Below are 144,179 nucleotides of genomic sequence, written 5' to 3'. Positions count from 1 at the left end.
CCCTATTATATTAAGCCCAAAATGGTTCTGCCGCCGTGTAGAACCGAACCGATTTTAACTTGAAAAAATGCATTGGGTACAAAATTAACTGCAGAAATCCGCTAAAACAACATTACAAAACCGCTAATATCCGCAATTGTTTTCGCGCTGCGTGCGCGTGCATGAGGTAATAGAGGTCGTGCACCCCTTGCTGGAAGAGGCTAGAGTCGCCTATGTCGATGGGTCACACGTTTTGACATTTTCCGACTGGTTGCTCGCTGCAAAACCGTCGTATGACGAAGTATAACTCCAGGCGGACCGGAGCAGCTCGTTGTTTCGTTTCACCAGCGTCGCCAGATAGGGTTAGGTTAGGCATAGTACAAGATTTCACCAATTCTCACCATCGTGGCTGCTATGACATGTGAATTCACCTCAGAGGAGGGTTTTAAAAGTTTATTACCTGAACAGTCGCTGTGCATCGACTCGCGCAACACCACGGCCCTTCTCCGTATCATCTTCTTTATACATTAATCTGATTAATATCGCCGTTATGTATCCGATCGATAACTCGTCTGCGTCGCTGTGAGATGCGTGCATGCTGAACTAAACCAAAACCTTCTTCTATAACTCTATTACCAAAACAAACAGTCCGCCAATCATTCTTCTTCTGTCGATAAAACGAGCATCGCTTCCGTTCTAGTGCTCCCCAGCGCCATGCGCCCCATTCACACACCATTCATGTGGTGCCTGGGAGGAACTACACGGCATGGAGCAAAAATGTTTGCCTCACTTTGGCCCACAACACAACCGAACACAATGCAGAATGTGTTGTGAATACCATCACCCGATAATGCGTAGCCGTTAGAGGAGTTTGCGTACCTGCGTACAGAGACTAAAAATGCGTGCTTACTACGCAAAATGCGTATGGGTTGGCAGGTCTGACATATGGACAAACCCACCTTGACATGAACACAGAGATTACACACATTTATCGTTAGACCAAAAGTAGCTATATGGAATGGAAAGGTAATTAGACCCCTCTTTTTCATTTTCCCTCTTAAAATTGCCCAATACAAGGCACAAATACCGTACTTAGTTTCCATACAACCAATTATTTGCAAAACAATTCCATACCGATTACGCATTTTAAAATACAATGATACAATACAAAGGCAAAACTGTTTTATATTTTGCTTTTGCAAATGATATAGTAGACCATTGCAAATTAAAATCGATTTTTCGATTCAGTTACTATATCGTTACACCCCTAATCATAATGGATTTTAACGTTCTCTTTCCTGTTTTGAGAGCGCATTGATTCTATCTAGACCATACATGGGCAACTGGCGGCCCGGGGGCCACATGCGGCCCCCGACCTTCACTTAATGTGGCCCGCAGGTTGATATTGGAGTAATGATATATTATTGATTTCAGCTGTTACAATTCCAAACATGGAAAAATTACCCGCTTTAATTACTTCAGTCTATATTAGTAGCGTAATGACTAGTATTAAAATGTTGTATTTTTCATGTCCAACGTATTTGTATTTCAGTTCATAAAGTTAACATAAGAACATGTAATTGTATTTGAAATGAACAAATAAAATTAAAAAAAGTTACTTTTCAGGATTCCACTTTAAAAATAGCAAAAAATAGCCGATCTACAAGCTCAAAACGCGTCGCACTGCGACGCGTTTTGAGCTTGTAGATCGGCTATTTTTGCTATGTATGCATTGTGGCCCTCTGAAGTGAGTGTGAAAATGTAGTGGCCCTCTCCATCATCAAAGTTGCCCACCCCTGATCTAGACCGACCTGTCTCTGAGGGCCTCGTTCTTCAGGTCCAGCAGGAGAGGGAGGGACTCTCTGAACTCTTTCATGTGTCCCTCCAGGTAGAAGGCACCAGGCAGCCCTCGGACTTCTTTCGGTAGCTTCCTCAGGTTCCTGATGAAACCCTCCATGCCTTCTTGCAGCAGCTCAAGGTTTAAGTTCACCCATAGTGTCTGAGACCACTCTGCCTTGGCAGCCTGAGCAATGGACAGAGAGACTCAAATATAAAATGCATGAACATGAACATGTATGCACGCACGCACACACGGTGTCAGGCACATTCGCCTATATGATTTTTTCGCCTACATGCATCTGGTCCTTTCGCATGGCACTTTCGCCGTGGAGGAGAGTCTTTTCACCTATCCTGTCTGGTATGGCCCATTCACCGCAGTTGAAGAGCCATTTCGCCTGCACTAGACTGTCCATGTTTGCATGACAGTGGTGTTACCTCACCTGTCAAACGGTGACCATTACACATGGCTATCCTATGCACCCCATAGAAATCACATTAATACAGATTAGAGCTATTGGAATCAGGTGCGTCCAAATAATTAAATGGGTTAGATAATCACCCGCGTCACGGTTACTGAGGTTAGGGTTAGGTTTAGGCATAGTTTTACTGAGGTTAGGGTTAAGGTTAGGTTTTGGTGGTCGGACCAAAGCAATTTAAGGGTGTTCGACCTAAGGACAGACATGTTACCCTGTTTGACACCACTGTCACAGTCACTATAATATTAAATGACAAAGGGATAATATGCAAACATAGACAGTCTGACAGCAGAATCGAGCATAGGCGAAATGGCTCTTCAACGGCGGCGAAACGGCCAGACAGGTTAAGTGAAAACACTCTCGTCCACGGCGAAAGTGCCACGCCATATCCATGTAGGCGAAAAAATCATAGGCGAAAGCACTGGTGACCGCACACACACACGTAAACAGCCCTAATTAACCTTCACAAGACATACACCAACTCTGACCTTCTGAGCATTGTGGATCGCGTAAATCTGCCGCAAGCCCTTCATTTCATTTTGTACTTTGAGAAGCTCTGGGTACATGGTGATGGCCAGGTCAAACAGCTTCTCGGCATTGGCCAGCCCTTGCCGTAATGACTCCATTTTAACAAACTCGGTCTCATACGACTCCATGGCCGCCGCACCTACAAAGAAAGAAAGAAAGAAAGAAAATAAGCATAAAAGCATAAAAATAATCTTCTATTTGGAAATGAAAGGCTCATTCATACTACGGTGAAATGAGTAGCTCCATCCTTTTTTAGGTGATGGGGTGATGGGGTGATGTCGGAAAGTAAAAGCAGGGAGATGTGTTGGGGTTTGCGGTGAAGCGCTCTTCACCCCGACTAATGATGTAATGTTGTAGTTCTTTGACTTTAGAAAACTACATCGCGGTGAACTGCTCTTCATCTTCTCTGGAGTATGAATGAGCCTTAAGACTTAACGGTAGTGACATTCTAGTATTGATTTTTCGGTCCTGCTGTACCTTTATCTAGATCGTCTCCTACAGCTCCAGGCCCGTGCATGTTGAAGCTTTCTGTGAAGATGTCCAGCTCCTGTTTGAACTCCTCAATCTGGTCCTTGGTTATCTGTGTGAACGTGGCAGCGGAGGTTTCAGAGATGTCCTGAATATGATCTTACAGCTTCTATGATGAGGTCATTTTAAGGAACACACTGTACAGTAATTCTCTGAGTTGAAGAAATTACACCTTCTAAAATAGTATTACTGTTGAGCTTTTAAGTAATATATGAACCACCAGAAGTTTTATGATCTGATGTTTTTCTAGTTCTTTCCTGTAGTTCTTCGTGGGTGGGACCACAGGTTAAGCTTTCTCACCTCTGTGAAGGTTTTCTTGACCTGCCCCAGACGTCGATCTACTTGTCTGGACTCTGCAAACAGGTCACTCCACAACTTGCCAATGGTTGCCACCAGTTCCAGTTCTTCCTCTTTGGCCTATACACAGATAATGCAAAACATTACGTTATTTTCCGCCCAAGACAGTGTTAACTTGTGCTCCTCTACGGAGAATGGTCGGATTCTTACAAAAACTGCTACCGATATGGGATTACCTCCAACTTGTACATGGCTAGGGTCCTGTAACGCTCCTGGACATCCGTGAACCTCATCTCCACAGCCAGAGACATGTCCCTGATGTCTGAGATTGTGCCCAGGACAAACTTCAAGTCCTCAAGTGTGTCGGGGCTCCGCTTCAGATTCTCAGAAAGATGCTGTTCACGATAACACACATAACGCTAGAATTAATAGGCTTGTGTGAAAGTGATAGAATCCATGTTTCAACAAAAACTCAAATACTATACAGTTTAGTGCAGTGGTTCTCAACCTGTGGGTCGGAACCCCCGGGGGAGGGCCACCCAAATTATTTCGAGGAGTCCCCAGATGATTAACTTAATGTGCAACATTGTTTTCTCACTCAACAGTAAACAAACCAAAATAAAGTGTATAGAGGGTGTGTAGCAACTCATAATGTAATAACGGCTCATAATGTAATAAGGGCTCATAATGTAATAAGAAAAATGTAATAAAAACTCATAATGTAATAATCAGCTCATAATGTAATAAAAAAGCGAGCGCATAACGTAATAATGGATTTTTCAATAATGTAATAATGTAATAATGTGTTACATTAAGAACCTCCACATAGGAGGCTCATAATGTAATACAACTTCATAATATAATAATGTATTTTTTATTACATTATGAGCTGATTATTACATTATGAGCTTTTATTACATTTTAATTATTACATTATGCGCTTGTTTTTATTACATTATGAGCTGATTACTACATTATGAGTTTTTATTACATGTTTTTATTACATTATGAGCCAATATTACATTATGAGTTGCTACACACCCTGCCAACTTTGTTGATGAAGAATGGAGCAACTATCTGCTAAACATGCAGCAAATGAATTATGAATACATATGGGGATCATTTAGCTGTACAAAGAGCATCCACAATGTTCAACATACAGTTCGTGAATGTATCGACACTGGGTGTTGATGCAACATCGATAATATCCCCATGTGGTCAGTATGTCAGTCTGCCATTGCTAGTTCTTGGCCACTTTGCCGAAGGTCATGGCATGGGGATCATTATGTAAGCCTTGATGGACCAGTCACACACTTGATTCAAAGAGTCAAGGAAGCAGAGGAGAGCGCACCACTTCGATCTGTCCCTCACTTTGGCCCTAAGTCTAGCCTTCACTCTGGCCCTGACTCGGTACCTCACTCTGGCCCTGACTCGGTCCCTCACTCTGGCCCAGGGCCGGATTTAAAATAGGGCTTGACGTGCTGAAGCACAGGGCATCAACAACCACAGGGGGCACCAGAGGATCAACTGTAAACAAAATATATTCACGTGAACTAAGCTAAGCTAAGCTAACGTTGCTGTCTGTAATGACTGGTTACACTTAAGGGTTTTGAAGAAATGTTAGGTGGATACTAGTATGCACAACTCACAAAGAACTGGTGCATTATTGTGTTGGAGCGCCTCAGTGCGGCTGCAGAGTTAAGGTGCTATCTATCCCTCATTGATTGATTGATTGATTGAAGACTTTATTAGAAGTTTGCATAGGCAAAGGTTCATGACAGTACAGTTCACTGCTACAAGGTCAACTAAAGGGAGATCCTAGTAAGCTTTTCGGCTTATTTGTACAGGAAACCTTCATGTATCTCATATAACAACTGAGACCACACTATTAAGTAGGGTGACCAGACGTCCCGGTTTTGTCACAGTCTCTGTCAGTGTCTGTGTTTGTCTCTGTGTGTGTGTGTCTTTGTGAGTGGGCGTGTGTTTTGGGCGGCGGCTTGGCTCCAGCTTCCAGCAGGCACACCTGGTTCCAGTTCCCTCATCATCCTCACCTGCCTGCCATCAGCTCATCATCGGGAGTCTATAAATGTTTGGTCTACTCTGCCCGCGATGCCAGATCGTTGCACAAGCTCCCGTGAGTGGTAACGGTACTAGTCAGTTTAGACTTTAGCATTGTTAGCTTGTTAGTGAATCTCTGCGTTTGTGTTTTTGGAAACCCAGTTTTTGATTCTTGTGATTTTTTGCCTCCCATGATTTTTGACTTTGCTCTCTGCTCCTCCTCAGTGATTGTTCTACCTGCTGCCTTGCCTGCCTGCCCACGCTGTGCCCACCCCAGGCCTACACCCCAACCACTCCTCTCCAGCTTCTGTTTAATAAACGCCCTTGGACTTTGACTTTGTTTGTTGTCTGCTTTTGGGTCTGCCAGTTTTACAAATCGTGACAGGTTTGGCCGGGACTGTTCGGTTTCATGCTGCGTGTCCCGGTGTCCCGACAAATATCTCTAAAACACTAATATGTCCCGCTTTTCAACATTCACTACAAAATTGTGCCAATAATAGCATCTGTTTTCAGTGGTTGCATAGACATTTATCATGTTCTTTTCACAAAAACATGCTCACCTAACCAATCAGAAAACATGTACAGGGCACCACGAAGGGTAAATCCTGCCCTGCTCTGGCCCTAAATCTGTGAGGGCCTTACTCTCGCCATAAGGCCCTCACTCTGGCCATGACCCGGTACCTCACTCTGGCCCTAAGTCTGGACAGATCGAAGTGGTGCGCTCTTTGAATCAAGTGTGTGACTGGTCCATCAAGGCTTACATAATGGTCCCCATGACCTTCGGCAAAGTGGCCCAGAACTAGCAATGGCAGACTGTCGTCATACTGACCACATGGGGATATTATCGATGTTGCATCAACACCCAGTGTCGATACAATCACAAACTGTATGTTGACCCCCATATGTATTCATTTGCTGCATGTTTAGCAGACAGTTGCTCCATTCTTCATCAACAAAGTTGGCAGGGTGTGTAGCAACTCATAATGTAATAAGGGCTCATAATGTAATAAAAACATGTAATAAAAACTCATAATGTAATATTCAGCTCATAATGTAATAAAAAAACAAGCGCATAATGTAATAATTAAAATGTAATAAAAGCTCATAATGTAATAATCAGCTCATAATGTAATAAAAAATACATTATTACATTATGAAGTTTTATTACATTATGAGCCTCCTATGTGGAGGTTCTTAATGTAACACATTATTACATTATTGAAAAATTCATTATTACGTTATGCACTTGTTTTTTTATTACATTATGAGCTGATTATTACATTATGAGTTTTTATTACATTTTTCTTATTACATTATGAGCCCTTATTCAATTATGAGCCGTTATTACATTATGAGTTGCTACAGGGTGTCTTCTCTTCACATTTCTAAAGTTACAATTTAAGGACTTTTTAATACCTCTAAAATGACAAATTAAACATTGGCCAAATTGTCAAATATTAGAGGCAGAAATTGTGAAAATAGCAGATCTACATGCTCACAGTCACAACGCTTCGTTGTGAGCATGTAGATCTGCTATTTTCACAATAGAACCGTGTACAAAATGTAATGCCTCAACTCTTAGTGCTCGTCAGGGTGGGGATCCCCAGTTAAAATATGATTATTTTGGGTCTGGCAGCCTGAAAAGGGCAAGGGCACCACAGGTTTAGTGGATGATACTCAAGTGTTGTACTGTTATGTATGGCTGGTCAGTACCATTAGTTCATCTCTCAGGTTGAAGAGGTCGTCCCTGGCAGACTCATTGAGCAACCTGCCCAGTGAAGTGATCCAGGCCTGGGCATTCTCCTGCACGGTCTGGGCCAGAGGATGCAGCTTCAGGCGGATGATGTGCTCGTCCTTGACCAGTGGCTGCAGCGCCACCTCCTGGCTGACTTTGATATAGAACTGCAGCTTGTCGTCATACATGACATAGGATGGCCTCTTGGCTGCGAATTTCTCCACGACAATGGCCTTGTCGAGCTTCCACAGGGGCCGATAGCGTTTCCAGCGATTGAGGTAGCTCCCGATGGAGGTGAGGAGCCGCTGGGTGTTCTGGGACACGGCCAAGGCTTGCTCGTTGATTTGGGGGAGCTGGCAGGCGTCTGTGTAGAAGCTGATCGTCACCAACTCGTCTTCTCCGTCGACGCGCTGTGGAGGGCACTCGATGCAGGTCCCACGCATCCAGCGCACAAACCGCTGAGGCAGGAAGAGGACAGGAATTTCAATTGTTGAAATATTTTCGTTCAAAAATATAGGAACTTATGCAGGGGAGGGAAGTAATTCACACCTTGGGGCTTTCTACACAATCTCTGACACAATGCATGATCAGTCTGTAGACTTCATTGCTCTTGGGGTGCAACACAATCTCAGGTGCAGACAGTATGGCTTCAATTTGGAAAAGAGGAATGTTCCCCATCAACGCTGAGTTAAAAGCTTGGATGTTCCTAAACAACATGAAAAAGACAAAACAATAAGTGGGGCACATTCATTCAAATGAAGATATTACTAATTATTTGCACTAGTGTTGCCCGATCCCGATCACGTGATCGGATCGGCCGCCGATATGGCCGTTTTTATAAGATCGGGGGAAAAAAATCGTTTTTTTTTTTTTTTGTTTTTTTGTTTTTCAAAAAAATATTTTCTGGGAGTACTGAAAGTTACAGGTAAGGTGAATGCGATATGAAATGTAAGCTTACCATAATCACAGTAATCCTTAATCATTTTCAATCATATTCAAGGGCTTTTGGAGAAATGAGACAGACAGAGCACTGCAGAGGGAAGGTGATTGTGTCAGACTCTGTGTACAGCTGGCAGTTGATGCCAATAAGTAGTAATTGGCCCCTTGCTAATGGATCAAAGGAAGGCAATTATGTCTCTCTGCACTGTCAACTAGCTCAGTGGTTCTCAACCTGTGGGTCGGGACCCCCAGGGGGGTCCTCAAATTATTTTGGGGGGGTCCCCAGATGATTAACTTAATGTGCAACATTGTTTTCTCTCTCAACAGTAAACAAATCAACATAAAGTTTAAGTGTATAGAGGGTATCTGCACATTTCGAAAGTGAAAAATTAAGGACTTTTTAATACCTCTAAAATGACAAATTAAACATTGGCCAAATTGTCAAATATTAAAGCCAGAAATTGTGAAAATAGCCGATCTACATGCTCACAACACCTCGCGTTGCGAGGCGTTGTGAGCATGTAGATCTGCTATTTTCACAATAGAACCGTGTTATACAAAATATACTTCCTCAACTCTTCAGGGTCGGGGGTCCCCAGTTAAAATATGATTATTTTGGGGGTCACGGCCTGAAAAGGTTGAGAACCAAGTGATAGAATGAATAGAATTTTTTTTTCTTCTTAATGCCTTGCCAAAAGATCGGATCGGGAAAGATCGGGATCGAATCGGAAGCAATAATATTTGATCGGTATCGGATCGGGAGCAAAAAAACCCTGATCGGGGCATCCCTAATTTGCACTGGTTTTGTTAAAACGTTGTACATGTTGACAGGTGATCCCAAATACCTGGATTTGTTTATTTGGATGGGACAGCAGTGGCACGTATATTAATGAACAATACGTATATGATGTAATCAATTACAGTAAATATACCAGATTTAGCAAGACTGCAAATTTACAGCAGTAGTCCCCAACTCCCCATACATAAAAACAAGCAACAAAAAACATAGGCACAAAAAATAGGAAAACAATGAACAGTGAAAAAGGCAAGCTAAATAAATGTACATGTTGACAGGTGATCCCAAATACCTCAGCACCATCTTTGTGAGGGAGTCGAACACCTTCCTCTCCCAGTAAGTGTAATACTGGGCCATGCTCTCTGCTTTACCAGTGCTGCTTTGCATGATCAAACTCTCCATTTTGGTGAGAAGAGGCGGGATAGCCTTGTACTTCCTACTCAGCAAAGTCAAATCCTTTTCCCTCTGCCGCTCAATAAGATCACAGAACTCCTGCGCACCTTGAGACAACAATAATTGGGGTCAGATATTAAGAATGGTCAAAATATTCCTACTGTATATCTTTCCATTTGGTGACATTGTTTTTACTTCCTACCTGGCAGGTCCTCTGACTGGTCTGAGACTGTAAATTTGAATAAGTTGGCCATCTCCATGGATTGCAACTTGGCATCAATGTCGCTTTCATTTTTCTGGATTTGATTGACAAGCGACTCAAACTTACATGCAGCCTGGTTCACTTGGCTTATGAACTCAGGGATCCCTACAATCAAAAGAAAACGATTGTCAGTTTTTCCACTTAGTTTAACAAGACTTTTCTGGACACTTCAATAAGACTGAGTGCACTCATATCACTGCGACCAGCGATTGTGTATGTACCCAGAGCATTCCAGTTGAGTCTCTTGCATCCCATGCGCATTACTTTCCGCAGCTCTTGGATCTGCTCAGCCAGTAGCAAGAACTCTGCATCGTTCAGGTTGTCCATTAGAGACTGGTAGTGGCTTACGAGTCTCTTCAAACCATCCACATATCTAAAAGCAGGATGCACCAGATCAAGATTAGGTTGACACTCGTTTCTGTTAAAGTAGAAATAAGCAGTTTTCTGCTGACATAAGCAGGAATCATGCAATTGCTTATTTAAAAAAAAATATTTTTATTTTATTTTATTCAGCGGCTAACCATGCTTCCTAAAGAAATGTTGTGTGTTTGACACTTCCTGGGGCTACAATCTGCCTCCAAAACTATTATTTTTTATCTGTGAGAAGTTCTGTCATTGGTCGATTAAACTGGGTGCCCATCCAAAATAACAGACCAATCAGGATCTTGTTCTTGTTCAGATTGGTTGACCAATGAGGATCTTGTTCTTGTTCAGATTGGTTGACCTGTCTGTCAATCCTTTTAGCCCCGGTCGGCTGGTTCATGCACCAATGAGCTGCTAATGACAGAGCTTCTTACAGATAAAATAATAGTTTTGGAGGTAGACTGCGGCTCCTAGAAGCGCCACAGAGACTAGATTTTTTTAGTGAGCATTGTTAGCCGCCTGAATTTAATAAAATAAAAAAATAAAAATAAAAATAAGCAATTGCATGATTCCTGCTTATGTCAGCAGAAAACTGCTTATTTCTGCTTTAAAATGACTCACTGAGTAACCTATTATGTACAGGTTATTGTGTATTATTTATTTGGGTGGTGTATATTAATCACCTGAGGAATTTGTCCTCCTGCAGAGCAACCTTTTCGGCCAACTCGGGCACAGAGTAGCCCAGCAGCTCAATGTACTTGGTCTCTGAGATGATCTCCTTGAGCTCATCAGCAAAGTCCACAATGTAGCGTACATTTCTCTCCAACTCACCTTCAGCTGCCACGGGTGCCGTCTTAAAAATGACAAAGATAAAATAAACAGGAGGGAAGAGGTCAGAGGTCAGTCAACAAACAGTATTTCATTTATCTGAGTAAAATATTGTCTGTCATCGATATTATTTTTTCTTTGCTTGCTATTTATTATGTACATGAATTAAATACAGAGGGCTTCCAACGTAAAAAAAAAAAAAAAAAAAAAAAAAGTCTTATTTGGGATGTTCCTTTTAGGCAGGGTGTTTAACTGTACTTGTACTGTTATTTCAATTGTATTGACTATACTTGTACTGTTCTCCATTTTTGTCTAATAAAATAATCAATCAATCAAAAAACAGTGATCAGTATGTGATTAAAGGACAACTTAGTTTTTTCACAACAGGGGTTCATATTTTAGATTGTAATAAGACAAAAGAAAAGATGAGTGTTGAAATGTTTTCATTTACTTCTTTCTATTGTTTTAGCGTTTAGCATGCGTACAAGTGGCTAAATATGTATTTTTAGACACAATAAGCCGGCAATTTCTTTGTCACTATTTACATCAGCCCCTATAAGTCACATCTGCACATGAAAGATTGCAGTGCATCTTGGGAATGGGCTTATTGTGTCTAAAAATACATATTTAGCCACTTGCATGCATGCCCCAACATGCAAATCAAAATCATTAAAATCACTAAAACAAGAGAAAGAAGTAAATGAAAACATTTTAACACTCATCTTTTCTTTTCTCTAATAACTATCTAAAATATGTTGTAATAAAAACAAAGTTGTCCTTTAAGTGGGAGAGGCGCAGACAACCTCAGAGTGGACTTGGCTTCCATTGACAATGCCCATATTACTGGTTTCCATGACCAGCAGGTTTCTCTTCATCAGCAAGGGCAGGCTCTGCTCGGTCTCTTCTCGCCAGCGCTCGTACTTCTTCACCTCGTAGTCCCGCATGCGCATCCCCACTTCCAGATATTTGGCCTTAGTCTGATTATTAAGAAGAGATTTTACAGCTGGTTCACATAACATCTTATTGTCCAAATGTTTCACTGGATGATGAATGATCTACTGCAGGGGTCTTCAACGTTTTCAGGCCAAGGAGATGAGAGAGAGATGAAGCAGGGACCCCCCTCTACATATTGTATAAAATATTGTATAAAATTGTGTTGCAGATTTCGTAAATTTCATAGATAGATTCATATACTTGTTTGACAGCACTGTCATCAGTCTATGTTGGATTTGTGTTAATGTGTTTTTTCAGACATTTAACCACTTAAATCGTCGATACTTAGTCAATTTGACCGTCTCTTTTTTAATCTCTACAACAAACCTATTTGCCAAAATTAGCCGATCTACAAGCTCTCAACGCCTCGCAGCTTGAGGCGTTGAGAGCTTGTAGATCTGCTATTTTTGGCTAAAGTTCTCCTCAGAATAGGGATTTGAGCGTTTGGGGTACATTTAAAATAGTTATCCTATTACACAAAGATTTGGCGGACCCCCTGTAGTAACTCTGTGGACCCCCTAGGCCTAGGGGTCCCGGACCCCCTGTTGAAGACTCCTGATCTACTGTACACAGCGTGTGTGGTGTATAGTAGCTGCTCTGACCTCTTTGCCCTGCACACTGTCCAGCATCTCCGGCACTTCCAGGAAGCGAGACATGGTGTGTTTGATGCGGTGGAGGAGGGAACGCTCCCAGTAGATGCTCCCAGCCACAGGAGGCTGGTTCTTAATCAGTGGAGGTTTGTCCTTGTTCACCTCGAAGAGCTCATTCATGGTGTCTACCTACGATCCAATTGAAAGAAGACGCTGCTAGCATTTACATTACAATGTAGTAGGGCATTAATGACTTGTGATTTTTGCAAGTCGAATCGACTCAGTAAAAAGTTGAGTTGAAGTTGATTTTATCGTTTGATGAACGGGGGACAAAACCCGAAAATTACTTGACTCTGGACTTCATAGAATAATAATCCTAATTCCTATATAATCAAAGGGCTGTAGCAGCTGCAGGGAGGTTGTTAATTAATGGCTGAAAACTCTGTGCTTCATTCCATTGAAAAAACACGGTTGGAAAAGCTGATCATTCGGTCCTTGACAAAAAGCCATCCTACTGTTTGAATCAGCCGATTAGGTGCTTGAATGCTGTACACACACATTGATTTTTTTTTTTTTTTTTTTTTTTTTACTTTCGACTTTCCCTGGTGGGAGTCGACTTGTGTAATGAAGTCGACAGAGTCGACTTGTCGACTTTGTTGTTAATGCCCTACAATGTAGGGCAATAATAATTTATTATATAAGTCGAACTCATTTATTATTGACACCATTGAGACATTGCATTTGTGTAGTGACTGAAACACATAAGCTACCTCTTTGCAGTACTGAGCCAGGATGTCATTAAACTTCTTCATCAGTTGGTTGTTGATGGCCTCTCTGGAGCGGATGTGTTTGAACCTCAGCAGCATGTCGAAGGCAGCAGCTGCAGATCGCAATGTCTTGAAAGACTGGTTAATGAAGTTAATGGCCTCTCCTTCAATAGCCTGAAACAGAGTTTCAACAAAGGAATGAATGAATCATAAAAGATAGATGAAGATGGAGGCGGGACATTTTTAAGTGCTTTCTACAATGTCCTCCTGAGCTCACCTGAACCTTATTCTTGAAGTCGTACATGATCATCTTCCAGCTGCTCATCTTACAAATGCTGAACAGGTCAAAGTTGACCTCCTCGATGGGCACAACTAGGCTGTCCACCCAGCGCAGCACGTCATCAATGCGCTTCGGATCGCCTGTCACCGCTTTCAGCTCTGAACCAAAGATATTATAGAACTCCTCCAGGGTCTGTAAGCACAAGGGTGACGGAAACCTGTTATCATGACATCTCTTGTATTGTTTAAAATAGGACCAGGTTTAATAACAATGTGAATCGCGTGTGCAAGTGCTCCCCCCCCACACACGTACATGCACACACGTGCGCGCGTGTGCATGCGCGCCCGACTGCATGCACCCACACACACACCCTTCTAGATACCTCGCCCTTACAGCTCATCCGCACTGCCCACTACGCGAGCTATGCGATTTGACGTGAGCGATGAAATCTCATTAAAATAATTTTTTTTCAGTGAGACCGCCCTGACCTACCGTGAGCGACAATGTGTCATGCCGCGACGTCGTCCACCCCTCCTTTTTTCGCTCACAGAGTCTCTATTTGAGCGAGGTAAATGGCCCCCCAAACACTTTTTATTACTATTTATTTATTTGATTGGTTGAGGCTACGTCGCAATGCAATGACCGGCGCTCCATATGCGGACAGTATGTTGTGCGTCATCGCCGTCGGAACGTTCGCTTGCGGGCAGTGCGGATGAGCTGTTAGGAGGAGATCGAGTCCAGGAGTCATGTTAGAGGTCAGTGTTTGTTCTGTGTGTTTTTTTCTACTGACCTGCAGGACATTGTGGAGATCCTGGCAGATTGAAGCCATGTAGTCGGTCTTCTCAAACAGCCTCTTACGGTCAAACTCCCAGCGGGGATCCCTGGCAGTCGTCTCAATCTTGGCACGCATCTCAAAGTAGCATGCCTTCCACTGGTCCAACACCTGTTTACCATCCTGGACCTTGGCTTTGGCCACCTCCCTCTTATCTCTGTGTAGAGAACCACACATCGATTGGCTGCTGGATAATAACTGCATTGCAATGAGATACAGGGACGTGCTGGCCATTGGGAAAAGCGGGACAACTCCCGAACGGCCGGTTCATTCCCGGCCGGTCCAGGCCGGCCATTTGGAAAAAATTGAAAGTAAAATGTCGGCCTTCGTTCCATTTTGGGGGCTGGGCGGTTAACAAAGTAAATTGTCACTGTCGGGCAGAAACCTCGTATCTCCAAGTTTCAAATTTGTAATTTCTTTCGCAAAGCAAAGCCCTACTTCATCATACAAGGCCGTCGCACAAAAGTAGTGAAAACAGCAGATCTACGTTGTGTGCTTGTAGATCGGCTGTTTTCACTAGTTTAAATCATTTTTAAAATGATAAATACAAAACTAACGGTTTTGGACATACAAGGTTTCCACCCGACAACGATGAAATATAACTCATGTAATTGGCCCACTTGTCATGATCTGAAATGGCAAAGTAGCAGCAGCACTATAGAGAGAGATCTCTCTCTATAGCGCGCAGAGATCTCTCTCTATGAGGACCTCTCCAACTCTTTTTACCGGGCTGAATCAGGGGCCCAGCACGTCCCTGATGAGATATGAAAACTACATCCTAATACCTGAAGCTCCGGTATAATATTTCAGAGGCAGGCAAATGTGAATTAGGGCTGTCACCATTATGACATTTTATGTGGCTTTGAGACTTTGTAAACAAAAGTTGCAAGGGACAGAAGTGACGAAAACTTTTAATACACAAGGAAATGACTGAAAATGACTCATACCCATAATCAAAATAAATAATGTATTATGGGCAAAATACGGCATAACTAATATTTTACACTCAAAATGTGTATACTCAAAATAGTGGAAATAGTCGATCTACAAGCTCACAACATAACACATTGTGAGCTTGTAGATCTGCTATTTCCGCTATTTGCTATCCGGTATTTTTTTAAATGTTTAAAAATGTATGATCCTTTCTCAACATGGAAACAATTGCGATTATCTCAAATCACTGTGATTAGGCTATTATGTAGTAACTGTGACCAGCCTAATATTAAGGCCACTTACTTAAACAGTACACGGACATTGACAACGCGAGCCACGCGCTCAGACAGCTCCCAGGCGATGCGCTCCATGAGAGGTATCATGCGCTCATCCGTATTGTAGTGGCTGGAGAGAATCCACACCAAGCGAAGGCCATTCATCATCGGGGGAATGGTGTCCAAGATGACTCCAAAGTCAACTCCTGTTGCCAGGTTCTAAAACAGGGAACGTTACTAGAGTGGGGCTTTAAAGCTTTCTCAACCAGTGGGCCACGGACCATTGCATAATTACAGGTGGTCCATGGGGATTTTTTTTAAACGCATTGTTGAATCTATCAAAAATATAAGTCCGTCATATTTAAGATAATTTGTTTTTAATTAATAGGAGTAGCATGGGAAACAAGCTTGATATACTTTGTTGCATAAGGGAGAAATAGCTGTAAGAATTCATCATTGTTCTAGAACAGCTTAGTTATGTTTAGTTATGTACACATTGCATCAGTCACACGGTCCTGTAGGTTCACACTCTATAACATCCGTAAAATCAGACCTTTCCTCACCCAGGAGGCAGCCCAGCTCCTCATCCAGACATCTGTCATATCAAAACTTGACTATTGTAAGTCTCTCCTCACTGGTCTCCCGGCATGTGCACTTAAACCTCTCCAACTGATCCAAAATGCCGCGGCACGACTGGTCTTCAACCAGCCTAAGTTCTCACATGTCTCTCCCCTTCTCCGCAGCCTCCACTGGCTTCCGGTTGCGGCCCGCACGGAATACAAAACTCTGATGCTGACCTTCAAAGCAGCCAAAGGTATGGCTCCTCCATACCTCCAAAACCTGATCAACCCCTACACCCCCACCCGTGCACTTAGATCAACCAACACAGGGATGTTGACAGAACCCTCGCTAAAAACCCCAGGGCAAAAATCCACTCGTCCGAGACAGTTTGCCCTCCTGGCCCCCAAGTTGTGGAATAAACTCCCTGTCGCACTTAGAACGGACTCACTCGCTAGCTTTCGCCGAGGACTGAAGACTCACCTTTTCAGACTCCACCTAAACCCTTAGCACTACTGGAAAAATCAATGACCATACATGAAGCTAGTTAGCATTTGTTTTTAGGTTTTTAGAAACCTTTTTTTTTACGGATTATATAGTTTTTTTTTCTATATATATGTTACAGTACGTTTGGGTAACTCAGTACGTTCATTGTAAGAGCGCTTGTTTTGTCGTTCACCACACACTAATCACCACCAGATGGCGACGACAGCCATTCACTAGTGCAGGCGCTGACGTCACTCGTTTGCGACTCTCTTTCTTTATTTACTAGCCTAGCTCGGCAGTGTTTAGCCATTAGCTTACTATGCCTTACTCTAACCCAGGGGTGTCGAACTCATTTTGGGGTGAGGGCCGGATTGGATGAAAGGCGACTTGATGAGGGCCGAACCAGTCGCGGATCGGATGGCATGCACACTCGCTCATATGTTCGCTCTGTTTTTCTTCCTGTTGTCTTAGCCACTGCTATCACTAGCAGTATAGCAGTATATCATTTTACAAATTGTGTTCATTATTAAGTAAAATAGCTACTTTCATTATTGGTATTACAGTTGCAGTTAGGTACGAGAGATGCTATTTGTTTAAAGGAGTAGTTCATCCCCAAAAGGATTTTTTTTCTTTGATTACTCACGCCATGGAGACTCGAGTTCAATAATATATTTTTATTTTATTTGTCGCATTACTAAGACAAAAATGTGATAATAGTACACTTCCCCCCATTGATTCCGGATGGGGACCCAAATGCATTTGGGTCCCCATCCGGAATCAACAAGTAGGTCGGGAGTGGCTTATTGTCGGTATCAGCCGGTAACACGCGGGAGTCTGTCCCCGTTACAATGCGCTAGACCCCTGGGAGATGGACTGCTGAGGTGGAGCGCCACACCTACCATCAGCTCCCAGTACTTGCCACACGACTTGCCAAGCCGTGCTACTCATACGCTGAGTTGGCGGTGCCCGGAATCGAACCCATGACCTTGCGGTACAAAGGCGAGAGCTCTACCGACTGAGCTACCCGGACACAATAGGCATGCATTTATTGTAATCAAATTTCTGTTTTAGGACTGAGTCTACATTGGCTCCATGGCATTTTGGGGGTGAACTACTCCTTTAAGAAGTGCCAATAAGAATAAACCATTTGATAATAGAATAATTCCATTCCTGATAGTCTCTGCTATAATTTGTAAATGGCTAAAAAAAAAATATTATTGATGCAGGACAATTATTATTTTTATTGTATTTTATAATAAAAAGAATAAAAGTAATGAACAATAATGGCATATTCAGAAAATATCTGAATAATAAAACTTTTACATTTTATTATTATTATATTTTTTAAATAAGTTATTTTCTTAACAACATTAATTTCCATGTCTAATATGTGTAATCTTTGAGTACAGTTCGAATATTGTAGGTACGTTCAGGTAAGATTCATAGCCAGACCCCCCACCCCATTCCTAGCAACGCTGTCATCTTCAGAGAGAGAGAGCTGATCACTTAACATTCCAATCAATCAACTCAATCACCGCCACCTGGTGGGAGAAACCTAGCCTGCAGTTCTTAAAACAATCATAACTCTTGACAGGAATGGGCTAGAGACTTACTTTTTTTTTCTAAATGCTCAGAAATATATGCTCTACAAGCCTGGGGCCGGATTGAATCACCTCGCGGGCCGGATCCGGCCCGCGGGCCGTATGTTTGACATCCCTGCTCTAACCCTAACCCTAACCCTAACCTCAGTAAAACGATGCCTAACCCTAACCCTAACCCTAACCCAAACCTCCGTGGGGTGAGGCGTTGTCATTCCTGCCGACGCTACGTTGTTGTGGATCAAAGCGACCGCTTGTTCCGCCCCGCGCTGCACGACGAGTGCTCCGTTTCTCGATCGTACTGTTTCTCTATCAAACCGTGACATATATATTCATTCACATTTGTTATATTGCTGTTGATGTACTGACACTTAATCTTGTTTATTATTGTGATGTTTATTTGCTTATTGTAAGTCGCTTTGGATTAAAAGCGTCTGCTAAATGCCTAAACTGTAAACTGTAAACTTTTCTCACCTGAGTTTCAACAATACTGCATCTATAAACAGTTCCATTGTTGGATAGCTTTAGCGATGATTGCTTACCTTGAGGTGTCTCTCCAGTGTGCTGAGGAAGCGTACATTCTCCACCGACTCCACATAATACTTGTTGAGCTCAGCCACTGCCAGCTCCAGGTTCTGGACAACGACAGCGTCTGCTTTGGTCATCACTTCCAGCACCTTCCTCACCGCAGGCAACTTGAGCTGCTCGTTCACCGCACTCAGGGCGGCAGTACGCTCCCGCCAAAACTCTATCTCTGCCAAAGGGCCAGGACCCTGAACCAAACAGGAGGTTTAAATGTTAGAAATGGCTTAATTTGGTCATAACATTGAGGCAAGTGCACACATAGACATCAAAGGGGGCTTGAGCCCCTTCCCTTTTATCCATCTGTAAAAAGTGCCCTCTCCAGACCATGAATGCAGTTTTCACTATGGTGAAAGAAATGCAAATGCCTCCTTTCCATGCCATACCTGAAGGCAGCATTGAAGAGAATTATTGCCTTGTCCAGACTCTCCTGAACTTGAATGCAGCATCTTGTGTCAAAAGTATTGCCCTCTCTGTGTAGAAATCCATGCCGTTATGCCACATCTCCAGTATTGACTTGATTACCGGTATGCTTAGTTCAGAGTGGTACCACGCACCGAATACAGCCGACCTCCAAGCTCACAACGTGTCACGGGCCCACAGTGTTTGACTCAACGCTGCGACGCGTTGTGAGCTTGGAGGTCTGAGATTTTTCGATATTTCCACCTAAAGGCCCTTTTAAAATGTTCATCCCCTGCCTCTCTAACATTCTCTGCACGTCCCTGATAACATTATTACAAAACAGTTGGATTAGTGGACTTTCTAACCTGAGGCTTCTTCTCCTGCTGCTCCTCGACGACAATAGTAACCTGAGCCTGCCAGCCCATCACAGAGAGCTCCAGCTCTATAATCAGTTCTGGGACGGCCAGCAATGTCTCCACGTCCGGCTGCAGATCCACTTCAGGTATTTGTAGCTTAACCTCACCTGCAAGGAAGATATGGTCACTGCCAGGCAGAAAGAAACCTTGTATCTCCAAGTTTCAAATTTGTATGCTTTCTTTTTGTAAATTAAAGGACTACTTCATACAAAAGTGTCGCACAAAAGTAGTGAAAATAGCAGATCTACAAGCACACTACGCCTCGCACCGCGAGGCGTTGTGTGCTTGTAGATCGGCTATTTTCACTACTTTTAAATCGTTTTTTTAAATAATAACAAAAAAGGAAGGTTTTGGGCATACAAGGTTTCCACCCGACAACGACGATATGTACTATTGAAATGTGTGTTTGTGAACAGAAATAAATGGACATCATTCCTGACATGACAGATTGAATGGGCAAACACACCCTCAAGCTGCTGGCGAGTCCTGTTGATGGAGTTTAAGAACCTGTAATTGGTACTCAGCAACTCATCGCGGATGGTGAGCTTCCCTCTGGACTGCGCAGGCCTGACCTCCTTGCCCTCCGTCTCTCCTCCACTGGCCTTCTCATCCTGAGAGGATCCTGATCCCAGCTGATAACCTCCGTCAGTTACCTTCAACTGATGGGTGGAGAACATGGGGATATATACCTATAACGAGAGACAGACAGAACAAATGGATGATGATAGTATTTGTCCAATTAACACACATTGGGTGCCCACCACGCGCCAACACGTCAAACTCTCTGATGTCTCCCAGTGCCCACGACGCGTTTGATGCGTTTTACAGTAAGCTACGTTAAAATGTAGCTTACTGTACGAGGTACCTGCGGCTGAAGAGAAACACTCCGATTCCCGAAAGGCAACGGGAGATCACGTGACCAGAAAGTCGTGTTTCCTCATAGAGAGACATTGTTATGAGAGTCACAAAAGTGCATTTATCTCCTAATCTAACTTTTAAATCACGTTCATGTTTAAAACAAGCCCTTCTCTACCGGCCATTACAAAAGCACTGATGGCCGCGGTTGTTATTTTTCTGTTCTGAGTGAAAGAAAATACTATCGCAAAAAAAAGAAGGAAGTATTCGATTACTTTTACTCTGAGCCTCCGAAATAAGGTAAAATCAATAAGAAATTGGGCACTGGGCGATGAAATATTGTTTCATCATGGGCACTCGGTGTGTTAATAAATACTTATGATGATGGTGGTGGAGTTTCCTACATACATGGTTGAGAATGTCCATCAGCGAGTCAAGGGGGCGTCCGTTCAGCATCCCGGTCTCCATCAACCTCAGCATCACATTGTTGGCCTCGTTCATGTCAACAGGTTCCACAACTGCCTCTATAGGCAGAGGACAAAGCATAATCACTTGATTAGTCCTTTCAACCATGACAAACGTGATAAATGCTGCAACTTCACTTTCGTCTACACTAGTAAGGGCTCACTCACCATTTGTGTTTCTGAGAAAGTAGAAGATACTGGATTTCGTAAATCCCTTTGGGATATTGTTCACTGCTACGTAGAGCTCGTCGTGATAAACCATTTGAAACTCAGTTCTCTGGAAACACAAAGACACAAACTGTACAGTCAAGTTATTATGACTGCATCTCCCTTACTAGAATAACACCTTGTTCACTTGTTAACACTGGATTGTATGCACAGTCCTGTAGGTTATTCCCTATCAGCATGTGGGTTTGGCTATTACATCCACTATAGAAATCACATATACCTTGAACTTGAATTTAACAGAATTTAACAGTGTAAGCTACACATTCACTATAATAATAAAATAAAATAACATTTGCTCAAACTAAAGACTTAAAATTAGAGTTCAATCTTACATAGGACGGTGTCTTATACCGGTAGTTTTCCTCTGAATCTGGGGTGTGGTCACCGTCATTATCTTGTGACAGGGGGCTGTCACCAGGTCTCCTTTCTGTGGTTATAAAATAGTTTAGTAAACACTGCTTGGATAGGTTTCACAATATAAAGATACCACAAAATAGATAGATAGATAGATAGATAGATAGATAGATAGATAGATAGATAGATAGATAGATAGATACCTTTATTATCCCAAGGGGTAAATTAAGGAGAATCAACCATACAGAGCAATTAAGTTAAAAATCAATCCTCCAGTTCTAGGCAACACAGAATCCTCCAGTTCTAGGCACAACTCCACTAAGGTATATTAATGACAAAGTTCAATATTGAAAATGGGTGGTTGCCCCTTTAAGTTGTTCACATGCAATGAATATTGACTTTGATTGATTGATTGCAGTTTATTAATTTGCATAGGAAAAGTTACAGTTTCATGACAGTACAGTTCACTGGTACAAGGTCAACTAAAAGGATACGCTGAGCACATGGCTTATTTACATTGAGGGTACAAGTTGTTTGTGTAGCTGTTTTTCAAGCTGTTTTGCAAACTTACCGATTGGAACTTTAACTTCTAATTGTTCTTCTCTGACACCTCTGGCAAACAGCAGAATGGACTCCGACTGTTCTTCCGTTATGTCCTCTAAAAACCCTATTATCTTCTGCTCATCTTCTCCATCACCTCGGCTGAGCAGCTCGTCGAAACAAGCAGGATCGGGCAGATAGAAAGCAGAGCAAACTCTGTTTCGGATCCATTCTACCCGCAGATCGTCGTGGACCATTGTCATTGTGTCTTTCAGTTTGCATTTAGTTTGTTAATAAAACAGGATAAAATCACACTTTGCCCGTTGCTTCTTATAAGACATAGTAGATTTCGCCCCGTTAGTTACCGTTCTTCAACTTGTGGTGCATTTGCGTTGCTGTGGAAACCAGCAAACTTCCCGTCAGGCTGATGTTCACGCGCTGCGCACGCATGCTTGCACCTGCCTGCAGCCCTGCACTCGATCAGTCAGTGCACTGCAATGTGCAGTATAAGCTAGCCGTAACTTTAACACCAATATTTAATACCCACACAGGCCCCATGCAGGTTAAGGTTAGCCTAAAGAGTGGCCAACACTAATTTTTATAAACTTGTCCACATTTGCTTCCACGTTCAGGCCTAGACTACCTGAGTGTCACAAACTGTAGGCCTATTTGTACTATAGGCCACTATTAGTTAGGCCTATATTTTTGTCTGTGGTAGTTTTCTGGAGTAAAATAATAGGCCTAGATCTATTATTATTTATTCGGCAGAAAACACACTTTCTTTTTCATGTAAAAAAAACATCCCTTTTAATAGGCTACATTGTATGACTTTATAGGCTACTGGAGACTTGGAATTCAACAAATCTAAGCCTAAATAAACGTTGTTTTGGTTTAACAAGGAAGAAATGAAAGCATAGTCTATATGTTAATTGTGAACATGATGAGCTGCTCATAAAAAAGTGGGTCCAATACTTTTCTATATTAGGCTATAAAGTAAAGCATAATCTGTCTAGAATAGAAATACTACTTTGATATTGATGCCATTGAAGACAACGTTAGAGGATTATGATTTGAATATGTTAGTTTACACCAGTTCATTCCTGGCAGAAATGTATCTATGCTGCATATATTTTAACTCCTGGGCTTGTTTCATATAGCCTAGAAAATGTGTGGAAGTGCTGCCCACTACTGGTTAATAAAAGTGGCTGTGCTGAAGCTAAATTATCTGACTGTTGTTAGAGTAGAATTTTGTATTATATACAATTTGAATATAATAAAAAATAAAAAACATGTTAAAATAATACACTCTTATTGTTATGTGTGGGGGCATGGTATTTAACTACGTTAATTTCGTTTTTTTTTTATTACCATATTGTAAATTTATCCCCAGCAAATTAGATATTAGTTTTAATATTTTGGTTATAGAACAGTCTCTATACAACAACGTTAAATAAATGCACATCCCGTAGGCTACTGCCCTCAGTAGCCTAATCAATATGACAAAGATCACGTGTTATTGCTGTATTACTGTGCTTTCACCACAGTGAGTCACACCCTATTTCCACATCAGAGTTGACATAAGTGAAAGTCAAATGAGGACATCATAGCCTAACGGTTAACCAACTGCGTGGGTCCAAATAAATACCATCTTATATTCGCCAGTTTCACATAGACTTGCTCACGAGTAGCCATAATAATCCGATTCCTAATCCTGACCACTCTCGTCTCTCGGCACGTTCGTCAGGCTGACCGTCGCTGTATCGAACTCAAAGATCAAAGAACAAAGATCGAATTCGTTCATTTTCTCCATAATCCCCAATTGTTTTAACTTTTTCGATCCCGGAAAAGGAGAAAGCTGTGGTATACCACTATTAACTTTACCACTAGTGTGTGTGTGTGTGTGTGTGTGTGTGTGTGTGTGTGTGTGTGTGTGTGTGTGTGTGTGTGTCTGTCTGACTGTCCGTTATTAATATAATAATAAGTTATTATTATTCGCTCAAGTTCATCTGACTGGAGTCACTGTCGGCATGGAATCAGGTTCAGGTAGGTTCACAAATTCTTGCCTACAACAAAAAATATCAGAAATTAAGCTTTCTTTATACATAATTAATAGGCTAGCCATGTAGACCAAGTGGTTCTTATTCTTAAACATTTTAATTTCAAGGACCCCCATAACTCTCAGAGTTGCAGACATGTAGGCCTAAGCTATAGGGTCCACAGTTCATGGAACCCTCGCCTTCATGAATCCAAATGGACCTCCGCAGGGTCGGTTACAATTGTCAGGGTCTTGTTTTTTGTGTAGCTTTTTGGGACATCCATTGTGGATGACAAGCTCATGGGAAAGGTTGATTGATTGAATACTATAAGTATTAAGTAATAAGTTTGCATAGGAAAAGGTACAGTATAGTTCACTGATACAAGGTCAACTAAAAGGATAAAGACCACAAGAAAGCTTTTAGGCTTGAACAACAGAAATCAACCATAATCTAGCTTACTTATGTCAGTCTATGTCAGCATAATATTGAAGTCAAGAGGTTCTTTTCTGTATGAGGGTAAAAAATAGTATAACAGCAGTTCTTATTTTTGCTGATAAACCCTTCATTCTAAAGTAACTTCTGCTTTCATTGTTCAACATGACTGTATATTTTCTTCACGCAGAAGATGTGAACTACAAACATACCATAACCATGGGAGAAAAACTCGAATTGCAACCAGATCCTAGCTCTGTTACTGGACCCATCACTGGCATCCTATGGAAAATTGGTCCCAATAAGGTGGCAGAATGGGATGAGGGCTTGGGTCCTGATGTTGACTACTATGGGTCATATAGAGGCCGCACAGAATTGAATAAACAAACTGGCAAGTTGATCATCACAAATATGAAAACAGAAGACAGTGGAATATATTCTGTGGATGTAAACGGCCGACTGCAGAGAAAGACTCACAAGGTTGAAGTGACAAGTAAGTATGCATTGTCCTGTAGTGTAAAAGATAAATATGATTATAATATCCCTTTTTTTTTACAAGAGAAACGTTCATTTGAATGGTTAGTGTTAATAACCCTAACCATGTCAAATGAAGCATTTATCGTCAGTGCCATTGACAATATGGAAGATTACACAGCAAATGTGTTTTCCTCATCAAATTGTCCAAACTGACATCATAATCAGTATTTCTGAGATGTGTTCGTCCTATGTGTTAATTTTCCCCCTGGAGAAAATGCCCCGGGGGGCATTCCCTTTCACCCCTGTGATATTCTTGAATATAAAGCAAATTAAACCAAGTAACAAAGCCTTCATGTTTTCTCTCTCTTAAGGAACAACAACGGGAGGGTTCAGCAGCTTCATTGTTGGTCTCTTCTATAGAGTTGTTAACTGGTTTCGAGGGTTGTTTTAGTGATATTGGCAATTTTCCGTGGTAAGTTTATATACTCATTTAAAGTCACACATAATGTCATGCTTGCAAAGTTACTGCTCAGCAGTTACATGCAATTTCACAAGCACATACCAGTATTGTACAGAATTTAATTTTAGAATTGTTTTCATCATTCTGTATGAATATTCAATATATACAGTATGACCCAACAAATATGCATTCTGTCATGTGTCCTGCAGCATAAATGTTATGGGTACGTGTTGAACTTTGATCATAATAGGATTAGGGTTAATGGAATGATATTATATTAACATTCTCTATGTCTAATGCAAGGATTAGGGAATGTGTCTGAATCAGTAGGATCGGATGACCATGGTGATGGTGGTCAAATGGGCACAGAGAGAAGAAGAGGAGGAGTGAAATAATTTTTCCCACATAGCTGTAAATGTCAAATAAAGTAATCAAATGTTTGATGAAAACCTCTCAGCTTAAAGTACATTTCTCCATAAGGAACAACACAACACAAATCTGTTGAAATAAAACGTTATTCCCGGTGGACAATCTTGCGTCATCATACATGTACCAAGAAGTCTGTTTCTAATTTTTGGTCATTGCAACAGCAAAATGATATGTTGTAAGTGCTTGTGTAGAGTTCCAATATTTGACCTAACCCTCTGTTTCTCTGTCTTTCGTCTTTTCCAGACAGCCAGCCCTGATGAGGTTGAATCACTATCAAGTCAAATCACCATTTGGCTTGTCAACTATTTTCACTGTGTCCATCACACTGCTTGATATGGAACTTATAATGCACAAGGGTCTGTTTTTTTTATTCCTTTTTTCATATAATTGTTTTAATTTTTCAAATAGAAAACAAATGAAAAAATGAATAGAAAAAACCTGCCCCCCTTACGCATAAGAACAAAATCAGTCTCAAGAACCAAGCATATCTGTTTGTAATTAATCTAACATGGTTAAAATGGAGTTGAAGTTACAATGGGTTTATATAGGACGAAGCGAATGAGTGAGCAGATGCTTACTGGAGTAGTGCAGTACCAAAACTCAGTGGGTGAACAGAAGTTTCTTCCCAAAAAACATATTATACTGTTTACTCTCACTTAAATTGATAAGTGCACACAAAATGAACTTTTCAGTAAGCAAACACATGTTTTTGTACATTTGAGTACGTATATCAAAGATGTTTATTAAATTACCATGTATAAAAGTGCTTCTGTTACTCAATATGCTCTTTGACTTGACCAAAGTGGGAAAGAACTTTCCACATTGGTCAAGCATGATGTCATGTTTGCTGCTCCAGAGAATTCACTTTATTCAATTTATTACAAATAAACAACCAGTAGTGGGCAGCACTTCCACGTAGAAAATGTGTGGAAGTGCTGCCCACTACTGGTTAATAAAAGGTATGTATCTGTACTGAAGCCCATCCTTCTCGATTTATCTGATCTGACTGTGTTGTCAGTCAGAGTAGACTTTTGTATATTCTGGATATAATTAAGAAAACCATGTTTTTATTTTTATTTTGAAATTACCATATTGTAGCCTACATTTATCCACAGCAAATTAGACCTAGATATTCGTTTTAATATTTTGGCTATAGAACAGTCTCTACAACGTTACATCCCGTTAGCCTAAAGCCCTAATCAATTGGGTGCGTTCGGAAATGCGCACTCAACGCACTGGTGTGCCATGTTGTCGTTCGTTTATTCGGTGCACTTGGTGCGTTGTCGTTCGGAAATCCAGTGCGCGGCGCACTGGTGTGTTGAGTGCACACACTCGGGTCAGTGACGTGACGCCCCAAAAAACATGTTTTTTTAAAAACTTTAAATAGCAGGCATAAAAATTATTTACTTTTGTTCTACTCACTCTCAACTTTATGGAAACACATTTTGTTTTTAGATATTTTATTGGAATCAGACTTTATTGAGCAGTTTGTTGTACTTGTGCCTAAAACCGTCATCTGGTGTGACATGACAATAATTGTTCATAAAATGAAAATGGAGTACACCTTTCTTAAGTTACTCACTTTATCAAAGTCCTTTATCATAACTAACCTGTGATCCACTATAGTTTTGTGAAAATTAATTGAATCTGTATATTTTTTTCATAATCAACACTCTGTGTGAGGCCCATGTTGTCGATCTTTCAACATATTTTAATTTTATTCTAACAAAAACTTTCTTTAAAATTACACAAATATTTGTGACTCTTCCTGATACTATTTTCTATGTAAACTGATTGATTGATTGAAGGCTTTATTAGAAGTTTGCATAGGAAAATGTACAGATTCATGACGGTACAGTTCACTGGTACAAGGTCTACTAAAAGGAGATCCATGAAAAGACTAAGCTTATTTCAACAGGAAACCATTTAAGTATCTCATATAACATTGAATGACAGACAAATAGAACACAGTACTATGCAGTAGATATGTAAAGAAAAAAAAAAGAAAAACAGTAGGTCTATACAATCAGTAAGTACAGTATATACAATATATACAAGGAAGGGGCAGGTAACAGTAAGTCTAAACAATCAGTATGTACAGTATATACAAGGAAGCCGCAGGGAGGGAAGGGTTGGGCTAGGTTTTTACCAGTTGTGAACGGCTGCTGCCTGTAAGTGGTTTTTTAGGGCAATTTTAAAGGATGCTAGTGATCCACACTCCTTTATGGCCTTCGGTAAGGCATTCCACATTTTTGTGGTGTAGCAGAAGAACGAGTTCGACCCTTTCTTTGAGTTGACTCTGGGTTGAACGTGATCTGTGGCACTGCCTCTGGTGTTGTAATTATGGACATCCTTAACGTTTATAAAGTATTTTGACAGGTACTTGGGTATCATAGTGGTGTAGTGTATCTTGTACACCAGGCCCATTGCAAGTTGCTGTACTCTGTCATCTACTCTGAGCCACCCCACTCTTAACTGGTGAGTAGCGGTGAGGTGAGTCTGATTGGGAAGGTTAAGCAGGACCCTAATTAGTTTATTTTGGGCTGTTTGGAGTTTAGTTTTTAGGGCTTGTGGGGCGTCACGATACCATACGTGGACTCCATAGTCAAAGAGGGGCTGGATTATTGCACCAGCTATGGTCTTCAGTGTGTTGAAGTTGACCATTGGGGCGATCCTCTGTAGGAAACGAGTTCGTTGGTTGATTTTTTGTATTACTTTTGAAGTCATCTTTTCGCTGGAAAGATTAGCTTCAAGGATACATCCTAAGTAGGAGATTTCGTTTTTTCGTGTTATGACCTTGTCACCCACTTTGATTGTGAAGTTCTCTACCTTTTTGAGGTTATGATTTGATCCAAAGAGGATGGACTCGGTTTTGCCCAGGTGAATTGATAATTTGTTGTCGTTAAGCCATGTGCAGATCTTACTCAGTTCAGAGTTAAGTGTCTTTTCAACCTGCAAGTGGTCCTTGCCCGAGACTAGGAGAGCCGAGTCATCCGCGAACAGGAACAGGTTGCAGTCGCAAGCAGATGCCATGTCGTTCACGTATATTAGGAACAACAGAGGTCCCAGTATGCTACCTTGGGGAACTCCACAGCTTACTGGGAGGGGGGGGGGACAGGGTACCGTTAATCTCCACCACCTGTTCCCTCCCCACCAGGTAAGATTGCATCCAGCTCACTGCTGCGCTGTCAAGACCGATGGCTTTTAGTTTCTCAATCAGAATAGCATGATCCACGGTGTCAAATGCCTTCTGGAGGTCCATCATGACCATGCCACTATATTTGCCCTGATCCGCTTCGCGTTTGATTTGGTCAGTCAAATAGAGAAGGCATGTGTCAGTGGAATGGGATTTTCTGAATCCAGATTGGAACTCGTAAATCAGATTATTCTCATCGAGATATCTCGCAATCTGTTCGTAGACTATTTTCTCCATGACTTTGGATATGGAGCTAAGAATGGAAACGGGGCGGTAGTTTCCAGGGTCTAGTTTGCTACCTTTTTTATGCAGGGGGGTTACTTTTGCTAGTTTGAAGTCCTGGGGGACATGACCCTGTTCGATGGAAAGGTTAATTATGTGGGTAATGATTGGAGCAATGGTGGCGGCTGAATCTCTGAGAAATCTAGCTGGGATTTTATCAAGGCCAGTGGCCTTGTGTTGAGGTAGGGCGCTCAATTTTTTAAACACTTCATCAGTTGTCACTGTGGAAAGTTTAAAGCTGTCTTTACTGACGCCCAGTTTTTTGTAGAATGTATTAACAAATTCTTCACCATACCGCCCAGATGGGGCGACCAGTCTTTTGACCAGTGAACGGGCTGTGGTGGTAAAGGTTTTGTTAAAATGGGTAGCCACTTCACCTTTGTCAGAAATGAGAGCGGCGTCCGTTTTGATGTTTATGTTGTGGCATATGGTTTTTGATTTTAAGCCTAATTGGTTGTTAAGCAACTTCCATAGGTCTCGTGGGTTGTTTTTGTATTCATCGATTTTGTCGTCGATGTAGTTTTTTTTGGCGGATCTAACTAGGGCGGTTGTCTGGTTTCTAAGTCTCTTGCATTGAGCAGTAAGATGCTCAATGTGGATTTTGAGGTCATGGTTGAATTTTTTCTTGAGCTTTTTGCAGCACTTTCGTTTTTCATCGTATTTTTTGTCTCTGAGTTTAGCTGATTCTGCAATATCTGAGTTATACCATGGCTCTTGGCGGGCTTTAACCCTGGTGGTATTCAAGGGGGCCACGGCGTCTAGAGCATCGGTCAATTTGGTTTTAAAACCGCACCATGCTTCCTCGACATCTGTACACTGCAGCTCTGGGGAAAAGTCTACACCCGCTAGTTTGAGATTAAAAGCCTCACTGGAGTAGTTCTTCAGGCTTCTAGCAACGACAGTTCTGTGGCCACTAGCTTTGGGTTTGTGTATTTTACGGGTAGAGTAGATCATATAATGATCACTAAGACCGCATACAATAGCCCCGCTAGCGGTGACTTTGGACTTGTCAGTGGTTACGACGAGATCTATGAGGGTTTGAGAGTGCTCTGTCACCCTGGTGGGTACTGTGACAAGCTGAGTGAGGCTGTATTGATTGCATAACCCATCAAAGGACTTGAACATGGGTGCGTCTTTACGCAAAATGTCCACATTCCAGTCGCCCAAAATGTGACACTCAGTACCGTCCACCTTTGCTAAGCTCTCATCAAACAGCTCAAAGAAGTCATTCTGATCAGGTGGTCTATAGACAGCGCATACTAGTATGTTTTTTTTTACTCAGGTTCCTTTGTTGACTGTGAGCTCAAACAGGAGGAGATCCATGCCTTTTCGACCGCACGGGGGGTCGGTGTAGCGGCGCCGACAGCTTCAAAGCCAAGATATTGCGCCAGCCACGACTGATCCCGATCCCTGTCGGGCGGCGGGACCAGCGGGGGGGCATCCGGCGATCCAGCGGCTGCAAGCTGGGCACCAGCTTCCTCGGAGACGGGGGGGGGCGGCGGCAGGGGGACATCCAGGTCCACGTCGGCGCTGTTGTTATCTAGCTGCGGCTCGAAAACCACGGCCGGGAGCTGGTCACGAGTAGCCTTGATGTTGGAGCTTTGCTGTAGAGAGCCGCGTGGGCAGCCATAGCACTCGTCACCAGTAGAACCCGTATCGATGTTGGCTCCGCTGGGGTTCTTTGTCTCCGAAAGCAGCTGTTGTTCCCTCGTGAGACGGGCGGCTTGCCGAGTGACTACCGGCCCTGGATTAAGCTCAATATCACCAGAAAGAAGCAGGATAAAGTAAATGATGGACCGCCTGTCCATTCTGCCTGTCTGGGGTTTGTTCTTAGTCAGCAGCAGCGTCCCATAAAGGACCGTCAGTTTACCGAAGCCGAGATGTTTTGGCTCCGATCCAACGTGAAGGAAAAAAAACACTGCGTGATTCCTCTCCATTCCGCACATAATTCTCCGTATATACAATTATGAGCGTTCCACGAGTCGGCAAACCATAAAAGAAACAATGGGAAAAAAAGAAGAAAAAGTATCCCTCCTTTCCATTGTCCATACACATTTTTTCGGTTTCATCATTAATAAAGGTATGATTTCTCACTATTTGGAATGTCACACCAGATGACTTAGTGTCACACCAGATGACCATATCTTCATGTGTCAAAGCAAACTGTGTTTTAACCTACCTATTAGTGAGTACTGAACTTTACTGATTGATTAAACAATTACCCAGGAAAAACAGCAACAGTAAAATTGCTTTAACATTAAATAACATGGCCTTAATATTTCTGAACAGGATAGTATTGTTGGGCCTTAACATAGGATAACAAAGAATTGTAGTAGTAGATGGATGATGAGGATGTGCACAGGAATGCTACGCACACCTAAGTCTTCTGCCGGCCCACGGCAGAAGGATCTTAAAGAGACAATAAGGTGCATAGCCACACTGGGAGCCAAGGCAACATTTTATTAACACCAATTATTGGAAACAACTCAGCATTCAGGTGTATTACTTTTTTCCGAAGTCTCCTGAACTTGAACACAGCATTTTGAGTTGAACAAATTTATTTACGAATCATGTCGTTACACCACATCTCCACTAGCTAAAGAGTGCTGGGTTGTGCAACTCCGAAAATAGCTGATCTACAAGCTCTCGCAGCACAATGCGTTGAGAGCTTGTAGATCAGCTATTTTCGCTATGTTTGTCTCGGGTCCTACCTTACCTCATTGTCCAGTCCAGTGAGTGAAAGTACAAAAGTATTAGATTAGATTAGAATAGACATTTAGACTGCATTGTACATCAGCCAGTCACATTTGGTGAGGGTATCTAGACATTTAGACTGTATTGTACATCAGCCAGTCACATTTGGTGAGGGTAGCAAACCGTTTGCCCTGTTGCGGTTCTGCTATGCCACAGACAACTTCCTGCTCTTTGTAGAAAATGCAGTCTCGCCCCTTTGGCCAGACAAAACCATTTTTCATTTTTCCAAGTTGATTCATGCAGTTTATCTCTAGCCCCTCCTTATTAATGGTAACAATCTGCCCCACATATGGCTTTCCCTCATATTTGATTATGACAAACTGTCCTTGTGTGTATTCATCTGAGGAGGTGTCTGAATCCTCAGCTTGGGCCTCTCCAATAGATGCACTTGTGTCCAGCACCTGAGTAGAAGACCTTCAGGAGGAGACATTTAAATGTAATTTATTTGTCAGGTAGATTGTTTTTAGTAGTAAAATGTAATTACTAGCAAGTCCTCAAGTTTGCCAAGTATGTTATACTCACTGAGCTCCGGAAGCTGTTTTGGGCCTGCAGCTGACCTGGGAAGGGGGCAGTTCCGCAGATGGGCCACCACTTAGTTAAGGAAGAAAAGGAATGAATGGATGACATAAGTTACTTTATTGTCATTAAACAGGTACAATTACAGGTATCATAAAATTGGCAAAGAGAATGATTTAGTTATACTTACTCATCACTTGTCTTGTCACCTGGCACCTCAGCCCTGGAGACTTGGTCGAACTGTAATTTCCGTGGGTTGTGACAGGTGCAGATCTGAGGAAACTGGCAGAAACAACTCAGGTCTCTGTAAACTATCTTTCCCGGGAAGATAGAAAGAACCTGGTGCGTAGTGCTGATGCCAGTCACTGGACGCACTGATGGAGGGACCATTTCATCCATGTTGGATATCTTCTCTTCTTCGATCCACATGACAGTGACTTTTTCAGAGGACTTGTAAATACTCACACAGATCCCTCGGTGTTTGTAGGTCACTGCCTCCGAGGACATACATGTCTGCCTTACGCTTCAGCACCCCTCCCACACCATCAGGTGCACCCTTTCCATGGGAACGCTCTGAAAAGTTCCAGGTGACCCTCTTGAATCCCCATGTATAAGGAATGCTGCTCATGAGGAAGCAGTTTGTGCGATTCCGGTACTGGGTTGCTGGCCCATCACTGAGGACATGCAGGGTGTCAATTGCATTGTCTTGTTTTCCTCGGAAATCATCAATAACTGGCTTGATGTGTGCCCACACAGCACGCTCATCATGGCGTAAGGACTGTGAAATGGTGGCATAGCACTGGGAGCCACTGACTGAGTAGGCAACTCCGGTATGCACTGTTGCCTGCTGCCTATTGCCACCAAAATGAAACGCCTGAATCTCTGTGTTTAGTTTACATGCATAGTTCTCAGAAAAGTCTATATGCAAGACCATTTCATTGGGTTGGATGCTCTCCTTGATGTGTCTGAACTGCTTCACCTGATGAAGCCAGTTGAGCTGATGACTTGCAATCGCACTGAGCCTCTGGTTGAACACATCAGTGAGTCCAAATTAATCAATTTATTTGAATTGTGCTAAATCTATAACTAGTAGTCCTACTTTTTTTCCTTCTTTTTTTTTGTTTTGCTGTATCCAAGTAAGGATAAGAACAGCTATGGTTTTGTTTAAATGCCCTTCCTCCATATCCATTCATTCATCACTATACAGTATGTTTGTGTATTTTGGAAATAATAAAATCACATTTTCTGTACCACCCATTTTCTGTTGTCAAGTGTCTTATATTAACTGCTTATAACGGATAGTTATTATAAAGTGTTACCACAATATAAGGTTTAGGTTTCTGTGAAGGGGTTTCTGCTCTGTCTGATGAATTTGCTGTATCACCGAATGAAGCTAAATTAAATTATGTAAAAATGTTTAAAACGTTGTTTTAAACATGTTAAAATGTTTTAAATGGACAAAAGAAACATGGGACTTGTTATTTATTGTTATGTCTGTAGGAAAATACAGTATATATCATCTGGTGTGACAATCAAGCCATCTGGCGTGACAAGCAGATATGTCACACCAGATGACGAAGTGTCACACCAGATGACGTTTTCTGCATTTAGGACTACCTTGAGGCTACCAGGTACACATTAGCATGCTAACAACATGCTAGCTATAACAAAACAACCTAGATTTACATGTAATTATGACCAAAGTTTCAAATAACTTTTGCTTTATTAATGAAAAAGGTGTCACACCAGATGACATCCAGAAGTGCCACACTTGTCAAAGTTTCAACAAGATGGCATTTCATGAAAATGTTAAAATCATAACTCACCTCAGACACCTGTCTTGCAGTTGTGCTGGGAGTGCTGAATAGCCTTACAGAAGAAGGACCTCTCTAGCCCAGTAGGTGTCCAAATTATTGCCTGTTTAATTTTTCCAAACTAGTGTCACACCAGATGATTTTGGTTTGGGGGACAAAATCTTTTTGATCAGAAATGACTGAAAACATTATGCTTGGACTTTGAAAAGATATAGGCTCACAAATAGACATTTGTTTTTGCCTAAATTCATTTTTAAATGAATTTTAGCAATTCTTTTTCTTAGTTTTATTCAAGTTCCCACTTTGAGAAACAAGGTCGGGACAGTCACACCAGATGACATTTACCATGTTTGGTTGAAGATTCTGAAGAAATGAGGAATGAAATGTTTTAATCTTGAGTAAGTTCACATAAAGCTTAATGTCCTGCACAATATTCAGAAGGTTTTTGACAAATATATTTTTTATTTATACATTGACACCGAGGACAGCGAAAACGCTACATCACGTCACCCACCCACTCACCAAGCCTACTCAGAAGATGGGGTTAGGCGGTGTGGTGGTGTGGTGCGGTGTTCTGATTGGTTGGTTTTCATGGCCGTGTCTCGAATGCTTCTCAGCTGTGAACAATGGATAGTGAGGGGATTAAGGGGATCAAATGCTAATTTCGTGCAATTTTGACTTAAAGCGCGAAATTTTGCACAGATGTAGCCCAGGGCTTGCTCTAATGATTTAGCTAGGCCGCCCAAGTCTGCGACCTTCGGGGTCGCCACAGCGGCCAAATCAAGTTGGGCTCCCATTGACTTTCTATACAGGGGGAAAATGCCCAGAATTACTTTTTTTTCTGGGTATTTAAGGAGGATCTGAGGGGTCTAACTAGGGGTTTGTCATCATGCTGAATCCATTGCAGGCATTTGTTTTGCACAAAAAACATTCTGTGGGCTAGAAATGGCCTCAGAAAACAATACACGTATGGGTGCGTTTTCATGTTAGTCGGAGGCCTTAGGGTTTTTTTTCTCGTGCTAATCAGTCTAAAAGTTCAACGTTTTGCACAGATGTAGCTCAGGGCATGCTCTAATGATTTAGCTAGGGCGCCCGAGTCTGCGACCTTCGGGGTCGCCACAGCACCAACAAAACTCTGAAAAGTGATGACTCACTTTTCATCACTAAAGTCGATGGGAGCCTAACTTGATTTGGCCGCTGTGGCGACCCCGAATGTTGCAAACTCGGGCGCCCTAGCTAAATCATTAGAACATGCCCTGAGCTACATCTGTGCAACATTTTGAACTTTTAGACTGATTAGCACGAGAAAAAAAAACCCTAAGGCCTCTGACTAACATGAAAATGCACCCATACGTGTATTGTTTTCTGAGGCCATTTCTAGCCCACAGAATGTTTTTTGTGCAAAACAGTTAGACTAGTTAGACCCCTCAGATCTCAGAAAAAAAATAATTCTGGGTATTTTCCTCCTGTATAGAAAGTCAATGGGAGCCCTGCCCAACTTGATTTGGCCGCTGTGGCGACCCCGAAGGTCGCAGACTCGGGCGCCCTAGCTAAATTATTAGAGTAAGCCCTGGGCTACATCTGTGCAAAATTTCGCGCTTTAAGTCAAAATTGCACGAAATTAGCATTTGCTCCCCTTAATCCCCTCACTAGGAGGAAATAACCGCAAAATACAGCACTTGCAGCTTAATTGCCTGGTGATGCGAGGTTACAGTTTAATTGGTCGTTTGGGCTTGATAGTTTCACACACATCAACATGTAATGCCAATGTTGTGAATAGTGAATTAGACCTACATTTCCTAATAGCAACGTTACGTTAGCATACTCAGCAACTGCTGCTTTTCAGAAAGTTTACTTTCAGAGTTCAGAGTGAAAAAGCACACAGCTGCCTGTTAAAACTGGTCGTTCGTAAATAAGCCACACTGAACGCACTCTCCAAAGTCACGCCCACTGCACTCACTACACCGAGGACTGGATACCTACACGGAGCACACACTCTCGGTGCGGGCAGAGCCCTTATACTGCTCTGGGTGCGGGTTTCCGAACGCAAATATGACAAAGATCACGTGTTATACTGTATACTGTGCTTTCACAGTCACACCCACTTTTCCATATCAGAGTTGACAGAGTGAAAGTCAAATGAGGACATCACAGACACAGCTTTACTGCTAGGGTCCAAATAAATACCACGTAGCCTATATAATCCGATTCCTGACCACTCGGCACGTTCGTCAGGCTGACCGCCGCTGTATCGAACTCAAAGATCAAAGAACAAAGATCGAATTCGTTCATTTTCTCCATAATCCCCAAGTGTTTCAACTTTTTCGATCCCGGAAAAGGAGAGGCCTACTACTACCACTATTAACTTTACCGCTAGTGTGTCAGTTGTTTACTGTCTGACTGTCCGTTATTAATAAAATAATAAGTTATTATTATTCGCACAAGTTCATCTGACTGGAGTCGGCATGGAATCAGGTTCAGGTAGGTACACAAATTATAAAACAAAAAATATCAGAAATTAAGCTTTCTTTATGCATATAGGCTAGCCATGTACAAACTACTACTAGACCAAGAGGTTCTTAAACATTTTAATTTCAAGGACTCCCATAATAACTCTCAGAGTTGCAGAAATGTAGGCTATCTAATAGGGTCCACGGTTCATGAAACCCTCGCCTTCATGAATCCAAATGGACCTCCGCAGCGACTTGTTTTTTTTGTGTAGCTTTTTGGGACATCCATTGTTGATGACAAGCTCATGGGAAAGGTTGATTGATTGATTAAATACTTTATTTGAAGAATGCATAGGAAAAGGTACAGTAGTTCACTGATACAAGGTCAACTAAAAGGATAAAGACCACAAGAAAGCTTTTAGGCTTGAACAACAGAAATCAACCATATCTAGCTTAGGCTACTTATGTCAGTCATATGTCAGCATAAAGTTGAATAGGTGTTTTTCTGTATGAGGGTACCAAAGGGGAGTGTATAACAGTACTACTTATTTTTGCTGCTAAACCCTTGATTCTAATGTGACTTTACCACTGCTTTCATTGTTCAACATGAATGCATATTTTCTTCATGCAGAAGATAGGACCATAACCCTGGGAGAAGAACTCAAATTGCATCCAGATCCTGGCTCCGTTACTGAACCCATCACTGGCATCCTATGGAAAATTGGCCCCAATAAGGTGGCAGAATGGGATGAGGGCTTTGGTCCTGATGTTGACTACTATGGGTTATATAGAGGCCGCACAGAATTGAATAAACAAACTGGCGAGTTGCTCATCAAAAATATGACCAAAGCAGACAGTGGAATATATTCTGTGGATGTAAACGGACGACTGCAGAGAAAGACTCACAAGGTTAAAGTGGAAAGTAGGTATGCATGTCCTGTCATAATATCCAATTCTAATCCAATATCCAATTCTTCCTCATCAAACTGTTCAAACTGACATCATAACCAGTATTTCTGAGATGTTTGTCCTATGTGTTAATTTTCCCCCTGAATAAAATTCCTCCTCCCCCCCCCCCCCCCTTTTCACCCCTGTGATATTCTTGAATATAAAGCAAATTTAAATTAAATACAGTAACAAAGCCTTCATGTTTTCCCTCTCTTAAGGAACACCAACGGGGGGGATCAGGTGGAGACAGATTGTTGTTCTCGTCTTTGCAGTTGTTTCAGTGGTATTGGCAATTAAATTCCGTTGGAATTAAATTCTGTGGTAAGTTTATACTCCGTTAAAGTCACACATAATACGTAGTATATCATGCTTGCAAAGTTACTACTCAGTAGTTACATGCAATTTCACAAGTTAATGGAATATTTTATTAACATTCTCTATGGCTAATGCAAGGATTAGGGAATGTGTCTTAAAGGACAACTTTAGTTTTTTACAACAAGGGTTCATATTTTAGATTGTAATTAAATAATATAAAAGATGAGTGTTATAATTATTTCATTTACTTCTTTCTATTGTTTTAGAGATTCTTATTTCAGTGTTTGGGGGCATGCGTACAAGTGGCTAAATATGTCTTTTTTATTTTAACACGTTGCAATGATTTTTTCTCTTCAATGTCTCGTGTTGCCATGGTTACCATAGACTTCCATGTAATTGTGCAAGGGTGTAAAAAGTGCACACCCATGCCTAGATGATGCACCACGTGTGTAGATGCTGTTCACAGCTTTCAAACAAAAAAATCCGCTTGGAAATCCGTTCAGGCATTCATGATTTATCAGCCATTATGTTTTCTTCAGATGTAAACAAACATGGCTGCCATGTTTGAAAGAATGGGTTGGTATGGGGGTTAAACATGCAATTTCGCGATCGCGATCATGCCTAATACATTTCTGGAGGTCCCAAAAAAAAATTTGAAAAAAAAAAAATGATTTTTTTTTTTTTTTTTTTTTTTAAACAGCCCAAACTCGGGAAACTCGGGGTTGGCACAGCACTAGTACCAATACAAACTCGGGAAACTCGGGGTTGGCACCATATGTGTTAAAAAGATTTGTTTTTGGGCTTTTATGCCTTTATTGGATAGTACAGTAGACAGACAGGAAATGGGGGGAGAGACATGCGGCAAAGGTCGTCCGGATCGGGAATCGAACCGGCGACGCCGCCAGGCATCAATGCCTATATGGTATGCACTTAGACCAGTAGGCCACCGGGCGCCCCTAAATATGTCATTTTACACAGAATAAGCCCATTCCCAAGATACAACGCAACCTTTCATGGTTGGATGTGACTTATGGGGGCTAGACGTGTTACTGTAAATAGCAATAAAGAAACTGCTGGCTTATTGTGTCTAAAAATACATATTTTGCCCCCAGCATGCGTACGCACACCAACACTCACTTTTTCTTTTCTCTAATTACAATCTAAAATATGAACCCTTGTTGTAAATAACCAAAGTTGTCCTTTAATCAGTACGATGACCATTGACCACCTCACAATTCACCGTTTGTCAGCCTTCTGATTGGTCCCTGAGACTCCCTGACTGGCCAACCAGAAAAAACCATTCACTTTTTGCTATCGGGGGTGGAGTTTGTGCAGTGGAGAATGTTGAATGTGCCTTTCAAGAACTGTCCGCACTGCGCGACACGGAGTTCGCCCGGTACGGCCGCGGGAGGTGATAGCGACGGCAAGCGATCTCGCTCATCATAACGAATAAGCTTCAACAAACTAGTTCACATGGACCTTATCAATGGTCTAAGAGTCACGATTGGGTACATATAATTTAAATGGGCAGAATTACGAAAAGCCAGCCTATTATGTGAGGAGAACTATAATCAGCCTGTCCTCTTCCTACCCAAGATGCAATGCGCTTTCTTTTTCTATTTCTATTCTCTCTCTGATCCAGAGGATTAAACTAATTAAAACATATATTTTCGGGGGGAAATTACTGTTTTGCTATGCAATTACTGTACCTTTTTCTTCCCTTTTTATTAATATCACGTAGATGTGTTTTTTTTGGTACTTTATATAGCTGTAATGAGGCTATGAAGGAAAAAAAATCCCATCCACTTCCACTATAAAATAATCTGCAATAGTGATTCTGTCCCACTGGGATTAAACAAATTAAAACATATATTTTCGGGGAAACCCCCTGTTTTGCAATGTAACTACTGTACCTTTGTCTTCCCTTTTTATTAATATCACCTAGATGTTTTTCCTTTGGTACTTTATATAGCTGTAATGAGGCTATGAAAAAATAAAAAAATCCCATTCACTGCCACTATAAAAACAATCTGCCCAGGGTCAAATGTCCCATCATAGTAACAGGGCAGAATGGGGCGGGATTTGCAAACTAGTGAATTGGTGATGGTGGTCAAATGCAAAGGCAGAGAGAGATGAAGAGAAGGAGTGAAATAATTTTTCCCACATGGTAAATGTCAAATAAATTAATTAAATGTTTGATGAAAACCTTTCAGCTTAAAGTACATTTCTCCATAAGGAACAACACAACACAATATATGTTGGACAATCTTGCATTATCATACTGTACCAAGAAGTCTGTTTCTAATTTTTGGTCATTGCAACAGCAAAATTATATGTTGTAAGTGCTTGTGTAGAGTTCCAATATTTTACCTAACCCCTCTGTTTCTCTGTCTTTCATCTTTTCCAGAGAGCCACCCCTGATGAGGTTGAATCACAATCAAGTCAAATCACCATTTGGCTTGTCAACTATTTTTACTGTATCCATCACTGCTTGATATTGAACTTATAATGCACGAGGGTCTGTCCCCCCCCCCCCCCCCCCCAATTCCTTTTTTCATATAAAAAAATAATAAAATACAACTATAAAAATAAATGAAAAAAGGAATAGAAAAACCCCGCCCCCTCACCCATAAGAACAATATCAGTCTCAAGAACCAAGCATATCTGTTTGTAATTAATCTAACATGGTTAAAATGGAGTTGAAGTTACAATGGGTTTATATAGGACGAAGCGAATGAGTGAGCAGATGCTTACTGGAGTAGTACAGTACCAAAACTCAGTGGGTGAACAGAAGTTTCTTCCCAAAAAAACATATTATACAGTTTACTCTCACTTAAATTGATAAAAAAAAATGTATCCTAAAGTTTGCCAGAATCACTAAACTCAAGAACAGTGAAATGAACTTTTCAGTAAGCAAACACACATTTTTGTATTTTTGAGTGTATCAAAGATGTTTATTAAATTACCATGTATAAAAGTGCTTCTGTTACTCAATATGCTCTTTGACTTGACCAAAGTGGGAAAGAATTTTCCACATTGGTCAAGCATGATGTCATGTTTGCTGCTCCAGAGAATTCACTTTATTCATAAACAGAATTTATTACAAATAAACAATTAATTATGAATTAACTTAAAATAAATGTAGACAACTTAGACACAGCTGTTTGTGCGTAATAATGTCGAATGTATCCAACAGTATTTGCAATAAAAACATTTTATCCAAAAATAAATACAAATATAAAATACATGTACAATAATCTTTCATAAAAAGGTCAAATAAAAAACAATCATATCCGTCATTGCAGAGTCTTCTTAGCTCTGAGTTTCTGTAATGTTTTCTGTGGAGAAATACATTGTGATATCCTTAAGAATATATTCACTGACAAACTATTAAGATTTACAGACCTCTAGTTTGATGGCAACGCTAATGCTTATTGGCAGCATAATTGACAGCTGCCATTTTACATGAAATAGTAGGGTCAATTCTAACGATGATAGACAATATTTGGATTTAAATCCTGCCCAAGTAGCAACAGTACACAACTCAAGGTTATACCAAAGTTCAATATAGATTTACCAGATCCAAAACCTCTGTTCAATTCTCATAAAACAAGAGTTTACCTTGTGGAACTCCTTGGCCTTCAGTCGGTTTTTGGCACAGGCTTCCTGCCTACCCTTCAACTCCTTCTGGCGTTTCACTTCCTCCAGACGGTCATACAACCTGGAGAAAGATGTACAACCATACAGAGGTGAATAGGAGTTCATGCGTCATTCAGCAAGGAATGGCTGGATCAGATAGGTACTTCTCTAGCATAGGGGCACACTATGAGAAAAATAAGACTGGAGTACACTGATCCAATTCACAGCATTTAGAGTAGACCTGCCTGAAGACGAGAAGCCTAAATGCCCTGAAACACTGAAGTGTCAAAAGTGTCCGTGATTCACATTGGAAGCATCAAATTGAAAAAATAAATAAATCAAAAAGAACTTTCAGTCCATCACTCACATTACTCTATGGATTTAAACCCTGAGAGGATATCATTTATATGTTAGGATTAGGATTAAGATGCTGATGTTTTATAAATGTGATCCAACAATTATCATTAAGAGTGGAAAGATTAACTCCCACCAGGTCCATATGTGTACAGATATATTTTTAAATCACCTCATCATCTCTGGGTACTAAAAGGTACCTCAGCAGTAAGTACCTCTGTGTTCTCTGGTGCATCTCTGAAACGTCAAGTTTCCTCTGCTCAGGCGTACAGATCCTCACCTCACCCGCCTTCTTCAGCCTCAAATCACTCACTGAGGAAGAGAGAGATGGGACCAAAGTTAGATTTAACATGGACTGTATAGTAGCACCTGTAGGATTTACCCATTTCCCATTAACTGAGTTTTATGGAAAGGTCAATCCAACTTTCTGTGCTGCTAGGAATACAGCCAAAGCATCATCTCAGAAACTGTAGAACAATCACACTAAAGCCATGGCTAACCTGGCTGTCTGAAAAGATTTTCTGCAGACATTCATTCTATGCAATCTTTCGTGTTCATTTGGCAGATTTGGTCTAAATTACCTCCAATGTCCCCATCAGTAAAACATCTAACCTGGAATAGTAAGTTCTGGCTTCTTGTGTGTGGAATCTGCTAAAGTGACATGGGAAGATGTGTCAGTGGTCGCGTCCTCAGCCTGTCCTGGGATGGACCTGGCTCTGCACGACAAGGACAGAAGGTCCTTGGCTTTGGGCTGTTCTTCAGGTTGGACTTTGACTTCAGTCTGGGCCTCAGTTTGGTCTCTTTTAGCTTTGATTTCTTCCACCCTTCTAGTAGATCTTTGAAGCAGAGCCTGACGTTTCTGTTGGAAGGCCTCCTGTAGTCCCGAAGTGGCGTTCCACTGAAACTCCAGGAGCGTCTCTGTAAATCAAGGAGACATTATCAGTCACATTTACTTACATGTCTTTGCATTACAACAATAATTCACCTTTTGAAGTTAACCAAGCCGAGTTTATTTCCTAAACACAGCATTACAGTAATTTGTTTTAGTCAGGACGAGAAATCAAGAATACAAGACAATTGTGTCAGAAACAGAGGGTACACATTGTTGAACTTGGAAGGAATCCAAGCAAACATCCCCCAACAATAAACTCTAAATATCTGTGACTTAAAACTAAATTAAAGAACTGATGTGAGTTTAAGAGAAAGGAAACATGCTAATGTGATCACATATAGACTAAGCTTTATTAACTTCACCTGTGTGCGGCTGGGTTCTCTTCACCTCAAGGGAAACCACACTCTCCTCTTGTAAATGTTTTGGTTTCATCTCCTAAAAAGAATACCAGTGTTGTAGTGAGAGACTTGTCAAAAAGAATGGGCCGGGGGAAAGTGTCATTCCAAAATCTTACCAAATAGATGACTAGAACATACGAAGAAGGTTATCTAAAGGAACATAATTTGAACTATAAGCTATCTGGGGTGAAACTTATATTTTAATTTAGGATAACAATAATCAGCATTCTGGAAATACTGAACAATGTGGTCTTATTTGTTCCCGACGAATAATACTCATGACCATAAAATCTACTTTTTGGACAACTAAAACTTCAGTGAAAGTCTACATTTAAAACACAATAGTTGTCGGACCTCTTCCATTTGGGCTTGCCGTAATTCCATCCTTTCCTCTTCCCCGAGCTCTTCTTCGTCATGCTCCTTCTCATCAATGGTGGTATCTTGGTCCTCTAGAGTGGTGTCTGTCAGGCTCACCAATGTTAACTGAGATTCCTCCAGGATCCCCTTCTCATTACCGACATGGTCCTGATTGGCGGGTGAGAAATATTCTTTAGCCCAGTCCACGCCATTTATTCACAACGCAACAAGTTGAAACTGCAACCACTTGCCACACAATCAACGAAATGCACCAACCGGGAATGGGTCAATTCAGACCACTGCAATTGGTCACAAGTTGCAACGAGTTGCGTTGTGAATCATTGGTATGGGCTGGGTCATCATACAAATGCAACCCCTTAAAACACACTCCCAACAGAGTAAAAACATATCAATGACAGAGTGGAATTTTAGGTCCCACCCTAATTTATAGTACAGAATAAGACAGAATAAAGCTATAATGGCAGATATGTAATTGTTGTGGGGGAAGTTGCATCAACTAAACTTAGTCCTGGTTAATATCTATGGACCGAATTTTGATGATGAAATATTCTTTGCGAGGATGTTAGGTTCTATCCCCAATTTGGATAGTCATCACCTGGTACTGGCAGGGGATTACAATCTAGTGACCGACCCAGTCTTGGACCGTTCATCCCAGTGTGTATGCAAGTCATCCAAATCAGTTCAAACTATAAAGGCATTCATTGATACACATAAACTCATAGACCCATGGAGGCTTAAAAATCCTGCTAAAAGGGAGTATTCTTTCTTCTCCAATATGCATAAATCATTCAGCAGAATAGACTTCTATTTGGTTGACCCTTTCTTATTGAATATAATTACAAATTGTAAATACAACCCAATCATGATTTCTGATCACGCCCCTGTAAGCCTAAGTATAAGGTTACCAACACAAAGAACAACCCGAACCTGGCGGTTGGATCCACTCTTACTAACCGACTCTGATTTTGTCCAGTTTATTTCAGAACAAATTGTTTTTTTTTTAGAAATAAATACGACAGAGGGCATTTCAGCCTCAACCCTTTGGGAAACATTAAAATGCTATCTTAGAGGACAGATAATTGCTCGCAATGCATATAATAAAAAAAATCAGCGTAAAACTATTGATGAAATGTCGTTAAAAATTAAAACATTAGACGGACTTATATCCGTCTCTCCAAGCCCTGAGTTGATTAAAAAAAGAATAGGTCTACAGACTGAAGTAGATCTTCTAACCACCACCCAAGCAGAGAGGCAAATTTCTAAATCTCGTAGTCGATTCTATGAGGAGGGGGATAAACCCTCAAAATTGCTAGCAAATCAACTCCGTCAGAAAGCATCATCTCATATTATTCCACAGATTAGACTATCTGATGGTTCGTTAACAGAAGATCATCAAATTATTAATAATCAATTTAAAGATTTCTACTCTACATTGTACTCTACAGATCTATCACCAGCTGCTAACCAATTTGATACTTTTTTCTTAAACCTAAACATCCCTACAATTGATCCAGACTCTAAAGTAAATTTGGAGCAGAATCTCACATTGGATGAAATAACAACGGCAATAATGTCCCTTCAGAGTGGAAAAGCGCCAGGTCCGGATGGGTTCCCTATTGAATTTCTAAAAATGTTTAAAGAAAAATTAGCTCCCCTTCTTCTTTCAGTCTATAGAGAAGCACTACAAAATAATATCCTTCCACCTACACTTCGCCAAGCATCTATTATATTGCTATTAAAGAAAAATAAGGATCCATTGGACTGTTCATCATACAGACCAATTAGCTTATCAAATTGTGATGGCAAAGTGCTCTCTAAAGCTATTGCACTTCGTCTTGAAATGATTCTTCCGCCTATAATTTCAGAAGACCAGACAGGTTTTATCCGGGGTAGACATTCCTATTTTAATTTGAGACGGTTGTTTAATATATTATATACTAAATCAGATACCTCACCATCAGAAGCAGTAATATCGCTTGACTCTGAGAAAGCATTTGATAGAATTGAATGGGACTATCTTTTTTATGCATTACACCGGTTTGGTTTCGGCCCACATTTTATTAAACTCATAAAGCTTATATACACGGACCCAACGGCGTCAGTATTTACTAACTCTATTCTATCTGATTATTTTCCCATTAACAGAGGTACAAAACAAGGAGATCCGGCCAGTCCACTGCTTTACGTTTTAGCTATGGAACCATTGTGTATAGCTCTTAGACACTACATACAAGGTATTGCACGGGGTGGCCTAACTCATACCGTTTCCGTTTATGCAGACGATTTATTACTTTATATTACCAGCCCTGCTGTAACCATACCCGAAGTCCTTAGAGTACTGGGAGATTTTGGCAAAATATCAGGGTACAAAATTAATCTGAACAAAAGTGAGTACTTCCCCATTAATAGAAATGCTGAAGATTGTCCCAATCTGCCATTCAAAGTCTCAGCAGACTGCTTTGCATATCTGGGAGTAAAGGTTACCAAATCCTATTTTAATCTATTCGAAGCTAATTTTGCTCTGCTCCTAGAACAATGCAAAGCAGATCTGAAACGGTGGTCTATTCTTCCACTATCCCTTATTGGCAGAACAAATTCAGTGAAGATGAATATAATACCCAAATTCCTATATTTGTTCCAAGCAATACCAATTTTTATTCCACAATCATTTTTCAAGACATACAATCAGATGATTTCTTCCTTTATTTGGAATAACAAACAAGTGCGTATAAGAAAAGAATTTATGGAACGACCAAAGCATTGCGGAGGTCTCTCCCTTCCAAATTTACAAGCATACTATTGGGCTGCAAATTTTAATGCCATCTCTCTATGGCTCAAGCAGTGGAATGATATGGTTCCGGCATGGCTTCAGATTGAAACAAATACAAGCAAACCTCAGTCGCTCTCTGCCTTGCTATGTGCATCTGTACCATCACCAGTTAAAATTAATTCAAACATTATTGTATCTCAGTCATTACGAATTGTGAAACAGTTTAAAAAAAGCCTGGATATTCAGAATATCTCTATTCACTTGCCTATAATAAATAACCATCTCTTCAAACCATCTTTAATAGACAAGGGGTTTCAAATCTGGTATGATAAGGGTATACAGAGTATGTGGGATCTTTATATTGACAACACTTTTGCCAGCTTTGAACAACTATCCCAAAAATTTGGTCTTACTGATATACATTCTTTTCGTTATTTACAAATCAGAGATTTTGCACGCAGAAGTTTTGCCAATTTCCCACATATTCCAACATTAACTTGCCTGGACTCATTATTATTTGTCAACATATCAAAAAAGGGAAGAGTGTCAATGATTTATAATGAAATTATGGAAAGTTGCTACCCCTCCACACAACATATTAGACAACATTGGGAAGATGAACTGGGGGCTCCACTATCAGACAAGGAATGGGACATGGCCCTGTCCAGGGTCCACTCCTCGTCTATATGCTCAAGACACGCATTAATACAATTCAAAGTAATACATCGGCTACACCTTTCGAAAGCTAAACTTGCTAATATATTTCCTAATTTGAGTCCTGTATGTGACAGGTGCAAACAGTCCCCAGCAACCATCTTCCACATGTTTTGGTCCTGTCCTACACTCATTCATTTCTGGTCATCTTTTTTTGATACTATTTCTAGGGCATATGGCTGGAATGTTGTACCATCGCCAATGGTCGCTGTCTTTGGTATATTCCCTGATGGGGGTGATGTGAGGCCCCCTGCACATATACAGAGAGTTGTCTCATTCACTTCACTGCTGGCTAGACGCCTTATTTTATTTAAATGGAAAGATGTAACACCTCCATCACATAATCAGTGGATTATAGATGTTATGCAGAATATCAAGGTGGAAAAAATTAGAAATACTCTCAATGGCCCTACAGGGAGATTCCACATCACATGGGATCCATTTATGCATTTTGTCAACAACTTGCCTGGGCTTGAACCATAACCATAAGTTACTAGGGTCTGTCCTCTTCTTTATTTTTTTTTTTCAATATAGCACACACTGTTTTTTATTATTGTACATATAACTTTGTAGTTTTGTGATGTTTGTCTTGTTTGTAATGTAAAGTTATGGTGTTTGTCATGTTTGTAATGTGATAAGTGTTAATAAAGGGAAAAAAAAAAAAAAAAAAAAAAAAAGAATAAAGCTATAATAAGAAATAATGTGTTTGTAATTAGAAATAATATGTTTTCATTAGACAGAAACAAACACAGTTATACCTTAACCTTAATTACCCCTACATTATGTCCAGTTTGCGTCAGAGCCAAATATCAATTACTAGATATCTAGACACGCTCGGGAAGAAATCACCGAGCGCTATAATCGCGGCCAGATCTTCTCGCAGTGCTTTTCACACAAAACGAGCAAGACCTCGGTGAGCAGCCTGAGGTGCAGATTGCCGTTTTTTGTCAGCGAGCGCCAAAAATGTTCAGCGACAGCACAATAGGCTAAAAAAGTCGGGCAGTGTTTGAGCCCTTATTCGATTTCAAATTAGAACATAATGTAGGGATAATTAAGGTATAACTGTGTTTGTTTCTGTCTAATGAAAACAATTTCTAATTACATTATTTCTTATTATGGCTTTATTCTGTCTTATTCTGTACTGTAAATTCGGGTTGGACCGAATTGTATTTGTATTCCACTTTCTCATGAACTATGCTTATACTGTAATGTAAATCTAACACTTACCACTATTTGTTCCCAGATGTTTTCATGGTTGTATTCGTTCTGAACATTTGTCTCTCTCTCCAGAAGTGATGCTTTTGGGGTTGGTGGACCATCTCCACTAAGTGGTTGACTTGACAGGCTGAGAGCTGCTAGCTCCCCCTCCAGGTCAATGGGAGATATGAAGTCTACAGATTCGTGAGGATGACACTGGGTTATGTCGAGCTGATCGAAGGATTCCTGGAGGGCCGTGTGGCTGGTTTGGGAGAGAGAATGTTCTTCTGCTCTAAGGCGGTCCGGGGAGGGGTCAGACATAACTGAAGGTTCAGCAACTGATCCCACCTCATCTTCCGCTGTTGAATATGTCAAGCGATTGACCACTTCAATAGCCGACTGTTCACTTCCTTCAGGTGAAGTGGTGGGCGTTTCATGTTCAGGAAGGTGAAATGTCATGGAAGGGTCCACCGTCTCGTTGTGAGTGACCTCAGCCAGGAGAGGGTGGAAAGAGTCTGAGGCTGAAAACACTGAAGAAGATGGAGGAAAAGTGTTAATATGGCTCCTCCTAACATTGATAAAGCTATCAATGACAATCTTATTAAAGCACTTTTCAAAAGCAAAGTTACAAAGTGCTTCATGTCAAAGGAGTGAACACCAGAATGCAACCGTACATCGCAAAAACAGGGTAAAATAGCAGCACCTACACAGTTACAATAAAAAGACTGTTTATAGAATAGTTGAATTATTTAAACATTGTAGTTAATTGTATGGTAATGGTATTGTATAGCTAACCATGTGAATTCTTTGTTATAGTTACCCTTGTTGAAATAGTAGAGATTTAACAGATTATGAATCTTGATCTGAATGAAATAACAATTTCAGGTCAGCTCAACATGTGTGTCAAAGTGTCTTATTAGTGACTTGCCTTCACTCCTTTCTGGGTCCAGTTCTGGTGCACGGGTAGAAGCTTGCAAGCTGTGGTCCTGTGGGTCCTGCAGCTCAGAGACAAAGGAACTGAGAGACTGAGCTTCAGAACCTACAACTGGGGCAGATGTAACAGTGACCGGGGCTCCACGCTCAAGATCCACGCTGGTTCCTTCACCTAAGCAGAAAATTAGTTTGATTCAGAAACTTATCTCTCATATCAACTCTCACAAAGACAAACATTAGGTCTCGCGTGTGCAACAACCACTGTCAGGCACTCCATTCTGTTTTTTTCCCTCGTCACAAACAATGATAAATAAAATTATTTTCACCTGTCACAATCAGTGATAAATAAAATAATTCTACCAATTTTACTTGAAACTTTTTTTAGAATGGGAACTTCAGATTACAGTACCTGCCAGAGTAGTCTCGCGTGGCCAGACTGTTGCCTCCGCGATTTGGGCAAATGCTCCCGGCATACAGTCTGGCAAACGGATATAGAAACGATGAGTGCGAGATAAAGCGGATGTGACGCAACCGCTCCCTTGGTGCAGTAGCAATAACATGTCCTACTGGAAGCGTTATGTCTCCTTTCAATATTTTTGGGGCCGTTATTTCATCTTTCTCTGGTGTTATTGGTGTTACTTCCATGATGTTTTCAAACGTTTTCTTAAACTAAACACCCATAACAAGAATAGGCCGCTCGAATGACTTTGTCTGAGCTATTGTGTTTCTGTTATGTTTCCAATGGGACTACAGTTCAGTGCAGCAGCAGCAGCAGCTACTTCCGATACTCGCCGTTCGGGAGCTGCCGTTCCAGACTCTAATTTCGGAGATTGTGGAATAGTTGTCTGTCACCAGAGTGACTGGTAAAGCAACAAAAACATTTTCAAGGACTGCTGTTAATTTCTGTATACAGCCATAAATATACCGGCCCTCCTTTACCTGAACTTTCACTCCTCTGGACCGCAGACTCATCCAACACCCCTAACAGTGGTCTCATGCTGCTCTCCTGTCCTTCATCCAACCACACAGAGGACTGCTCCAAGTCCAACTGACCAATCAGCTGGCCAGCATAGCCTTTCTGTGCTCCACTCAGGCCATGGGACGCTGACTGGTGGGAGAGTCGGCCTAGTATACGACTCAGAGTGGAGTCCCACCCACCTTGGCCCGTTCTTACAGAGACTGATTGACCTGGTAGTGAACCAATCATGGATGAATGAGCCGTCGGTTGACCAGGGGACGGACCAATCATGGTCGAATGAGCCGACGGTTGACCTGGGGGCGGACCAATGATCGACGAATGAGCTGATGATGGTTGATGCGGGGGAGGACCCATAACGGATGAGAGCGCCGACTGTTGGCCAGTAAGTTGCTCTATGGTCGAGTCCCTCTGGTCTGAGACTAGGCAGGATGATTGATCTGCTAGTTGGCCAATGAGTGGCATGAAAGACAGGCAGGAGGACTGATCTGCGAGCTGGCCAATGAGTGGCCTGAAAGAGGTGTCCTGCTCTTGGTTATCAGCCAGTGAAGAGGCATCATGGCCCGTGAAGCGATCCAAGATCTGGTTGACCGTGTTGTCCCATTCCTGAAAGACAGAGAAAATGACATGCTATTGTATCATCAGCCACTTTAGATAAATAATCCTTGTGACCAGGGGCGTCACAAGGGGGGGGGGGGAGTGGGACTGAGTTACTAGGGCCCAATGTGGAGAGGCCTTCATTATTTTATACTTTAGCTATTGAAAAATACCAGATATACAAGCTCACAGCTGCAAGCTTGTAGATCTGCTATTTTTTAAAAGTCGTGAAAATGTGTCCAAATCTTTGAATTATGTATTTTTTAAGGAACATTTATAACTCAAATTTTGCTACTGGGGGATCCCGGGAACTAAATATTTTGAGATGGGGGTCCATGGCCAAATACATATCATTTTGGGGGTCCTTCACGTGAAAAAGTAAAAAAAAAAAAAAAAAAATAGCAGATCTACAAGCTTGCAGCGTGGCACTCGGTGCCTCGCTGTGAGCTTGTATATCTGCTATTTTTCAATAGTTAAAGCACAAAATAATGCATAATAATGCGTTCCCGGTCTAAATGGGTTAAACCCCCTCCCCCTATGAAGAACATTCATGGGGGGCCCGCAGTGAATCCTTGTACTCAGGGCCCAGAATTTGGTGCGACACCCCTGCTTGTGACTAAATCAGCTGTGAGTGATGTGTCCACATCATGGGAGAGAACAAAAAAACACACCAAGACATGTCTCTGTGCAACTGAAGGTGTTTCTGAGGGGACAGACTGGGAGTCTACAGGTCCCTCCTCGTTGCTTCCCCCGTCTGGGTCTCCAGTCCATGACTGCTGGACCGCTGAGGAGCTGGTTTCCTCCATATAGGAGGCACCTCTGTCTGGAGAGGACACTGGTGATGAAAGCAAGAGGGACACTTGTAAGATGTCAAAAATGTATTGCGAAAAATATTTGTGTAGCATTCATTATGGTACAAGGAATACACAAACATTCAGCAAAATGCGCAAAAGAGAACAAAATATGCCAAAGAGGCACAAAAATACAGGTCCAGGCACACACAAACTACACCCTATATACATACTATAGAGGGCATAAGTGCTAAACCAAAATAGTGGAAATGATCAGTAGGCAGGAATCTGGCATCGGTCAGGTTCTTGTAAACTGCAATCAAGCATTCCCACCTGTGCTGAAGGAAAAGTCGAGCTCTCGGGTGTATTTATCGATGATACGATGGATGCTGCTGTCATGGAACAGGGAGTCTGTGGCTGGACGAGGAGTGCCCAATGCCGATTCCTCCTGAGAGGAAAAGCTTTCTCTGGATGTCGGGGTGAAATTTAGAGAGTCTGCACCCGCTCCTCTTTCAGCACCAGGCCTGGCTAGATGCTGGGAGGCATCTGTAGGGAGGTGGAAGGCAAAACATACATTTTGGGCTATACATTAAAACCCATTTAGAACGGGTACACATTATTGTGTATCATCATTATTTTATGCTTTAACTATTGAAAAATAGCAGATATACAAGCTCACAGCGCGGCACCGAGTGCCGCGCTGCAAGCTTGTAGATCTGCTATTTTTGAAAAATTGTGAAAATTAGAATTTTGACCCGATTCTATAAGATTTTTTGAAAAACCTATGTTTCTATGTCAGCAATCTGGCCAGCCATCGTCAAAGAAAAGGTCCTTTTCACTTAACTGGAGCTCAGTTAGTCTCTTCTTGAGAGACTACTATGTCAGTGGTTCTCAAACCTTTTCATGTGAAGGACCCCCAAAATTATATTTATTTGGCCACGGACCCGCATCTCAAAATATTTAGTTCCAGGGACCCCCCAGAAGCAAAATTTGAGTTACAAACGTTCGCTTTGAAAATACATTATATTCAAAGATTTCCACACATTTTCACGACTTTTTCAAAAATAGCAGATCTACAAGCTCGCAGCGTGGCACTCGGTGCCGCGCTGTGAGCTTGTATATCTGCTATTTTTCAATGGTTAAAGCATTCAATAATTCTAGGCCTAAATGGGTTAAGTGTAGCAAGACAAACACGCAAGCATTATTACCACAGATTCACGGTTTTTGTTCTTTTCCCTCACCTGAATGGGCAGAGTTTTGTTCGGGATCAGAGGTGGTGTAGCTGCCAGTGGAGATGGTGGCGGAGAAGTCTGGGTCAGGCAGTCTAAGAGTAGACTGAAGACACAGGTTTAGTAAGGCATTTTTTATAGTTTATCATACTTCTATTAACTTGCTCTAGTTTTGTTTCATAAGTATCTTAACTTGAAAGAGAAATTCATCAGGACGTTCAAGTTCATGAAGTTTTACGACATGTACAAAAACACAGACTGAGCTCAGTTCAAGTGTAGAAACCCTCATAAAAGTGTATTTTAAATACACTTCAGGTACATATGTTTACATCATCGCTCAGCACACTTGGACAAACACACCAACACATACACATTCCAAAGATACACACAGACAAAGGCAAACTTTCTACACAGGCACAAACCAACACAGGCGCGCACACACACATGCATGTAAACACACAAAATGCTCCTCAAGCATAATCATCGACCAGTGTCAGGTACTCAGATTTGGCTATTTTCATCATTGATCCACACAGTGGTGAACCTCAGAGGGAGACAATACATGAACTACAATATGTGCAAGGCTACAAGCCACTACTACACAATGAGAGTGTATGACATTCATCAAGTGACTAAAGTGAAGTATTCCCCTTCCCTTCATTGTGTACTATTGTTTCTTGGCTTGTAACCATTCAGCTCTCTAGCAGAAGCCTTTGAATAGGCATGAAGAAGAGATGGAAAAGGTAGTGCAGAATACTCAGCACAAAGTTGGTGAACTAACCTCTATGGGGGATTTGCAGCAGTTGATAGTAGCACCCATATAAGAAGTTCCACCTCTGCTCGAGTCAGAGGAGGACAGAGAGACATCTGGAGGGAGTGATTCTGAAACACAATATGTTTAGGAGTGAGTGGCAACTTCCCTGCCAACGAGTACAAATACATGATCAAAATCACGTTTATTTGGAAAGTACAACAAACATACTGTAAATGCATTTGCAGTGGCGACACATGTGCAGAGTACACTGAAGCAGGGTTTCACATACATACATGTAAGAGACACTTGTGTTCCCACTTTCCATGTTCCCACTAACATCCATCTAGCAATCGTTACCTCATCATCCAGAGATAGTAGAATACTATCTGACTGAAGCCATGTACCATTTTTTCCCACACCCTTGTTAACCTTTTGGGACAAGTCAGCTTTTAACATTAACTATACCAGATTCTGGCGAGGTCCCCGCCTCCATCAGCAGTCTCTGTCGCCAGGAAATCTTGCTGGAACTTGAGGCTGACCCTGAGGCTGACTCGGAGTCAGTCCCTCTCCCAGCAGACTGATCCCCTCTGCTCGAAACAGAGGAAGTATGGAAAGACCACTGAGAAACCACTGAGGTCTCTGGTTCCTCCTCTGGGTATGTATATGCTGGCATATTTACATTGTCCTCCGGACCTGTGGACGAACACAAAAGGGAACCATTAAAGACATATAGTACCTTTCAATGGGACGATGTTCACTATAGAATAACCCATGCAATCCATTCTGATCACTGAGAAATTAAAAAGCAGTGTTTGGAGCGTGGGTTTGTTTGTTGTTGTAATGGTTTATGTTAATTGTGTTCAAGCATTCAGCTTGATCAGAGACGTTCAGCTGTGCTTATAATACAAGTCATTGCTATGTTGCAACCGGGAAGCGAATGAATCCGCTCAATGTGATATTTAGGCAATTTGGGGCGCTAACAGAAGTTTCAAGGCATTTAAATAAAATGTGAAAAAACAATGAAGAGTGTCTCTTCCCTCTTTTTTGAGACCTTCATCAGATAATGGTTTGATGGTCTAGTGGTCTTTATCTCCTGAACATCTCAGACTGAATATGGCATAATAATACTTGCATAATAAACCACTGAGCACTGCTCCTCTATAAACTATGACTTTTATTTAATGCAGCAACTCATCTGAACAGTTGCTTGAGCAGAACAAATAACAATAGTAGGCTATCTCTTGGCTCACCAGTGACAATGCTGGCATCGACTGGAGTCTCCACTTCCTGAATGGCACTGAGCTCATGTTGTGATGGGATCTCCATGGTGCCCAGCCTGACCCGGGCCACTGGGGGTTTTGTTGGCCGAGGAGGGAGGTGTGGTGGTGGGGCAGCTATATCAGCCAGGGTGGTGGGAGCTACAGAAAATGAGAAATCAAGAGAATTATGCAATATTTAAAAACTGAAATTCCAGTACAATTCTCAATCAAACAATTGACTTTTTGGCATTTTGGCATGGGAATTTAAGGGAAACTAGCAGGAAAGAAACACATGAATCGCTTACCACTGGTGGGTGGCTGGCTATGTGCAGTGTTGTCTTCTTGTAGATGTGACAACGAGCCTCCACTAGCATCCTCCATTGCTTTGAGCAGGGATGACAGAAGTCTGAGGCGCATCGCACCAATGTCTTCTGAAACTTCGTCGACAGCCTCTGGAGCAGGCTATGGGGATAAAGTAGTGGACATTTTACCAACATGCTTCAAATGAAATTAGACCCTATAACAGACTTAATCACTTTTGAATAGAAGAACATAAAGGTGTCCTTGTGACATTGGAGACAACTTAAAGTTATACCATGTAACTTTTTTTTATAAAACAAATCTTAAAATTGTCCTAACTGTTAAATCGCTAAAGTTTTAGAGCACCCACTCCGTTATTTTCAGCTTCTGAAGCCTTCTCTTTATATGTTTTCTATGAGCCGTGAGGGGGGGAGAATTTCGCGGCAAAATGACGTAATCTGCATCATCTGTATCCACGAGTTTCCAACGCCCCATAGTGCATTGCGCAGACGTCTGCACAGAGCTTCCGTTGCCGATTTACAAGCTCACAACGGGTTGCATCTGCGACGCGACGTGAGCTTGTATGTCTGCTGTTAAACCCGGAAGTTTGGTCCCGATAGTCTCCAGTAAACTCCCGCGGAAACTTGTGGATACGTTGTGTTTACATTGGCCAATCACATCGCAGATCATACACACATGATACACTACCGGCCAATTACAGTGCATCTTGCGTCTTTTCAGGAAATAGCTTGCTTCAACAGCTTTGTTTACGCTGGTCTAGAAGTCTAGCATGTAGCTCCCCAACCGCTGCTCGTAGAGGGACACGGGAGACCTCATTGAAAGAGGCGAGGCGGACGCGGTGGTCTGACGGCCCGGTCCGCGGCGAAAAACAGACGAAAAAAGCAGACGCGACCGCGTTTTGCTATACTGCTACAGACCACTAGTTGAGCAACTTACACAGTATAGCTTTAAATAGTAGTGGTTTGGGAGGAAGAGCTGCAGTCTGGGAAGTGGGAACTGGATATTTTCAGATTAATTCCTTGAGCAAGACACTGAACCCCTAATGCTGAATTCACAATTCAATGCATGGAACAGTGAAGGGATCAACTCTTTCAATTCTGCGAATGAGCCCTGGTCTGGAGAGGAGCATGGCCAATGCCAGATCATCATCATTTTACCAATATTTTGTCAAAAAGTATAAAATCACTTTTGAAAAACTGCAGCAAACTGTATTTTAACAAATGTTGATGAAAAACAGACATTGTCCCAGTCACCTGTGCATCAGTGTTGAGTAGCGCCTGCAGAGCCTCCCTTTGCCTTCTCATCTGCTCCCTTTCCTCCTCTTGCCTCTGTCTCACCTCCTCCCGCTCCCTCTGCTGCTGTGAAACGGCCTCCCTCTGCAGCAGCACCCGACTATGAGCCTCCTGCAGCTCTTGCCTCTGCCTTTCCAGATCATCCTCCCTGGCCAGCGGTGACGTCGGCTGGGGAAAGCTTTGCCCACAAACCCCAGCCTGTGTTGGTGGACGTGTAATACCTTGGGTAATGGCTTGGACAGGAGGGAGGGTAGGTTGGAGAGCGATACCCTGGGCTGCTGGATGGATTGTGTGTGGACTGCGGCCTGGGTAGGCTGTGAGGGTGACTGGAGAGGGTCTTAGTCGCTCAGGAGGACAAAGTTCCAGTTCCCTCTGCAGCTGTGCCGTCGCCTCCCTCTGTGCTAGCACACGACTATGAGCCTCCCGTAACTCTTGCCGCTGCCTCTCCAAATCACACTCCCTGGCCACCATTGACATAGGCTGGGGGAAGGCCTGTGTTGGTGGGTGTGCAATACCTTGGTTAATGTCTTGGACCGATCGGAGGGTAGATGGAAGAGGAATACTGCAGGCTGAAGGGTGGCTTGTGAGTGGTCTGTAGTCTAGGGAGGATGAAGATGCTCTCAGTCTCTCAGGGAGATGTTCTGTGACTCTCTCATTTAGCCAAACAGCGTCCGGGGCTTCCAATAGCATTGGTCGGGATCTGGTGTCAACAACTTCACCAGGTCCTGAATTCCAACCAGGACCAGAGAGTGGGGGAGACAATGCCACATATGTTGACCCTCTGGTAGGGATTTCCACTGGGACCTGGGTGTTACAATTTGCCCCAGCAATGAAGGGTAGCATTGTGGAGCCATTCGTAGGCTGCAAATGGGGTACTAGTAGGGGTGCAGGTTTTTCAGTGCTATGGGAGGAAAGGTGAACAAGTCCCGGAGCTACAGCTCGGGACAGCGCTGATCTGGCAGCCATGTTACGAATTTGAAGACTCCGCTGGTATTCTTGCAGTCGCTGGCGAGCCACTTCCAGTGATCGTTTGTGAACTCTAAACTCAGGACACACATTCAAACAAAGATTCAGAAAAACACATACAAATACTTTATATACATTATTTGGCTGACCACACAGATGAGAACACTAGCCAGTAGATTGAAAACACACTTATTCTGCTCTAGGAGACGCTGCTGGTATTCTCTGATCCTTGTGGTGTGGTCATTTTCAGCTGCTGTAGCCATAGACTGCAGAAGAAAAAACAAGTAAAAACATAAAGTCAAGCTTAAAAAAAAAAAATACAGTATAGTACCCAAATAACATTTTTGGCTGACTTACATGGTTACTAGATACCGAATCCGATAGTAATACATTTTGACAAAGTCTAGATACCGAATCTAATAGTAATACATTTTGACTAAGTCTATATACCGAATCCGATAGTAACACATTTTTGACAAAGGTCTTCTTAGTCAAAACAAAGGTGGTTATAAAGGATGTTGAGATGTGTGTGTCTACCTCAGCATCTGCTCCGGGGGTGAGATCATGGACACTAGGTACTTCCGCTCGGCAGACAGGTCGGTCCTGGGTTACAGCAGCCTTCAGGTTCTCTCTCTCCTGCTGGGCTTTTAACAGTTCCTGCTCCAGCCGCGTCTTCTGCTCCTCTAGCTCCTGGAGTAAAGCTATCTGCTGCTGCTTCTCCATCTCTAGCTCCTCTTCCTGGAAGACAAAGCAGCATGCTTCCTATTTATCTCAACATTATCTTAGATTGACAATCATAAAGGGGGTAACTGGCAGCAATGTTAGCCAGTAAATCAACAAGACACCAATCAGTGCACATCTGTGACTTGAGTCTGAATGGGCACAAACCCTTTTCTGTCGCTCCAATTCAAATTCCTGCATCTGGTTTGCTAGCATGTCAGGAAGAATTAACGTCCCCGCCACAACAGTCTCCTCTGTAGTCTCCAATGCTGGTTAGATTAAAAAACAAAAACATATTATTCACTAAAGCAATCAACTATCAACTTGGCACTCAAAGAAAGCACAATTACAAAGCGCTTGACGAACAAATAAATAGAAGAATAAAAGGAAGATGAAATAAATAATGTTTTTTTTTTATTATCTTTTTATACTTTTTATTGCAATGATTTCAATTCATAATTCACATTTTATGTCCATAGTTGCAATAATTTTCTTTAAAAACAGCCTTTTAAAAAAATAAATAATGTTTTTAAAGGCTGAGTTACAAAAAGATTTGATCCTAGTAGATGTACCTGGTGGTGAGTGGGAAGGCAGAGGGAGCTTGTGGCTGGCAGTGCGTGGTCGCACTCTCTCAACACTGGACAAAGAGCCTGTGTCGATAGTGGAGTCCCGTTCGGGTACCTGATCATCAGTGGGGGTTGGTGGCGGGTGGTCACCAGTGGGGACGATACTTGCTTCGCTGCTCCACTGGTGGTCCCTTTGGGTCCTGATGCGGCTCAGGAGCCTCTGCAACGCCCGTCTGGGAGCAGGCCTCGTTGGCCTGGAGGGCTCCCCTACAACACCACAGTCAACATTTAACCGTCAGGATTGATTACTCCAAGTTTCCATCCTACTCGATCATTAACCTACAGAGTATGTTACACATTATTGTTGGAATGTCAGTAATCTTAGGACAGATACATGAGTAGCTGTACATGCATTTCAAAATGGCCAAAACCCATAGACAAAAGAAATCAATCACTTTTCCTTACAACATGTCGAATAGGTGGTCTGAAGACTCACCTATTCAGACTTCACCGTAGCCCATAGCACTTACCGTAGCACTTGCCTACTCTCAAAGACCATAAATGTAATTTAGATAGCATTGTTCATTTTTATGTTATAAATCGTTATGACGTTTCTACTGAATAGGTCCTTGGTCTACCTGTTTCTCTTAGATTTGCCTACTATTTCTTCCCATTTGATGTATTGATGTTGATGTATTACCTTGCTTATTGTAAGTGGCTCTGGATTAAGTGCATCTGCTAAATGCTTAAATTGTTCATGTCATTCAAACAACCATGCTGATATGTCGCCGTCAGTATGAAAGCTACCATGTGTTACCAGCCAAGCTCTTTACCAAGTACAGATGTTTCTTGCCCCATGCGTCCTGTCTGCTCCTGATCAGGGCCCGTCTCTTCTGTTCCAGGGGTTATTTCCACTGAAGTGGTGACATCGTCCAGGGTCAGGTCCAGGTCTTGGCTGTCTGTGGACAGGGCCGGCAGGGGCTCTGGCACCAGCTGGAGTACCAGGTCACCTTTCACCCCTGGGTGGATACAAACCACATGGAAAGGTAAGGCTCCATAAAATACCACACAAGCAGGGTAAACCCTAGTTCACCATGTGTTAATAACCATCCGGGCCTTGTAGACTTGTTAGTTTGTACGTGAACTAAATCCAGACCACAATATTGTATTATGATATACATCTGTTATTACGCATTTGTTTCAAATCTTCAACAGACTATAAAATGGTAATAAATACCTAAAGACACGTAGTGACACTAGCGAGCTGTAAAAAAAAAATCACACTCGTGTGAATTGAGCGGTGGAGGCTGCGTGTGTGTGTGTGTGTGTGTGCGGGCGTGAATGTGAGTGTGAATGTGAATGTGAATGTGTGTGAGTGTGCCTGGCCTCAGTGGCCTGAACAACAGCGCCCCTCCCTTAACTCATTGAGTGCCTATCCCAAACTAGTTCGGGATTATTATCGCATCCCAGAGTGCCTATCCCGAACTAGTTCGGGATATAAAAAAAAAAAAAAAAAGAAATTGAAAAAAATTTTTTGGATTTTTTTTTTTTTGGACCCCATCAAATCTAGTGAACATGATTTCAATCGCGATTTTGCATGTTCCACCCCCATACAACCCCATCTAACATACAGGGCAGCCATTTTTGTTTACATAACATGTAAAACATAATGGCTATTATCTCAAGAATGCCTGAACGGATTTCCAATCGGATTTTTTTGTTTGAAAGCTGTGAACAAACTGCACAAATCCACTCCAATGCAATCCAGGATTGCATTGGATTTTTTAGAGCTCATTCTTCTCTGTTTTTTTCCCATGCATGAGGTGTGCAAGGTTTAATCGTGGCTAAATTGCCGAAAATAGATCTTCTAAAATGCTTGGTAGCCAATAGCTAACTTCAAGCTAACTTCATTCTCTTCCTGTACATGCACAAAGGAAAGTGTTCTGGCAAGTCATGGCTCCAGGGCTTGGGCATGCATTACCAGCATATCTCTATTATTCTATGGCCACTGGGCGCCCTCTAGTGGTGATAGGGTGGCACTAAATGAGTTAACATGTGTGGTCAAAAAAGGTACTTCAGGCTACAGACAGACAGACAGACAGACAGACAGACAGACAGACAGACAGACACACACGGCCACGCTATGGAGACGGTGTGACCACCGCTCAAAAAGGTTCCCGGGTAAAAACTTATTCTTACTCCTCTCTCCTGTGTACATGTCCTCGAAGGCAAACTCCATCTCCCTCTGGCAGTCAACCATGAACTCCTGTCTCTTGTACAGAGGCTGGAAGATCTGAGCAGGCATCTGGGACACCTGGCGTCTTCTTCTCAGCAGGTCTGTCTGCTGCATGTGTTCCAGCTCGGTGAGGAAACGCTCACGGTCCTTGAGAAGAAAAGGGCGTTTGCATGCATTTTTACATACAGTATGCAAGACTGTGGAAGCAACAGCAATGTAATATGCTATGTAATAACATTACATATGTAATACATATATTACATTACAATGTAATATATGTATAACATTATACTGGAAAGAAATAAAAAGAACCAAAAATGTAACAAGACAGAAGTACCGTTTAAAAGTACAGGCAAGACCCAGAAACCTTCAGTAAAAGGTATGTTTGCAGCTAAACAAAAACCTTAGGAGTAGTGGGTAATGTGTTAGTGAATGTCAAGACAATTCAGATAATTAGATCAGTATATTAATGGGTACAGTATGGCAGTATGGCAATAGTATACACAATGCCAGTGGGAAAAGCTCTAAATGTAATGAATGCTATTTGTTAGAAATCCCCTAAAAGGTACAGTATATGTTATGTTGTGCTGGGAGAACTGTGCAACAGCAGCACTGCGTCTCTGATGGTACCTGTGTGAGGCGTTCTCTTCTCAGGGCATGCTTTCCTCTCAGACGAGCCTTCTCCAGCTGCTCTCCTCTCTCCCTTTCAGCCTCCCTCCCCAACTCCTGCAGCCTCTGTGCCTCCTGCTCTGCCATCTCATGGGCACTGGGCTGTAGAATCATCAATCATTTTTAGGCGTCTCTCTCTACCTCTGGGTCACTTTACGTACATTTAATATGCAATAATATGAGGAAAGGTAATTCATTTCAAATGACGTGTTACTACATTGTATTTGACAGGTGGATGCAGGTGGATGATGCTCTGTGTTACATCTGCTGGATTTGTCATACTGTACATGTCAGAAATCAGGATGAACTAAGCGATTTAGATGGCTTATTTTACAGATCTCACTTAAAAGGGAAGAGTTAATTGTTCAATAGTAAAAAGTATTGCTTTATGCCAGAGCTTTAAAAGAATTCGGGTCTGTAGGATCAAAGCCTTTTCCATGTTGATTCGTCTTAACAGTAAATACAAAATAATCCATTATAATGAATTTCACTGGTCAATACTTGGTTGAAATATAATATAGATACATTGAGGCGATAGTGGATATACAGTACTTTGCAACAGACATTTCAGCTTCAAGACGTACCTGTGTTTCCTCATCCTCCCTATCCACAGTGGTCTCAGGCATGTGGTAGTACGTTGCAGAAAAGGAGTTCACATCAGATTTCTTCACTACATGCTGTTTCTTGGGGTCTATATTCTGTTTGAACAATAGAGAGTAATTTTAATAATACCAAACAAACAAACAAACCACCACCTGACATGCTACCTTTTCAGCATATAAATGGACTAATCCTATGCTTCTGAGAATAGAATTTGAGGTGACAGTTAGTGCCCCCTGAGTGTCACTGTGCCTTTTGTGATTTATTGAATACCAACAATAATCACGCCAAAATAATCCCATTTATGTGTTCAGTCCAAAATATTTGAGATTTGTTTTGTCCCCATATCACACTATAGTACTACTACTACTACTATATAGTACTACTTTCTTTCTTTCTTTCTAGATAAACTATCCAGACTATAAATAGGCAATTTACTCGACTAATACTGTAGGTCAAGCTTCACATGACATTCTGCCTATCCAGACAATAAATAGGAAACCACACTCGTAATTTCCCAGAATTGCATCGGTTTAATGTAGAATCTAATATTGTCACTATTAACAGTAGGCTTATGCTACCATGTCATTCTAAACCCAGTTTTGCCAATGGGAGCCTGGCAGATCACCTCAATGGGGCGCAGTGGAGGCGGTGGGAGGCTGGCCACTTCTTTTGCCCTCTCCTTTTCAGCCTGCAGCGCCTTCCTCCTTGCTTTTATGAAACTATGAAAGGGGAGAGCACAGCACACACCTACATTAGCCTTGTACAACTGAAATGCAGCCGGACATGAAATAACCCTTGTCTAGACTGTAATGCTCACCGGGTTTGCTCCTCATAGTCTTTTAGTCTCTGTGATTTGAGCTCTTGCAGGGCCTCTCTGTAACGCTCTTCTGCCTTCGCTTGATTCTCCTCTTCCCTCTGAGCTATCGCTGCCCAGTCAGGTTCCTGGCTCAAAAAGATGTTTAAAAAAAGAAAAAGCATAGTTGAGGGATCTAATCATAAATAATTCATATATATTTTATGATGCCATCATGCAACATGACGTTTCTACCGATGATTAAACAGTAAAATATGTTAATTCATCCATTCGTATCTCCAAGAACAACAAATGTGACCTAAATGGAAGTTTTCTGGTCTGTTTGATTACATGTGTATGCTCAAGAGTTAAATTAACACTTAAAGCATCTCCATAGTATCTCCGAAACCCAACTTTCGCTCGGTGAGTTATGACTTTCCGACGTGCAGATTTCCGAAACTCTAATTCGGTGTAATGCTTTTCAGAATTCGTGAGTGATGTCAATTTGTAGTCGAACCGGACCTTTCAGACAAAAAGTTCGGTTTCGGACAAAGTATGGACAGACAGGCCTTTACGATTTGGAGCTGTGCACTACCAGTCCAGGACTCATATGATACACCGTCTCAATCATCATGACGTTTACATTTTCTTTTGCACTCCTGTGGCCCTGTCCGAGCTGTTCCAGGCTCTGCTGGTATAACTTCTGCAGGGTCTCTATCCTCTCCCTCTTCTGACGCTCCCAGTCGCTCCTCAGCTGATCCTCCAGGTTCTGCAGCTCCCTCTCCCGCCTCTGCTGCACCGCGCTGCGGATGTGCAGTGCGATGTTCCGCTGCTGTTCACGCACCTGCGTGGACATCACCACCAAAGGGTTGTCAACTCATTATTGAACATCAGCAGAAATGGTTGAAGCTGCACTTTTAAGTGGGGTCAAGGGAAAATGACAAATCTGTGGCCTGTGGGGAACCCTAACTGACAAAGAGTATTGTCAAATGGGTCCGTGGCCAAATGTATATCAATTTGGGGCCGGGGTCCTTGACATTAAAATTTATGAACCAGATAGTAAGTGCTTTAAAGGGTGCATTGAGTCAATGCTTGCAACAAAGGGGGCAGAGATGAGAAAATGATACACCTTTAATGCATCCAGAGAGAATAACATTACCTAACATTACCTAAAAGCCCAAAGCTTATTTGTGGTCTTTATCCTTTTTTGATCTGGTATCAGTGAACTGTACTGTACAGTCGTGGACAAAAGTATTGGCACCCATGTATTTGTTTAAAAAAAACACAACACACAATCGTCAATATTGCGCACAGTAAAGGAACATCAAGGTCTCTGGAGATGGACTTGGAGCCTTCAGATTGTCCATGTTTGGCTGCAATCTGACCTCCTGACAATTCTCTCCTTTTTTGTTTGGTCCATTCTCAGTGTGTGACACAAAACAGCAGAATGGGGGCTTTACTCCCTTTAAACTGGGTGGATTAGTGGTTACTAAAGATTTAAGTCAACTTGGACTCACCACAGGTAAGTTCCAAGTGAATAGACTGCTTGAAATGTAAGTACAGTGTATTTAAGACAGTATTTATGCAAATTTCTGTGTATGAGCTAGGATTCTGAATTTATTAGAGTTTTATGTTGTTGTTCCTCTGCAAATCAAATAAGCCAAGCTTCAGGAAGATGTTTTAATTTTTCTGTTTTACAAAAGCAAGGTGCCAAGTTGCCAACACTACTTTTGTCCACTATACTGTGCTGTACCTTTTCCTATACAAACTTCTAATAAGGTATTCAATCAATAAATCAATCAAACCTGTTGTATTCGTAATTTTCTCCTCCTGTCATGTTCCTCTCGTATGAGTTGAGCCTCCTCGTTGGGACTCAATCTGACCACTTTCCTCTTCATGTTGAACACATTCTGACAGGACTTCAAAACAAAGAGCTCTGCTGCAGACAGTTAGCTGCTTAGCTTGGTACAGCTAACCAGCAGGTGCACTCATTTCACAGTCACACAGACATTTGTTTCAATGACACACACATGCATTCTTAAATATTATGAAATAGAAAACGCGAGTAAAAAAAACAGCAACATACAAAGTGCAAATGGGAGACAAAAGGATTCACAGAAGTTTGGTTTGTATCTACTACCATGCCAACAGCAAAGTGACGGTTTGTTTTTCGGTCAATGGTCACATCACGTCATGTGATGCCAATGCGTCACATCCGATTAGAGATGGGACGTTCGCGAACGAATTGAGTCTTTTGAACGGCTCTTTGAAATGAACGATGGGATCCTGTTCGCAGTAGGGAGCCGTTCCTTTTTTTGATGAGGGGATGTAAAATTCTTTAGTTAAAGTATCAATACTGCAATGTATACTCTGCCACCCATAAGTAGAAGTTCAGAATTAAAATGTATTCCCGTCATTTGTCCTGCAGTTTCACCAAAAAGCTTCATTTGTTAATTTCCCTTATGGTTAACTACCGCAGGGGGCAGCATTTTCTGTCTGTAGGCTCAGTTTAGAAGCCCAAGAGACCAAGAGACGACACTCTGGTCCTTTATTGACAACACCGCTAGATGGCGCAGCGGTAGTGCTGCACTATTGGTTTACCGCCATATTGAAGTGAAAAAGCATTCACTCCGATATGGCGGAGCGGCGCTGCGCTTGTCACACTCACAGTCAGCTCCTGGCTTCTATACTCTTTGTCCGTGGAGCGTTTTGGCATAGGCTACTATAATTTACTATTGTGATATTTGTACCTCTCGATTGGATATAGTATTATAATCCTGGTGTTGGTCCGCGCTCTCTACTGCGGCGGGAAGGTGAGCCAGACGCAGCCTATACTACCACTTTACCTTTACATTATAACTGAAACCACAAAGCAGTTAGTAAGGCGCTAACGTTAGCTAGATGGCTAGTAGTAGTAGTAGTAGTAGCTGCCATAACTAGTCTATATAGAGATGCACCCACTAATATTAACGCTATTTCAATTTCCTACAGTTCTAACGCTAGATACTGTAAAGTAAAACGAAAAACAAAACGACAACATCTAGGACAGTGGTTCTCAAATCTTTCATGTCAAGCACCCCCAAATTGACACTTATTAGCCCATGGACCCCTATTAGAGAAGACCGATTTTACATTACTGAATTTCCCCCTTGGGATAATAAAGGTATCTATCTATCTAATATAAATTGGGGTCTCAGAGATGGAAATACCGTACCTATACTATACCTACCATTAGATTCCATAGCATTAATTATGTCAAAGTGGGGGTTCTTGAAATTAAAATAGTTGGGATCTCCAATATGGGGTCCATGGGCTAATAAAGTGTCAATTTGGGGGTCTTCGTTATAAAAGGGTTACACATTTACAAATTACAAATGGAACCATTCCATTTGTACACTGTTCCATTTGTACTGTTACATTTGTACACTGTTCCATTTGTACACTGAGTTACATACCCAATCATTTTGTTCCTATAAACTATCATTTAGCTGGGGACCCCCTGGAACTCTCCCATGGACCCCTGGGGGGTCTCCGGACCCCACTTTGAGAACCAATGATCTCTAGGACTTCAACGTCCTAGTTTGACCGTTTCAATTCAAGTGTGATAATTATTTTATTCCAGTATCATCATCGTCATCATGTCGGGTGGTCCACCATCAGCGGTGCAGGTCAGCATCGAGTCCTCCTGCGAGAAGCAGGTCCAGGAGGTCTCCCTGGATGGGACAGAGACATACGTCCCCCCTCTCTCCATGTCCCAGAACCTTGCCAAGTTGGCCCAGAGAATTGACTTCGGCCAGGGTTCCGAGTCAGACGAGGAAGGGACTGATGGAGAGCCCCGGGACCGCGAGTGGGGGAAGCAGGAGCCAGAGGAGGAAGAAGGTGTGTTAAAGCAGTGGTTCTCAAACTTTTTTAGGCTGTGACCCCCAAAATAAACATATACGAACTGGGGACCCCCCCACCCTGACAAGCACTTGGAATTGTAGGTATTACATTTAATGTGACTCGGTTCCACAGATAAATATTGTGAAAATAGCAGGGTTAAGCCCGTATCAGAGTCGGGTCCGCGGTGGAAGGCTATCCACCGCGGTGTAGTGCCGTGTAGTCTTTTTGAGCGTTAACGTTGTAGTTTTATGACTCAAAAAGACTACACGGCACTACACCGCAGTGGCTAGCCTTCCACCGCGGACCCGACTCTGATACGGGCTTTAGGGTTAGCTACATGCTCGCAGTGGTTCCCACGCTGGGGGTCCCCAAATTATTTGTTGAGGTCCCCAGATGTATTAGCTTAATGTGCAGTGGCCTTGTATTTCGGCTATTTTCACAATATTTATCTGTGGAACCGAGTCAAACTAAATTCCAAGTGCTCGTCAGCACTGTCCCCAGTTCAAATATAATGATTATTTTGGGGGTCGCGGCCTGAAAAGTTTAGGAACCGTTGGAGCATGCTAAACCTCTTTCTCCATGTGTCTCAGAATCCACATTACAAGAGCAACATTTATATTACAGATTAATTAAAGACAAGTTCTCTCAATAGGCACTGTGAAGTTCCAACCATCCCTCTGGCCATGGGACTCTGTGCGCAACAACCTGCGCAGCTCCCTGACGGAGATGTGTGTTCTCTATGATGTCCTCAACGTGGTCAAGGAGAAGAAATACATGGCCTTAGACCCCGTCTCTCAAGATCCTACGGCTGGAAAGGTATAGTCAACATTTGTGGAAGAAATAGACATAAAAAGGGCAACATTGTTTTCTCACTCAACAGTAAACAAACCAGCATAAAGTTAAAATGTTTGGGTTTATGCACATTTCTTAAGTGTCAATTTAGGACTTTTTAATACCTTTTGCAAGTTGAGGCGTTGTGAGCATGAAGATCTGCTATTTTCTCAATAGAACCGTGTTATACAAAATGTAATGCCTCAACTCTTATAGGGTGGGGGGGTCCCCAGTTCAAATATGATTATTTTGGGGGTCACGGCCTGAAAAGGTTGAGAACAACTGTTCTATACTATAATAGAAAAAGATTGTGCAAATTTATATTGGACTATGTACTTTTAGGGCAAGTGGACATGACCTTTGGACAAGTAGAACATGACCTGTACTTGCCCGACGGGAGTGTAAACTAAAGTCTTTAAGATGACATGTCCTCCTCCCTTAGACGCCTCAGGTGTTCCAGCTGATCAGCAAGAAGAAGTCTCTGGCTACAGCGGCTCAGATGCTGCTGAAAGGAGCAGAGAAGCTCAGTAAGTCTGTGGCTGAGAACCTGGAGAACAGACGTCAGAGGGACTTTAACTCAGAGCTGCTCAGGCTGCGGTCACAGTGGAAGCTTCGCAAAGTAGGAGACAAGATCCTGGGAGACCTCAGTTACAGGAGTGCAGGTCAGTGCGTGTGTGTGTGTGTGTGTGTGTGTGTGTGACTTATCTGAGACTAACGTTATTAATAAAGGATATTTTTACATTAACAATTTGGCGAGGTTTTCAACATGGTTGTAAAAGATCAAGGTTGTTATTGATAGACTCAATATCCCAATCTGATCATTTGCAGCTTGATTGACAAGACATGGTTGCTGACCTCTGTCTTAGGTCTGTGGAACCAGTTGTTTGTCCTAGTCATGAGTTAACTACCCATCATGTTTAACATCCAAAGCCGACATCATGTCAGGTCATCTGATTTTGATCTTTTCTCTGTGCAGGTTCCCTGTTTCCTCACCAAGGTACCTTTGAAGTGATTAAGAACACAGACATTGATCTGGACAAGAAGATTCCAGAGGACTACTGCCCTCTGAACGTACAAATCCCCAGCGACCTGGAGGGCTCTGCTTATATCAAGGTGAGGAGGTTTAATTGCATGAATTAATTCAAAACTCAAGGGCCCAGCGTCAAAGCAAAAATTAAAGAAAAGGATTACTGGCAAGTGAACAAATAAAATGCACATTTATTCTCCATTTTATGTATTTATTTAAACACTGTGATGTTATATGTAACATTGTGAGCTTGTAGTTATATTGTGTAGAGTGTTTTTTAAATATATTGCATGCTCCTAGGTGTCTATCCAGAAGCAAGCATCAGACATTGGTGATCTGGGAACAGTGAATCTCTTCAGGAGACAGCCCAAAACCAAAGCAGGTACTGTATGATTCAGCATTCAGACTTGAATTGGAGCTTTAATTGTAGTTCTAATGTTAAAGGGCCAGTTCACCTCTGGGACAACACATCTTATTTTATTGTTGTTTGGGACAAGATCAACACAATCCTCAGTTATTTTTTGTGTTCAATCTGTGTTTTGAGATAGTTTAGTATTTCAGCATGAATGATGATGCATTTTGCATCATATGATGCAGCATGATGAGTCTTAGATTTACCCCCTCTCAGTATTATGAAGTGATATTTGAATCAGTAGTGCCCATTTATGACACCAGAGTCTCACATTTACTTATTACGCTACACCAGGGGTCTTCAACGTTTTCAGGCCATGGACCCCTTAGCTGAGAGAGATGAAGCAGGGACCCCCACTACATATTGTCTAAAATTGTGTTGCAGATTATATTCATAGATTTCTTAGACAGCTTAGACTTGTTGTCTGTCATCATGTTGGAGTAATGTGTATTTTCAGACATTTAACCACTTGAACCATCAATACTTTTTAGTCAGCTCTTCTTTTCCCTCTACAAACCTCTTTGCCAAAAATAGCCGATCTACAAGCTTACAACGCAGCGTTGTAAGCTTGTAGATCTGCTATTTTTGGCTAATGTTCCACTCAGAATGGGGATGCAAGGGTTCAAGTGGTTAATGTAAAAAACATGATCCTATCACACAAAGATTTGGCGGCACCCCTGTAGTAACTATGAGGACCCCCTAGGGATCCCGGACCCCCTGTTGAAGACCCCTGCTCTACACAGGTGATTAGTCTGATTTGTATGTTCCTCTCTCCTGGCAGGCACCCAGCTGTGGCACGTGAAGCTGGAGGCAGCGCAGAATGTTCTGCTGTGTAAAGAGATCTTTGCTCAGCTGTCCAGAGAGGCTGTCCAGATCAAGTCCCAGATTCCACACATTGTCGTCAAGAACCAGATCATCTCCCAGCCGTTCCCAGGTAAGAGTGCCACTAGTTTGTAGAACAGTAATAGAAGTACAGTATTTCTCTGTCATTGGAGTTTTGACTTGCATAATCTATCTATAAATGCGAGAAGTCTCTGCGTGTCTGTGTGTCTGTAATCCGCGTATCTCGAGAACCGTTCGTCCCACCGGCTTCAGATTCGGCACGCGCGTTCCCCGCCGCGGCACGGAGTGCAGTGCCGGGCCTCGACCCGACCCGACGCGCGGTTTTCCGAAACCGGCCCGAAACGTTCGGAATATCCTTATGCGGAGCTGATTGTTGACATCAGGCTGTTCCGGAGGAAATCGGCGCAAGCGCTGACTCATTGTGACATCACTCATAAAAGGCTCTGACATCACGTACGCCACATGAGTCAACAAAAAATCTCTGAATATCTCCATATATAGCATATATGGGCATAAAAGGGCATAAAGGGACACAGACAGACGGATACAGAGATCTCCATAAATGGGCATAAAATGGACGCAAATGGCATATATGGGCATAAAATTTACGCAGAATCACAAAGATCTCCATATACGGGCATAAAGGGACACAGACAGACAGATACAGAGATCTCCATATATGGGCATGAAATGGACGCAAATAGACAGATATCTCCATATATGGGCATATATGGGCATACAATGGACCCAGAACTATATCTGCAGTGATCTCCATATATGGACATAAAATGGACGCTGACTGACAGACAGACAGACAGACAGATAACAGATATCTCCATATATGGGCATAAATGGACACAGGCAAACAGATGGTCAAAACGGGTCCTATGACAACAGGTATAATGGGGTTTGCATTAAAGGGCGGGGCATTCATTCCCTATTTACATCGTTCCCGAGTTGGCCAGGTCGCCGACTAGACGCGGCGGCCCAGCTTCTAGTAATAATAATGAGACAAAATTCAACCTCTGTTTCCACCCTTAAGGTCTGCAGCTGTCCATTTCCTTGTGCCACTCTACGGGAGAAAAGAAGAACCAGCGTACGTCTCCAGAGAAACCCAAACCAGATGACCACCTCTACGTTCTAGAACACAACCTGCATCAGTTGATGAGAGAGGTCGGATACAATTCTTTATTAGGCCAGAAACTGCCAGATTTCTTTGTATTTACAAAGAAATCTTTGTGTTTTTCTTAGACGTTTTGGAGCACAAGATGTATAGTATTTACTGTATCAGGACAATTTCAGCAGTGCCAGTTGCTGGTCATCATAATTATGAAATATATTGTCCAATATGGAAAATACCACTCATTTGGTACCTATATAGTACATACAGTAGGCCAAGACAGGCCAAGCAGATATTGTATGTAAAGGGCTCCATCTCTGCTCCTGTTGTTACTGCATGTTATTAACACTAATTTTCATGGAATGCAACCTTACTTGCTTTTGCTTCAACAGTTCCATAAGCAGCAGCTGAGCTCCGTGGTGATGCCTCACCCTGCCAGCTCCCCCTTTGGACACAAACGCCTGCGTCTGGCCGGCCCCATGGCCTATGACAAGACAGAGATCTCCAACCTGCAGCAGAGCGAGGGCCTCCTGGAGAAAATCATCAAGCAAGCCAAGCACATCTTCTTACGCAGCAGGTTAGGCTTCAGTCTCATCATGTATGTTTGTATTTTGTCTTATGTTGGGTGAAAACTTTGTTTGTTCAAATTAAAGGCTTGTATGTACAATCAGCTAGAGTAAATAATGTAGGGCATTCATTTCTAGGAAAACATAAACATTTCAAACATGGTGATGCCCAACAGCGATTTGTAATATCTATTGACATGTTCTCAGCAAGATGTGTGTGTGTGTGTGTGTGTGTGTGTGTGTGTGTGTGTGTGTGTGTGTGTGTGTGTGTGTGTGTGTGTGTGTGTGTGTGTGTGTGTGTGTGTGTGTGTGTGTGTGTGTGTGTGTGTGTGTGTGTGTGTGTGTGTGTGTGTGTGTGTGTGTGTGTGTGTGTGTACCAGGACGGCGCGCACCATTGACAGCCTGGCCAGCCGTATCGAGGACCCCCAGATCCAGGCACACTGGTCTAACATCAATGATGTGTATGAGTCCAGTGTCAAGGTCCTCATCACCTCACAGGGCTATGAGCAGATCTGCAAGTGAGTAAGAGTACAGGAGGGGCAGGCATTGACACTAAGGCTTGCCCACCTGCCCCCGGCAAGTAAATAAAACGTTGGGGCAGGTGAAGTTTGCTTTCAGGTTGCCCGACTGGGCAATTGCTCATTTGAGAGGGGACATGACCGCACAAGATATCTGTCTAAACACCTGAACGTGGCCATAAAAAAATATATAAAATGACAAAGTGTGAAACCATGGCAATCATAACTACCTAGGTATTTGGATTTGGAGGTATTGAGGTATGATTACAAATTGTTATTGAGTTAAATTGAGTGGTAATTAAAATCTTACCTATCATTTTATAATGGACGATTTACTTTTTGGGCAAGTGTACATGACCTTTGGGCAAGTAGAACATGACCTGTGCTTGCCCGACGGGCAAGTGCCTCTTAGACCTTAGTGTCAACCCCTGAGGGGTACCAATTAAGTTAGTTAGTTTGTCTAGTCCTGTCACAATTATTACATTATCGCCTGAATAATCGCAATTATTTTGCACAATCGGTCATAGTCGCTTCCATGTTGAGAATATATTTTATATTTTCAAACACAAAAAAAATTAACATCCTGTTGTGAGCTTGTAGATTGACTATTTCCACTATTAACGTTTTGCTTTGCTATTTATGTAATTTCATTGCATATTTAGGTTACTTATTTGTCATATATGCCCTGGGCAATGTCAAAACCTAAAATTCAAACTGAAATTATATCGATTCAAATATGTTCCGTGTTCAACAACAAAAACACAATTAAATTGTTAATCGCAATTATTTGTGTGACAATTAATCGTCATGTAAAATTCCATAATCGCTCTAATAATAATCTCTGTACTACAATAAATTCCATAATCAGCTCTACTATGCATGTCCCAAATTGGAAGTTAGAAGTTGCAGCAACACATGAATCCTAATATGTAATACTGTACCTACCAAAGCAAAGAGATTTGTTCCTCATCCTCAAATAACACACAGTTAAATGAAATGCTCAGTTGCTCACTATACTATAAAGTGCAGTTGCAACCATATTCTGTGAGCTTGTAGAGTGTCTGTTTCCCCTATTTGACTTACAACAAATGGTTTAGGGCAGGGGTGCCCACACCTTTTTGACGTGAGATCTACTTTTAAAATGACTAGCTCAACATGATCTACCCATCCAAAAAATGTTTTAACTGAGGGCCAGAGGGGGGCTTTGGAATAGCAGCTGGCATACATTTTAGACAAACACACTTGTAAAACTTGAAATACTGGGGGAAATGTCTTCATCCCATTCTGTATTGAAGTTGTAGGTTTAGGGGTTCTTTGTAATGCTACTGACTCTTGTACAAAGTATTGCATTGGAGGTTTGCCTGCTTTAGAAGCCATGATGTCATATTGACATATTATTTTTATATTCGAATTATATATATTTTAGAGGCATGTCACCCTTGGTGATCTAATGGTAGATCACAATCTACCTTTTGGGCACCCCTGGTTTAGGTTTAAAGTGGTGAATTGGCTGACAGTGAATGTGGACTGAATGTGTGTTCAGGTCCATCCAGCTGCAGCTGAACATCGGCGTGGAGCAGATCAGAGTGGTGCACCGGGACGGCCGTGTCATCACCCTGTCACACCAGGAGCAGGAACTACAGGACTTCCTCCTCTCACAGGTCTGGCAACATTGACATCAGCATCACGACGTTAGAGGAAATAAAATACAAAATTGTTCATTTAATTAAACCGTATATACTTCATTGACCGCAGTCCCTAGGTGTCTACGTATACTACTAGGCCCCCTTTTTTGCCTCCATATCAAATATGTTTGGCTAAAATGGCTGAGCTTGTGATGTGAATATTCTCCATGCAGAATGTTTGCCCCAGAATAGGTACGCTAGGGTCCATGTGGTTAAATACTGGTGGTCTGGCATGTTTCAACCCATTGACTACGACTCCTGGTTTACTTGACACTACCGGCGACCATTTTTCCAAAGTTTGTTTGATTTTCGAGGAAGCCCTTGGATGAAAATGTGAAGTGAAATGCTTTAAACAGGAAAACGGGTCTGTTTATGTATGATAGAGTTTATGACCGAAGCTGTTGATAAGAGCATCAGCTAAAGGATACGAATGTACATTTAACTCTGTGTCTGTGTTGTGTTCCTGCAGATGTCCCAGCACCAGGTCCACGCGGTCCAGCAGCTTGCCAAGGTGATGGGCTGGCATGTCCTGAGCTTCAGCAACCACGTAGGCCTGGGACCCGTGGAGAGCATCGGGAACGCATCCGCCATCACCGTAGCCTCCGCCAATGGAGAATATGCAATCTCAGGTAAAAGATGCTGCCTGGTTGACATGGGGAGGGTGTTTTTTTTTGCAGGTCTTTCAGTCTTGAGTGTATCAAAAAAGCAACTGAGTTAAGGCAGCGGAAGCTTGTGATTGGCTAGAAAGTCTGGGGGACGGGGATACACCTAAACCTAACCTCAGAAAAACTAACGCTGGTGAATGCTAACCTGATGAATGTTAAACTGGTTGGACCAATGATGCTTAACCCAGTTGTTTTTTTGATACACTCGGACTGAAAGACCTGCAAAAAACACTCTCCCGGTTGACAGAAAGTTTCCCATGGCGGTTTTACTATTCCCAACATAATAGATATTTGGAAGCATACTACTAAAGACATTTTGTTGCAGCTTCATTTGAATTTACACTAAACTGAAAATTATGCGTCTGTTTTTTATATCTGCTTCATCCAGTGCGTAATGGTCCGGAGAGTGGGTGCAAGGTGCTGGTCCAGTTTCCTCGCAACCAGAGCAAAGAGCAGCCCAAGAGCGACGTCATCCAGGACGGGAAGTGGAGCCACCTCCGAGGGCCCTACAAGGAAGTCCACTGGAGCAAGATGGAGGGACGCAACTTTGTTTACAAGATGGAGCTTCTCATGGCAGCACTTACTCCATGTCCTTAACCGCTTGAACCCTAGTGTCCCTATTCTGGGGGCGAACATTTGTTGAAAATGGCAGATCTACACGCTCACAGCGAGCTTCTAGATTGGCTATTTTCCATGACGAGTTTTGGCATAGAGGGTTGGGGAAGGAGCGGACCTAGTACAGAGCCCTTGGGGACTTCCGTACTGTATGTATGTTTTAAGTGGTCAAATACTGCTGCAAACTGAAACATCAGACTCCTGAGTATGTGATAATAACACATACTATCAACATGCAGCTGGTTTTGCTGGTAAAGTAGTACAATCTAGAGCAGGGGTCTTTAACAGGGGGTCCGGGACCCCCAGGCCGTCGTCAGAGTTACTACAGGCAGGGGGTAGTAACTAGCTTTATCTCTCTCTCCGCTAGGGGCTCCTTGGGCCGTTCTTTTCACTGGTTTGCAGAAACTAGAAATAATAACATGTGAAACATGTCTGCCGGTTCCATTCATGTGCTGATTTATGGTTCATGTGATTCCTCATGTGACTCTCTTCCTGCCCTTGAGAGATTCTCTGCCCCCCCCCCCCCCCCCCAACTGGACTTTGCCGGACATGCATCACTCATAACTTCACAACCCACCGCCCCCACCCCCAGCTCACCTTTTACTGTTGTGAACATTGGAGCATAATGACTCCATTGGTCTCATAGGCTTTGATGCCAAATCAACTATCTGTACCGAATGATGCAGCGTTTCTGTTGATACATACTTTTCATTAAAAACAATACTTTTCATTTTATTTTGTTTGCTGTTTTTTCCACAATGTCCTTATCTCTGTGGAGCAACCTGTTTATTCAACTATGGAAAGAAGTACTTGATGTAAATCTCTCATACTTTTCTAACTATCATTGTGTAACAACACAATGTATGTGCATTGTGCATGTACTGTCTGACATAGCCCTCCATGTAACCTCACCCAACGGCCAGTCAAACCTTTTGGTTTCTCTCAATCAAATGAAATAGCATAACACCAACGTTTCTTATTGTTTCGGTCGGGTGGAAATATCATATCCAAAACTGTTACTTTTCAGGATTCAAATTCAAATAGCAAAAGTAGCAGATCTACAAGCTCAAAATGTGTTGCTTTGCGCCACATTTTGAGCTTGTAGATCTACTTTTTATGCTTCTGACGCTTTATATCATCATAGGGTATTAATTTATGAAAAGAACAAAGATGGAGTTAAGAGGTTTCTGCCCGACAGCAACAATATAATGGGACTCTGAATACTTTACTGTACATGGGTTCTGTGTCTGAAGAGTAGTGGTTACGAGCTGTATTATTATTTTTCCCCAGCTTGGATGATGGTTTAATAGATGAAGATGGTGACAAATAAATACAAACAACCTCATATTGCTTTGAAAATAAATATGTAATTTTTTGCTCAGCATTATGATTGATTCTACATTCAATCCAGTGGCAACGGCAGTGAAGTGTAGCAGTGGTGTACATTCAGTATATCCACAGTGAAGTGTAAACATGCAGCTTAAGGCACATACAGTAAGATTGCTCAGAGTTGACAGTCCTTCAACTTTCTCAAGACATGCTACTTAATGTAACTGTGTTTAAAAAAAATGTTTCATAGATGTGGCAGGTTTGTAGAACAAGTCTCAAGTGTTTGTACACCAGGTGCAGTCCCTTGTCCATCAACGACGAAGCTGCAGCTCAGTTTCATCATTTTCTGCAGATGAAAGATGATTACATTATGTCAGTGTTTGATTACTATGTTTAGCATACCAGTGTATTACTTTTATTATCCTTATATAGCGTATCTTTGCCACCTGCACTTATTTCTGTCTTAACAATATTGTTACATTTTGTACTGTTTTTTATTGAGCAAATAAAGAAAACAAATATTTAAGTAAAACAGGATATACATTAGAAGCTAGTGGCTTACAGTTTGTCCAGTGTAGCTATGCTATAAAGGAATTTGCAGATCTTTGCACACGCACACTTAAGCCTAATTTCTACTACAGGTACTTGTCTCACAGAGCAAAAGAGGACTGACTGTAATTAGTGAGCAGCACAGCAAACAACTAACAACAGCACAAACAATATTTCAAAATTCTAATTTCATTATATATTTTTTATCTCTCAATTGTGGCCATGGCATTATAGGCACAAGTTAAATTAAAACATTAAAAAATGTCATGTAACTTCCATAACCCTGATGATTTACAAATACGGCATCAAATTGAAATCACAAGTGGGTAAAGTGGTTTCACATGTCCCCTTATCCGTGAATGAAGAGTGTCAATTATTTGCTGGTTGGGTAAATTAAAAGGAGCACAGTATTTGCTAATGAAACAATTTATTATTTTGTTTGCTAAAATATATAAGTAGTTATTATACTATCCTTTCCTATCCTGATTTCTTATTTTAAAACTGTCCCGTTCAGTATTCACTGGTAACTTAAGCATTTCAGGCAACGTATTACTATCTATATTAATGAATAGATAGACAATACATTTGTACCCTAAAGTATATTGCAAAACTGAACAAGACATTTGTTTGAGGGTCACTCAGTGACTCAGTTCTGTAATAATGTACATCTTACATTACCTTGCATTTGTTGCTTGTGTCTCCATGCTTTGATCTTGCCGTAGGCCTTGTTTAGGAGCCACATGGTGAGCATGAGGATGCCTGCCAGACCGGCCATCACCAAGGCAGACACAGACAGGTACTGAAGGTCCTCATAGAGAACCTCTGCGGGGAATAGACAGGAATAATATAGAAGGATATTTGACAGTATATTTATCACATGGCAATTTAAATGTGAGTTTTTGAATATCAGCAGAAGAATACATCACAGTGTTGCCTGCAGAGCAGTGACCCTGTAGTAAGTTTGAGGTTCAGTGCCTTGCTCAAGGGCACTAAGTGTTCAAGTTTACTATACATTTGATATCATACACCAGGGTTCCCCAATAGGCGGCCCACGGGCCATTTGCGGCCCGCGGGGGCTACTGTCTGGCCCCCACTAACCCCATTAATAATGGTGGTATAAGAGCAGCAACATCACTAGTATATCATCAGTGTCGGGTGGAAACCTCGTATCTCCAAATTTGTACGTTCTTTCGCAAAGTAAAGCCCTGCTTCTTCATACAAGGCCGTCGCACAAAAGTAGTGAAAACAGCAGATCTACAAGCACGATCGGCTGTTTTCACTAGTTTAAATCATTTTAAAAATGATACCGTAAATGCAAAACGAACGGTTTTGGACATACAAGATTTTCACCCGACAACAACGATATCTGAACTGTCGCTGGAGTAGTGGGAACGCCACTGTCGCCCCCTGCAATGTTGTGGCCCTCGGCTTGGTACCCTGGACATAATTCGGCCCTTGGGGAAAACTAATTGGGGAACCCTGACATACACCTTGAGAAGTACTGTAATACCACACAGCAAATGGTCAGCCAATCTAGCTCTATATCAGCCTGTTGCTCAGGGCAGTATTGCTAGATTGTTTGAATCTTATATAATCTACAAAAGAACAATTTAGATGTTTAGCAGACCCTCTTATACAGAATGACTTACAAAGTGCAAGATCAATGTAAGTGCATGAGACTTAGTCAACCCACAAGCCCCCAGGGAAGTGATCAAGTAAATGTATAGAGTGCCATAAGCAATCTTATAATATTAATATAAAATGAGATATTTTATAATATATTAATATGTTGAATACTATGTTGATTGTTGAATACATTGAATATTGTCAAACTTTTTTTTTTTTTGTCAAAGCAAAGCGAACACCCAGATAATAAGTACAACATACTGTATATTATTGCTGTTAGAATTGTGATCATAAAAGGCAACATAAATAATAAGGTTTGTCCGAAATTTGACCTGTAGCCAAATTAGTCAAACCTGCTTTTAACACTATACAGTACATTCTTATACGTAGCATATAAATATACATAAGCAACAAATTAAATGAGCACATTGAGCACATATTAACCGTTTAGGCACGGTGAACTCACCATTCACTTTGAGGACAAAGCCAACGTCCTTGCTGTTGCCTGCTGTATCTGTGACAGTCAGCACGTAGAAGCCGGCATCCTGCAGCCGCAGGTCTGACAAGCCCATAGATCCATTGATGTAAGTCTGAACTCTGTCCGTATAATCAATGGTTATGTTGGTGTAGACCCCAGGCATCCAGGTCCCGATGCTCCGGCTCACCAGCCCTGACATAAAGGTCCACTGTATCGTGGGGATCCCACGGCACGCAACGTCCACTGAGAAAAACACATCCTCCTGTATGGACCTGGTGAGGCTCTTCTGAGGGGTGGAGATGGAGATGGAGATGGCTCCAACTGGAGGGGGACATGAGGGAGTATAGGTTAATGCAGTGATTCTCTACCTTTTCCGGCCGTGACCCCCTCCCAATATATAATCATATTTGAACATGGGAACCCCCCACCCTGATAATGATTTGTAGGAGTTGAGGCATTACATTTTCGGTTCCACAGACACATATTGTGAAAATAGCAGATCTGCAAACTCAATTTTCACAATGTTCATGCACCTTTCTTTCTTATATTATTTGACTAAATATTGTAAAACATTTGAAAATAGCTGATCTACAAGCTCACAACGGCCTGATCCTTGCCTCTATATTATATTATTTTGATTGTTTGGAATTTGAATTCTGCAAAGTAACAGTTTTGGACAAATGAGGTTTCCACCCGACGAGGCAATATTAAGAAACTTTGGTGCTATGTTGAAGTATTTTTCTTTTCTTTCTTTTTGATATATTAAAAAGGTCCTATTAAAAGTCCTTAAATTGTCACTTCATTGTCCCTTCATGGTCACCCACAAGTTGAGAACCACTGGGTTAATGTCTACGACTAATAGTTGAGGAAGTCTGAAGTACAACAATGTCACTTCCTATAATGCTGCTATTGTAGCTGACAACTTTGACACACATGTCACACAGTGTTTAACACATCCGCAGGCTAGGGTATGTCAATACAGATCAGTGCAAGCGTTACTGTATTGTGCATGTTCTTTATTTGTGTGACTTTAGTCTTGAAATTTCAACTGTGGCTGAGAAACAATAATAAGATAGTGTATTGTCATTCACTATAATACAACACATGTGGCTGTGACCCTACATGTCAGAGAGCAGCTCTGTAACTGTAACTAAGAAAATGTTGATTGTGCTTTCAGTTCTGTTCTGTCACACAGCCAAATGTATGTTCGCCACATTTTATTTCATCCTATTTTAGTGTTTCCCAAACAATGGCTTAGTACCCTTGTTTGGGGCATGTACTTATTTGTGTCGAGTTAATAAAAAATAAATAAATAAAACTAGAGACACCTTTTGGGTCTTGAGCTGAAATGTTTTGGAACCACTGCTCTATGGAACAGGTTCGTCCTGACATAGTGGTTTAATATCTTTTCTTCTTTGTCCAACAACAAGTTGGTCTTAGACGGAGTAGAACCTGCCCAACACGCATTCTAAATGGTGCAATAGCTTGTGGTTTTGAGCACGTGTTTTCAGTTGCTTTTCCATTTTAACACCTTACCAGGAGTTAAGCAACACATTATTCCAGTTCAACTGGAGGTGTGTTCATGTGCCGAGACAGTGGCATAAATAAATATCCACCTGAGAATACCAACACGAACAGAAAGAACTTCAAAGAAGACAGGAAACGGTCTCTTTGTGTAACAGAGTAAACATTAACCACCCTGCTTTGTGTGTTAATCTTTTTCACCCTGCACTGCCGCCAGACTCTCCCCCCTGAGAAAATGTTAAGGTTGCATAATTCTATCCGTGGTATGTAGACCTAGGCCTGCCACATTTTCTATTTGAGTTTTCAATGAAAGGCTTTACGCTCCCGTACTCCTCCCAACGGGCATTCACTGAGCAAACATGGGCAAGGCCTGAAGCTCACAACACATGTTAAACCAATACATGTGTGCTGTGACAATAAACTCCGAAAGGTACTTCAGACCACTGCAATTATTTGCTGCGATGTAATGCTCCGCTTTACAACGGTGTCGTACCCTGACAATAGTAGATCTACAAGCTCAAAACAACAAAGTATAAATTGGGCTTGAATGGTTTCGTTCTTTGGTCTGTCGGTAAGTTAACTAGGCTATAGATTCATCATATTATAGACCAGTGGTTCTCAAAGTGCATTTCTGGGACTCTCTAGGTTCCTTTATGGGAGTCTAAATTGACCCTTGCAAGTCTGTAACTTTGACAGTGTACAATTGGAACCAAATAACGGGTGCATTTGGTTCCATTTGTACACTGTCAAAGTTAAGGGGAGACCTTCAAATGTCAAAGTTTGAGAACCACTGTTATAGACAATATAGTTCTAGAAATGTATTGTCAACCGTGACCCGTGGGATACATACCTCGCTGGTACACAGTAACACATAACGTAATGCTGAGGAACAGGGTGACATCCGGCGTACACAAGACCTTGAAAAGCCACATCAGTGGGTCAGTCCCCGACCCATTGGTCAATACACCGGCGTTAAAGAACATCCACAGGGTTACTCCACAGTCCCGGACGTTCCATTTGTCCTTCTTCCCGCCAAAAGTGTATTTCTTCCCCCCTCCAGTTCCCAATTCTTATTCCTCCACTTTGTACTTTTTCCTACTGCATGTTAGTCCCAGTGTGTGTGTGTGTGAGTGTGAGTGTATGTATGTGTGAAATGTAATGCCACTCCTTCTGTGCAGAAATCTTTTTGAGTTTGTCATAGAAACCCCTAGATGAGATATTCTCCTCCCTCTGGCCTTGGCTTCACGCTGGTTGGGCTGACACATACCTGCCAGTCAGTGCAGCCAGCCCACACCTATCAGACAGGTTCAGCAGGAGATTACCAAGCTAAAACACACACACACACACACACACACACACACACACACACACACACACACACGCACACGCACACGCACACACACTTTTTTTTCCCACACTCCCCACCAGAGCTTGTGTGTACATGCTCTTGCACATGCGTGTGTGTGTGTGTGTGTGTGTGTGTGCGTGTGAAAAAAAAGGGTGAAAGACCAAGGCTTTATAGAAGAAACACACCCATCCTTCTTCACAAGTAAAACACAGTCTGACACGAAACAAGGCCACCTGGGCTCAAATGACAGCCGAGCTTTGAACCGCCTGGTTTACCACGCTAAACAGGAAGCAAGCACGCACACACACGTACACACACACACACACGCACGCACACACACACGCACACACGCGCGCACACACACACACACACACACACACACACACACACACACACACACACACACACACACACACACACACACACACACACACACACACACACACACACACACACACACACACACACACACACACACACACACACTGACTGTTAGTCAGATGCTGTCATAATACTGTAAGTATCTTGGTTAAAACAAAAATAATGTTGTTAAAAGGTTCACTCTCTATATTCTGAGATGAAATAGTATTTTATTTTTACTAAAGGGATGAGGAGACCCCTACTGAACCAACCTCCATAGGATTATGGTAGAGCTATTTAACATTTATACTAACAGGAACATATCAATTCAATTCAATTCTGCCAAAGCAGAAGTGTACACAATACAATATCACTTACACCCCTTACTTATGACCATTGAGGTACAATATGGCTCCATAAGCTCATAATATTGTGAGCTTGTAGACTGGCTATTGCTGCTATTTAAAAAACATGAACTAGATTTATTTTCTGCCATTGTGACTTGGATATGAAAGTGCTTAAAAGAGAGTAGCACACATTGTAATATACCAGTAAGACGCTCTGGGTGAGAAGCGACCTCGCCCTAAACCACACTGGTGGTTAGACTGACACAATATGTCCATATGAGGGCATTTCTAGATATGGGCTTATATGTTGTGATCTTCATATATGGATATCCAGGTGATGATAGTCAGCAGTCTTGATTTGCAAATGAATTCTGTCTTGGCCAAATGGAGTGTCCATATATGGGCATTGCCAAATATGGGCTTGACATCAGGGATCTCCATATGATTGCCAGAACAGGCTATCTTGGTCATTGAGTCAACAATGTGATGTCACAACAGGTCAGCTAAAGACATTGATACATTACTCACGGACGGACAGGGTCTGCCGGGTTTCATAGTAAACTGCGACCTATGGTCACAATTAGAACAATCCATGCATTAACATTTTGACAAGATGCCTGTTGTTTGCTAAAGCATTAGTTTCCACAATAGTGCATCACATTCCTTAAGGAAACAGGGTGGATTAACATATCCATTCACAAACCTTGTGTGTATATTAATTGGTAACATACAAGTCCTGACTGCACAAAATAATGATGACATGCATGCTACAATGGAGTGCAATATGTAGCCTATTATGTATAGTTGCTAGCCTACAGGTGGTAGAGTTAACTTGATTGTACCTGTAGGGCATAGTGCCAAAACAGAGCTGGCATGCAAGTGGTCCTAGCAACCTCTAGATGTCAGTGTTATTCTTTTCCATCACTCCAAGACTCCCTTGTCATGCCATGGATGCAAGCAGACTCTGTCAACACCAATGCCATAAATATCTAATGTTGTTGTTAGTAGGAATAAACTCAGACAGGGGAGGAGCAAACCCCAGTTCCTGTTTTACACTAAAAGGAGGTGGTGCTCTACAGGCAAAAACAAAGAAAGAAAGATTTTTTTACGGAATGGGTTTCCATATTGTGGGTGCATAGACTGTGGGTTGGAACCCAAACGTGGGTTATCATGGGAGATACTGTAGGCTATCTATTGGGTCATGGAATTGTGTACAATATAGAATGGCAATACAACTACTTTACATTAGCAATGAGGAAATAATTATGGTTAGATGTGAGTGTGGCCAGCATTGATTGTAAGGGACGAAATTGTGTGCTACTGTTGAAAGGCTAACAGACCTGTGTTGGCCTAGCGGCCTGTGGACCTTTTCTATCCATCAGAATTTGCAATTAATTTGCACTGATAATAATAAATTCTGTTACCAAAAAGAAATGTTGTCCCTTACCAAATAAACGAACAAATAAATGAACAAATCAATTAAACAAAAAACTACCACTGGTTCAGGTTAAGGAAAACAACAAAATATGTTACTACAGACAAACACAATTGTACATAACCATATCACCAGGGGACTATGGTCCACTGTGCTTGCCAGAATAATTCTCTTGTGCTACTTTATGGACCATCCAGACTTATCAGGTCGTCGCATGAGATAGTTCTGATTTCTATACCCAGAATCAGTAAAACATTTGGAGAATCAATGTTCAGATTTTCTGCACCACATATCTGGAACAAAGCCCCAGATAGAGGTGGGGGTACAACTCTCAGTTATTTTAAAATATAAGTAAAATACCTTTCTGTTTGCCATGGCCCTTTACGGTGGATATTTAACATTTTATTTTTAAATACTTTCTTTTTAGTTAGTTAGTTAGTTAGTTAGTTAGTTAGATAGTTTAAGCACTTTGAATTGCCTTGTGGTTGAAATATGAAATAAAAATAAAATGACCGTGCCTCACCTCCTAGCCCACTTTTGGATTGTATTTAAATGATATTGATAATGCACAAATGGAAAAGTCCTCCTGTTTGCCTGGAGAAAACCACATTTTTGGACAGAACATTTAGCTCATTAGTTCTGAGTTCACTGAAACAAAACCAGTATGACAGGGTTTTTTAAGTGCTTAAGTGCTCCATTTCATGGGTGTTGTCTGTATTCAAACAATTAACTCTAATTGATATCATAAATGCTTATTGAGTATGGTCAAGACAAGCAGGGAACAATTATGTCTGGGTCATTGCTGTTGACTGATCTAGCATGCAATTTAAAATGTTATGTCAATTATTGTAGTATTAATCATGCAAGGGAAGAATATCCTAGCTATTTCCATGGACTGAGTTATTCTTAGACATTAAAGCTGAAAATATAATTAAATCTGAAATGTTCCCATAACTAATCTTTATCTTTCATTATGTTAATTCAATTGGACCAAGAGATTTATTTGTAAGGAACAGTTCAATCTGGCTTACCATCGTCAAAGAAAACCTTGATGAATGTAGTTGAACATTTTATTAAACAGGAGGACTTTTCCATTTGTGCATTATCAATATCATTTAAATACAATCCAAGTCACACATGGTACTTGTAACTGGATCAAATATTTGAATAAATAATAATAATTCAACCCATTGAGACAAGGTCTAAATAAATCAACTTTCATTAAGACAATAATGGGTAATGACTTATATTGCAGAGGCCGTTAATAGAAAATGTATCCCTTTTCAGGGATTAGAAATTGCCCTCATGGTTTAGGATAGTTCCCTGAATGAGTGTGCAAGTGGTGTAGCCTACATTTTAAAGTCTGCTTACCTGCCTGTCCCGCAACCTTATATTTTGGGAACAGGTTTCATCTGCACAATTAATGCAAGTATCTGAAACAGACTAGTGTTTGTGTAATCATAAATCAGTGTAACTAGTTGAGTTGAATGAATGGCAAGAATTATCCCTGGGCAATGAGTACCGAGATCATTAGCCAGTCTGCTTTTAGCGGAGGGACTTAGCAATATGTCAAAAGGTCAAATATGCCTACTATTCCTCTGACATCTAAATGCCTACCACCTAATAGAATTTCTTGAGAGAAAGGTATTCTATGAAGTTCTAGAAAGATTAAAATGTTAAACTTAAAGTTCACAAGGTAAGACAATAAGGCAAGATCAAGGCCCATATGCCAATATTTTCTTATCCTTGAAAATGCAGTGCAGGGGAATGCACTTACATAATAATATGTTTTAAAAATAGTTAACATATATACTGTATATACATAGTGAAAGAGGAAAGATATGTATATATACAGGTATGTATGTCTCCACACAGTTTAGCTGTTTCAACCTACGTAAACATTATTTTCTCTTTTCTTTCATTTCCTTGATAAGACGCAGATTGAGTGGGTGCCTATAGTCGATTGAGTGCAGCCTAGTTTATGTTTTCCTTTATGTAGACTGTCAAGAAGTACTATAATACAGTTGAGAGTGACTGTTTCAGGTGGGGCCCAAGGGTGTTCTGGATTAATTTTGAGATTGGGGATATGATATGGTACCAGGACAATCATGGTATCATCACTGGACACCATCAATAGATGCTGATTACATTTGATCATATATTTTCAGTCTGTGCTATCATCATTCCTCTTACACAACTGTAAGACCTATACTGTATATCAATACAGATACAGAATAGCTGTTGTTTACTGCCTTATTCTCATATTACTCTGTGATGTCAGCATCAGCTGACCGTTGTACCAAGCCAAATCTCCATCCCACTCACATTCCCATAACCATTAACCACATAGGGAACGCCCTCATGGATACTATGTCATTACTGCGACATTCTCTATTGTAGCCTATGGTCCTGCAGCAGGGGAATGTGATCTCGCTGGTTCGACCAGCCTGAATTTAGGCTTCTCACCATTTCCCGGAGACAGCGTTATATGAAATAAACCTTTTGATTCCAAGGACAAGACACATTCTCAGATATAATTACCTGTTCAATGAACTATTATACAAAAATATAATATTTTAGAGCAGGGCAGTGGGGTGGGTACAGAGAGAGCAGATTGGATCAGCAGGATGTTATTGATTCAAGCCTGACGACTGACAATATATCGTCATTGTCGGGTGGAAACCTTGTATGTCCAAAACAGTTTGTTTTGTATTTATATAAAATGCACTAAACTAGTGAAAACAGCCGATCTACAGCCGATCTGCTTATAGATCTGCTGTTTTCACTACTTTTGTGTGACGGCCTTGTATGATGAAGCAGAGCTTTACTTTGTGAAAAAAATTACAAATTTGAAACTTGGAGATACGAGGTTTCTGCCCAACAGTGACAATATACTGTATATGTGTCCATACACTTAAACCTTGTATACTTCATTGACCAACAACAGTTTTCTGAAAAATGAATGTTGCTATATCAGTGATTCTCAAATATTTTCATGTCAAAGACCCCTAAAATTAAAAATGTACTTGGCTCTGGACCCCCATCTCAAAATATTTAGTGCCAGGGACCCCCAGAAGCAAAGATTTGAGATGAAGAATGTCGGCTTTAAAAATATATTATATTCAAAGATTAGTTGTTAAAATCTAAAATGACATAGATACATTCCTGTTTGGTTAATCTCTTTACATCTCGAACAAACAAAACAGATCATCTGTAAAAACTAAACAAAAACAAAACAAACAAAGAAACAAATGATGCAGAAAACAACCTCCAAGCACGCAACCTCTACGGTTGCATGACCAGGGACATGCTGGCCATTGGGAAAAGCGGGACAACTCCCAAACGGCCGGTTCATTCCCGGCCGGTCCAGGCTGGCCATTAGGAAAAAATGTAAAATAAAATGTCGGCCTTCGTTCCATTTTGGGGGCTGGGCGGCCAACAAAGTAAATCGTCACTGTCGGGCAGAAACCTCGTATCTCCAAGTTTCAAATGTATACATTTTTTCGCAAAGCAAAGCCCTGCTTCATCATACAAGGCCGTTGCACAAAAGTAGTGAAAACAGCAGATCTACAAGCACACAACGCCTCGCAGTGCGAGGCGTTGTGTGCTTGTAGATCAGCTGTTTTCACTAGTTTAAATCATTTTTAAAACGGTTTTGGACATACAAGGTTTCCACCCGACAATGACGAAATATAACTCATGTAATTGGCCCACTGGCTTGTCACTTGTCATGATCTGAAATGGCAAATCTTTGACCTCTATAGCGCGCAATGAGGGCCTCTACAACTCTTTTTCCCGGGCTGAATCAGGGGCCCAGCATGTCCCTGACACAACCTCTACGGTTGCATGACCAGTCTCATGGCTGCGGGACAATGAATTTGAGAGGAATGTCGTTACAGTTGTTCCTGTCAGACGATACACCAGGAAATGTGTTCCTTTCTGGTTTGGTTGGTAGGTGTTTCGTGCGAGTATAAAAGCTGGCGTTAAGACGCTTCATCTTCATCACACCATCATACCAGACAACATGAAACTCCTCCTGCTCTCCGTACTGCTGGTGCTGCTCCTGTGTAGCAGGCAAGGTGAGTACGCTTGTAATTAGATTAAAAGTATTACAGTGCTATGATATATTGATGCAGAAATAAAGGTTTGACTTATACTGATGGATGCAGGTTTGACTGATAAGGTTTAAAGGAGTAGTTCACCCCCAAAATGACTTTTTTTCCCCTATTGATTACTCACGTCATGTAGACTTGAGTTCAATAATATATATTTTTTTGTATTTGTTGCATTCCTAAAACAAAAAATCTATTTACCATAATCTTTTTTTTTTTTTTTTTTTTTTGTCTTAGGAATGCGACAATACAAAAAAGAAAAAAAAATTGAACTCAAGTCTCCATGTAATCAATAGAAAAAAAAAAGTCATTTTGGGGGGAACTATTCCTTTAACTTATTGATACAGGTGTGTGTGTGTGTGTGTGTGTGTGTGTGTGTGTGTGTGTGTGTGTGTGTGTGTGTGTGTGTGTGTGTGTGTGTGTATATATAATTATTCTTTTTTGAAATTATTATTATTATTATATTTTCAGCTTCATTGTGCGTAGCTTTTCAATTTTGTAACTTGCATTTTTAATATTTAATCTCTTCATCCAGCATCTATTTTTAGAGGAAATTGATTAAAAAAAGGATAATTTGTGATGGATCGTCTGCTCAGAGCTGCTTTCAATATTATGATGATTTTCAAACCCCACTTTATAAAGTTCACACTGATCTTTCATGAACAAGCAGAAGTTATAATTAGAGGCGATGAACAAGATAATGCCTTGGAACCTGTTTTCACATGGTGCATGTTTGGCCTTCCTTCCAGTAAACATGCTCAAATGCTACACCTGTGACGATGAGAACGATGACATCTGTAAGACAAAGACCGTCTGCCCGGAGTCCAGCAACTTCTGCAAGACTGACTGGAGCAGTAAGTACATTGCTTTCTCTCTATTAGCATTACTATTGTCACTCTAGAATGATATGATGTGTGTACAAGATCATTATAAATTATAATTAAGTATATATTATATAGATATTACATTACATTACATTACATTACATTACATTACATTACATTACATTAAAGGAGCTATAGTCAACTTTTTTTTAAACGGATGCTAAAATAAAAATAATGATAAAATAATAATTTTGGCCATTGTAGGGCCGACACTTTGTTTACATCCTAGTCTAACATAGACAAGAATGTAAACAAAGTGTCAGCCTGACAATGGCCAAAATTATTATTGTATCATTATTATACGCTTTGTGTGGTCATTTTTAAATAGAAACACATATATGAAGGTTATTTTTTCATAAAATATTTTTGAAACATTTTTATTTTAGCATCCGTTTAAAAAGAAAGTTGACTATAGCTCCTTTAATTAGAAGATAATCTGAATATATAGTTTAAAAAATAGACTTCAGCCTTTTCCAGCTTTTTTTTCTATTAAATTTGCATTATGTGTTCATTTATTTTTTCCAGATGACCAAATTTCTCGTACCTGCGAGGAGTTTTGCGTCCCGTCTATTGATGTTGAATGCTGCGAAGAAGCCCTGTGTGGAGATCCGGAGGAGTGACAGACAACAGCACTCAACTCTGCCTTTCACTTTCTGTCGAATCAGCACAATTATGTAATATCCATGCTCTGATGTTTATCTTCCTGGCATATACGATTTAAATAAGAATGGTCTTTCGTTGGTATTTTAATTAAACAGCTCTATGATTCCAATAAAAAACAGAATTTTAAATATTTTCCAGTGTTTTGCATGTATTTTAATTGAATTTAATCAAGTGTCGTGCTCTTTTCCAAATGCCACGAGACAGTGATTTTCACAGGCTTGTACTCTAGACAGATATATATATATATATATATATATATATATGTATTAATTACTACACCAGATTAATGTCATGCTCTCAGCACATATGGGACAGGCATGCACAGAAACTGACACTTCATATTCTTAATCCCCTGAAGCTATTGAGTCGCCTGCTACTATGTGGGTCACTAGGCTGTCAGTGACGGTCGGACGGTCAGACTCTGTTTTAGGAGTTAGTTCATTAGAACTCAGGTATGAAAACACAGAGACACCTGGCACACCTGCTCTCCTGCACAGTAGGCTATAGGCCTACTGTAAAGACGTGTGTCTTATTAGGTGCCGATGGAAGCCTGAATACTGTATGCTCTATTATTGCTCTTTGATGTTGATGATTGTTTGTAAGAAGGAGTACATTTCAGCATCTACTTTTCAATGTGCTTGTACTGTAGGTATTCCATGTATGTATGGTTCTATCCAAGTCTTAAGTGACACAGATCCTAGCTCTCTTATCTTTATAAACCCTGGCATCAGCATGTGTAGCCACGTCATTAAACTGGCTCAGTGAAAACAGGCCAACATTTGGCAAAAATAGACAAACATTCTGTGAAAATAGTACAGAGCTTGTAGATCTGCTAGTTCTGCAACCAAAGTACAGTGACGTACTGTATATACTGTAGGGGTTTAAACTCTCGTCAGTGCAAGGAGTAGCTAAAAAGCAGCAATTGACCAATGAGTGGCCCATCCTTATCGAAGGGATCAGATCAGAGGTCTGAGGCATATGCATTTGAAATGGTAGGATTAACTCTCTCTGCTCATCTGAGTGAAGGGGAATATTAGACACTGTCACATGCAGGCAACCTGGACCCCTGCCTGGAATTGTAAGAAATCAGCAAAAATATGGCACAACCTGTCTAAAAAAAGATGAAGAAAAAGGCAATGTTACCTTCAGGCTGGATTACTGCAGTTCCTTATAATCATGCTGCCCCAACAGGTTTCTAAACTTCTGAGCTAGTGCAGAATGCTGCTGTGTAAGAAATAGAGATTGTATTTCTCCCATATTGTAGCTTGCACTGGTTCCCAGAATATAATATACAATCATTCTATTCACTCACAAAGCCCTTAATGGTCAAGCCACATTATTTCTTAAAGAGTTCTTACACAAATATACCCCATTAACACTTCAATCCCAGAACACAGGCCTACTAATGCACATTGTAAGAGCTTTGGATGATGAAGGCACTGTATAAATGCACAATTTACCTTTTACTTATTGGAAAATGTAGCCAAACGCACACATTTCAGCACATGCAGTGAACAGCGGCACGCACGCACACACACATAACAACATTAACATATTTTCATCATGATTGACCAAAGTCTAACTACCGATATACCAGTAAGACGCCTAAGGGTGAAAATGGGTTGCGCCATGTCTTGGCCATCTGGCCAAAGGGATTTGGTTCTTCTGGCATCACAGGGATCTCCATATATGGCAATAAAAGGGATTTGGTTCCCCTGACATTACAGTGATTATTGGCATTCACAGATATGGGCTTGATATTGATGACATATATGGGCATAAAAGGGATTTGGTTCCCCTGGTCTCACAGGGATCTCCATATCTCCATATATGGCCATAAAAGGGATTTGGTTCCCCTGGCCTTACAGGGATCTCCATATCTCCATATACAGTATGGGCATAAAAGGGATTTGGTTCCCCTGGCATCACAGGGATCTCCATAAATGGTAACAAAAGGGATTTGGTTCCCATGACATCACAGTGATGTCAGAGCATGATGTCAGAGCGTGCAGAGTCAATCAACAGAAAAGCCAAGTGTTACCCGTCCAGACAGACAGACAGATACGGTCAAGATGTGACAGTTCTGATAGTAAACTTCGACCGAAAATTAACTGACCACACAAACTTCAGTGAAATGCCTCTCTTTTCTCCCAGTGATGGGTTTGTTTTGATTGTGTTAGGAGGACCGCCTTTGCTTACAGAGTAATGGTGGTCCATCTACTGTATTCTATTGGATTAGGGAAGGGATTTCACTCTGGCATTAATCCCAGAAGATATATCAGGGTGAGCGGGGCTGGGCTCACAGAGGGCTCTGGTTTCCCCCTCTGTATCAGTCTGTCTGTCAGCCAGCACACTGCACTGTGCTTGTAAACACCTCCAGGAATAAGGCGAATAGGGAGACAGTGATCCGAGATGAATCTCTTCTGCTTCTCACTGGTAAGGACCAAGCCTTTCTGCCTCATACTTCCCTGTCTGTGGACACAGTAACATCATCAGTGTTATTTTAACATTTGGTTGCATTTGTACACTCTCAGAGTTACAAATGCATACATTAACACTGATGTTACTGTGTATTGTTGTGGCTTTGACTGTGTGTGTGTGTGTGCGTGCGTGCGTGCGTGCGCGCGTGCGTGCGTGCGTGCGTGCGTGCGTGCGTGAGTGTGTGTGAGTTAACAATAAATACATAGGCCTAGGTGAATGTACCAAAACATAGTTTATCAGTAGAAAAATGCTTTTGTTAAACAGATTGTTATGAAGACATTGAGCCAGTGTACCAGTAACAAACGCATTTAAGTGAACAAAGTTCCACCTCTAAATAGAGAGCATCTCTCTCTCTCTCTCTCTCTCTCTCTCTCTCTCTCTCTCTCTCTCTCAGAGAGATCACACACAAGCGCACACTCAAACTCACATGTACTGATGTACACATGCCTGCACAGACGCACACAAGCATGCACGCACACAAACACACAAGCTACTGTAACATACTATCTATGCTGCTATGACAATATACAGGTATACTGCTTCAACTCAATCCCACAAAAAAGCACACTCAAAAATGGTAATAATGTGCATTACATTGACCCATTCATGCGCACATTCACACACTGACGGTGGAGGAAACCATGCAACGCCTCCATTGGGGAGCAGTTAGGGCTCTTGCTCAAGGACACTTTGACACTAACTCAGGGCCAGGGGAGTTGGGGATCGAACTGCGAAACTTCCATTTCTCAAGTGGCCGTTCTACCGCCTGAGCCTGTAATCATACAATCACACAAACACACTTCTCAAAACAAGTGTTTCCTAAGTGTAATAGTGTACAGCATGTGCTTATGTAATCTCTGATTGCTTAACTTGTTTAATATGCTGTTTTTATTTTTATTTGCTGTTGTTTGCTGTTTTAACATGTAAATAAATGTATCATCATCATCATCATCTACGACACAAATGCCCCTTTCTTTACCGTCCATCCACGCTGGGCGCGATCTGTGCTGTGCGTTGTCTTAACAGAAGTGCTCGAATTTGGCGGAAGTGCTGCGTTTAAGGGAAGTTGCGTCATGCGGTGCAGGTCTGTTTCCCCCAGTGAAACAAACAAACATTTATTGTAGCTCTTAACTTGCTCTTAATAAGTGTAACGTTGTCAGAATCCATGTTTTGTTTGGATATATCAATCCAACAAAATCTTTCTTTACCGTCTATCCAACAAAATCTTTCTTTACCGTCTGTACAACAGAGGGAATAGTGATTACAAATTGTGATTGCCCTCTCGTTGTTTTTGTTGTTGTTCCGCATCACGTGATGATGGACATCTATCTACTCATTAAGCCCGATTTATACTTTGTTGTACATATTACCTAGAGCTGAGAGCATTATATGAATAATGCCTTCTGCACTGCTAGTAGGTCACAGAGGAGATAAGCAGGAAAACAATAACATTACATCGAGGTACTGTATGTAGGTAAGTTATTGTTATTCATCATTTGAGTAGGTGTCAAATTAATGCAAACTATGGCAGTGTTAAATGGGTTACATCACCTATAATAAGTACATAATTGACAAACATGAAAAACAGCAGTAGGCCTACCTTGTAATCAACAATATATATAACGATATACATACAAAACACATTTAAATTAGACTTCAGCGCAGTGTGTAAGCAAAATGTCAGTGATGTAAAAACCTCATTGACAATATTCAGATCTTCTTCTTTGGTGTATCATCGTCCTTTTTCCTCTTAGGCCTACAGTGGGTAAGTTCGAAAATGCCCACACCGAGCACACTCACGCATTAGTTTGTATTGGCCAGTGCGCTCAGTGCTGTATTTACGAACGCGGCCATAATATGTGCCACCGCCTCTTCCTCAGTAGGACGTAAGCAAAATGCTAAATGACCAACATGTAAATAATGGTCACTGGTTTTTATCTGAGCGTTGTATGGAGAGTGGCGGCGTCACTCCCATTCACTTCATGGGGCCAGGTCTTCTACGCGCACATCTATTGGTGTATAGTGACAAACCGTGAACCGGAAGTTTACAGAATGCATTGAAGTCTATGAGGGGTAAAGTGACAATGAACCACGTGACCAGCACTGTTTCTGACCCCGCAGTGGCAGAACTCTCTGATTAGACGACTCTGGTTTTTATATACCAGGTTAACAAAATGGACACCAAGATATGTGGACTAGAAATGATCCATTTAAATTAAACATGGCTCTCGATGCAAGGTCTTCCTGTCTTTTTCGATTAAACCTTTAAAGCATATTCATAGTCCATGGATGATATCAAACTGAACATAGAGTCATATTTCTTTCCCCTCTAAAACGGACGCTTTTGAAAGTGCAAGCCTTTCACCCTGCTCTGACCTCACTGGATTTCCCTGAATGAGTCTCCCCATCTGACAATATGAGACTGTGTGCTTTACTTGGCAGTCAGCGCTTATACTGATTACACAGAGCTTTCATGGGAATTCATTCAAAAAAATCATTGAAGCAGTACGGCCTCTCTGGCAGAGTAGCGTGATTTGATTTAACATTACCACGGGTGGATGGACACTTTTAAATATTATAACTTTCCTTATTGTCCTGGATGAAATCTAGTTTTTAGTTTTCTAAAATGTACAGTATGTGTGTGTGTGCTTCTTGCCTTCTTTAATGTTTTTTTTTGTGTGCATTTGTGTATGTGCATGTGTATATGTGTGTCCTTTCTTATACTGTAAATCTGTGGGTAAACACACATGCCTACGTTATTGTCTTGTTGGGTGTTGGGTGAACGGACACTTTTCTGACCAAAACTGACACAAATAGCAAAAGTAGCAGATTTACAAGCTCAAAACGTGCCTCTTTGCACCACATTTCGAGCTTGTGGATCTGCTACTTTTACTAGGAAGAGACCACATCTACTGCTCAAGTTAAACAGCATTTATTGAACTAAATGAGATGTATTTGTGTCGGGTGAGTGATACAATCGCAGACCACAGTGGTGATTGCGACGTGGATTGGCTAAGAAATAAGTGAAGGCAGGTGTAGTTGATAAGGCGAGATAAGCAGAGGGTGGTCTCTACCCCAGAACCAATCTGAGAACCAATCTGGGAACCCATCATTGCGCAGCACTTCATCTGTTCTTTAGAGATTACTCCAGAACATACGTTGAAAAATACAGAGATAAGAAGTTTCTTAATCACGGCACCAATGATATGCAAATGTACGTTGACAAAAACGACCCCAAAAGGAGTGGGGACGAAATGACGATGTTGATGATGCATAATCAAGTGAATACTGGAGAGGCATGGATTTCTAGGGGACTGCCCATACGTCCGAAGGTTCATTAGTCCAAAGGTTCATTAGTCCGAATTTAGTTAGGGTTACTGAGGTTAGGGTTAGGTTATAGGCATAGTATTCTTAACAAATTCGGACTAATGAACCTTCGGACTAATGAACCTTCGGACCAATGCCATGGCATCGATTTCTACACAGAGAGGGCAATTCTTTCAACATAAGATGCTGCATTCGATTTCAGGAGAGTTTGGACAAGGCAATTCTCTTGAATGCTGCCTTCAGGTATGGCATGGAAAGGGGCCATTTGCATTTCTTTCACCATATAGTAAAAACTGCATTAATGGTCTGGACAGGGAACTTTTTACAGACATAAAAAGGCAGGGGCTCAACTTGCTCAAGCCCCCTTTGATGTCTACTGTATGTGTGCACATGCCTGACATCCATACCTTGCTGTGTCCAGGAGGGCTCCATGGACAGCCTGTATGAGGTTGTGCAGGACTCCAGTGAGGGCCAGGCCCGGCCCGTCCCCAGCCGCTCCTCCAGTCGTTCCGTCAGTCGTTCCTGCAGCCCGGCGGTCTTCCTGGAGGACAACAGCACCAAGTGGCGGGGCTCGGGACGCTCCATCTCTATGGTGAGAAGTGATTCCAAATGAGGCAACTTGTGAATCATGTACAGGGGCGTCACACCAAATTCTGGGCCCTGGGTACAAGGATTCACTGCAGGCCCCCCATGAATGTTAACTATTGAAAAATAGCAGATATACAAGCTTACAGCGCGGCACCGAGTGCCGCGGTGCGAGCTTGTAGATCTGCTATTTTTGAAAAATCGTGAAAATGTGTGCCAAGAAACCTATGTTTCCATGTCAGTGATGCTCAAACCTTTTCATGTGAAGGACCCCCCATCTCAAAATATTTAGTTCCAGGGACCCCCCAGAAGCAAAATTTGAGTTACAAATGTTCACTTAAAAAATACATATATTCAAAGATTTGCACACATTTTCATGACTTTTCAAAAATAGCAGATCTACAAGCTCGCACCGCGGCACTCGGTGCCGCGCTGTGAGCTTGTATATCTGCTATTTTTCAATAGCTAAAGTTACTAGGGCCCCTCCACCTTGGGCCCTGGTAACTCAGTCCCACTTTCCTACCCCTTGTGACGCCCCTGATCATAATTAGGCCTACACCAGTGGTTTTCAACCTATTTCATATCAAGGTCCATTATTATTACTTGCGCAAGCAGAGCATGCAAGTACTACGATCGGCTGGGCATGTATGTCGGTGCCATACATGGCTTACTTGTGCACCAGGGGCAAGTTCTAGTTCATTCTGCATTTGAGCCGATGACCACCTTGATGAGTTTTAGTCTACCTCAGACCCAAAACTTGTTATCGTTTGTCAGATTTTGTCCAGAATTCCATGTTGTATTGAATTGATATGGGAGAGATAACAAACAAACATTGATCAAAATAACAATTCTTCTACATTCTTTAATTGCGTAGACTTCTTGTCAATTAAGTAATGCAGATGTTTAACAATAATTGAACTTCTTCAGAGCGTAATATGACAATTTTACGCTCTATATAAGGGTCCATTTGGTTAGCAACTCCTTTAGCAAAATCATTTAGCTGGGGACCACCTGGAACCTCCTCAAGGACCACAATGGTTGAAAACCACTGATTTACACCAATGGTTCTCAAGCTTTCACATTTCAGGGTCTCCCTGTGACTGTATACAACAGGTCCATTTGGTTCCATTTGTATACAGAGTTTCAGACTTGTAAATGTCAATTTAAACCCCCCCATAAAGGAACCCCGAAACTCTCTGGAATCCACTTGGAGAACCAATGATATACACGGAAACTAATAACAAAGGGTGGACCCCATCTGGGCCCCAGGAAGAACAGTCTTCACTACGGTGATGATTACTAATGGGGATCCGTAATGAACAATAAACAAATGGTCATACATCACACATACAGATGTTTAGACGCACGCCACCTGACCTGAGCAAACTCGAATCGCGTGGAACATCTTCCCCATGATGACAATTGGACCGCAGGGAGATGGACCTCCATTGGACCAGCTTGTACAGACACAGATTAATCTGATTATGGAATTATGATAATGAGCCAGTTGACAGCTGGTGTTGAGGCTAGGCATCTCGGGACACCAAGCATAGTCAAAATATGGATCGACAAATTAACAGTCAATTGTATTTTTGCACTTGAATTCCCTTAATGATCAATATGTTAAACATTTCAGTTTAAGTTAAGTCCTAAAAGTATTTGCATGCTAAATCTGGAATCATAAGTAAAGGGGAAAAACCCAGACAAAAAACAAACAAGCAAAAAAACAATAGTACCAGACACAAACAACAAAGACTGTAGCTATACTAATTATTACCCATTATTTCTGATAATACACTCTTCATCCAAGTGACTTATATGGTCTTTCCAACAATCTGATATGTGCACAGTAGTATGCTGTAAGATCATGTTATAGAGCCCACTCCAAAGTTCTTATTCTGTAATAATAATAATCACAAGTAAAACTGTATGCATATACTGTAGAGTAGATGAAACTGAATCCTATCTTTTAAATACATTAACTTGCAGGAGACGTGTCAATCACAACGTAGCAACTCCAAAAAGAAGAAGCGAAGGTGAGTTACCACACCGCGTACACACAGAGAAAGGTGGAGTTTATCAACACTACTGGGTTACACACCCATCCCCTTAAGATTACAATATAATTAAGATCATGAGATAAATGGGAAAACCTAGCCTATATTATCCGCTCACAGTGATACAAGTATTACTGAACAGTTTGCACTTTTGTTAACCCTGCCATGTTGGAAGCTATATTGACTTCTACATTAAGTGTGCTGCTGTAAAATTGTAAGAGTTATAATGCTAAGACGTCTTTTATTGGTGGCATTACTAGCCAGTTAGCTTCCCGGGAGCGTGTTGATATTGCGACATAGCATCTGTTCGACACGGGTGAATGTTAACCTGATGAAAAGCTAACCTGCCGTCACGATGAGTAGCTAACCTGCCGGCGTGGGTGAATGTTAACCTCTATGCCTAAACCTAACCCAAACCCTGACCCTAACCTCAGTAACCGTGACGCGGGTGAGTAGCTAACCTGCTGACACTCACAGTCGAAAGAATGGCTCGTCGAAAGAGCAAGATTTCCCCTGGCTACCCTACGAATAATACACATGCTGGTTCATAAATGCTATAGGATAGTTGGTACCTTTCATGAGTTAATTTCATTAAGCGTCCTGTGAACCTTGGCCAGTGCAGGGAATACATACATACAGTACATACATACATACAGACAGACAGACAGACAGACAGACAGACAGACAGACAGACAGACAGACAGACAGACAGACAGACAGACAGACAAAGCCAGATGTAGGAGCGGTTAGCACTGCTCAAAAACTAGTTTGAGAAATGATTTGTAAAACTGAATTAGGCAGAAAGCCTTACTATCCATCCACGTAAGTGAGAGTGTTTTCCCATGCAGGGATATAGAATAGCAGCAAGGGCACCCTATTTATCTTTGCTGAGGGTTAATACTTTAAGTCCTTCCCACTGCTAGCATGAACCAATGCTATTGGACGTACGCTCAGCTTCACTATAGACTTTAGACTAGAGCATCTGTTTTTTTGTTAATTCTTTTTTACTATGCTCTGTTCAAATAACTGGGACACAGTACGATACATCATACTGGAAAAGTTATGTATCAAACACAATGCATGTATGTCCTGTTCATGTTTCATAGCTACAGTATGCAGCTGTTTGATTAATGAATTGTTTAAGCAGGGGATCCTGTGGACTGTTGGGCCAGCATAAGGCAGCTTATGGCTTTGGGCTAGTTCAACTAAGCCGATTGAAGCCCCATCAATTTAAAGTGCCCAGTCGATTCAACACCTTTCCCCTAGCTGTGTCACTCTTTGCCACACCGTCTCCTACAAAAAGGCAACTATCAATAGGCCTACACATTGCCAGAATGTCTAACAAGGGTGTAGAACTTACGTGATAATTTACTCACTTACACACAAACACTTTCCAAGCCTCTGATGATTGTACTGCAGTATATCTATTCAGGTTAAATTAAAACCATTTTTTGTTTTTGTTTCAGGACACATATGTCAAAATCGGCATCAGATAATGAAGCTTTGGGTAAGAATAAACATATTTTCTTGTGTAGTTTTATAGGCTGAAGAAAATGCAACAAGCTATGGATTCACTTACCACACAACATGATATGCGAATGTTTGCATACACATGAATGAAGCATGATTGCAGCTTAAGCCTCGTTTATATGTCATCGTACAACATTGATGCATAGCCAGAAATAGCCGATGTACAAGCTCACAACCAGGGGCGTCACACCAAATTCTGGGCCTTGGGTACAAGGATTCACTGTGGGCCCCCATGAATGTTAACTATTGAAAAATAGCAGATATACAAGCTCACAGCGCGGCACCGAGTGCCGCACTGCGAGCTTGTAGATCTGCTATTTTTTTAAATTTGTGAAAATGTGTGCAAGAAACCTGTTTCTATGCCACGGACCCCCATCTCAAAGTATTTAGCTTCAGGGACCCCCCCAGAAGCAAAATTTGAGTTACAAATGTTCGCTTAAAAAATACACATATTCAAAGATTTGCACACATTTTCACGACTTTTCAAAAATAGCAGATCTACAAGCTCGCAGCGCGGCACTCGGTGCTACGCTGTGAGATTGTAGATCTGCTATTTTTCAATAGCTAAAGTTACTAGGGCCCCTCCACCTTGGGCCCTGGTAACTTAGTCCCACTCCCCCCCCCTTGTGACGCCCCTGCTCACAACACATTGCATCCACAACACATTGTGAGTTAGTCGTGTGACCCCCTGACCCCTAGTCTAACCCGTGTCATGGTTTTATTAGTTTGCATGGCTTTGAATGGCTCAAGAGATTATTACATGAGTTGGAGGGTGACTTTATTATCTCTATATAGGGGATTCTGTTGGTCAAGTGCAGCAGATATAGGATGTGCAAATAAGAACAGGGGATACACTAGATCAGGGGTGGGAAACTTTGATGATGGCGAGGGCCGCTATATTTCCACCTTCACTCCAGAGGGCCACATTGCATATTGCTACGTCCAACTTTGTCATTCTAGCATCTCATGCTAAAGAAGCGAAAATAGCAGATCAAAAGCTCTGCGATGCGTTTTGAGCTTGTAGATCGGCTATTTTTTCTTCTTTTGAATTGGAATCCTGAATTATATTTTGTTATTTTTTTATTGGAATCCTGAAATCAAACATTTTGATTTAATTTCAAACTCATTTAGTTATATACTCATGTTAACTTTATGAACCTAAATACAAATACATTGGACATAAAAACAATATACATTTTAATACTACTATACTAGTCATTAAGCTACTAATATAGACCAACGGAATTAAAGCAGGTCATGTTTGGAATTGTAACAGCTGAAATCAATAATATATATCAGTGTTCTGGTATTAACCTGAGGGCCGCATTAAGTGAAGGTGGGGGCCGCATGTGGCCCCCGGGCCGCCAGTTGCCCATGTATGCCCTAGATTCTAGTGTATCCCCTGTTCTTATTTGCATGTGCTGCACTTGTATCCCCTATTGTTATTTGCACACACATGCACATACACATACACATACGCACACGCGCACACACACACACACACACACACACACACACACACACACACACACACACACACACACACACACACACACACACACACACACACACACACACACACACACACACACACACACACACACACACACACACACACACACACACACACATGGGGCTGTTAAGTATGACATCATTTTGTAGGCAGAGGAGAATTTCTGCCCCCAGTTTCTGTGAATCTTTTTACTATTTTTACTATTTACACATTTTTCTTCTCTTTGTTGTTGAAAGGAAAGTGTTAGAATTATACTTTAGTCGTTATTTTTGTCTCGGATCTGTTGAAATAGCGAGGGACAGAAAATGCTCTGAGGGCAGAGTTCTCCCCTGCCTACAAAATTATGTCATGGCTTAAAAGCCCCTAGATGTCCGTATGATACCTGTGTTTTATTAAACTTCATAAATCTACAGCATTTCCATACATTCATGCAGTGCAATGAGAAACAGAAGACGCGACAATGAAAGCACAGTTTAAACTCCAACTGCCCTATGTTGAGTTCACCAACGTGACTCCAGTTCACCACAACTATTCGAATAAAACCCTTTATGTTTGTGAATTCCCTCCACATCAGACGACCGCCGCCGCGATTCTTCACTTTGGCAGCCTGCCACTGGCCCAGAGGATTTAGCCCACACCGTGAACAATCACAATGAAGGTAAACAGGTGGCGTGAAGGGATTATGGGAGAGTTAATCTCATCTTTCTGTCCGCGTTCATTTTGGTCTCACGACATGAGAGCTGATGGCATATAAGCCAGAGATGACAATTAGAAATACAATGGAATTCACATGCAAAAAAAAAAAGAAGCTCTATGAAGAAAAACTGCAGTCATTAATGTCCTGTGTAAATACTGTGTAGGTCAGTGTCAGCTGTTAACCAGCTCAGTGGCCTTGTGGTTATGAGTGTCTGCCCGGCGATTCATTGGCATGTCAGGGTTCAATCCCTGGCTAGGTTTTACCAAAGATGCAAAAATTGGGACCACAGGTTAATTGTTTTGGGGGTACCTGTGACATATTAGGTCATGTCCAGGAGAAGCCGTCCACCTCACGCTACAGACACAAGACATATATGCTCCTGACCTATGGGCCACATAGCATGGCTTGGCAAGGTTTGTTTAAACCAGGGTTGTCCAACGTTTTCAGGCCAAGGACCCCTTAGTTGAGAGAGACATGAAGCAGGGACCCCCACAACCTTCTCATAGATTCCATATAGTTTCATTGTTTGACAGCAAAATCATCAGTGTATTTTGGATTCATGTCAATTCGTGTTTTCAGATACGTAATTAACCACTTGAATCGTCAAGTTGAACTTGACCTTTCACTCTGTACTTAGTCTGCTCTTTTTCCCCTCTACACAAAACGTCTTTAACGAAAAGGGTGCGTTGTGAGCTTGTAGATCTGCTATTTTTGGCTAAAGTTCTCAGAATATGGACACTAGGGTTCAAGTGGTTAATATAAAAAAGCAGAAAAAAGTTACTATAAAACAAAGATTTGGAGGACCCCCTGTAGTAACTCTGAGGACCCCCTAGGGGTCCCGGACCCCCTGTTGAAGACCCTTGGTTTAAACAATAGCTAAGACCGGTGTTTAGATTTATTTTTCAATGTAAGTTATATTCTGTCTCTACTGTTAGCAGAAATAGTTTTAACTTGACCAGGAAATCTCATTTTAGGCAGTTACAACTCCTTGACCTTGGAGGGCAGTGTTGACTGACTATGAATGTTACACAATGTCCTGTCTCTTGGTTAGTGAATACAACAAACTGATTAGCTTTATTAAGATCTGCTGGCAGTAACTTGGAATAAAGAGTTTTTTTGGGCAGTCTGAACATAACATAAGACCTGTGTGAGTATACAGTGTGTATATGATTGTCTCAACAGCTCTCAACCATCTTGTGGGTTCTAGGGACCCATCCAACAGTCTTCTACCTTCACAGTGACTTGCTACCTTTGGATAGCGGGGGTCCTCATATAAGCTTGTTTACGATTTCAGAGTTTGTGAAGACCAAACACAGAGCAGAAACCAAAGCTGGTAAAGGAGGACGTCACAGTCACACTGGCACTAAGAAGAAGGACAAACCTCCACCTCTCCAGGTAAATGGAGAATAAACACTCTGTCCAAGGTCACCTATGCCAGGGGGGGTCCCCAAACTATTTTGTGGGGTCCCCAGATGATTACCTTAACGTGCAACATTGTTTTCTCACTCAACAGTAAACAAACCAACATAAAGTTTAAGTGTATAGACTATAGAGGGTATATGCACATTTATAAAGTGACAATTTAAGGACTTTTTAATACATCTAAAATGACAAATGAAACATTGGCCAAATTGTCAAATATTAGAGGCAGAAATTGTGAACATAGCAGATCTACATGCTCACAACGACCTCGCAACAATAGAACCGTGTTATACAAAATGTAATGCCTCAACTCTTAGTGCTCGTCATGGTGGGGGGGTTAAAATATGGTTATTTTTTTGTGTCGCGGCCTGAAAAGGTTGAGAACCACTGACCTATGCTATGTGTACTGTGAAACAAATACACACTCACATTCCAGCTTGCTTGAACATGCAAATAATTCATTATCTATGCCCACAGTTTGATTCGCTGGGAGGGTTGGGGGAATCCATGCCTCTGCATCTGATATCCCTCCCTCTAGTCAATCATTTTTAAGGCCAATGGGGATTCCCTGCTACTGCTCAGGCTGAAATAAATACATGCATTTCCTTTAGGGAGATGTAGACTGTCTGATATTTATGTTTTATAATATCACAATTTAACAAAAGATGTTAACCACATTATATATATATATATATATATATATATATATATATATATATATATATATCATTATTATCTAAAAATAGAAGAAAAAAGCTCACAATGGGCCAATGAGTTGTGAGCTTGCAGGAGGGAAAATGCACACACACACACACACACACACACACACACACACACACACACACACACACACACACACACACACACACACACACACACACACACACACACACACACACACACACACACACACACACACACACACACACACACATAGAAAGTAACCAATCCGCTCATTTTTCTTTTCTTTTTGATTGACAGATTGTTGGAAGCTATGAAGGATGGACATCATCATGTCCAGAATGGTCAAACAGCAGCCAGAAAGACCCAGTGAGTGCATCAGAATGTACTCATGTAAACATGCATGCAGCTACAGTAATAAATAGCAGTAAATCAAACACTGAATTGCCACCCATTTGGCACAGTAAAGACACTGTCTAGCCTGAATGACACAATCACTTAACAAATGATGACTGGCGTTTTAATACGGGGCAGATGGCACAGAAAGGGGCACAATCATGTCTCCGTAATCTCTGGGCCTTGTGTAAGAGAGAGAGAAAAACATCGCTGTGTGTGTGTGTGCGTGCGTGCGCGCGTGTGTGTGCGTGTGTAAAATAGGAGACTGCAGATTGTTGTTTTTGTTGTGTGCGTCTAAGCAATGTAAGGAGACAAGCATATCAAATGAGCAGTGTTGTATTTACTGTACTTTGCCAACTTTTGAATGTACCGTAGGTATTTTATTTGTAACATTTACATGGTGGTATTGCTTTAAAGAATCATTTCAAGATGACCCAATGTTATTCTCCATAGAGAAATTACTTGCGGGAACCAGGGGATGAATGAGTGATGTCAGGACTTTGCTACTTTATAGCATTGATTTATATATTTTTAATGTAAATGGAGTTAGCACGTTTCTGCCCGACAGTGACGAGAGAGAAAGAATGTTTCAATTGCTCAGTTCAGTTAATTCTCAGACATGACAGATTAATATCTTTACACACAATCTCCGTATACAATCTCCACACTCACTTAAAAACTGTAGGCCTATGTACTGTTAGTTATAACGTTTACTTCATGTGGGTCTTTTCAGGCTCTCCATTCTAACGGCATATCAACAGATCTCAAACCAGCTGTCAAAAGGGGCCATAGGGTTGTAAAGAAAGCAGCTGGAAAACATGGGAAAGAAGGAACCAAGAAAAGTCACAGCTACTACACAGGTAGCTAACGTTGGGATTCCTCTGTTACAGAATAAAAACAACAATGTATTTGGTCAGAATTAAGGGTCACAATTTCATTCTCGTGTTTTTTAGTGCAACCGCCTCCACCGAGTCCTGTGAGCCCATCTCTTGCTGCTCCTGCCTACTTGGACGTGCCTTACAGACAAGACAAGCGGAGGCTCTGCCCAGGCAAGGCCTCCACCCTTCCTCCCCCGGCCCAGCAGGAGAACGCCACCCCTGGCCGGGGCACGGAGAGGATGTCTCTGCCCGGCGGAGCCACTCCCACTCACCAGCAGCGCTGGAGCAACCCGGCCGAGGGCAGCCCCGCCTGGGGAGACGCCCAGCACACCTGCCGCAGGCCGCTCACAGAGTACCGCGCCTACTCGCAGGACTTCACCCTCCGGGAGAAGGACTGGGAAGGCAGCCCTGCAGGGAGGGTGTCACCGGCCTGTGATGGTGGCACCTCGAAACAGGACCCAAATAAACCCAAGCTCCCCCCGAGAATGCCTCGGGCTGTCACAGACGCGGATCTGTCAGAACCTAAAGTGACTGTGAGTAAGAGATGATTGAATGATATTTATACATGTGTTCTCTTTTCATCTACTCTATTGCCAATGTAGTGACAGACTCTGACTGCTGGTCATTAAGCAGGTCTACAGAAGCAGGTATGCCAAACTAAGACTCTTGTGTACAGTATATTGAGGATAGCGAAGACAGTTGTTCACCTTGAACATATATTTTCTCAAATTCCTTCCAGTGAGAAAATGTCTTGTCCTGGCCACTACATCAGCAACCATCTTGGGGTCAAGAGGTTAATGAGACAGAAATATTTAAGACAAAAATAGGACAAATGCTTATGTACAGTGGTCGATTCACTTACTTCTAAAACACACTGTTTAATTACTGTTGCTAAGATAATCCTTAAAGGTCATGCCGTCATGGCCTTCACATGCACTCCAAGATCGCCTCGAAACTAAACCTCAGCTTGATAGCGAGTGGCACGTGCACTATCAAAGCTTCACATGACACTACAGGGCAGATTGTTTAAGATTAGATTCATGGGTCACCCAAGATTGTGATTGTATAGAAGCCTATAGTCCTCATACATTTACTGCCTCATTTGATCTCAAGAAGGATATGAAGTAACCTTGCAGTACTGTACTTAAGTAAAACTTTGAGATATTTACAATTTCTAATTCTTTTCTACTCGGATCCAAATATTGCTCATTTACTCCATCCACTACATTTATTTGAAAACTTTAGTTCCCAGTTACTTTGCAGATATAAGTTATAATATTATAAAACATACATAAGCCAATTTAGCCTTATTTAGCCTTATACCCAGGCTATTTGAAAATAGCCGGTCTACAAGCTTACGTTGTCGTACATTTTGTACTTTTACTTTTTTGTACTTTAAGTACATTTTGATGACAACACTTTCATACTTTTACTCAAGTATATTTTGAATTCCCGGACTTTTACTTGTAACAGAGCATGTCTATAATGCAGTATTGATACTTTCATTTAAACAATCTGAGTACTTTTTCCACCACTGCTTGCAGTGTGATGAAGTGGTGAAGATCCAGTAATGTAAAGTAACTAAGTACTTTTACTTAAGTACTGTACTTAAGTACAGTTTTGAGGTATTTGTACTTTACTTGAGTATTTCCAATTTCCAATACTTTTACTTCTATTCCACTACATCTCAGTTCCAAATATTGTACTTTTACTCCACTACATTCATTTGAAAACTTTAGTGACTAGTTACTTTGCAGATGTACATTATAATATTATAAAACATACATAAACCCTTTTAGCCCTATTTTATACCTAGGCTACGCGACGCGATGCGACGCGTTGTGAGCTTGTAGATCGGCTATTTTCAAATATTTTGTACTTTTACTTTTTATACTATAAGTACTTTTTCCACCTCTGTTAAGATCCCAGTTAAAGAAACATGAATACAGTAAATCCCTGTTGGCTCTGAAGGATGAAAGCCATTATCCATTATTCACCTTCCTTATTGTCTCAATATACAACACATACAAAGAGGAATTGACTTTTTTTTTTTTTTTTTTTTTTTATCATACATGGCTGTTTCAAGGACCTTGCCAATTCACAAACATGAATCTGAAACCACAAAGTGAACCGCCATGACTTGTTTCACAATGCCCCCAGTAACCTGCTTTCATATCCTATTTTTGGAGATCCATTGAAATTGGTTGAAAAAATTCAGGCTAAATCTTCACAAGCCCCTCTCTAAGACAATGCCCCCTACAACCTCTCCAGAGAGCCCGGACGGTCTGAAGTAATAGATTAGAAGACCTAATCCTGGATTCAGAGCAGTTTACAGTTGATTGAAAGCAGTGGGATTAACACACAGCAAAATCCATAGTTTCTATTTGACTCTTGGAGAGTACAAATGTGGTTACATTTATACAATCTCAGAGTGAAACGAGCACAGAGGGTTTTACTGTGTAGGCCGTGTTATTTCCATAGAGTTCTCTTCTCTACTATTGGCCACACATAGTAGAGAAGAGAACTCTCTACTATTGTGCACACATAGACATCAAAAGGGGGCTTGAACCCCTGCCCTTTTATCCGTCTGTAAAAAGTGCCCTCTCCAGACAGACCATGAATTCAGTTTTTTACTATGGTAAAATAAATGCAAATGCCCCCTTTCCATGCCATACATGAAGGCAGCATTCAAGAGAATTGCCTTGTCCAAACTAACTTGAATGCAGCATCTTATACTGAAAGAATTGCCCTCACTGTGTAGAAATCCATACCGTACCAGGGGTCTTCAACAGGGGGTCCGCGACCCCTAGGGGGTCCGCGGAGGTACTGCAGGGGGTCCGCGAAATTATTGCTAAAAAAAAAAAAAAAGATTTCAGAAAATGTTTTTTTTTTTTTTGCCTTTTTGCCTTTTTCCACATTTATTTAAAAAATAAATCATGATTCTATCCATTTTGAATAGCTTGAATACATGATTACTATGCAATTGACATATTGTTGATAGTATTGACATTTGTTCTCAGTTAATAAGTAGTATGTTTAGAAATGGTTGTGGTACGGCCCACCCTGCTCGGAGTAACTTGAACATGTTTAAAATAAAAAATATGTCGTAGCCCCGACCCCCCCACCCTACGAGGTGGTAGGGGGTCCCTGCTCCATCTCCCCATCAGTTTGGGGGTCCCCGGCCTGAAAACGTTGAAGACCCCTGCCGTACGCCACATCTCCAGTATTGCCTTTTTTATTGCCTTTTTTATGCTTAAGTTTTGGTATCAAGTATAGAAAATAGCCGACCCCCAAGCTCACAACGCGCCGCAGCTCAACGCGTTGTGAGCTGAGGTCAGCTATTTTCTATATTTTCACCTAAAGGCCCTTTTAGAAAGTTCAGCCCCTGCCTCTATAACATTCTCTGCATGTCCCTGCCACTGGCTGTCTGAAACCCCTTGCATATTTAGACAACGGCAATACGCAGAAACAGCGGCAATATGTATAGCCTAAACATAGCAGCATTGTGTAGACACAGCGGCAATGTAGATACAGCGGCAATATGAAGACAAAAAAGCGCTTCACCACCACACCAATGGCCACTTTTAAGTGTTTTAGCAAGGAAACACTGAGAAAGCATTGAGGAAACAAGCAGGTTGTAGCATAGGTTCTGTGATAACAACAAACAACCATGGGACTAAAACATCTCAAAATAACACCACTGAAAAAATGTTCTACACATCATGTCGAAAGTATAGACAATCCGGAAACTATTTCAACACCGCAGAGTTGCTACTTCGGATGTTCCTCTGTTTGGCCTGTCATAGCAGTCAAGCTACTTCCTCAATGCTCACAACCCCACATTAAGAAATGAGGGCAAAAGGAAGCAGGCCAGCATCATTTACTGGCATCCCACTTGATGCCCATTTTTATATAGGGATGTGTTGTGTCTGGCTTTTAACTAATTGACCAAACAAACTTCAAATCACATCAAATCACTGATTTCGGTGACAGTTTCTTTTCACAATCCAACCGTGTGGTGAGGATACATTGACTGTGAGTAAGTAAGGTTGATGGAGCCTATAACACAAACAGAGGGGTTTGGGAGACACTTCTATTACAACACAGGCAAATTAACTACAACAGTGACACGCCATCAGAATCTGTCACCCTAACCCTAACTCTACACGGAGCTGTTCCTGGTAATGACTCGATTGACGTTTTCAAAGACGGGCCACAAAACGCTCACTTAAGCACATTTTACTTTTCCCTTTGAAAGTGCGATAACAGACAGAATGGAGAATTGCCTCACATCCTGTGTGCTTTGAGGAAGTGGCCTAGCCAGCCCGAGGAGGCAGTCTGTCTTGGTGCTACAGTTAACACTGCGTTGTCACTTGTCACTGTCAGTACATAGAAGCCATCAGAGAAGTTGAGAGCTTATACAGTACAACTGAGATTTGCGCAAAGCCTAACAGCAATAGACAAAATGGACAAAAAGTTACAGAGGACAGCCTCGAGTGTCTCAGACATAAAACCAAAGAACTGCAAAGCAAAGGTAGGTGAAATTAATATAATATTACATTATGTGCGCAAGAAATTTCAAAAAAAAAAAAAAAAAAACATTACGCAATAGTGAGGTTAAGTGTTCTAGCTTGGGAATTGTCACATTCAACCAACAAGTATGTAAAAATAGATTTTTAAAAATAAAAGGAGAGAGTGATAGTGTAGTTCAATCAAAGAGTATTCAAAATGTGGTATCCAGCAGTTGAAAATAAAACATGTGGACATTCTCTATGACAAAAAACTGCTGGGATGGCATTACAACCCAATGTGGTTCATTACTGAAGTCTTTCACTTAATATACAATGGCACTAAAGTAAACTGTACTTAAACAAATTGCAAACATTTAAAGTGTTAGAGGCTATGAGCATCCAATGAATTAACAATGATTCCACAATGAAGATCAAGGAACATTCTTTGTCTCATCAACTAACCAACATGTAGGCCTAGTGTTGGAAAGAACCCCATTATGTTTGAGTGGAACTACTATAACTATATGTTGTTGTTGAAATGAAGCAGTCTATGCAGACATGACAAAGTAATAAAAGCTGGGTTAAATCAAACCCCAAAGGGCTATCCTTAGGAGCCCAGCCTCATATTTAACTAGGATTTCAAGGGATTATTAATTTATATCATTATTTTAATGTGTGGTGATGGCTCAGACTTTTGTTAGAGATTATGATGACCACTTTTAGGTTCATGGGGGAAAAAAAATCTAATTTGTGATTTAGTAGAGAGAGATAGGAGAAAAAGAGAGATGGGCACATACCGGTATCTCTCATAAGACATTAGAGAACTATTTCATAACATGGATGACGTATATATTTAGTTTTTACCCAATTTCCACTGTTAATCATGGAATGGACACACAGGCCGGATGGGTTTTAGGTAATTTGAGACATGAATTGAGCAAAGGGATACAGCATAGGTGGGCAGCCACTATCTGGGCAGCTCCATGTAAAATTGGCTATTTTGTCCAAAATTGGCTATTTTGTCAAAAAAATAAAAAATAAATAAAAGAATGTTTTTAACTAATGTAAAGTATACATGATGTGAACATGCATGGTACATCATTATCAGACTTAATTTTATCCTTCAACATATTGTTTATGCCCAAAAATGACTGGATAATATACAGGGTTTGTAGCAATTGTAGAATATTAGACCTTATTGTTGAATGATTAAGCATGTTCCAATCATGTATAGTTCATTTTTACTTAATTTATTTTTCTCCAAATATAAAATTTCTTTACATTTAGAAAAGAAATTGTCAATTCAACACTGAGGTACCCACTATTCCTAGGTGCCCACCTATCCTGTTACTGTGCAAAAATACAACTCGCTGTTTAGAAATATTCCCTGTATGTGTGTGTGTGTGTGTGTGTGTGTGTGTGTGTGTGTGTGTGTGTGTGTGTGTGTGTGTGTGTGTGTGTGTGTGTGTGTGCGCGCGCGAGCGTGTGCTAGTCCTGGGGTCACAGGGGGAGGGTGACAATATACTTTATCTGTCTCTAATCTCTCCCTCCAGCGCTCTACAAGCTTTGGCAAGTTTGAGGGCCTCAGACACCAGCCGTCTCCAGCCAAAATAGAGGAAAATGGATCAGCAACGGTTTGTAGCTTTTCTATGATTGCTTTTATATGATTACATTTTTCAGGGCATGTTTAGTTTTTGGTTTTTCTGGGCTTGTGTTTGTTCTTTGTGCCACCTTGCTTTACATTCTCACATTGCCTAGATGGCTATGAGCGCTATATACTGTGATAGATGTTCATGTTTATGTTATTGTCTTGGAAAGAAGACCCTACACAATTCTCTTGTGCAATGGTTCCCAGATCTCTAATGATAGACCATCCTTTGACAATGGAAATAAATACATTATGCCTCCCCTCTATCATACAAAGATTGAAATGCTCACATTTGACTTACTCCTGCCATTCAACCTTTAATAGCCTAAACTAGACTATCAATAGATATCAGTTACATATCTTTTATAACATTTTCACTCACTTTTTTTAGACCTACATTTGAACATGACTTAATTCATATATTACAACTATATTACTCTTTGACATTACTTCTAGCAAAAACATATTAGCAAAAGCATTTTGCCAAAATTTTTATGTAGATCTGCTATTTTCACAATAGAACTGTGTTATACAAAATGTTATGCCTCAACTCTTAGTGCTCGTCAGGGTCGGGGGGTCCCCAGTTCAAATATGATTATTTTGGGGGTTGCGACTCGCGGCCTGAAAAGGTTGAGAACCACTGTTTTAAACTAACACAGCACAAACTAGACTGCATGCACTCTGTCGAGGTGCCAATCCGCCAATACTGCGCGGGGTAGGGATTCTATTTTTATTAGTTCCACCCAAATAAAAGACGTGTGAATTAATTTACAGCTTGAGGAAGAGCCTGCGTGTGAGAGTTCAGACCCACATAAATCAACAGGACTGGGGAAGAAGATGAAGGCCATTTCAATGACCATGCGCTGGAGGAAGGGCAAAAAACACCTCAAGGAATCTGTGAGTCAACTACAAACACACACACACGCACACGTGCACACGCGCACGCACGCACACACACACACATACACACACACACACACACACACACACACACACACACACACACACGCACACGCACACACACACACACATCCACACTTTATCACCTATGGCACTGGTTCCTACATTCCTACATTTGAATTATTATTACTTCAAAACATTTTCAAAAAACATTCCCCAAAAAGCGAAGTTTTTCATGGTAAAAAAAATTATCTCAAAGTAATTTCATTAATAAATAAATAAAAAAAACAAGAAATTCCATAAATTTGAAAACAAATGTTTAAGAACTAGTGAAAATAGACGATCTACAAGCTTGCAGATCTGCTTGTAGATCTGCTGTTTTCACTTGTTTGGGTCCTGGAGCAATTTCTCTTTTGGGTCGCAAGCTAAAAAGTTTGGGAACCACTGACCTATAGTGCAAATAGTCAAATGTATCAAATCATAAACATTTATCATCATCAAAACAATAAATGACGTGGAAAACATGATATGTACACCCACACACCCACACAGTTTCCTCATATCAGGTGTTACTCACTACCTGATTAGCCCACATTCAACCTCAAAATCTGTCACCCTGTGCTGTTACGGCTAATCGCTCGTGGCGATCTTTTCTAAACCCACATCCTCATAAACATTCAGCTGATAAATATTACCACAAGGATGGAATATTCCACCTGTGAGACTATATCCTGTCATAGTGTCTGTGAAATATAGCCAACCCCAAAAAAACCTGTTTATTCCAAGATGTTCATCATTGCTGTCTACTTGCGGCCCTTGCTAAAAAATTTAATAGACAAATTAATATTGAAATATTCTTCTTCACATTTTGTCTGAAACAAAGTATTTAGAAGGACTGACTCAGATCATATCGTCGTTGTCGGGTGGAAACCTTGTATGTTCAAATCAGTTCGTTTTGTATTTATCATTTTAAAAATAAATTAAACTAGTGAAAATAGCCAATCTACAAGCACACAACGCCTCGCGCTGCGAGGCGTTGTGTGCTTGTAGATCTGCTATTTTCACTAGTTTTGTGCGACACTTTTGTATACGATGAAGTAGAGCTTTAATTTACCAAAAAAAGATGAAACTTGGAGATACGAGGTGTCTGCCCGACAGTGACGATATGCAACACCACATGCATTGATTGCGCAGGTCACAGTTACCTATGGTTGCTCCATGGAAATAATGACTGGTTCTAATCTTATTTTTCGTTTCCCTTCTCAGAATGATGACGCAGACCCAGACAGCGAGGCAGCAGAGAGCGCTGCTCCAGCAGAGACCGGCTCTGCCCCAAAGACCAGAGCCTCCTTAGAGAGCCTCTACAGCGGCCAGAGCTCCTCCAGTAAGTACAGGCGTGTCGCACCAAATTCTGGGCCCTGGGTACAAGGATTCACTTTGGGCCCCCCATGAATGTTCTTCATCATTACGCACTACTTTGTGCTTTAACTATTGAAAAATAGCAGATATACAAGCTCACAGCGCGGCACCGAGTGCCACGCTGCGAGCTTGTAGATCTGCTATTTTTAAAAAGTCGTGGAAATGTGTTCAAGTCTTTGAATATTTCAAATCCTTCTAAGGTGTTTTGAAAAAGCTATGTTTCTATGTCAGTGGTTCTCAAACCTTGTTCATGTGAAGGACCTGAAAATGATATGTATTTGGCCACGGACCCCCATCACAAAACATTTAGTTCCAGGGACCCCCCAGAAGCAACATTTGAGTTACAAATGTTCGCTTAAAAAAAAACATATATTCAAAGATTTGCACACATTTTCACAACTTTTCAAAAATGGCATATCTACAAGCTTGCAGCCGCGCTGTGAGCTTGTATATCTGCTATTTTTCAATAGCTAAAGTATAAAATAATTTCCCCCCCTTGTGACGCCCCTGAGTAACTACCTGCATAGTTATGTTCATAAGGACTCACACACCTCAGACCTGAGTACAAAAACAATGACATGTTGTTGGATGGTATTTGCAAATATTATGGATAAGCCAATATAATGACTAATGAATGAGTGCCAGGATGTTTGTCCCCGCCGCCCAGTCTACTGCACATTATGTGCTATTATAGCATAAGTGTCACTGAGCAAGGCACATTAAGCCCTAACTGCTCCCCAGGTGTCATATTAATGGCAGCCACTGAAAAAACACCAACTAAAAAGGGGACACATATTGATCCTGCAGTGGTAAACCTGACCCATCGTGTACTCTAAGTGCATTTAAAGTAGCCAGGAATGAAATCGTGCCATGCTGACAGTGACTTATGTGCTTGTTGGTTCAGGTGGTGTGACCAGTGTGTCGGATGGCTCCAGTCAGAGGAACAGTCTGAGGCTGGAGGAGGATGGTTCCTACCACGGGCACTTCTGTGGCAGAGCCCGTGTCCACACAGACTTCGTCCCCAGTCCATACGACACAGATTCCCTCAAGCTCAAGGTAAACGACACTGTGAGCATCAATGTCAGCAGAGGACCACGACATACACTGTGGTACTCAGCTGAAATGGTGCCCTTCTCTTGGGTTGTCATATTAAAATAAACAGCTTTACGGTTATCATTCAAGGTTAGCGGTGGGCGATATGGAAAAATACAATATCACGATATTTTCCCAAGCTGTACACGATACACAATCTTATCACAATTCTTTTTCATGTTGGTTTTTATGGTTATTTTTCAAGTTACTTAACAGTACAACCACTACCTACAAGGTAACACTGGTCCTCAAAGTGGGGTCCAGGGACTCTCTGGGTTCCTTTAGGGGGGTCTAATTGATCCTTACATGTATGCAACTCTGACAGTATACAAATGAAACCTTGGTTTCATTTGTATACTGTCAGAGTTAAGGGATACCTTGACATCACACGTTTGTGAACTACTGATTTAGACCAAAATGCAGGTTTAAACTAATTCTGCAATGAATCTCACATTGTATTGTCTCAACGATATTTATCACCATATCGCCCACCCCTATTCAAGGTATATTGAAAATGTAACTAACGCTGCCATTACCGTATAGGTTGGTGACATCATCAACATCATCAGTAAGCCTCCCATGGGCATCTGGACGGGCATGCTGAACAACAAGGTGGGAAACTTCAAGTTCATCTACGTAGACATCCTTCCTGCCGAGAAGGAGAAAGAGGAGGAGACCCCAAAGATCAGGGAACAGAAGCTGTGTAAGAGACCTCGTCCCAAAACCCTGATAGAGCTGCTGGAGCGACTCAATCTAGAGGTGAGAAAGAGGGGATGAATCAGATAGTCACAGAGAAACCTATTGTTGTAGTCGAGTCCACCTAAAGCAAGTCCAAGTGAAGACCAAGTCCGAAGGGGGGCGAGTCTGAGTCAAGACCAAGTACGAGAGGGGGGCAAGTCAGAGTCAAGACCGAGACCAACGAGGGTCGAGACCAAGTCAAGACCGAGACCAGATTAAAAAAAATATATAGAGAGAGAAAATCCTCATTTCATAGGTACTGAGGTGTTGTCAGTGGGTATATCCTTTTTTCATTGCATTTGTAAGCAATAAATGTATTGCTCTGGTGCACTTCTCAGGACATAATTTTACATGTTGAAAAGTTTATAATTCATGCTATTATTTGCATTTTTTGACTCATTTTACGGACCATTCTTTTGTAATGTAAAGCCCTGTTTCATCATACAAGACTGTCGCACAAAACTTGAGAAAATAGCAGATCTACAAGCACACAGTGCCTCGCGTTAAATCGTTTTTAAAATAGTAACAAAAAAAGGAAGGTTTTGGACATATAAGGTTTCCACCCGACAACGACAAAGTTTAACTATACATTTTGAGCTTGTTGTGGTCACCGGGTTTGAGCTCGGATTGGGTAGCTTCTGGGTAGATTCTATAAAGCAGGTGTGGGCAACCTTAGGCACGGGTGCCAACATTGGCACAGGGGAGGGTGATCACTGGCAGAAGTGTGAGAGAGAGGATTTTTATTTTAAAGTCAAATATATTTTTTAAACATGGTCAATTAAATGAAGTAACTAGCACATAATTCTACATTCATTAAAACACAGAACTTAGACTGGGGAGGGAGTCAGATATAGGTGGATTGCTCTTGAGTCTAATGATTGTTATAACAATGTCCTGACAATCAAAATATGTCTGAATTTCGTATGGCGTGTCATTAAAATGTATATTGACATGGAACACTGTCTAGAAAATAAAAACATGGCACTTCATTTGAAAAAGGTTGCTGACCTCTGCTATAGAGATGTGTGTGGATGCTGATGAAGACAGGTGTTGTGTTTTCAGGAGTATACCTCTGCCCTGCTCCTCAACGGCTACCAGACGGTGGACGACCTGACGCATCTGCAGGAGAAGCACCTCATAGAGCTGAACGTCAACGACCCGGAGCACAGGCGAAGGCTGCTGGCTGCTGCTGACTTCCGCTATGCAGAAGGTCAGTGAAATAACCCAGATTACCACATGAAAAGGATGTAAAGGAAGTCGACAATATACTGCTGCTTGAAAATTGTAATGCTGCTAGAAAGCTACTACTTACTAGACTAGAAAGGATGCAAGTTGGGAATGCATGCCCCCTGGTATATGCAATAGGCCCACCTACTACCCGTTGTACCTATTGTTAAAGTACCCGTTGTCGCCGTCTGTCCGTCTGTCTGTCTGTCTGTCTATCTGTCTGTGCCCATATATGGAGATCCCTGATCAGTATATGACCAAATGGGAATATTGTATCCTCTGGGATATGCGTTCCGAGTTTGAAGTCGATGGTCTGGACACACAAACACACACACACACACACACACACACACACACACACACACACACACACACACACACACACACACACACACACACACACACACACACACACACACACACACACACACACAAACACGCACGCACGCACACAGAGATTTGCGTAATTTAAAGTTATAGCTATTTATGCCATCAGACTGATTGAACCTGCATAATTGTAACTGGTTGCATGTATATATTTAATAAACTAAACTATCTCCGGATGCAATTTGGAATTAAAGTTCTTACGCAACTGAAGAAAGCATGTTCAGTGGTTTCCTGTAACTCGAAACTGCTTAGATAGAGACCCGTTCTGGTAACTCTAATCAGGTATTTTTAACCACAAGACTATCGCAGAACACCATAAGAACGAAACCAAAGCTACTGGAGTTCCTGATTAACTCGAGGAGAATTGAACTTGAAGGTAACACTTTAAGGTTGCCTCTAAAATGCATTATAATCACATTTGTAATGCATTATAATATGCTTATAGGGAAATATAACACTTGTTATAAATGTTTATAATCGTGTATGACAACTTATAACAGTGTTTATAACGTATTATAACTAAGTGCTGGTCATAATACATTATAAACTCAGTGGAACAGCACATTATAACTACCTTAACATAGCTATTTATTACGAGTGTTATGAAACATTGTGAATGCATTATAATGCATTATGATGTGTTATAATGCAGGGGTCTTCAACAGGGGGTCCGGGACCCCTAGGGGGTCCTCAGAGTTACTACAGGGGGGCCGCCAAATCCTTGTGTTATAGGATAATTATTTTAAATTAACAACTTGAACCCTCGCATCCCTATTCCGTGGAGAACTTTAGCCAAAAATAGCTGATCTACAAGCTATCAACGCCTCGCGCTGCAAGGCATTGAGAGCTTGTGGATTGGCTATTTTCGGCAAATAAGTTTGGTGTAGAGGTAAAAAAGAGCAGCCCAAGTACATAGTGAAAGGTAAAGTTTACAAAATATCTACGATTTAAGTGGTTAAATGTCTGAAAATCATACATGATTATAAACATTTATAATGAGTGTTATATTGCCCTATAAGCGCATTATAATGTATAACAAATGCGATTAGTTATAGAGGCGACCTTTACTGTAAGTAAAGTGTTACCGGGTTGGTAAACGATTGCTATGAAATACACAGCAGTGTTTATAGGTTGCTAATTTGATGTTTGGGTGGCACACACATCGCCGGTCAGTGACCAGTTCCTCCTATGAGCAGATGGTGCTGGATGAAGTGTGACCTTGCCAAGCATGTTGACTAACCAGAGACATTTAATCAAGCTCAACTCCATTATGCTAGCCTAATGTCAACCTAAGGGCACTGCCCAGGCTAAGAGTTTTAGGCCTTTTCAATCAGGTCTGACAATCACACCAAAAAGGAAGGTCTTCTAAAATCAGTGGTTCCCAAACAGTGGGTCGGGACCCATATGTGGGTCACGGATACATTTTTATGGGTCACGACTCCAGTAAAAATCCCACTTTATTTATTTTCCTACACTTAAAAACATAATATATCCTACTAATAAACAACCAAATGTCTGTCTGTCCAATGTCTGTCTGACATACACGCATGCTGACATCACTGATACTAAACAGAGCCCAAATTTGGAGATAACTGACATCACTGATACGTCTGGGTGCAACGTCATGCAGACAGGCCAATATGAGTGGTTGGAGTTGGCACTCCCAGACTGTGATAGAAACGGCCACATCCAATCACCTGCTACAGAAATTAAAAAAATGGCCCGCCCCTTACATCGAGTCTGCTCGAGAGAGCCCAGATGTAAGGCAGAGCGTTACGCACTGCTGCAACTATCTGGCGAAAGTCAGGTTAGCAGGGTGGGGGTCCCCAGTTCAAATATTATTATTTTGGGGGTCGCGGCCTGAAAAGGTTGAGAACCACTGGTATAAACTGATGTTTCTCACTATGCCTAACGTCACTTGGCTTGTTTACCCCCCAGGTGAAGACACGATTGAGGGAAAAGACCACAGCCTACAGGAAGACGATAGTGACTGTCCCAGAGATTCCGGATGTTTCATCCCTTCTGAATGCTCAGAAAACAGCAAGGAGGAAGGCGACCATCTTGCAGATGATATCGCTAGTCACTAAACATACAGTATAGCTTCAAGAATTCAATTGCACTTTCTTTCATTTCAACAGTCATCTGTCACAGTTGCTGTGAGACCTTTGTTGACTCTCCTTCAGATTTCCCAAAATAGAATGTTCACATTCCTCATTCAAAATGAAGGATACAGCCAGTCACACACTTAATTGTGCCACATACTGTATAGAAACATTATCCTCTGTGAGACGTGTCTACTTATAAGTACACTGAAAATACCAAACCATCCCTTAAATATGTTAACAGGTTTTGATTGATTACCAAGTTCTACCATATGTGTGGTTGACCAAGTGAGATCAATATTTTATTATATTTATCTAATGTTTTCTGCATGTGTAGCCTTTATCTAAATCACAATAATCATAGCATTATTTATATACATACATACATACATACATACATACATACATACATACATACATACATACATACATACATACATACATACATACATACATACATACATACATACATACATACATACATACATACATACATACATACATACATACATACATACATACATACATACATACATACATACATACATACATACATACATACATACATACATACATACATACATACATACATACATACATACATACATACATACATACATACATACATACATACATACATACATACATACATACATACATACATACATACATACATACATACATACATACATACATACATACATACATACATACATACATACATACATACATACATACATACATACATACATACATACATACATACATACATACATACATACATACTCTACCATATGTGTGGTTGACCAAGTGAGATCAATATTTTATTATATTTATCTAATGTTTTCTGCATGTGTAGCCTTTATCTAAATCACAATAATCATAGCATTATTTACATACACATACATACATACATACATACATACACACACACACACACACACACACACACACACACACACACACACACACACACACACACACACACACACACACACACACACACACACACACACACACACACACACACACACACACACACACACACACACACACACACACACACACACACACACACCTTTGTCGTCTTTCTGCTGTGCTAGGTTTAATTTAAACCAGCCATTTGGTGACATTTTCTTTTTATAATGAATGATTTTTATTTATTTTCTTTTGTCTGAAAGTTCAGGTTTGAAAAACAGGCCTTTGCTCAAATAGCTAATATGTTCCTGGCATTTGGCGTTTACTGTTCACAAAACATTGAGCTTGTAATATTTTCTTTTCTGTATTGTGTGCATCCTCAATGAACGCCTTTGTATTTTATTCCCGATGTGTTTCAACAACTTTTGTATATAAATAAATAATGTAATCTTCATCACTCATACAATTATTAAGTATATTAGTCTGGTCTGTCTTTTCAGCATTTGTAGCCTGCCTTTATCATTTGATTTATAAAAATCCATATACCGGTATGGAGATCCCTGATGTCATCAATATTAAGTGAATAAAAAGGCACTGTCCACACACGATAATTCTGCTCTCCCGTCTAACGTTGAAAAATAAAATAAAAGACAGCAGAGCAGCATTATCGTGTGCGAACACGCCGGACAGTGCCTTTTTTTTATTAACTAGTTTGTTCTTGGAGCCAGCACCGTATAAAAAGTTGTGGGGACGTGCATATCCTACGCCTTTTGTCATCAACATTAAGCCCATATCTTAGAATGCCCATATATGGACATACTGTGTCGTCTCACGTGGTCTATGACGTCAGACATCTATGATGTCAGTCATTTCCATTTTTAGGGAATAGTTTAATTTTAGCATTTTCCCATTCAAGTCAATGGAGAAATTGTATTATATATAACATATCTCTCAGCAAAATGCAAGCACATGATTTCCGATGAAGCCGGTCGATTTGGCATATGGCCCATAAGTGGGTGCATATCTCCTTGTATGGGCTGTTCGGTCCCTGACATTAGCTGTGGTGATGCCGGTCTCTGCGTACTTTCTATGACGTTAGTCTTGTGTGATGTTGGTCTCGTACTACGGAAATATTACATACACACAAAGCCAGACATAGGAGCGATTAGCACCGCTCAAAAGTGTGAAGTGAGCGGTGCTATTTATGAGTTTATTTCATCACACGAAGCTTGGCCAATGTGACCCTGAGCCCCCAACAAACTTCAGAGCCCAGGCAACACACTTTGTGCCAAGATGTAGGCCAGATGTAGCCAGAGAGAAATCTTTTGGTGCCAGGACAAAGCCAGATGTTAGAGCTTATCTCCTTGACCACCGCTCCAAAATTGATATTTTGACATATTGCCCACCCACTATGAATACTTATCAGCATGCCAATATATATGAGCAATTGGGCATACACTGATCAGGAATCTCCATATATGGCCATAAAAGGGACAAGGACTGACAGGCACAAAGATCTCCATATATGGCCATATCAGTCGCCATGTATAATCGCCTTGCCATCACCTCTAGTAACTAATCAAATACCAATAATATTTGATTAGTGGGCTAGAGGTTATCGAAACATTTTGTAATATGTTTGGTAAATACAATTTTTTATCATTATAACAAACACTGTGTCAGCCAAAAAGGTTAGCCAAAAAAGAATGTCATACACACAAAGTAACCGACGTCACGGATAGAACAGCCCATACAAGGAGATATGCACGACACGTGTCGTTCAGTGGCGTATCAGCGGTAGGCCGCCGCCTACCTCGTGTGATCTGAATGATCTAGCCTAAATTACACAAACACTGACTGAAAACAACAAACAAACTAAAAATCACCAACTCGACAACGAAAGTTGCTGGTATTTCGGGGGGCTGGCTAATTCCTGAAAACGCCACTGGCACCTCTCACTTCGCATTGGTTTATGGTTCAGTGAACTAAAATGTTTTGTACATTTTAGTTTTCATTATTCATTACTTTTAGTGAACTGTGCCAAACTCAGCACACAAAGGGGGAACCTGAGCAAATCAACGTTATGGCAACATGTTGCGTTTGTGCAGTGATGTCAGACCATGGCTTTGGTCAGTTTATATAAGATGCCTATAAATGCTTACATGTCGTTTAAAAAGTAAAGCAAGAGCGATGGTGAGTACCAGAGATCAGAAGAGGAGAGACGCCACCAAACAGGGGAGAATGCGTTCAGATGAGAAGGGGAAGACGGAGGCGAAGACAGAGGCGAAGACAGAGGCGAAGACAGAGGCAGAGGGCTTGTATGAATCCCTGCAAACAGAATGGAGGAAGGAAGAACCCAACCTGAGCATATGTGGAGAGCTTTTAAGTAAACTTAAGATTTCCTTATTGAAATTAAACTTCCTGCCTACCGAGACCAAGTGCACTGAGAAGCAGCTCCTCCTGGCCCGTGGCGTTCTGGAGATCGGAGCGCTGTGGAGCATCCTCAAGAAGGACATCCCTTCATTTAAGAGGTACGTGGACCAGCTCAAGAATTACTACTTTGATTACAAAGATGAGCTGCCCGAATCGGCCCATATGCACCAGCTGCTGGGCCTGAACCTCCTCTTCCTGCTGTCACACAACCATCTGTCCGAGTTCCACACAGAACTGGAGAGGCTGAGCGCAACAGCCATCACCACCAATGACTACATCAGACATCCGGTGTCTTTAGAGCAGAATCTGATGGAGGGGAGCTACAACAAGGTGTTTCTCGCCAAAGGCAACATCCCTGCCGAGACGGTAAGATATACTACGTTCTTCGTGGATATTCTGCTGGACACGACTCGCAACGCCATCGCTGCTGGCATAGAGAAGGCATATGAGCAGATCCAGTTCGACGAAGCCACGCAGGTGCTGTTCTTCAACTCTCCAGAGAAGATGAGCGAGTATGCCAGGAACAGAGGTTGGACCCAGCGCCCAGATGGATATTACTCCTTTACCACTCAGCAGCAGAGAACAGAGAAGGTGACCATGGCCTCCAAAGAGATGGCACAGCAGGTCATGGAATATGCACGAGAGCTGGAAATGATTGTGTAATTAATTCATTATTATAACTAACCCTAACTCTAACCTCTATGGAAGTGCCAACAGTCAGACAATTAGAAGTCAATGTCGGAATGGAGAGCGGCCCCCGGTGTAATCCATCCATCCTTCCATCCATCCATCCATCTATCTTTAACGGCTTATCTGGAGTCGGGTCACACAGGCAACAGTTCCAGCAGAGAGTTGCAGACATCCCTTTCCCCCTCCCATATTGTCGGGAGGATTAAGATAAAAAGAGGGGAGAAAAAGAAAAGGCCAATTAAAGCCCCCTCAAAAAAGAGGCAAATAGAAGAACCAACTGTATCTCACCATCTCACCCATTAAAGGCTTTTTAAACAGGAAAATCTAAAATTGCTGTCAGAAATGACCCATGATGATTTCTAAAAGAAACATTTTGTCTGATTGTGCTATGTATACTGTAACTTTTACCTTTGTAGTAAACAGACTAATATTAAAGGATTTGGCCGAAATGAAAACAACAAAAAGTCCTCTGAGCGATATATTTCAATGCAAATGTATTTTTTCACTTTTTACTTCAGCCCTTTTTTTGGGAGAAGTAGGGTGTAATGAAGGGAAAAGGCTTGATTATTTCATTGAGGTGATATATCAAAACAGTGCTCAGTGACTCAATTATTATCTAATTTTGTACAGTCCAGCTGGATTTTTGAAGTTCACATTCAACGCGCAACTAGCTTGTATTTGTTTCCCGTTGTCACTAAATGGATTTGTGCTACGTGGTGCGATTTTTTATCAACACTACATTACGTTATGGTAATTTCTCATAATTGATTATGGTCAATTATGAGAATTCTTTTATCAAAGGTAACTTCGGAATGTTATGTTATTTTATTTATTAGTGTAGTTGCTATAGGCAACACTATTGTTCTCGTTCTGAGATGCTTTTGACAGCAAAGTGAACCAACCTTCTTTTTCCACAAACGTAAAAGTGAAGCTTTTGGTCATCTTTCAAACACTGTTGTCACTGTTGTCATGCTTCACATGACATCACAATATATAATATAAATGGTGGATTCCTCACGACTCACATCAGTGCAACCACACTTGCAATTTCCCAGAATTGCACCTTTCTAGTTTATTTAGTATGTTAGATATATAATACAATTTGGAGTGGATACAGTATGGGTCCAAATGCCTGTGGAATTGTTAGACAAGAATGCTGCTCCGCATGTCTACGATGGGACAAACTGGTGTAGCCAAAGCCTATTACGTCCTCAGACCAGACGTGAGATTTGAGCGGGCCGTACGCTCAAGTCAAAGTCACAATGAATGAATCCCAAAAGTGATATCGGCGCACGTCCGTTTTTAGGAAGATTGAAAAGAGGGCCAGAGTGTCTTTTCTCCATGCATCATCAACCGCTGTTTAAACTTTTAAGTGATTTATTGTGATCACCAAAGAGCTGTTTTCTCTTTTCTTTCCCTTTCTCTGTCACTTGCTTTCTATTAATAATAATAAGTAACAAGGTACAGTGATCTCCATATTCGGCCATTGATTTTTTAGTAAATACATTTCCCCCATTGACTTGAATGAGGAAAATTCAAATGGTAAGACAAAATTCATTTGCAAGTGTGACTCGCGTCACCACAACTTTTTAGTATAATATATTCTTACCGAAAGGACAAAAGGAAATAAAGATAATAAATAAGATCAGCACTAAATTATATTTCCAGTGTCACTTTTTTATAGAGACCATAAGAATTAACTAAAATGTTAAGAATTAATGTTTTGTTAAAATAGCCACGAAGACTTGTTCCAATAAAGAAATGTAAAACGTACTTTTTGCATATTTAAACTTGAAAACTGGTAAAAAAAAATGTCCCTAACACAATGGAAGGGTTAATTGTGCAATATGTAAGTACAATCATTGCGACCGTAGGTCGCAGTTTACTATCAGAACTGTCACATCTTGACCGTAGGTATCTGTATGTATGGGTAACGCTTGTCTTTTTTGTTGATTGACACTCATACTCAGACATCACTGTGATGTCAGGGGAACCAAATCCCTTTTATGCCCGTATATGGAGATCCCTGTGATGCCAGGGGAACCAAATCCCTTTTATGCCCATATATGGAGATCCCTGTGATGCCAGGGGAACCAAATCCCTTTTATGCCCATATATGGAGATCATATATGGAGGATTTATGTGAGATACATACAGTATATGGAGACATATATGGAGACAGGGATCTTCATATATGGGCATATATGGGCATAAAAGGGATTGAATGTATGATGTCAGAGGTCATGTGTGATGTGGTTCATGTGTGATGCGTTTTGTAAATAAATAGATGTAAACTCTACTCTAAAGTGCTGGAGATGGTGAAGTGGTAAAGTAGGTTATTACACATAGTTAGGTGAATCTGAGAGACTGACAGACACAGAGTCCACATGTTTCGAGAAGGATGAAGATGCGTGTGCTGGCAGTGGACGCTGTGAGGATGATGATGACGGTGTGTGTGCAGGGTGATCACGCTGTGAGGCTGTGCTCTTCGAGGAGGTCCCTGCGTTGGACAGGACGTCCGCTGACACACACCTCCTCCTCCTCTGCCCGCTCCTCCTGTTCTGTCCCGCCCCCCTCCCCGCCCCCCTACGAGGCGGTCATCTTCGACATGTATGGAGTCCTCCTGCCGTCGCCTGTCACTTTGGCAACAGAGTTTGAGTGTCAGTACGGGGTACCTCAGGGTACGCTGGGCCGTGCCATCAGAGCGGGGGGGCGGGACGGGGTGTGGCAGCGCTTCATGAGAGGCCAGATAGGAGTCAGGGACTTCATCCAGGCCTTCGGCCAGCTCTGCTCTGACCTGGCAGGTTGTCCAGTTCCTATTGGTTCCTTCTACTCTGCCCTCATCAGTGGGCCAATGAGCAGGCCTATTCCTGTGATGTCAGAGGCGGTATGCAGCATCCGCAGCAGTGGTCTGAAGACCGCGCTGCTTACCAATAACTTCCTGCTGCCTGATGGACGACCCTTCATGCCCTTAGATCCCAACACCTTTGATGTGGTGGTCCAGTCAGTGACAGAGGGGCTCAGTAAACCAGACCCACAGATCTTTGAGCTCTGTCTGAACAGACTGGGCGTGGCCCCACAGCACGCCGTCTTCCTCGACGATCTCATCTTCAATATAAACGCTGCCGCCCACCTCGGTATCACCACCATACAGGTGTCAGATGCAGCAACAGCAGTGCAGGAGTTGGAAGAGCTGCTGCGTCTCCCTCTACGGACTGTGACCCCTGACATGTCGTCCCAACGGTCCACTCAGCCAATAGGAGGTCAGCCATCTGACTCCCAGCCAATACGGTGGCACCCGGCAGCCAGCCAGCCAATCAAAGAGCGGTTGGCAGACTACCTCAGATCACAGCGACACCTGGACATTTCAGAGGCAGTATCCCTACAGCAGATCAGGCCGACGTTACACCTCTTGTCCTCTAGAGGGCAGCAGCTCCTCATCAGAACCCAACAGGAAGAAGGGCCTTTGGGGGCAACCTGCCTTGACACAGAACTCAGGGTTTTGAAGACTCTCAGTGGCTCTGGTCTTCCTGTACCAGTCCTTATCCACCACTGTCAGGATCCACGTGTGATTGGTGGTCCCTTCCAGGTGATGGAGGTGTGTGGTGGGGTTGGGCGGAGCTTGACTGACGACACCCTGTTAGGCCACTCCCCCTCCGACAGGCGAGCCGTCTATGAGGCCATGATCCATGCCCTCTGCCGCATCCACAGACACACACTGCACGCACACCTTACTGGCCTGCCAGTTGTGTGTGTTGAGCAGAAGGTGAGGATGTGGACTCAGCGTTACAGAAAGCTTCAGAGTTCAGATCTTCAGAGCTCCAGTCAAACATGCGCAGCTCAGGAGGAATCTGTAGAGACGGTCATGGAGAGACTGTGCACCTGGCTGCCCCTTCACCTGCCCTCCAAACATACACACTGTCACACACTGCTGCATGGAGACTACAGGGTCAGCAGTGTTGTGTTCCACAGAGACAGGTGGGAGGTTGTGTGTGTGATGGACTGGGCCCATGCAGCCATAGGAGACCCACTACTAGATGTGATCGCATGCTGCTCAGAGCTGGCCGGTGAGAGCGGGAGGGGCTTCCCCACTGGCCCCAGTCCCGAGGAGCTCATTGGCCAGTATTGTGCGGGCATGGGGCAGGACATGCGCTCCGATTGGAGGTTCTACATGTCACTCCAGTTGTTCTGCCAAGCCGTGTCGCATCAGGAGGAGGTGGCAGCAGAGTTTCAGGCCCTGCAGCACACAGCAGAGACAGACCAAAGACTACAGCCAGAGCATTCTGATAGGCTGGTGCAGAAGGTGGCAGAGGTGGAGAGGCTAGCCGAGTTAGCATGGGACTTTGCTACTCAGGAGGGATTCAGGCTGTTTAACTCTGACACTTAACAGAGACACACACATTAAAAGCACTGGTTCTTAAAGTGGGGTCCAGGGACCCCCGGGGTCCTGTTGGGATGGGGTGGGTACCAGGTGGTCCCCAGCTAAATGATAGATCGTTAGGAACCAAATGGATCTTTGTGGGTCTGTACCTTCGACATGAATGGATGTACACTCTGTGAATGAATTGAACTTTAGTTCAGAGGGTTTTACAGCGTAGACTGGGGTCCTAGACAGGTCTTCAACAGGGGGTCCTCAGAGTTACTACAGGGGTTCCTAAACATTTTTGTGTGAGAAACTTTTTTTCTCCTTTCCAACCATTTTTTCCCTATAGCATCTACTCTAGCCAAGAGTGGCCGATCTACAAGCTCATAACGCCTAGCAAGCGCGGGGCGTTGTGAGCTTGTAGATCGGCTATTTTCGTCAAAGAGGTTTGGTGTAGAGGGGAAAAAGAGAAGACTAATATACCAGTAAGACTCCCTAATCGGGAGATAAGCGACCGTTGGTCGCTTATCTCCACAAATAGGCCAAAAGTTTGTTTTACCAATTATCAAGACATACGGGCAGTTGACAGTTTGCCATGGTTACTCATTGAAGTTGAATCTCCATATATGGAGACATAAGTTGCTCATACCATAGCAACCATGTTTTTTACAGGGCCTGGGATTGATGACATCAGAAATCTCCATATATGGGCATGAAAGGGATTTTGTTTCTGGAAATATGTCTGTGGGGTGCCACATTTGGAATAAAACACTTACATCACACATCTGGATATCCATACAGCCCATCTAGTTTGCCTGTGTCCATTTATGCCCATATATCTAATGACATTGGGACACTGATCTCCATATATGGGCATAAAACTTATGTTAATTAGTAAAGCCTGGGGATCTCCATATATGGGCATGAGGGGTACCCTAAAAGGGCATCATCTGGGAATAGCAAATATAGTTATCCTAGAAAGTGAAAATCTTACATCAAAGGCCATAACTACCTACCTACCACCATACTGCATTCCTCATTAAACTACCTACCAGTAAGATGCCTATAGGGAGAAAAGCAAAGGGCGAGGTTGCACCATTTCTTGGTCTTCTGGCCAGTGATGTATATCGGACCATTTAACCATATATGGAGACATCTGGTACCCAAAGATATTCACAGATATGGGCTTAATATTGATGACATAAGGGATCTCCATATATGGGCGTAAAAGGGATTTGGTTCCCCTGGCATCACAGGGATCTCCATATATGGGCATAAAATGGATTTGGTTACCCTGGCAACACGGGGATCTCCATATCTCCATATATGGGCATAAAAGGGATTTGGTTCCCCTGGCATCACAGGGATCTCCATATATGGGCATAAAAGGGATTTGGTTCCCCTGGACCAAGACTCTTCGATTTAAACATCAACAAAGGTGTGACGTTTGTTGATGGTCACAAAGGTGTGACGGACGGACGGACGGACGGCCGGTGGAGGTTTTCATAGTAAACTGCTCCCTGACGGTCGCAATCAATTGGAGCCCCGTTGCCTAAATTATGCCCAATTTGCACATCAAACTGGGGGTCCTTGAAATGGAAAGGTATGATTAACACTGGGACTCCACCCACCTGCAGTGGTTGGAAGCAGGGGCGTCACAAGGGGGGGAGTGGGACTGAGTTACTAGGGCCCAAGGTCCTGAGTACAGCTCATGTCATGTACGTATATTTTTAACTATCCTTTTCTAATGTAGGGTACTGTTAGTAATATGTGTTGTTTTTTTTGTTTTTTTTCTTGGTTCAGGAAAAATAGTATTTGTATGTATGTTCTTAGGCGCCCTCTCCTAATATAGGGTTACTGTTTGTTGGTATGTATTGTTTTGTCTTCATGTGGGGACTACGGATGAAATTTAGCATTCTTGCTAATTCCGGCTTATTTACATTGCTTTCATGTAGTGTTCATTAATATGCATTGTCCCGTCTAAATAAACAGATAAAGTAAAGTAAAGTAATAGACGCCATAGGACTTTCACATAACGAATAACTGAGTAAACATGTTTGGGGTCTCACAGCATATCTCCATATACATCACTGGCCAGCTCAGATGGCGATGACATGGCCCTTATAGCGTCTTACTGGTGGTGTGGAACATAGCTTGTTATTAGCTGTAGCATACTGTTGATTTTGAGTGTTCCTGCGCTTGCCATCCAGGCACAACAAAAAGGGGGACCCCTCTCGAATTATAATATAGTAAGATAATCAGTCACAATCGTGATATAATCATAATCTGTATTTATATAGTACCTTTCAAAACAGTTACAAAGTGTTTCACAGAAAAAAAACAATACAAATAAAAATCTAAACACAAAAATTAGGTAATGAGAATATAACACAACAGATGAAATAAGATCAAATAACAGTGAACCTGAACTAACTCTGCCTTTTAAAGGCTTGAATTGGCAGCACACATGCTCTGTGCAAAGTCCATCAACTGGTCACGCCACACCTGTACAACAGAGTGATCCTGGGAGATGTTGTACAACACTGTGTGTGGAGGACTGCAGTCAGGGTCCATCATGTGACCTTCCATGGGCAGGGAGGACATGAGGGCCTGGCTGTGCTGTTGTCCCTGCAGTCCACTGCTCCCCTGCAGGGTGGAGGTGGTGGAGGCTGTGGGCACCATGGACTGGGCACTACTGCTGCTGGTGGTGGTGGTGGGGGTGCTGATGGTGCCTGGTAGACTGACCACGTTGTCCAAAGATGGTTTCAATTCATCATTAGTGTTGCTCATGCTCTCCGACTCAGAAGCCTGGAAGGTGAGGTCCATCTTCTCTCCGAAGCCCGTGGCAGCCGTAGTGCTCACATCTGTGAATGCAGCATCTTCTCGTGGACAGGTGCTCACATCCTTGGATGCAACATCATCACCGCGGGCTGCTGGTGTTGAGTTGAGAAACGATTGAATCAGGGCTTTGCCCGCCTCACTAGTCAGCATGGGCTGGAGCTTGTCGGAGGCAAATTCATAGACGTGTCCGGTTTCACTGGCCGCCAGGAAGAGAAGCTGGGTTCCTGTCAGCTTGGCGAGCTCTTCAACCTTTTTTAGGATACTATTCTTACGCTTGCAGAAGGTTTGTCGTCGCTTTATCGTGTCCGCAATTAATTTAATGTCTATCTTCACGCGACCACGTGTCATCTTGGGTTTTTGCAGTGGGACGGCAGCCTCCTTCTTCTGCTTCTTCTGCCCTGCCTCAAGCTTCAGCCCTCCTCTCATCCTCCTGTCTCTGCTGTCTCCAGTTGAACCCATGGAGTCATGTTCATCTGCTGTACAGTTAGAATCATTTCCTGAGTCGCTGCATGAAGGTCTTTTATCTCCAAGTTGGGACATCTTCACTACTTTCATATGAAATGTAGGCTACACTGCTTAATGAACACACTGATCACTGATACATGTGTGGCTGGGATCTCCTTTTATAGGGCCAAATTCTGCCACGTCACAATTTGTTCTGATTTGTTTATGATGACCATATATGGTGTGGTGGTGACACGCAAAACCTAGCAACCGTTGCTAAGAACGCGCGACGGTGGATCCTGCTGCGTGACGTCACCGTGGCGTCTGAAATTCCAAGGACTAGACCTACTTTTTATTAGAATGACAAATTACGAAATTAGAATTTAGACTTTTAAGTAGGCTATGCCAGAAGAAACGTATCGTAGCTCCTCAGTAAATGCATTAATTTCTGCAAATGGACATGTGCAATGTGGTCGCTATGACAACATACACAAACCTTGACGTCAATTACTCTAAATAAACTCTCTAGTTAAACAACAAACAATAATAAACAATGTATATATCTATCTATGTATAAACACACATCTAGAATGTAGGACAGGTATTTGTTTAAACTTACATGTTAATAAGTACACATTACGTTTAAGTTAACGCTGTACACAGAAACGGCAACATGTGTATTACCTCTGTTTCGTCACAAGATGGCGCACTTTCGTCACATTTCCCACATTACTGAGAAGAGCTGTGGAGGCGGGCTGGATACAAAGTTTTCCTTCGCGGAGGAAAGACTGGTGGCCAATAATAGTGGAACATACAATGTTAAAAGGAAAAGTCCGGAATTAAAAATGTACTTCAGTAAAAGTACTGTGGCTATTTTGTTGGCTCCAAACAAGCCTTCAAAACCTACTGATGACCCACCTTGAGACTTTGGCCTTGGCTGTACGCAGGTATAATAAATAACACATTGTCGAGTTCATTTTGTTTGCATATTTACTTATCCACACAGTGCACGGTACAAACATTTTCAGACAAGGCAATAAATCCTCTCTGGCAATGTGGCTCTGAGTAGAGGTGGGACGTTCGCGAACGAATTGAGTCTTTTGAACGGCTCTTTGAAATGAACGATGGGATCCGGTTCACAGTAGGGAGCCGTTCATTTTTTGGATGAGGGGGAGTAGATTCTGGAATACTCTGCAGTAGAAGTTTGGAATTCAAAATGTATTTTGAGTAAAATGTACTTAAAGTACCAATAGTAGTAAGTAAGCCTAGCTCACTTGTTCACACTGCATTGCGAGTGCAAGTTGTGAGCTTGTAGATCGGCTATTTTCAAATGGCGTATAAATATGTATAGAATTGAAGTGATTTGTAATTATAATCAAAATATCTGCAAAGTTCTAGTAACTAAAATGAGACAGTCTTGTGAACGGATCTTTGAAAGGAACAGATCCCAGAGATCCGGCTCACTTCGAAGAGCCATGAATCCCATGTCTCTACCGCTGACTTTATTTCGACCAATCATAGCATAGAACGACCGTGTTTACATCACGAGACCGGAAAACAGTGCAGCAGCATGGTGGCAGGGTGGTTGGCACCTAATATGGTTGGCACTTCTTATAACTCTATGGGCTGGCAGCAATGTGATTTTGTGACATTAGAAAGATCTAATTTGGGAATGCAACGTATTTATCCCCCTTTTTTGTGGACAAGGAAGACGTTACTATTCTTAATCTGATGGCATTTGCTTGTAGAAACGGTTGTGAAAGTTGAAATGTCAAAGCCCGTGTTGCCATCACTTCATCAAATACTGAGGACATGCTTTCAGTGTCTCGAGAGCAAGCAGAAAGTGTGGAACGCTGTATTGGCTGAATGCAGCCCTTTGGTTGTGTCTCTGGGAAACGTTGCAGAGCAGTTTAAAGCTCTTTCCAGTGTCCAGCTGTCCAGCACTCCGCTCAGCTCCTTCCCTGATCTGCAAGAGCGATTGCACTTCAAACTGGTTGAGGCAACGGAAATAATCTTGGACAAGCTCAATGAGAAAACGTGAGTTTAATAACCAGTAAGACGCCTAAAGGCGAAAAGCGAGGTTGTGTCGTGCCATATATGGATTCTATCGTCTGATAAAACATACATACAATCCCTTTCATGCCCATATATGAAGATGATCCCTTTTATGCCCATATATGGAGATCCCTGCTTTGAGTATCTGACATCACTGTGATGTCACCTGTGATGTCACATGCCCTTTATGCCCATATATGGAGCTCTTGCTCTGAGTATCTGACATCACTGTGATGTCACTGTGACATCACTGTCTGTGACATCACAGCTGACATTGTCACCTGTGATGTCACAGACAGTGATGTGTCAGGCTCACTGACTAAACTGTGACCTACGGTCGCAACAAGCATTTGTTTTGCACGAAAAACATTACTTTGGCAATACGTTTTTACCCGTTTTTAGCCCAAGTAATGTTTTTCATGTACACAAATGCTTGCAATGGATTCAGAGTCATGACAAAACCCTAGACAGACCCCTCACATGCTACTTAAAGAAGAATTTCCTGTATAGTAAGTGAAGGGACCCAAACTTGAACCCCCTGAATTTACCTTGATCCACTAAATATATAATTCAAAACTTTTAATAAGTTATTTGGATGACCCAAAGGATCATAAAAAACCCTGAATGATTACCATTGCAATTTCTTTTGGGTCAAACCACAGATTGACTGGACTATCTCTCTCTCTCTCAGGGCTTCTCTTCAGTCTGTGAAGGATGCCATCAGTAACCAGGTGTATGGAGCCTTCCAGTTGTATGAGAACACAGACAGTCTGGAGCTAATCACCTGCACACAGAGATCTGCCACTACCCCATCAGTAGCTGACATGATGGAGTGGCTGCAGGATGCAGAGCGACACTATCGGCAACAGTATCCTCTCTGTCTATGCCCACAATTGGTGTTTATGCTATTAATGATTGATTTCAATTGGGAGATTGAATTTATTACCCTTTTTCTTAGGATTTTTAAACATCGCTGGGAAGTGAAAAATAGTTTGTTCCGTTTAGATTTAATGTTTCTACCGGTAAACAATATACTTTTTTTCCCCTCTATTATTTTTAAATATATTTTTGGGGGCTTTTTCTACCTTTGATAGTGCCAGTGGATTGACAGGCAACAGGGAGAGAGAGAGAGACGGGGAGAGACACGCAGCAAAGGTCGTCGGTATCTGGCTTTGAACCTGTGACACACTGTCGGGCATTAGAGCATGGTATGCGACTTGACCCGCTAGCCCAGCAGGCGCCCCGTAGAGGATAGACTTAAAGGCCAATATGTCTTCATATTTCATCAAGTCTGTCAGATCTGACTTTCTAAGACCCCCGTCATGGTTCCTCAGAACTATAGATGCATAGTACTGAACATGCTAGGAATGGCTGATGCTGCTTTTCAACCAAGTAGGGGGAGTAAAACAGAAAATAGTCCAGGGTCAAAAGTGTTTGGGTATACAATACTTAAGCTTTCAGTAGAATTTGAATCCTTGTTGAAAAAGTAACACAAAGAGTGAGTTATTGCGACCATAGGTATGTGACCATAGGTAGTATGTGAACAGTCACAGCTTGTCCGTATGTATCTCTGTCACGCCTGACACTGTGGTTCTTTGTCGCTCTGACATCATGCTCTGATGTCACTGTGATGTCAGTGGTACCACTCTAACATAATTGATTTGCCGCTCTGACATCACGCTCTAGGTTCACTGTGATGTCATCATCAATATTAAGCCCATATCTAACAGGACTTCACATGGGAATGCCCATATATGGAGGCCGCAGCGGCCACAAACCACACTAACAGAATCCATATATGGCAAGACAGATGGCCAGGACAGGTCTTCAGACAGGGATCTCCATGTATGGGCATAGTAGGGTATGATGTCAGATGTCATAGACATGATAGGACTTTCACATAACAAATAACTGAGTAAGCATGTCTGGGCTCTCACAGCATATCTCTATTCAGTACATGGATCTCCATATATGGGTAACTGGTCCGATATACATCACTGGCCTGATGGCCCGGGGCGAGGTCGCATGTCGCCCTGAGGCGTCTTACTAGTTGTTATTATTATCCTCAACCATATGTTCAGATTTGTGAGCAGGAAGACTCTGCTGCTGACCCTAAGCCCTGATGACCTCTCTCTTCTGGAATCTGCCCCTAAGAGATGGGAGTCCTTACAGTCCCCCAGTGGAGATGAGATGATCACTGGTGAGACATCATACAGTGTTGTTGTTATGCAGATTACCATAGGATAGTGACCACAATAATATCTTATTATGACGATATTATCTTTTCAAACATAGCCAGAAAAAAAGGCCAACCTACAAGTTCACAACACATATTGCAATGCATTGTAGGCTTGTATATCTGCTATTTTAGCTATTGTTTTTATTTATTTTTGAAAGTATAATATGATACTTAATTGATTAATACTAGAAAGCTCTTTATTACGTTTATAAAAATGTTTTAGAAAGAAAATACAGATGTATTTAGCAGGAAGAATTTCTGAAAACCATTTCATTTTGAAACTTAGTTTAAAACATCTTTTTCCATTTTGTATGAAGATTAATTAAATGTGAATTAATGACTATTGTGTCTCATTTCAGATGTACTCTACAAAGTGTCCCTTTTTATGGAGTCACAATGAAGAAAGTAAAAGAGAAGTTGGGGTGAATCACCACCGCTTTGTGAATCTAATTGAAATCTGGATGAACAGATCCTTTAAAAATGGTAAATGGTGCATTTATACAGCGCTTTTATCCAATGCGCTTTACAGAGATTGTGCATTACATTCACCCATTCACACACATTCGTACACCGATGGCGGAGGAAACCATGCAAGGCACCAACCTGCTCACCGGGAGCAACTAGGGGTTCAGAGTCTTGCTCAAGGACTTTTCGACATTAACTCAGGGCGAACCCGGATTCTAACTGGGAACCTTTGGTGATCTAATGTCGTTTTCTCTAGCCCTGAGCTAAAGAAGTCGCACCACTTGGTCAAGTAAAATGTGAGCCATCCTGTATTAGCCTATTGTTGAATACAAGACCATTTCTACAGAACTACACAACAATGATTTTATGAACCCATGACATAGCGCAACCAATTTTATGAGTTATCTTTTGAATAGAGCTCAAACACAATGGACTGTTTTTGAGGAAATGCAATGACATGTAAGAAACAGAATCTGTCAAAATCATTAAAACACTCTAGATATTTTTTATTCTTAAACAGTTTTGATTCATGTCATTTTTTTTCAACCAAGTTTAATGTTGCAAATGTTACAGGCAATGGCATTGCCATTTGAAAACAACTGTGAAATCACTACAATCTTAACAGTGATATGTAAAATGTTTGTTGACCCACTGACCTATAATATCACAATGATTTTTCCTCATCTTGCATGATATTCATGATATATATTACCATAGATTTGGAGAACAAGTAAAAGTAGGCTACGGATATGCTGTTGGAATTCTTTTCAAAAGTGTTTTCTCTGCAACTTTGAATGATGGCACAATAATCTTGGGGGCCATCTGGGAAAAAGAAAAAAAGCAGCCCTTTGAGTTTTCCAAGTCGCAGTAAATATTACATTTCCACTTTTGAAATCTTCAATCACTTTTTCCTGCATCTTTGGCTCACACATGCCATTCTGTTTTAAGACTCTGTTTTAAGACACTAGATGGTAGTGTTAATTCACCTAATGTCTACTCTACGATAGCCCTGTTGTGATGGAGGAGCTGATGAAAAGGAATCCCCCCCCACCCAATGGCCAAGTTTGTACATCTGCAACACAAATCAGCCTGAATGCTGTAGTATTGTACAGATTTGTAATGATTGCACGCACACACACGGTGCAAGTGACATTTTGTTAGTCTACGGTAAATAGCTATAGTAATCATTAATTTAATAGTTTGTTCAGTAACATTGTCTCATCTCTCCAGATTTGTATTAACAGTAACAGAAAATAAACAAGTGGAATGAGCACACGATGGGTTTTTTTCTTCCGATTTTTTATTTTGTTCATAAAAAATAAATAAATGTAATAAACATCGAGTAAAAAAAAAAGTATCCGTCTTTCTGTCCATCCATGTGCACTACCAGAACGTAGGCTTTACGGTATTTTTAAAGACATGTAATAAACATCGAGTGAAAAGAAAAAAAGGAGAAAATAACAGGTTTAAATCTGTCGTTCTGTCTGTCCATGTGCACTACCAGAACATTGAGCTTTATTTTTTAACAAAACTCTTTTAAACCAAAGAATACCACATCTTACTCCAAGGATAAAGATGCATGTTATTCTAGAAACCGTTAAAAGCAGTAGATCTGCAGTATTGTGTATGCAATATATACCTGCATATACACACACGCATAGCGCATAACATCAGGATTATCTAAAAATATAAGAATGAATAATCCAACAAACAAGAGAACACAAAACCAAGTGGACCCTCTCGAACACGACCAACTGTGTGACGCTCTGCCAAGTGTTCACTGCGATGGTCCACACAGCACTGCAAGCCGATTCTGTGAGAAGAAAACCAACAATGAAAATATGTTTTGTGTCCAAGCGTAAAAAACAAACCATTAATTTAAAAATGTACCCCCATAATGTTTTGACAGAAATGAGAATATGCGTTCCATATACCTGTAGCTGCTGAATACTCCTTAGAGCATTTTCATCCAGAGAAGATAAGTCCAAAGAGTCCATCTGACTGGCCAGCAGCTGAATGCTCTACAGTAGTTCAACACAACAAACACTCAGTTCAGTATATGTAAATGAATTAATACTTGGTTGCGTCCTGTACCAATAACAGCTGATCTACAAACTCACACGTGTCACCTTGTACATAGCCAATTTCAGTTCGCGACACCAGCAAACAACTAATATGAATCAGGTCACAAACAATATACGGTACTTGCAATTCTGCACGCATGCGCACAGCCGATTTCAGACCGATAAGCAAAGGTAAAAACAAAAGCTTTACCATATCACCCCGAATTATATACACACATTTTTACATACATAAGTGGAATGTTTTACGAAAAAACATTCAGTTTTTTTTATGCCTACCAACATGGTAGGCATCATAAGTCCACTTGTTTTGAACCAACACCGAGGAGCAAAGCGGTTGTGCAGACTTTTAAATTTTCATATTGTCACTTTTATCTTTTCATATTGTCATTTTGTGTCCAGCACCAGCAAGAACTGAGTGTACACAACCCGCTCGTTTTGAACTAGGCATCGTAGGCCTAGCCTCGTAAACCAGCCTCCCCCGGAAATATACATTTTCATGAAAATGTACATTTCCGGAGGAGGCTGGTTTACAAGGCTATCGGAGACCTACCATGGCGTCATTGCCAAATGTGGATGCCATAGTAGGCATCCTTGTTAAATAAATAAGCCAGTGGAATCCAGAACCCTGGACAAAGCCTGCTAATGGCTACGTATAGTGTTATATTAAATCAATTAGGCTTAAGTCAATACCTCTCCATTGCCAATCGGGACGCTGATGACAACATCCTCAGTGGCGGGCGCCATGGGAGAACCATTGACGGAAATGCTGTAGACCCTTTCTTTGTGACGGGGAACTCTTACTGCAGGGGTCTTAGGAAGCCTGAGGGGGAGAGAAATGTGAGCAAAGTATCCACATCAGGGCTTTCAATAAGTCTGTTATTTGCTTGAAAAAGGAAAGGCACAATTTTCCCCCATGCTACCTGAAAAGCAAATTGAACCACTAAGTGAATTTAATCAGGAGCAATAAGCGACAGTCCCCACGTGTACGCACAGCGATTACACACAAAGGTGTCAAGCACTTTAAAGACAAACTAGATCGTAATTATTTGCATGGCTTCTCTGGCTTTTTATTTTATTTGCCAAAAACAAATAAAATATTTTGTTCGCTTGATTATCTGACAGAAGGTTCAGTCTACCATGTTTGATTGATAAAAAAAAACACAAAGGTTTCTATTGTAGTCCATTGCCTCCATTCCAAGTGATCTACAAGGGGGAGTAGACTTTTATTTTCCTTAACCAGAGATCAACATACCAAGTGATCTACAAGGGGGAGTAGACTTTTATTTTCCTTAACCAGAGATCAACATACCTGGTTATTCTTGGTAAACTGTAGTTTGGGCCATTTGTCAATTAAATAAAACATGTTTTCATGTTATGAAGCATTTAGAGAGTGCGACTCAAACGTGAGTGTTTAGATCTCACAGCTCAAAGGACAATCACTTTTTCAAAACTGTAGGTTCAAAACAACAATGCCAGACCAGAGAAGCAGTCTACTCACTGAGGGCTTCTATTTAGTACGAGTTGTGATTATTAAGAAATGTTGTATAAAAACGAAATACTTAAATTCAATCTCTTACCTAGGGTCAAATCGTGGAGTGATCAGGGGAGTAGCTCCTACTAGCAGAGAAGAGTCCAGCATGCTCCTGGCAGGCGTAACCAAGGGCTTCCTGTTGGAGCTGAACACAGACTCTTGTTAGCGTTGCAACAAACCAGAGAGAATTCTTTGATAATAGACGTCCCATTGATTGAGTTGCACATGGTAGATGCAACAAAAGACACCAAGATAAAGTTAGATGGACAACAAACAACTGAAGAAACATGACTGTGGATGTCCTTAAAATTAAAGGGGAAGACCACCGATTTTCAATATTGAAATATGTCATTAATATACCTTAGAGGAGTTGTGTGGAAATAGAAAAAAAGTCCCCCCCCCCCCCTCTGTGTTGCATAGAACTGGAGGATTGATTTGGGGGTTTGTATTGTAAAGTACAATGTGTGATGTCATCAAGTTGTACTTTACAATACAAACCCCAAAATCAATCCTCCAGTTCCAGGCAACACAGAAGTGGGGGAACATTTTTTCTATTTCCACACAACTCCTCTAAGGTATATTAATGACATATTTCAATATTGAAAATGGGTGGTCTTCCCCTTTGATATAAAAACAAAGAAAATGATGATATTATGAGGGAGGGCCATTTACATTTAAAATAGCATTGTCTTGTTTGTTCTTTTGTTCATGTGTGTACTGTATGCATATTTAGTTATGTTATAAGATGTGATATGAATGGGAGGGACTGTTGATGTCAGTGTAATGTAATTTTTTGTGTAATCAAATGTCATAATCCCATATAGGATGGGCATGACACGTAAATACATTTTTCATTAATTATCCAGAAAAGGCAACAAAATGGTGGTACAGGCAGACAAGCAGATAAATTCTAATCAAATCTCAATCAAAATATTTCATCTTACCTTCTAACAGAGGTGTTCTGCTTGGTGACTGAGAGGGCTGCAGCTTTTTTAGATGTAGTTCGGGGTGGCTTCTTTACAGTTTTTCCCTGAATCCCAGAACACATCAAACAGTTAAAATCAACCCCGTCCCTGGCAAGGGAGCACTATATAGTACATATGCCATATAGTATACTGTATATATAGATTATATTATTTTTTCTATGACTGGGCTTGTTGAAAGCAGTAACCACCTTCTTTGCTTTTACAGGCGGATCGTTCTCCTCGTCCTCTGAGCTCGATTTTTTCTTTGATGCTGCGGGAACAAGTCAAAATCCAACAGGATTATGGATATTAGGATGAATAAGATTGGTGTGATTTATTTATCGACATTTTACATTCACGGAAATGCGTAAACCTGAACATGGTATGTCTGTACATAGCTGTAAAAAGGATAAAACACAACAAAAAGAGCTTATGTGTGTGCAAACTGAGTGGCACATACCGTCTGTGTGCACTGTATGAATAATATCAGCAGCATTATATAACCAGTAAAAACCACAGTAATGATGAGGCAAACAACTGTCCTGCACTTACTTTTCTTGACTGGAGGGACGTCATGGACCTCAGCTAGGACTGTGTCAACCTTGGCTGCAACATCTCCCTGTAAACAGACAGGAGAGAAGATTGCCATGAAAATCACTGAATGTACCAAGGCATATGTAACAGTGGTTTAATGCCTACACTGGTCACAGCTGCAGAAAAATCTAAACAGACTGCACCATCGTATGATCTTAAGTTAAACGGGATCAGGTGATATGTTGATTGATTTATTTATGTGCTCACCGTTGTAGCCACTTCTTGCTCCTTGTCTTTCTCCGACCCTAAGAGAGAGGCAGATACCAAATATGAACTGTGAACGCTCATTTATTAGGGGTGTCGCGCTTCTGAATTAGATTTGATTTCACACTTCTAATATTACAAACAAGGGTGAGTTTCTAATCTCCAATACCCCACTGTACTTGGTCCCCACTCTTATGCTGGCTGCAGCATACTCCAAATGAACAGGAACTTTGTTTGGCATCAACAGGGCTTGAAGATACTGAACAAAGCTCTTAAGGACAAACCCATGTTATACTTCCCAACGTCTCAGCTCTGAATGCCAGACCTCACACACTCAGTATAATCTGTCTAGCAACACGTCAGCTCACTCTGTCACTTGAACTACTGAAGAATTGTTTACAGCGCTGGAACCGGTGTTTATACCACCTGGATCTCACTCCAACACTCAGAGGTTTTGACATTTCTTGACAGTTTGTGTCTATGGTCACTCTAGGGCAGGGGTGGGCAACTTTGATGATGGCGAGGGCCGCTATATTTCCACCTTCACTCCAGAGGGCCACAATGCATATTGCTATGTCCTACTTTGTCATATCTCATACAAAAGAAGCAAATTTTTTTTTGCCTCTTTTGAATTGGAATCCTGTTTTTTTTTTCTTTTTTTAATCCTAAAATGTAACATTTTGATCCAATTTCAAACGCATCCATGTTAACTTCATGAACCTACTGACAGCCACAGTATGGACAGATATTCTGAGTAAAAATATATGCACATTGCACAAAACAACTATCAAACTAAGTAACTAGGGGAACATGATAGCACTTTCCCCCCCCTTCTTTTAGGGCCTTGTCCAATTAAAAATGTGAACATAATTTGTTCCAGACAAGCTTGTGCGTACTTACTGTAATATTCAAGCCAGTTCATTTGTCGAATTTGCTTGGGCAGCTTGATCAGAGCCATGTCGTAGGCGTTCTGGGATTTTCTCAAGAGATCGTTTCTCTTCACCTTCAGCCTTTCAACTATGGCGTTCACTGTAGAAACAAAAACAACTTGTTACAAAAGGATTTAAACCCAAGAAAGCACAATGACTCACTGGGGTCCTTTAGTACTCAGTTCATAGATTCATGCTAGATTATGTCTTAGTGCAGTGGTTCTCAACCTTTTCAAGCCATGACCTCCAAAATAATCATATTTTAACTGGAGACCCCCCCCACCCTGACAAGCACTAAGAGTTGAGGCATTACATTGAGGCATCATTTTGTAAAACATGGTTCTATTGTGAAAATAGCAGATCTACATGCCCACGCCTCACGTGTAGATCGGCTATTTTCACAATTTCTGCAGCTAATATTTGACAATTTGGCCAATGTTTAATGCAAAAAAGTTAGACCAAGGCACTCTTGAGGGACAGTTAAAAAGCCTTTATTTTAGGGCTAATGCATATTGGCAAGAATAAAAAATTCACCTACGCGTTGCGGCACATAATGCCTTCTTCAGGGTGACTAGACAAAAACTGAACAAACATGGCTTTTATAGGAAACAGGATATGACATCAAAAGCTCATATGCAGGTTGACTGGGAGGCCAGAGCCACACCAAGACAAAAAGTAGACTTATACAGAAACAACCTACCCAATACCATTTTAAAACACCAAAAGAGAAGAAAGAATAAACAATTATACCATTTGTCAGTACTCAAGCACAAAAAAAAATCACTTTACAATAACTTCAAATCACTTAGCAGAACAAACAATTATAAGAAAGGTGAATAATCAATTTCCTCATTGAGGCCTGGAAACTCCATAGCTTTAAGTTTAAACATCCAAAAGGTTTCCTGGGAGATTTTTACTCTACAGCCAAACAGATGCACTCCTTACTCTGTTTTCTACTTGGCCAATGTTTAATTTGTCATTTTTGAGGTATTAAAAATTCATTAAATTATCACTTTAGAAATGTGCATGGAGATACCCTCTATACACTTAAACCTTATGCTGGTTTGTTTACTGTTCAGAGAGAAAACAATGCTGCACATTAAATTAATCATCTGGGCCTGGGGTGCCCCAAAGTAATCTGGGGACCCCCCTGGGAGTCACTCACGACCACGACCCACAGGTTGAGAACCACTGTTTTAGTGAATTGAATACACAACACAGACCACAATATAAGGATCATGGATTTTTTGGTTATTTTTTCTACGTTTTGGTACCATTGTTGGGTTATAATAGTGTACCACACTGACAGTACTGTTTGCCAACCGTTAATAAAGTATTCAATGAATCACCATTTCTAACGTCGGTTCTGTGCAGAACAGAATGCGGTTCATGTTATTACCTTCCCCGTCGAAGTCTTGAAGAAACGCCTCCACTTTCTTCATCTTGACCTCGTCTATTTCCTTTTGTTGTTTAGCGATCTTTTTCCTCGGCGCCATGGCTGCTGACAAAATAAATGTTCAGGAACTTAAAAGTTAGTAAACGCCATTTAGAGGAGAGGTGGGTGTACGTTTGCTAGGCAGTAGTCTGGATTCTGGAACTAGCCCTAAATCTATGGCCGTCATGTATCCACCCCAACCTGGCGTCTAGCAAGTTAGACAAAGAGCAACGGTTTGAGCTACAAACG

At 41.5% G+C, this 144,179-nt stretch overlaps 7 protein-coding genes and 1 long non-coding RNA gene across 9 annotated transcripts in view; 5 read left to right on the top strand and 3 right to left on the bottom strand.

Annotated features, from left to right (window-relative positions):
• Window positions 1-22,431, bottom strand: part of dnah10 (dynein axonemal heavy chain 10) — a gene marked incomplete at both ends in the record, with an annotated part of 79,265 nt that extends 56,834 nt beyond the window's left edge. Inside the window, 24 exons of the mRNA XM_080731189.1 lie at window positions 1,791-2,002; window positions 2,783-2,961; window positions 3,300-3,402; window positions 3,651-3,767; window positions 3,884-4,042; window positions 7,419-7,898; window positions 7,990-8,146; window positions 9,468-9,675; window positions 9,771-9,935; window positions 10,052-10,203; window positions 10,877-11,030; window positions 11,866-11,998; window positions 12,617-12,793; window positions 13,375-13,545; window positions 13,649-13,843; window positions 14,442-14,640; window positions 15,720-15,910; window positions 18,876-19,106; window positions 19,683-19,840; window positions 20,200-20,392; window positions 20,997-21,112; window positions 21,221-21,329; window positions 21,613-21,707; window positions 22,206-22,431. Of these exons, the coding sequence (XP_080587315.1) occupies window positions 1,791-2,002; window positions 2,783-2,961; window positions 3,300-3,402; window positions 3,651-3,767; window positions 3,884-4,042; window positions 7,419-7,898; window positions 7,990-8,146; window positions 9,468-9,675; window positions 9,771-9,935; window positions 10,052-10,203; window positions 10,877-11,030; window positions 11,866-11,998; window positions 12,617-12,793; window positions 13,375-13,545; window positions 13,649-13,843; window positions 14,442-14,640; window positions 15,720-15,910; window positions 18,876-19,106; window positions 19,683-19,840; window positions 20,200-20,392; window positions 20,997-21,112; window positions 21,221-21,329; window positions 21,613-21,707; window positions 22,206-22,431 (4,280 nt within the window). The remainder of the gene's footprint in view (window positions 1-1,790; window positions 2,003-2,782; window positions 2,962-3,299; window positions 3,403-3,650; window positions 3,768-3,883; window positions 4,043-7,418; window positions 7,899-7,989; window positions 8,147-9,467; window positions 9,676-9,770; window positions 9,936-10,051; window positions 10,204-10,876; window positions 11,031-11,865; window positions 11,999-12,616; window positions 12,794-13,374; window positions 13,546-13,648; window positions 13,844-14,441; window positions 14,641-15,719; window positions 15,911-18,875; window positions 19,107-19,682; window positions 19,841-20,199; window positions 20,393-20,996; window positions 21,113-21,220; window positions 21,330-21,612; window positions 21,708-22,205) is intronic.
• Window positions 22,432-23,788: 1,357 nt separating this feature from the next.
• Window positions 23,789-26,768, top strand: LOC308289245. Of its 2 annotated transcripts, none has more exons than XR_013962229.1 (4): window positions 23,789-24,217; window positions 24,836-25,135; window positions 25,491-25,591; window positions 26,252-26,768. It is a non-coding gene; the product is annotated as an uncharacterized lncRNA (long non-coding RNA). The 2 variants fall into 2 exon arrangements; XR_013962230.1 differs by having other exon boundaries at window positions 24,833-25,135.
• A 13,926-nt stretch (window positions 26,769-40,694) lies between these two features.
• cep295 (centrosomal protein 295) lies at window positions 40,695-65,446 on the bottom strand. The gene is made up of 29 exons (XM_080731188.1): window positions 65,136-65,446; window positions 63,974-64,174; window positions 63,355-63,479; window positions 63,163-63,256; window positions 62,519-62,632; window positions 61,896-62,036; window positions 61,229-61,412; window positions 59,863-60,048; window positions 59,036-59,296; window positions 58,632-58,732; window positions 58,281-58,481; window positions 57,933-58,009; window positions 56,739-57,816; window positions 55,470-55,626; window positions 55,156-55,323; window positions 54,371-54,598; window positions 53,933-54,033; window positions 53,164-53,257; window positions 52,256-52,468; window positions 51,803-51,966; window positions 50,498-51,140; window positions 49,509-49,730; window positions 48,656-49,155; window positions 43,921-44,091; window positions 43,531-43,603; window positions 42,889-43,194; window positions 42,492-42,588; window positions 41,905-42,004; window positions 40,695-41,621 (listed from the first exon to the last, which is right to left on the bottom strand). Exons 1-29 carry the CDS (start codon window positions 65,226-65,228, stop codon window positions 41,580-41,582), a joined length of 6,135 nt encoding a protein of 2,044 aa, XP_080587314.1. The 5' UTR covers window positions 65,229-65,446; the 3' UTR covers window positions 40,695-41,579.
• Window positions 65,447-66,033: 587 nt separating this feature from the next.
• Window positions 66,034-76,074, top strand: med17 (mediator complex subunit 17). The gene is made up of 13 exons (XM_080731479.1): window positions 66,034-66,143; window positions 66,953-67,209; window positions 67,865-68,028; window positions 68,486-68,705; window positions 69,020-69,156; window positions 69,371-69,452; window positions 70,264-70,416; window positions 71,368-71,498; window positions 71,838-72,022; window positions 72,392-72,529; window positions 74,073-74,190; window positions 74,684-74,843; window positions 75,268-76,074. Exons 2-13 carry the CDS (start codon window positions 66,969-66,971, stop codon window positions 75,474-75,476), a joined length of 1,938 nt encoding a protein of 645 aa, XP_080587605.1. The 5' UTR covers window positions 66,034-66,143; window positions 66,953-66,968; the 3' UTR covers window positions 75,477-76,074.
• Window positions 76,075-77,134: 1,060 nt separating this feature from the next.
• On the bottom strand, window positions 77,135-81,932 carry vstm5 (V-set and transmembrane domain containing 5; the record flags this gene model as incomplete). Its single annotated transcript, XM_080731187.1, has 4 exons — window positions 77,135-77,169; window positions 78,051-78,194; window positions 79,465-79,797; window positions 81,851-81,932. The coding sequence occupies 4 exons, from the start codon at window positions 81,930-81,932 to the stop codon at window positions 77,135-77,137; spliced, it is 594 nt and encodes a 197-aa protein (XP_080587313.1).
• Window positions 81,933-110,119: 28,187 nt separating this feature from the next.
• On the top strand, window positions 110,120-119,725 carry samsn1a (SAM domain, SH3 domain and nuclear localisation signals 1a; the record flags this gene model as incomplete). Its single annotated transcript, XM_080731186.1, has 8 exons — window positions 110,120-110,250; window positions 111,781-111,861; window positions 112,650-112,772; window positions 114,042-114,159; window positions 115,099-115,250; window positions 115,830-116,045; window positions 117,087-117,234; window positions 119,577-119,725. The coding sequence occupies exons 1-8, from the start codon at window positions 110,182-110,184 to the stop codon at window positions 119,723-119,725; spliced, it is 1,056 nt and encodes a 351-aa protein (XP_080587312.1). The 5' UTR covers window positions 110,120-110,181.
• A 3,123-nt stretch (window positions 119,726-122,848) lies between these two features.
• Window positions 122,849-123,754, top strand: LOC308289497 (26S proteasome non-ATPase regulatory subunit 8-like; the record flags this gene model as incomplete). The annotated part of the gene is made up of 1 exon (XM_080731185.1): window positions 122,849-123,754. One exon carries the CDS (start codon window positions 122,849-122,851, stop codon window positions 123,752-123,754), a length of 906 nt encoding a protein of 301 aa, XP_080587311.1.
• A 9,257-nt stretch (window positions 123,755-133,011) lies between these two features.
• Window positions 133,012-136,799, top strand: LOC308289762 (AFG2-interacting ribosome maturation factor-like). Its single transcript, XM_080731513.1, has 4 exons — window positions 133,012-133,466; window positions 134,176-134,352; window positions 135,566-135,684; window positions 136,083-136,799. Exons 1-4 carry the CDS (start codon window positions 133,198-133,200, stop codon window positions 136,121-136,123), a joined length of 606 nt encoding a protein of 201 aa, XP_080587639.1. The 5' UTR covers window positions 133,012-133,197; the 3' UTR covers window positions 136,124-136,799.
• Window positions 136,800-144,179: the final 7,380 nt, after the last annotated feature.

This window comes from Nannobrachium achirus (genome assembly GCF_963921795.1).
Source record: "Nannobrachium achirus genome assembly, chromosome: 8".
NCBI classification, from domain to species: Eukaryota; Metazoa; Chordata; class Actinopteri; order Myctophiformes; family Myctophidae; genus Nannobrachium; species Nannobrachium achirus.
The sequence above is the reverse complement of the archived record's forward strand: the minus strand, read 5'-3'. Positions and strand labels throughout refer to the sequence as shown.

What these genes read in the sequence shown, in the direction of transcription:
- LOC308289762 (XM_080731513.1), top strand. Translation starts at nt 133,198, where the DNA reads ATGTCAAAGCCCGTGTTGCCATCACTTCATCAAATACTGAGGACATGC. An exon ending in GACAAGCTCAATGAGAAAAC is followed by an intron (nt 133,467 to 134,175) that starts GTGAGTTTAATA and finishes TCTCTCTCTCAG; the next exon opens with GGCTTCTCTTCAGTCTGTGA. An exon ending in GAGCGACACTATCGGCAACA is followed by an intron (nt 134,353 to 135,565) that starts GTATCCTCTCTG and finishes CCATATGTTCAG; the next exon opens with ATTTGTGAGCAGGAAGACTC.
- med17 (XM_080731479.1), top strand. Translation starts at nt 66,969, where the DNA reads ATGTCGGGTGGTCCACCATCAGCGGTGCAGGTCAGCATCGAGTCCTCC. An exon ending in GGCTATGAGCAGATCTGCAA is followed by an intron (nt 72,530 to 74,072) that starts GTGAGTAAGAGT and finishes ATGTGTGTTCAG; the next exon opens with GTCCATCCAGCTGCAGCTGA. An exon ending in TGGAGAATATGCAATCTCAG is followed by an intron (nt 74,844 to 75,267) that starts GTAAAAGATGCT and finishes TGCTTCATCCAG; the next exon opens with TGCGTAATGGTCCGGAGAGT.
- cep295 (XM_080731188.1), bottom strand. Translation starts at nt 65,228, where the DNA reads ATGAAGAGGAAAGTGGTCAGATTGAGTCCCAACGAGGAGGCTCAACTC. An exon ending in CCAGAGGAGTGAAAGTTCAG is followed by an intron (nt 49,731 to 50,497) that starts GTAAAGGAGGGC and finishes TTTTCTGCTTAG; the next exon opens with GTGAAGGAACCAGCGTGGAT. An exon ending in ACATCTGGGAACAAATAGTG is followed by an intron (nt 44,092 to 48,655) that starts GTAAGTGTTAGA and finishes CCCGCCAATCAG; the next exon opens with GACCATGTCGGTAATGAGAA.